The sequence below is a fragment of the Manacus vitellinus genome, unplaced genomic scaffold (assembly GCF_001715985.3).
Source record: "Manacus vitellinus isolate BGI_N305 unplaced genomic scaffold, ASM171598v3 scaffold_73_pilon, whole genome shotgun sequence".
Classification (NCBI taxonomy): domain Eukaryota; kingdom Metazoa; phylum Chordata; class Aves; order Passeriformes; family Pipridae; genus Manacus; species Manacus vitellinus.
Window position 1 is genome coordinate 531,679 of NW_021940773.1, and position 142,388 is coordinate 674,066.

At 45.1% G+C, this 142,388-nt stretch overlaps 2 protein-coding genes and 5 long non-coding RNA genes across 7 annotated transcripts; 4 read left to right on the forward strand and 3 right to left on the reverse strand.

Annotated features, from left to right (window-relative positions):
* Positions 1–19,019: 19,019 nt before the first annotated feature.
* On the reverse strand, positions 19,020–19,988 carry LOC115307958. Its single transcript, XR_003916306.1, has 3 exons — positions 19,902–19,988; positions 19,281–19,359; positions 19,020–19,136 (listed from the first exon to the last, which is right to left on the reverse strand). It is a non-coding gene; the product is annotated as an uncharacterized LOC115307958 (long non-coding RNA).
* A 5,768-nt stretch (positions 19,989–25,756) lies between these two features.
* BMP2K (BMP2 inducible kinase) lies at positions 25,757–63,731 on the forward strand. Its single transcript, XM_008929292.4, is given in 17 exon segments — positions 25,757–26,012; positions 39,221–39,339; positions 39,680–39,785; positions 40,773–40,915; positions 41,248–41,369; positions 42,054–42,135; positions 42,761–42,893; positions 43,246–43,349; positions 44,780–44,859; positions 45,746–45,906; positions 47,237–47,415; positions 48,022–48,117; positions 48,786–48,964; positions 49,366–49,523; positions 52,582–52,695; positions 62,125–63,402; positions 63,405–63,731. Coding segments are annotated over 17 exon segments (3,372 nt in total). The 5' UTR covers positions 25,757–25,894; the 3' UTR covers positions 63,605–63,731.
* A 4,526-nt stretch (positions 63,732–68,257) lies between these two features.
* Positions 68,258–74,879, reverse strand: PAQR3 (progestin and adipoQ receptor family member 3). Its single transcript, XM_018084667.2, is given in 8 exon segments — positions 68,258–70,250; positions 70,626–70,774; positions 71,062–71,152; positions 72,566–72,763; positions 73,481–73,636; positions 74,392–74,554; positions 74,630–74,675; positions 74,678–74,879. Coding segments are annotated over 7 exon segments (933 nt in total). The 5' UTR covers positions 74,814–74,879; the 3' UTR covers positions 68,258–70,250; positions 70,626–70,631.
* A 214-nt stretch (positions 74,880–75,093) lies between these two features.
* Positions 75,094–83,157, forward strand: LOC108641685. The gene is made up of 3 exons (XR_001922199.1): positions 75,094–75,250; positions 75,539–75,647; positions 82,807–83,157. It is a non-coding gene; the product is annotated as an uncharacterized LOC108641685 (long non-coding RNA).
* On the forward strand, positions 76,828–82,213 carry LOC108641686. The gene is made up of 3 exons (XR_001922200.1): positions 76,828–77,013; positions 78,159–78,252; positions 82,114–82,213. It is a non-coding gene; the product is annotated as an uncharacterized LOC108641686 (long non-coding RNA).
* A 25,368-nt stretch (positions 83,158–108,525) lies between the features above and the next one.
* Positions 108,526–123,413, forward strand: LOC108641687. The gene is made up of 3 exons (XR_001922201.1): positions 108,526–108,579; positions 122,419–122,665; positions 123,301–123,413. It is a non-coding gene; the product is annotated as an uncharacterized LOC108641687 (long non-coding RNA).
* A 2,762-nt stretch (positions 123,414–126,175) lies between these two features.
* On the reverse strand, positions 126,176–130,539 carry LOC108641689. Its single transcript, XR_001922203.1, has 4 exons — positions 130,429–130,539; positions 130,085–130,189; positions 129,822–129,959; positions 126,176–126,253 (listed from the first exon to the last, which is right to left on the reverse strand). It is a non-coding gene; the product is annotated as an uncharacterized LOC108641689 (long non-coding RNA).
* Positions 130,540–142,388: the final 11,849 nt, after the last annotated feature.

Genomic DNA, 142,388 nt, shown 5'->3' on the forward strand with positions numbered 1-142,388 from the left:
CATCACCATGTCCTCAGGCCACTCATTCAATGCTTAATTATCCTTGCAGCTACAAAATTTGTCCATGATGTTTAACCTAAATTTCATTTGGTATAATTTAGGTACCCCTTTATTTGCCCTTATTAAAGGGAACATGGTTGCACAGACTGTCCCGTTCTTGTTTGCTATTTTTATCAATAATAGGCTACTCAGCAACTCTATCTTCTCTTTTCTGGGCTAAACCACTCCTTCTACTTAATATTTACTCACAACCCATGTGGTTTCCAGACATCTGCTGGTTGTCACTGACATCCTCTTTGTCCACACCTCATCTGGAAGCACAGTATGCCACTCAAGCACCAACTCCTGCGGATGTGGAATGGAATGGAAGGGTTTATTCAAACCTCTTGGATGCTCTATTTGTGTTTTCAAGTTACACTTAAATTCAGTTCTATTCTTCTGTAGTACAAGCAGCCCTCCTGGCCAGTGTCAGGTGTTAGATGCATGATATCTATCAGGTTTTAGAGGCACGATCTCTCATCTTCTTTTTCCCCATTAAAAGTATCACCAGATTTCTAAGGAAATATTTGACAGCACTGAGGTAGGAAAATACCTCTCTGGAAACTTGCAAAATACATTTTTCCATCTGGACAATGAATTATTAATAACTAGAGTTTTCTAGCAGTTTTTGCACAACCATTAAAATATTTTCCCAGATACCATTTCTTTTGCTTGTTTAAAACATAAGACAGCCAAGGCTGGGCTGGAAAGGGAATGCTGCCCTGTCCTCACTTATCTGTACTCTCTCTATGGAGTTCCCAGGATATGATTCATGGCAGCTGCTGCTTTCCAGGCAGTGCTGTGCTGGCTGACCCTCACGTGCCTACAGATTCCGGCCCATGAGGATTTTCCTGAGGCGCAGCAGGAGGAAAACAATTACTTGGGGAACTGTGGTTCTCTTAGCTACTCATATCCCAACCAAACCTTATGGCAATATTTTAGGGGTGAGAAAACGTGGAAATGCTGTTGTGCAATGGAGGTATAAGCTCTCTTTTAAAGGTAGGTTGTTACACTGCAGTGCAGCAGAGCAGACCAGCCTGCTCTTCCTTCTCTAGGGATGTGCCTTAGTGCAGATGTTTTAGCACTCCTTACTGGACTGCAATACTAGTATTGTTATTCCTCTTGAGCTTAAAACAAAACCACTGTATGACTGCTCAAACTAAACGAGAAGATGTCACTTTGCAGCATTTCTCAGCTGCTGGATCTGAGACCAGTTTCCTCTCATGGTTGCTGAGTAATGGGTTCAGCACTTCACAGAATCCTTGGGGTTTTTCTGAGCCAGTGTCTTGGGCTTCTCTCAAAACAAGTTTCTCTCTCCCAACAGGCAGTCAACGAGGAAGAAGACCTTATATGACTGGTGAAGCAGAGCCCCATGCCAGTCAGCTTGTAGTGAAACGAGGTCGCTCCTGAAGTACTTACATAACACTTGCTAAAGAAGTCACCAGAGTACAGTAAATTTAACCATCTGTTGGTTGTAACATTTCTGCTCTACTACAGCCATGAATGCAGAAAATGCTGTCCATCCCTTGGGAACACTTGAGCATCCTAAATTACTTGGCTGAGGCCGGGCTCAGAGCTGAGTTACTGCTCTGTGACATTGCTCCTCACTTTCCCACAGTTGCTTCCAGATGTCCCTTGAAGAAAAGGATTTTGATGCCATTTCCAAGCTGACAGGCAGCTGGGGTGGTCAAAACCCTATCATGTTCATCATCCACAGTGGGAGTTTCACACTGTGCTCTACTGAATAGTTTCTCGAAAACCCTGTTTTAGTCAGACAGTTATGTTAGAAGATTTGAAATGCAGTCCTAGTCTTAGAAGAGACCGATTTTAAAAAAAGGGGGACACTCCCCCCCATGAGGAATCAGTGTTGAGCAGTTAGTTCCCAGTGTGTCTCCCTCCAGCAAACCCCAGCAGCTGACAAACAGAAAATTTTCCCTTTTTCTTTAACTGTCAGGTTTGAAGTGTGGGAGCTGACATTTCAGCTAGATTTGCTCACACACATCCTGAACAGAAAAAAAATACCTTTCTGAATTAATTAGCATCTCTCACAGGTGAGATGGCAGTGCAATAATATTCTGCATGCCGTGAGTAACAGCATCACGAGCCATGCCTTGACAATGGGAGATGAAAAGTCTCAGTCCTGTTACTGCATTTGCACTGCAGCTCCAAGAGCAGAAGGGAAGCAGAAGACTCTCCTTTTGATTATTCAGTAGTTCTGAACACCCACAACAAGGAAACAGAAATAAACATAACTTCATATACGGACTCACTCTGCAGGTGAAGCTTCTACTCAAAGCTGCAGAGAATTTAGAAAATTATTTTGTTTGGAAGCAGGTGTTAGAGTGAAGCTAAAGTTGTGGCCTAAACAGTTTTTTAACGAGCTGTGCACATTACAACATGACATGAACAGCTCATGTGTATCTGACTGGGACTGAACTCTCTTGCCTCCCACATATTGTAGTTTTAGAATTTGTTTCTGATAAAGTAGTTGCTCTAACCTAAAACTTGTTTCCAAAACAGTACACCATGTGCAAACTGCTTTAAGATGTGAATCTGATTGCCCACTCTGGACTTGATGTAAAAGAAAATTTCCCCATGGAAATGGTGTCTGGTTCATTTTAACACTTTTATTTGCAGCAGTGTGGACTTAATCACTGATGTAGGTGAAATGTATTAAGGGTTTATGGAGATGTTTCTTTCTGACAGGTCACTAGAAAAGCCTCAAAGGAAATGAATCTGGCCCTATTTCTTTCAGTGTCTTTAAGCTAAGGCAGGAAGTAAAGGTTTTTCTTCTTGTGAAAAGTTATAAAACAACTGTGAATCCTTGCAGGGGATCCAACTCTGGAACAAGACCATTCTTTACAAAAGAGACTTTAATTGCATGTCATCAGTTGGTCTCTGCAGCACTGCTCTAGCTGACCTTCAGTTTATCTTCTGTCCAGACGTGACACATTGACGTGTCCCGCTTGGCCCCACATTTACATTTGCATGTGTTCTATATGAACGAGCTGTTTCTTTTCTCCCTCCCCCTTCCTTCAGTGTTTAAGCTTTTCGAGTCATCTGCTTCCTGTCCAAAACTCCCAGAGCAAACTTTTGCACCGCACTCTAACACAAACAGGTATCTGAAAGTTCTGTGGCTCTGCTGCCTTCCCAAGTGTTACAGCTCTGAGTGCACAGAACTTCCAAATTAGCCGATCAGATGGAGAGTTGATATTTTTCAACTGTTTTTGCTGTGTGTCAAGTCTTGACACCGAGCCAGGCTGAATTGGCAGCAGATCTCTGGAATAAGCCACGGGGAAAGCTGCAAAACACAGTCATTTATCTTTGAAACAAAAGCCCTGAAGATGGAATGTCTGATTCTCTTCTCATTTGGACTGGTGTAAAGCAGGCACGACTCCTCTGAAATTGAGAGCAGAACCGCAGCAGGAAATAACTTAGCTCCTGCACTCTATGCTCCAGTACAAGTGAAACAGCCGTTCTGTACGATAGAGAAACATCTACTACTTCACTGGGTGAGAGGGGGCACAGGGAAAAACAAAAACCTAGCATCCCTTGGAAAGCTTTTTTAGACTGGTTTGGGTTTTTTAAGGTGCATGCTCCCTACACTGCTGGTGGAACTCTGTGATCACCGAGAGCCTCTCTACATTTCCAGTGGTGACACTGACAGAGTTTGGCTAATCCAATTCCATTCCCCTGATAGCAGGACTTCTTGTCTTAAAAAGCAACAAAAGTCAATAATTTGCAGAGTGTTGTTCTGTACTTTTTGCAAATGAGTTTGGCTCAGCTTTCCCCCCCCTTCTGCCCCAGTAGCAATGCAGAGCAGCTACTGAGTTAGCAATGTTTTGCTGGCTCACTGCTGGTGTGAGATCAGCCCGGGCGCTAAAAACTTTCCTGTGTTCAGAAGGGCTATTTTGAAACAATCTGATCATGGCTGCCAGGACGTACAATGCGGAAGTGAGAAAATGCTGAGGAAGTAAAATGAGCTGCTGAATGACACAGATCTCATCAGATCTTAAAGGGAAACTCCAAGGTTTCAAAAGAGCTGTTTTGAGCAGCTGATGACTCAGAATAACGCCTGCGAAATACAAGTCATTTATTACAGGCTGATACAGGGATGGAACCTATACTTATTCCACTCGTTGTCAAGCACAACTCCCACTGCAGTCAGTAAACGGGACTCCAGAGACACGTATCGCTTTCATTTGACACAGAGGCAGTCACACCGGGATCTTTGCCAGTGGCACCCAGTGAATAAGCAGCAGAGGCAGTGCTGTGTCTCAGTAATGGGAGTGCAGCACACGCTGCTCACAGATTTACAGCCCCAGTCTGAGCACATGATGCTGTCTGGTCTGCACTATGGGTTAGTTTCAGCTTTTGTTATGTAAGAAATGTAACTTTTCCCTGTGTGTTTATACACATGTGTGTGTTTACATACACACACCAATAAACTGAGTACCAGAGGAAAGGAAAAAATCCAAAGGCAGTTTAAGACAAATAAACACATAAACAAATTTTTAGTTCAAATATGTCACGTATGTTAAATATATCAAATGTTAATGAACAGTCTTAAAGGAACTCTTGACTTTTCAGGGCTTTATGTCAATTTTCTGGCTAGAGTCAAGCAATATGGGTGAACTCTGGTGAGAAAGCTGTATGACTATTTGAACAGAGAAGCATATAAAAATCTTCCCCGTTTGTGTGCCTTGAAGAGACCTGAGCCATGTTTATAGTTTGTTCTGAGGTGCTGTGGCCTGTGCTTAAGCCTGGCCTGTATGGTCACAGCACCATTTTAGCATGGTTACTTTGTTGAACAGATGTAACTGATATAACACAAAGCCCAACCAGTAACAGGCCAGTTATGCTTTCCAGTGGATAAATGTTTTGCTCATCTCCAGCAGGAAGAAACTGTGGGTCTTTTTCCAGTCTTGAACAAATTTTTTATTTACAGTATGAAAATAATAACTAAGCTGCACATTTTTCATTCTGACATGTGAAGGCAAAAATAATTCTGCTTTGTATTAGTAGGCCAAGATGGTTATATGTTCCTATTGTCTGGGCTCATTTTGAATTCAGGTTAAAGAAATTCCTCTGCACTGTGTTGAGTGGGTTGAAAAACTGTATTACGGACTTATCTCTGTTCCCATTACAGTGTCAATATAGGCTGAGAGTAATTTTGGCCATGTCTAGACAGTGGTGTAAGACATCATGTTGGCATGTGCCACAACAACCTTCCATTTGAAAACAAGGTCAGTGAGTGCTGCTGGCATTGCTACATATAATTATTATCTGAAAGCTGACAGCAATATCAACAGACAATTTTTTTTTATATAAAGTGAAGATGTAATTTAAGCAGCCGTTTATTTGTTTTACTTGGTACCTCTTCCAGGGAAAAAAGCAAAAACTGTTTTCTCTTCCTCTGCAATGTGACTAGAATATCACTTCCGTGCCAGAAGGGCAAATGAGTGGTATCACAGACAAGAGAAAATAGAGTATGTTTTCTTTAAGAAATATCTGGCATGTTAAACAGAAAAACCTCTGTTTGAAAATCTGGCAGCTCACCTTAAGGCATCTTAAAACATGCGAGTGAGCACATTAGCAACTTCCTGTTGCTGGCAGAGCTGTCTAAGTGTACCCTAACAGTATGGAGAGATAATGCAAAGCCCATCTGGAAAGCATGCAACAGCCTCTTCAGAAAACACTTTGCCTTGGAACAAATCACATCCTACTGCTCTCAAAAAGCAGAGGACTACGAGACCAAACTGCCTTCAGAGATTCTGTTCCTGTGGCAAGAGATGGGAGATCATTTCTCCTACTAAAACCACACGACCCTTCTCTATATTCGCAGATGTCATGGTGGTGAAATAAATTGATGCATGAAACACTTTTTTTCCGTGTAGGCAGCAGATCATTGACCTGTCAGTCTCACGTCACTGCAGAAGCAGGAAGAGCACCTACCTGCATCTTGTCACTGTGAGTCCCATGCACAGTTCACTACAGTCTGTGCTTTGCTACCTTAAATTTCCCATGTAGGAAGTGGGTGAATATGTAAGTCTTGCCTCTGCAGCCAGTGTTTTTCACAGAACAGAAATCTAGTGCTTGTGAGCATGAAAAGAGTATGGCCTGAAAAGAGCCTGCAAATAACAATTTTTTTCCCAATGCAGTCCTGTCAGAGAGCTTGTGATCAAGGGAGGAACTGAAAGCACTCCCTGAAGGAACAGAAATGCTGTGACATATGAAAGTTCCTTTCAGGAACAGTTACCGCGCTGTGGACGTGCAGAGCAGCATTCCCTACGTTTGACAGCTACTCTGCATTTATAACCCTAGCAAAAGACTCACTTTTTTTGGAACTTCCTTATCAGAATAAAATGTTTGTTTAAGTCATGACTGCTGGTCCTTGATGAGACCAAATTCTGAGTTACTTTCAGGGAAGCAAAAAGTGAACATGATGAAGTGTTGAGCCTCGGCCAAGCTCCCTTTGTGAGGTCTGCAGTGCTGCTGCAGTTCTGCAACAAGGTGTTCATGCTGATTTGAACCTTGTGGGATAATTTTAACTGGCTTAGGGAGTTATTAACCATTGGCAAATACAGAAAGGCACCATGCTAGACTGACTTCTCTTATCAAAGTCTTTGTAGAATCCCTCTTAGCACTGCTGTTAGATCTGATACCTTGGAAAATCACTGTCCAAATCCTGTGGATTTGACTTCTAAGATGCACCTCAGTTTGCTTCTGCTGCTTCTATCTGCAAAAATAATCCCTCATGGGACAGAAGTTACAAGGAGTTAAAGGGGAAGTGCAGATTAAGACCAGAGAAGCAAAAGGGAGACTCAAGGTAAAGGGGAGAAAGAAGAAGGTAAAGTGCAAAATCTATGAGAGAGCTAAGGAAGAACAGTGACGTGCGAACAACTAAAGAGAAGGATAATCTAGGAAAGGGCTGGATCAAGAGTTATAACATTCAAGAACGTATAGCTGAGAAAGAACAATGGAGGAGGTAGTGATAATTGATGGAGTTTTCTCCTTGGAATGCTTCTGTGATGAGTTATCCTAAATATTCTCTTAAAGAGAGACAGGAAGGGAGCAAGAGGAAGCGGTTTCCTTAGGAAGATGGGAGGTTCACTTTGCTGTTGCCTTTATGCACTTCTGACCTCCCATCTCTTCCCCACTCCCCATTTAAAGTATCCTAATTATTACCATACTGCTTGCCCTACCATTGAGAGATTTCACCCTCCTCCTCAATGCTACAGGGCATTTTTCCCTTCCAGGCAAAACCATTCTGTCTGTGCTTGTAATTGTGTCTGTGTTGTTATGGACAAGGGTCTTTTGATTCCAAGATTCTGTGAGCTATTTTGGCCAAGCACACTGAATGAAGCATTTATTGCTTTCCCTCTAATGCAGTTTCCTTCTGCAGGACACTCCATCTTAAAAAAACTGCGATTAAATAGCCCAGGAAATGTTGGACCAAAATATTACAGAAGAGATTGCTTGTCACAGCATTTAAAACATTCCATGATTCTGTCTCATGTGGGACACTGATACTCTTGCTGGCTCTGAGGCAGATGAGGATCAAGAGACACAAACATCAGAACACACCACTTAAAATAAACCAAATGTGTTTAGATGAAAAGGCAGCATACTGCTGGAAAGGACTTCTGACTGCAGAGAACAGTTTGGTGCACCTCTTTGGGAATGAACAACTTCTATGTGTACATTTGTTTTCAAATGTGCCGTCAACCTCTTTAAAAAAACGGTGCTACATGAGAATCAACATACGTGAAGAATTATCCGCGGGCGTGTTTTGTAATGTTGTTGCTCCCTCTCCACCCAAGCTGGACCGAGGGAATCGTGTTCAGGCTTGCATCAGCAGGCAGTGTCTCAGAAGTGCAAGTACAGTACTGCTTTCCCAGACGGAGTTCACTGACAAGTCAGGCAGAAAGATGTGCCTCAAGAGTCACAGCTGGAAGTAGGATTCGTATGTTAATATCAAATTTGGAAATAACCAGGTAGATACACTGCTGGTGCAAACATCCACAGCTGTATTCTACAGCCTCATGCTGGTCTATGGCACAGTGTGGATTTAACTAACTTCATTAGAGTTAGGTTGTACAGGAACTCCTCCTGTTTGAATGACTTAGAGCTGATGTAATATTTGTGGAAAGCTGAGCATTTTGTACTTCCTATATTTGGGGAATAACAAGGAAGAGCACCTATTTTTTTCAACCTCAATGTTTATGGATGTCTGATATTTTCTTTGCCATTTGCATTGTGGAGAAAAACTGGTTTTGAAGATACTAAGAATCCTTCAATCTGCAAACAGTAGAGAGTCTCCATATATTTAGTGTCTGCACAAAATTTATGTCTGCAAATTGAAAGTATAAATTTATATAAACAGAAACCTCACAGTAGCATAAAAGGCAAATAAAGCCTTATAATTTAAATGGGAAACAAATGAAGAAAATATTTTCCAACTTTATCCAGATCTGCCCAATTGGTAAGCACTAACAAAGGTTGACTTTTCTTTTTGGAAGAGATGCCTGCTGGGGAATGAAGAAAACACTGTGTTGTGGGAAGGATAAACCAAGACAGCTGTTTAAATTGCTTACTGTAGTATTAAGCTGTTCTTTGTACTTTTGGTTTATTGTTTGTGCTTTTTTTTTCTGGAGTTGCCTAACATGGTGTATGAGGATACAAAAAATGGCTGGAACTATATTTGTGAACATGGCTTAATTCTCCACTGGAGCAAGCAGTGGAAGAAGAGAAGAAGTTTGAGATGAGCTGTCTGGTTTAATCATTGTAAGGCTGGCTGGGCAAAGGGAGCTTTGCTTGTTACTAGGATAGCAGTCATGGAAACGAAAACCAGCCTAACAGAAGCGAGCTTGTGTGTTGATGCTGGCGGAGAGAGACACCAGAGACATCAATCTTCTTTGTTCAAAGTAGAAATGGTTCACAGGAGGTCAAGTAGTAATTTTGGTCTTAAAATAATGTTGCACATTTGCCTGCCTTATGCAGCCTTGAAACCTTCTTTTAACTTTCTATCAATTAAAAGCAGACACTTAGACAAGCAATTGTTGAGCTAAGTGATAGAATAAAGGTCATGAAGCTTCAGGGTAAGGATGGCTCAAACTCAACATCTCCTGAAAAGCCAAAAAAAGAGAATTGACTCATTACAGATATTTTCTCTGGGAATTACAATAGTCAACAGTGAAATTCCCACTGGGTCCTGCAACAATAATATAATTATATTTGCCACCTGGAGAGAGAAAGCTTAAGAAATGATAATGCCAAGTTGAGCCTGCCACCTTAAGCCTGTTCTTTTGTGCGTTAGTGAGTCTATGATAAAGTGACATATCGTTTCTCCTTTAGAATATACTGGGCAATTTATTCTACACTCTTAGATATGCTGTGTGTTCTGCACTTCAAAGGACATCAAGCCGTTCTTTATCTACTTCATCAATGACAGGCAAGTTTGTATCCTGTTTTTAATGATGCCGCACATGCATTTTTCCAGAGACAAAGCACGTTTGGGGAAGAACTGCAGAGCCCAGCTCAGCAGAAGATTCGTGCTCCCATCAGACCAGGGTTACTGTGGTGGTTGTTTATCAGGCTGGCACTCCTTGTACCTCTTGGGCTCCTGTCAGCGGTGAGCAGTGACAGAGTTTCTGACTCCCCAAACCACATTTATTGGACATATTTGGAGCCAAGTTGTGCAACTTAAACCTCACTTCAGATAAGCAATTATTTCATTTGATAATAGAATGTAGCTCTGAGCCCCAGACACAGTTGCAGAAAAAAGAAAAAAAAGCCGTGCTGCAGTTGGCTGGTCTCAATTGTTTTCTGTCAGGCAGGGTTTTTCATGTATGCTGCTAGTGACTTCTGCCCTGAGCATGCACACGTGTTCCCATGGATATAGAAACTTTTGCCTTCATGACTTGTTCTCCCCTTTCTCAAAGAGCTCAGTTAGTATCATTGCACAAATGGCAACTTAGCTCCTCACACCTAATTTTCCATTATACAAGAGTTACATAGCACTGAAAGAAAGAATTTCCTTCTTCCCCTCTGCAAAAAGAGGCAACTTGCAAATCTCTGTATGAACATCTAAAATGTAGGAAACATCTCAGTTTAGTCATTTAGGCTTCATAAACAAGTTCTCCGAGAATAAAGGCCTGGATCCCATCTTTGTAGATCACTCAGAAGTCATAGCATGAAGCTGTGCCTTTAGCCACACCGCTGTTTAAAGAAGTGCCTCGTAACGTGGCAGACACGGGTGCCTTCAGTAGCAAGCCTATGCTAAGACTATTCAGGCTCTGCATTCTCCAGGTCTTAAAGCATTTCATGTATAAAGCACAGTGTTCACATATGAAATCAGAATCTTCTCAGAAGCAGTTAAGGCTGGCAGAAGCCCAGCTAGAGATTTTGGTACCTTATCTAAGGAATTATATATTCCACGCTGCATATATATTAGAAAAGGATATGTTTAAGCCTAGATGCGACTGTCAGTAAGCACCCCTTGGTGACAGAGACAAGCCGGAGGAAATGCAGGAAGGCTCTGCTTTCCTAGGTCACAGCCAAGGTTTTTTATTTCCAAATAACTCCAGAGTTATTAACTGAAAACTGGCTGGCTTCATAATGACAGTGGGGCTTGAAAATGCTTCTGGAAATGACACTTACTGAATCAATGAATTCAAACTAAATGAAGCACAACTGCGACAATTTTTCTCATTTTGCAAACTGTATCAAACATGAGAAAGCTAAGAAAACACCATTTCCCTTGAGAGAAGATAAATCCACCCAGCAGATTTTGCTTTCAAATAAATTGACTATTTTTAAAAAAAAATGTTTACATCTGAACACTGTTTAAAAAGTCCAGCACAGGCAGATATGTGTTCTGCAGACAGATGAGCTATTTAGGTAAATCGGGATATTTAAACGGTGATATTAGGATATATTGCTATATGAAGCATTAGTTTGGGACTCATTCAGACTTTGAAAGTAAACCATACCAGATGCTAAAAAGGAGAAAGTAAACAATAGATATAGAAATAATGGAAACACTTTTTCTATCACCTGGAATGAAGCACTAAAGTTAATAGTGCACATTAATGACTGAATAATTAATCAAGCTGCTTGAGGTAATTGTGAGTCTTCTTGTTATCAAAATAGATGGCTCCTTTGGATGTACCTGAGGTATTAATCTCCATAACCTTAGTGGCAAAGAGTTCTACAGGTTAACCCACTGTTATATATATACATAACATTGTTTCTGTGTATATTCATGTCTATCTGCTGTTGTATAATTATATCCTTTTCCAGAAGCAGTTTAAACTGTCTGCTTTTGGATTTAATTAGCTACCTTATTTTTTGAATACAAATACAGAGCATACTAAACAAATAATTTAATCTTATTCTTTGTTTTATATACCAATATTGGGGTCATGGCCTTATCAACACTGCCCAGTCCAATCTTTACTAAATTTCCTCACACAGGCTTTTCCTGCAGCATCATACAGCAATGCTAACAGACAGTAGCTATGGATAAGGCTGCCTTAGGTTTGGAGATGGCACTTGGCAGATTCGCTAAACGTTCGAGTTTGATAAAGGGCAGGATAGCAACAAATAAACATAAATGCCCTGCTACACTTTGCATATACCCAGGGCTCCCAGGGAAGAGGGAGAAATGATCTCTTTGATCACAGATGAAGTACTTGAGCAAGAGTTTGAATACAGACTCTGCCTTGATTGATTTAATTAAATCAGTTCAGAAACTGCTTGAGCAGTGTGCACACCGCAGTGATTTAATTAAGCTCGCATCTGAACTGGTCCTGCTACGCTGGAGTGAACATGAGGCCCCAGAATCCAATCACTCCAGGCAGTGGCAAATGTCTGAGGTATCAGCTGACGTGTAACACATCTCCATCACTGCCAGACACTGCTGCCAAACCTGGGCTGGCACAGTGAATACCTGGGCTGTACCTAACATCAGAGAGAAAGAGCAAGCACAAGTCAAGAGCTTCCCCTTGCTCCCACAGGACAGTCAGCTGTCCCAGGCTTCCATAATTTCTCTCCTAATCTCCCCTCTGTACTGATGCCCCTTTGATGGTGTTGGGAGGCCTAGAGGGGAGCAGGAATCACTCATGAATGATGGAAGGCCAGGCTCTGGTGGTTGCAGACTCAAGTTCTCAAACACTATGCCTTTTTGGTTCTTTCTGCTCTTGTCAGAACAGTGTTTACATGGGCAGTGCCCAAGTTTGGTTCATGGCTCTCGTCGGATTGCTTTTACTCATCTCCTCTCAAGGACACTGCAAGTCTGAATTCATCACCCTTTGTAAAGACTAAAAGCATTACTATTATTTGTGACACTTTGTTTAAACAGCAATGACTAGGTGTAGGCATTTCCTAGAGACTAATCAAGGGCTTGAAGGAAGTGATGGGCCAGGAACTCGCAGAAGAATTGTTACTGCAACTGTGAACCGAGAAAAAAACCAAGGAAAAAAATGCAGAAAGGATTTTTTTTAAAACTGATTACACAATTTTATTGGCATTGGAAAGCCAATGCATGCTCTGAAAAGAATGTATGTCTTGAAAGCTTGTCAGATTGTTTCAATCATCTTTCAATTTCCTAGCCAACTTAAAAAGTGAACTTGAAAAACATTTTACACTTTTGCTGGGTTTAGCTCACAGTCCCTTCTTCCGAACACACACTGTCACAAATCCTGACTTATAGTCCTATGCAAGCCCTTCTGCCACATGAGCAGTTTTTCCTTCTATCACTGAATGCAGTTTTCATGTGTTCTGTAAGCTAACCTACAGCACTTCATTGACTTTGCAATAAAAATTGGAATGATTCCCCCAGTGCAGTCAACATTTGAAAGCCCACTACAACTAAGCATGGACGAACACGAGAGGAAATTAAGCAGCCAGCACACTGTGGGCTGGAGCCATTGATTCGTAACATCTCTGTTACAGGTCACATTAAGTAGCACTAAGTCGGTGTTTCCTTGTCCTCAATGCATAAAAACACTGAGTTCTGTGAACATGCTCAGCTCCTATGTGTACCTACTAATTCAACTATAATCCTGTCCGTTTAGACTTTAAAACGAATCAAACAAAACACCGAAAAGTTTAAAGCTTCCACAACCTCTTTGGTAGGGGTACTGTGTTTAATGGGCTTTCTACTATTGATTCCTTACCCTAAATATAGGAAAGGGTTTCCCACTGTCTAGTTTAAATTTTCTCTCCCATAAGTAAAGACAAATTATTCTTCCTAGTAGTAAACACTGAGAAACGGTGAACAACTTCTCAAACTTAACACCCTTTGCATCGCAGGAAATTAACACGGCTCCAACACAGTTCTTCCTCTAATAATCATCTCTGTTAGCCAGGACAGAAAGTTACTCCCATCTCGTGCCTAAGACTCCTCTATCCTATTAAACATGCACTTGGGCTGCAGAGCATGAGATGACAGTCATTAGGACACGTAATAGCTCTGCCTTTACCTTTTTGCACCGTGGAATAATGGACAGCCTATTTCAGGAAAGGCTACTGCAAAATCACGAACAATTATTACAATATTCCTGTTCCTACTTAGATCTGGCATAAACTTGCAGCAATTCCCTTTTCCCTGTCTTTCCCACTGTTGTGGTACGTCTCTTCAACTATGCTGGTGGCAGGCAAAATCTTTCCCTCTCCTTAGCCTGGAAGCAAATGCCACTGGCTAAACAACTCACTGAAGTCTTAGTGATTTTTCTAACCAAACCAAACAAAAACTAGAGTTCATGTCTCCACAGCATTTGAAATATACTTCCAGCTAACAGCTTGTGAGTGGAAATAACCTGTCTGCGAAATCAAGCAATTTACAAACAACAGATCTGCATTTACAAGTGAGCCTTTAAAGGTAGGAGTCTGCCAGCAATGACATCTGTAGTCAGTGTAGTTAAACCATTTCAGCGGTTTAATGGGCAGCAGCACAACGACTGTTCACTTGTGACCCAAAAGACATTCTTTCTTCCCAAGCTCTCAGTTCCAGGGATTTTTTTCCCCTCCCTTGAAGCTTATAAGACTATATAAAGCAGTAAGTATTTTTAGCATAAGCACTAATGACCAGGGATATTTTTGCAGTTCTCTAAGACTCAAAAAATACACGGAGAGAAAAAAGGCCATTGCTCATTTTATAGAACAACTCTTAACAGTAAAACCTATCTCTGCAAATAGGGTAAAAAAAAAAAAAGATTTGAAATAAAATTATTTCTCAAACCTCAATGGTTGTGGCTTTTCCAAAACTTTTTACTGCTAATTCACAAGTAATTCTGGCATGTACCAATGCCTCAGGGGGGTTTTGGTGATGCTTGGATTTTTTTTTCACTATAAAGTACTGTATTTACCTCTCATAGGTACTTAAACAAAGGATGCTACAGTCTAATTTGTATGCTGTTGAAATTAAGATATTATACAGGCTGTGCACTTGTGTTTGACCTTCATCTTTTGTCCTTTTAATCTCAATAGCAGTTGTAGAAGCAGCAAGTAGTATTGGTGCTGGAATTTGGGCATTTTAGTGTTCTTTTAACAAAGTTTAGCTTTCAGGAGTGGGAACACCAACCAGCCAGCCAGATCTCTGAGTACTATCAGCAGGCCCTTTATAAACAGTGTATTGAGGTTTAAGAGTTGCTGAGAAAGGCCACGTGTTTTAGTCACATGTGTAACTTTTTCAAGGAAGAGAGAAACTTTCTAAGACTTATTCATTACATAAGTTGGGATGGTGGCCATCCTTCGAAAGGCTGCACAGAGCACACTTCATTTCTATAAAAGAAAATCCTTAGATATTTTTAGGACCGCAGAAGTTAGTTGTTAAAGAAAGGGTGAGATCAGGCTTTGTTTCTAAGAGAGAATGAAATCAACTGGACTCCTGGTAAGCTGGGAATAACCAGGAACCTGGACAATGGAAGGCAGGGAAGAGGTTCAACTGCAGGAGGCCCAATACAGATCTAAGACTGCTCTTATAAAGCAAGCAGGAACATGTTACCCTATCAAACAAAGCCAGAGGCCTGGTCATCAGCACAAACACAGGAGACTGTTCTGTTCCAGAAAGGAAACAGATTAATATAAATGTAAAGAAATTTACCAGGTCAGATGTGAACAATTCTGAGCCTGTTACCCCCTCTTTCCTATTCCTTCCTCTCAGATTTTCACCAAGGACTCTTACAAACACAGCTGCTTTGCGTTTTCCCCACTTTCCCTTACTGTTTTGAAGCGGCCAAGGGTTGTCATCTCAACAAGGAATTTGTATTTTGTTTGGTCTCAACGCTGGCTGTGGTACAAGTGACCGAATCTCGTGTTGCAATAAAAGACTCTTGACCTCAGTGTCAATGAGAGCTGCGCTGGGTGTCATCAAAGCTGATGTCAGCTATTTGCACCTTGACTATTTTGTCCAGCCGGCTCCTCTGTTTCCATTTCAACTTCACAAATCAGCAACTTAGTTACTTTCCACAGCTCCCTTAGTTTCCTCCCTGATTAGAATTAGCTGATAGAAACTGAAAGGAATGAAAACTTATCTGTGTTCCCAAGGCTAAGCATCCAGCGCTGCTCAGACCCTCTGAACCAGGGGAGCCTCCAGAGGATGCACTTGCTTTCTGCCTGATTTGTGCCATCCCTCTGCTCCAGTGACTTCAGTCTTTTTGTTTTTTATTCCCCCCACGTCAACATATTTTCCATGCCAACATGGTTCACAACATACCAAGCTCTTTCTGCTACTTTGTATGTATAAGTAAGCAAAGCAAAAAAGCCTTTCATTACTACTCCTGCCTCTGAGATGTGGAGCTGGGATATGACTTCATCCTAGAAAAAATGCAAAACCAAACCCAAACCAGTTGTCTCCTGGGGTTTTCTTAGCTTTTAGCTCATCATAAACATTTTGTGTGGTTTCAGTAACCGTGCCTAAAACAGACTCCATCAGGGTCAGCAGTACAAAACTAAGACAGTATTTTCTGAGATCGGGAGACTGTATAGCCTACTTCAATGTGTAAAGTGATGTTTCTCACGGCTCTCATGGGACCAGAAGCAAAATAAACATGCAACAATGAAGCGATAAGAGGGGAAAATTAAAAGAGCTTATTGGGCAAACGCAGTCTCTGGCAGTGCTTTGTTCACACTCACTAAATTATTACAAAATAGAAAATAACCCTCACATACCCAAATGACAAAAATTTACTGCAGTAATTCCTGAACTTGAGGGACCTTGAGAGACTCTGTTACCAATTTCTTTTAAAGTTTTAATACATCAATAACATATTTCTGTAAGAGTAGATTTTTTTCCTTTTGTCTCTAACACTCAACTCAGGTAATTAGAAGGGAAAGAGTTTATCCAGAAGCACCAAGAGACATTTCCAAAACAACACCCACACAAAGGAAGTTCTCTACTTCTATTTTGCCTTAATAACTACTTTCTGTAAGGGAATCTTAACTTTTTTGCAGGAAGTTGTTTTATTCTCATGGGATTGATTTAAAACCAATTTATGTATTGTATAGAGGAAAGAGTTATGAGTAGGGAGAGATGTAAGGAAAGAATTGCTTGAGAAAGAGTAATCAAGGTACAGGCATTTGAACTATTCAGCAGCTTAAAGAGGATTAAACCATCACGTTTCCAACTCCAAGCGCATGTGAAATATCTGGTGTTTCATTTTTTAAGCAGTGTTCTCAGCTAGAGCTTTCCTCCATAAATCTTCAATGTATTTTGCAATGGAGTAGCTAATCCCTACATTAATTTTATATGTGGGGAAGTAAAGTCACTGATACACCCTCTGACACCAGCAATCACTCTAACACTCTGGACACTGAGAGTACAGCTGCTGCTGCACTGAAAACCCCTCTGGGCCTGCTTTTGTGACACTAACTGGGACAGGAGCTTCAAGATGTATGTTACTGCTGAATAGAGACAGTAAGCGGAATCGTTTACACACCATATAGCTCTGCCATTACACAGCTATTAGAAAAGGAAAAACGTGTGGCTATTTTAGACCCCAGGCAATAAAAGCAATGAAGAAGTCAAATGTTCCAATATTGTGGTGGAGACATACACAGCACATGGCTGGGACTCTTTTGTTGTCTCTCCTGTTTTCATGCAGTGGTAGTTCAGTGTTGACTCCACCGTCATAAAAAGCAGAAGCTGACCTTAATTGCTCTTTTATTTTTATTTTTTTTAATAATGAAAGATCAGTATCTCCTATGATTTCATGACTCATCGAGCTGAAGGTTTAAGAAGCAAAAACATTATATAGATCATCATCCCCCACTCCTCTGAACGATCACTGATATACCAGCTTCAGTGCAGCCTCTGCATTATGATCCCCCACTTCCTCTACCTTTTGTAGCTGATCTCTCCTTACCTGAGGATTCATCTTTCTGATCTTCTGTTGCCACTGCATTTTTCTTCAGATGATCTACTGTTTCACATAAACCTGAAAATAACTGTGCTTGTGGGTGCTTTCAGGGTACCGAAATTTGTTTTCTGTTTGTTTTTCAAGCAGTGCAAAGACCTTTCTGATCTTTTACCACACACATTCCAGATGCAGGAGACAGGAGACCGAGGCATCCCTGCTCTGCCTGAACCAAAGGAGAGTTTTCATTTCAAAAAGGAAGAACAAAGTTTACTTTGGGTTTCATACCTTCGCTGAAAGAAATCTCACAACTCTTCCTTTTTGGAAATTAACTTAGCTTCTAGAAATACCAAAGTGTTGTTCTGCTCAGGTGAGGAATTAAAGTCAGAGAACCCATATACACATCCAAAATTACCTGTCACCTGCTTAGAGGGCGAGGCCCATATTTTTTAAGTGAGTTGTCAAAATTGTCTCTATCACTGAACTTCCTTGACCTATACTTAAATAAAAGGGAATCCATAACACGAAACCTCCTCACAACACAGTGGTGTCCCAGAGAAAAAGACCATTTGGTGCGAGGTCTGAGGTGGAATGGGCTGTGGAACACGGCTCCTGGAAATGCCTGGCAGGAGGGGAGCCAGCCCTGCAGCCACTGCCCGCTCACAGCTCGGTGTGCAGCGCTGATACACCGCTTTGCCAGCTCTGCCCAGGAGCTGACCTCTGCGTCCTCCAGGATGCCACGACAGAGATTAGCAGCGTTAATCCCAGTATAACAAGAGGGCTCATTTTGTCTGGCCTATAAATAAGGCCAGCGATAATATAATCTCTTACTTTAAAAAGAATAAAAACACATGCGTGGGGATGGGGACCCCAAAGCCAAATAAAAACTCACCAGGGTAACCTAAAAGCCAGTCCTGCTCTCAAATTCACAGTGGCTTTTAGCAAATACATTATTTTTACTGAGGACCAGCAAAATTGTGCTACTCAGTGGCACTAAACTTCTGTGCCTATAGCCTAGCTGCATTTTTTTTCTCTAAGATATCATTTAATATCTGAGGAGCATAGGCATATCTCACTGTAGGAATGCCCTCATTAACAAAACATTGCTGCTCATGCCATCCCTCTCACAGAACTCTGTTCCTTTCATCTGCACTCAAAACACCTTTCTCTCCCAAGGAAAACTGTGAATTAATCTCTGTATGCTGCTGAAAAATTGATCTGTTGTTACTGAAAGGATGGCAATGACTACAAAAAGGGGACTGCTATTGCAAACAGCTTATCGGTGCTTTCGATGTGTGACAAGTTGTCACTTCAGTAAATAGTCATTTTCTTACCCACTAAGAGTGTGGCAATATGATTAACTCGAAACTAATTTGGTTACCGGCGCATCATCCCGAAGATTTACACTTCTGACTTCTCCAGAGTTTTTACTGAACTGATGGCTGTAACTGATATCCATCCAAAACCTAGGTGTTCTGTGGGAAAGGCCTTGTAGCTAAATTCCCACTGTAACTGCCAAAAATGCAGCTCCATTTATTCATATGAGAGACTGACAGTGTCCCATGTCAGTTTTATTTTTACTGTATGCTTGCATTCGGTAAGGAGAAAGAAAACAACACACAAGTACCACAGTTTTATTTCTACAGGAGGGACTCACAAGGAGAACAGGCTTGGAATGAAGCTACCTTTTCAATGCCTGTCATCTCTCACCATTTTTGGATGATGTTCAGCTTCAGTCTGAATGTGGATTTGAAGGGGAAACTTGAGATAAGTGATTTGTAAGTGCAGGGTGTTTTTCCGGTGTTGTCTCTGCGGAACTGTGACAAGCACTGCCCTAACCAGCCAGGCTGGCCATGGAGCAGCACACTGTCAATGACGTACCTCTCTGTGGCTCCCCAGCTGCTGTGGCTCCAGCCTTTCCAATCAAATTTCAGCGAGGGACCGCGGGACACAGGACTTCCTGTGGTTCAGAAATGGCTTTATAAGTACAATTCTTATTTTCCTGAGCATTTCACAGGGTAAACAAGCTTGTGTTAGTAAATTCCCAAGTTTGCTTTGTCGGTGTTAATAGGGAAACTGCACATGGTCAGTACATTTCACAGTGGGAAAACAAACATTTTGCATTTCATTGATGGTTTCCTGTCCAGATCCATCCTTTTACCTCTTTTCTGCCAGTTCCCTTCAAACCTCTGCACAGCGTATTCGTGAAGACGCACCACTGGAATTCATACTTGTCATCAATGCTTTTCACAGTTATTTCATAGAAACCCAGAATTGTTAGGGTTGGAAAGGACTTTTGGAGAGCATCCAGTCCAAGCCCCCTGCCAAAGCAGGGTCACCCAGAGAAGGTGGCACATCAGCACCTCCAGGGGGGTTTGGAAAGTCTGCAGAGAGGGAGACTCCACGACCTCCCTGGAATTCCCCTTCTGGAAGCATGCCACAGACCCCGGAGCCTCCACAGCCCGGGGCGTGGAGAGCCATTTTCCCCACCGCGATCCTCACCAAGCCGTCTCCATATTGCTCCTGGCAGACTCCCTCCCGAGGGCACGTCCCGCTCCGGGCCGTGCCGGTGAGGCCCGAGGGGCGGCGTCAGGCGGCGGGGAGCGGCGCCGAGGGGCTCCGCGGGCAGTGAGTGCCGGGCCGGCCGCGTCCCTCAGCGCCTCCCGCCTGCCCCCTCAGGGGCCCCCCGCGGCGCTTCCCCGCCCTCGGGGCGCCGCGCGCTCCTGAGGGGCGGGGGGGGGGCGGTCTCCAGCGCCGCGCCTCGCTCCCGCCGCACGTGCCGGCCCGGCCGCAACTTCCGGCCGCGCGGGCTCATCTGCGAGGGGCGGGGGCGGCCCCGCGCTTCGCTCTGCGGCCGCGCGCCGCGGGGCGGCCGCTCCCGGCACAGCGCGCGCCGTCCCCAAGCCGCCCCGGCCGGCGGGGCTGCGGCTGCTCCGTCTCCCCTCCTTCCTCCTCGCCTTCCTCCTCCTTCCTCCTCCTCCCCTCAGGGCCCGGCGGGGGTGAGGAGAAGCGGGGGCCGCGGCCCGGCATGTGAAGCGGGCAGCCCCCTCGCCGCCTCCTTGCCTCAGGCTCTTCCCCGGCTCTTGCTGGGCCCGCTCGCCATGAAGAAGTTTTCCCCCGCATGCCCAAGTCCGAGGGGAGCGGCGGCGGCGGCGGCGGGACGGGCGTGCGGCGGCTCCGGCAGGCGGCGTGGCCCTGGGCAGGCGCTGGCGGTGGGGCGGTACCAGGTGACCCCCGAGGAGCCGCTGGCCGAAGGTGAGGACGGGCCGGTGCGGGGGGTTTGGGGGGTGCTGTTTCGGCCGGGGGCTCCTTAGGGCGCTCCGAGTTCCCCGGCACGCTGCCCTGGGTGAGTGAGGCGGGGTGAGGTGTCACTAGCGCCTGTGTCAGGTTTCTGCCAACTAATATGAGGAAAAAAACCCAACCAAACAAAAAACACAGCAAAAATCAAAGGCATGGCCTTCCTTGGTGTAGGGCAGCTGGTTGCTGTCAGGGTCACGAGTGGCGGTGCGGTGCTGGCAGCTTGCGCTGGAGAGCTTCCCCTTGCTGCGGGGTGCTCGACTTGTGCTTCTTGTGGTGAACATGCACTTCGTGTTGTCCGACCTCCTCTGGGGCTTCGGGAAGGGTCCTGTGAGTGTGTATAGTCGTAGGATTGTCTAGACTTTGTTAGTTGTACGACTTTGCTAGAAGCTGGAGTGGGTCACCAGCAAATCAGCTGTACTTGTGTTTTGCTCTGTGTGTGTGTGTGTGAGGGGGGGAAACAGTGTGGTCTTCATTTCCCACAGCTGGTAACCCGTGTGATGGATAAAATGCATAAATTCCCTTCCCAGGTCACTGAGCTCAGGGTTAGACCTGTATAGTTCGTAGTTACAACACATGCTTTGGATGTTGTGGGTAAAAATAATTCACCTCTGTCACTTTTATGTGTGTCGCTCAGACTGGTTTATGTGTAAACATACTTGTAAACTTTGATTGCATATGTGCATTTCTTGATGGAGATCTTAAGAGATAGTTTTAACAACTGCATGCAGATAATATTACTGTTTAAAATAAGAACATATAGTAAGCACTTGTATTTTCATTGCTATCTTGAAAAGGTTATTGTAGAATAGCAGATTTGGAGTATTTTGAATGCAATATTTTGTAACTGAGGTATGAAGATGATGTCATGGCTTATCCACCAGCATAGCTGGTGACCTAAAGCATGAGTGGTCCTTGCTGAGAGCTACTTCCAAGTCATTGTGATCTGACAGACTGGAATTTCTCAGCAGGGCTGGTGGCAGAATAGAGACTTTTTTAAAAAAGTAATGACAATAGGCTCATGGACAACTTCAGGAGGTAACACAAACCCCATATATGTAGTGAAAAGGAGAGAAATTGCACAGTGCTTGATTCAGTTTAGCATATTATTAAAATGTTTTCTCATATTGTGCTGTTTTAAGAGTCACTACAGATCACTTTGTTTCTTTCTGTAGCTGGCAGAAACAAATGGATAGTCCTTAAGGGCTTGGAGTCAGTTTAAAATTTGAGTGTCATGCAAATTATTTTCCTTACTTTTGAGTCTGAAATAAAAGTTGCATATGGATGCTTGGGACAAAAACTGAAAGAGTCAGGTCAATATAAGCCTGCTGCATCTTGGGGAAAGTCCCCAAGCCAACACCAGAGCTGTTCAGCAGAGAGGACCCAAAGAGGCCTAGAGGGAAGTAACAGGTGGGGTAACTGCGTGGTTGGGGTCACAGGGACATGAGGGAGTGGGGGGGGCTGATGGGCAGCTCCCTGATTGTCAGGGAGCAGCTGGGCTTTAACAGGGTGTGTCCACTTGGGTGCTCCTAGCTGACCACAACAATTTATGGATCAAAAAGTACCTTTTCATTTAGGAATTACTTGTTGACAATCAATCCCTTGCCTTAGTAACCATTAATAGTAAGTATGTTACTGCTGTTACATTAGTCACATTGGTGTCTGTAATTAATACTGAACACTATAAATCCCCTGTTTAGTAATCTTCCTCTTGGGAGGGCAGAGAACAAACTTTTTTCCCCTATTCTGTTTGCACAAGGCATTTCTTTCTTCCAGTTTCTGAATCCCAGTTTAACTGAGGCTCTTACACTTGTCAGGTAGTTGCTGTTACTCAGTGCGGATGAAATCCCATTTAAGAGGTTCATATCCAAGTTATAGCTTGTGCTACGAAGCATTAATGACACGTGAAGTTAATTAATCTAATGAAATTAACCAATCTATTTCATAGGGGATATATGATGTTCTGATAGCAGTGGTATGGTATATTGTATTGATTTTTTTTTAAATTTTTTCTTTTAGCTATTGTGATTAATAGAGTTATGTGTCTGATTCCTGTTGTTTAACCCCATCCTCCTTCCAGATCTGGCTCTTAGGAAGGCAGCTCCTGGTTCTGTAGAGGGTTGAGGCTCCCGGTAACTAGAGTAGCGTCAGTCGTTATGCTCTAAGGCTCAAGTTGTGAAGACCTTGTTAGGCTGCAGGGATGGATCTTTGGTAAGTTTGCCACGTTGATACCAAGTTGCTTTCAAAGTGCTTTTCCTGTAGTCTTTGACAAGATGATTTTATTTCAGTGTTTTAAAGGCAGAAGTATGGAGCATTATGATCTAGTTCTTTTGAATAAATATAATGTTACCTAAGGTAACAGCATCCTTTTAAGTAAAGAAGCTATAAAGTTGAAGTGCTGTAGTTAGGAGGCAGTCGGGTGGCTTCTTTTGTTTTAAACATACCTATTCTGTGGTGAGTTCTTGGCCTCCATAACCCAATGGTCGGTATGTTGTTGGATGAAGGTGTTTATTTTTAAGGCTTATTTCTCAGATATAGGGGAAAAGCAGTTAGTCTGGGTTAAGGTTTGATGTAGAATCCTTATCCATTTCAAGGGAATGGTAGAACTATATGGAATAAATGACTGATAGAGAGTGAAGGCTTTCTCTTTTTGTGTTTTTGCTGAACAAGAATATCTGCAATTCAGCTGAAGTTTGGAAAATGTAGTGACAAAAACATGGAGGGTTCTCTGCTGAAAGTTACAGGTGGTCCATGGGGACTTTGGTATTGAAGAAGTTCAGAAATTGCAGCAAACTGAAAGTGGCCAAGTATGAAACATGCTTTTAAATAGATAACCTTAAATGTTAATGCAAAACAGTGTATATTGTGATGAGTGAAAAGGAAAGCGAAAATTAGCAAGTTCCCAAAACATTTTTGGCTTAAATAAGGAGGAGGTAGAAAGTTGTGCCTTGATATGTGGAAACTACTACTTCGTTGTTGGCCTTGATTAGACTTCAATAACTCCTTTTTGTTTAAGAATTGCAGTAAAACTGATTTTTCTGCATTCTGTAAGGATAGGCGTTGGAAGATGCTAATTTGTTTATTGTCTTGATTGCCTGGTAGGGCTTGAGATGTTTAAACTGCGTAAATAAATAAAGACTTTGCCAGGTTTAAAGTTCTGTTAGTACCACGAGCAGACCAAAGGGGTTATGGTAAGTGTTGTAATTTAGTATGTAGGTATGTTTTAACAAGTGCAGATAAAGCAAAGACAGTTGCAAGTGTTAAGAAAGAGACTGCATGTGCAATGTGCACTGGGCTTCCCAGCTTCCCTCTTGAACTTGACTGACTTTGTTTGGAAGCTCATTTGTGGGCAGGGAAAGACGGTCGTCATCTGCTTTTCATTTTCACTCAGGCTGGATTAATGGAATTGTGGGGCATGTGCTGTTGCATCTTATAAAAATAAAGCAGTGCTGTGTCCAGTCCTAGCCACCAGCAGTTCACCCTCTCGCCAGGCAGTCCACGCTTACGAGAGCAGAGGTGAGATGCCAGACACTGACACAGGAGGAGCGGGGTGACACTGTGTGCAGCTTGCTCTGGAAATACCCAGAGGGGGTGGAAACTACCTCCTCAGTGTTGGGAAGCTCTGGATGGGATGGGGTGATCGTTGTGTGTTACCGCTCTTGTGCTGTAACTTTCTCTCTTTCCTTTGCCTCAGTACATGTGCCAAGAAGCTGTGTGATAGTGGGTATACTGGTTTATTTTTTATCATTTGGACTGGTAAAGTGGTGAGTCTGGAGCTGTGTAGAGTTGAGCCCTCTGCTGCTGTAGCTTAGGAAGCTGTTGCTTTTTTAATTGACCTTGTATCTATCTAGGACTAGAGAGGAGGGGAAAAAAACCACTCAAGAGGTGATTGCTTATAAGTTCGTTATTTAATGTTTGTATAACACAGAATGTTTGCTTCATATAGTTTTCTGTGAAAAGGAGCCTTTCAATAGGGAGAAAAAGTGACAGCCTTGAATATTCCCTTTATAAAATTGTAAGTGGCATGCTCTTTTATAGTTTATCTCACAGGGCAAGCTCTCAGAGTAAAGCCCCATCCCGCTTGGCAGGTTTAGGGTAAGATAATTTGATTCACTCTGGGCCATGTGTGAGAGAAACAACAAAATTCTCAGGAGGCTCAATAACAAACTGGTCATTAATGCCCAGAGGGTGAATGTCTTTCTTCCCTTTTAGCCCCTCTGAGGGTCACCTTGACTTTCTCCCAGAGAACCTTTCTACAGCTCTGGGTTACACCAGCCCCTGGGTTGGTCCCCGCCATTTTGGGGCAGCCCCTGGGTCGGTCCCCGCCATTTTGGGGCAGCCCCTGGGTCGGTCCCCGCCATTTTGGGGCCCTGGGTCGGTCCCCGCCATTTTGGGGCAGCCCCTGGGTCGGTCCCCGCCATTTTGGGGCAGCCCCTGGGTCGGTCCCCGCCATTTTGGGGCAGGTCATGCTGTTGGCTCCCACCACTTTGGACTGGACCGGAGATTTGCTAAGGCTCCAGGGATGGGGAGGGAGCAGTGGTTGTCCCACCTATGCAGAGCTCAACCTGTTCCCCCTGACTTCCCACCTGGTTATTTCGAGCCAGTCAGTCATTCCTCCGGTCTCTTACACCAGTGAAGGAATGAGCTTCTTGTGAGCTCTGCTGTCCTTACTTAAATTGAGTGTGTACTTGAGCAAGTACTTTGACAATACTTATGATTTGGTTTGTCTCTTAAATTCACACAATTTCAATCAAGGCCTAAGAAAACTGTCACCCAAATGGAGAGGAATTCAGGTCCTGTTTTGTGAGATCTTGTGCTGTGTGTTTGTGGATTTTTGTGCTGTTTAATTTTCAGTGCAAGTGTTTTTTCCTGGAGATTTTTCTTCAATTAGTTGTCTGAGGGAAGAAGGGGAGTCTTCAAATAGGATCAACATCACAGCAACCCTGAAGGTGGAATAGCTTATTGTCCAGATGGGAGGTGTACCAAATTTTTCAAAATCATTCCTGGAATAAGGGTAGTCTTGGAAGTTTTGCTGTGACAGTTTTGGGTTTTTTTCTACCTTGTGTCTTAGCAATAGCAGTTCAATTAGTAATCCAAATTGACAAACTTTGTGTTGTGAATAAGGTTCTCTTTCCTTTTGCTAAGTCCCACATCAATTAACCTTTCATACCTTGATTTATAGGTCTTTAGAGTGAGTTATGTGGAGGATATACAGCTCTAGCAGCTGCTATAAATTCGGAAAGGTGCTGATGTACAGCAGACGCTGCTTCATCTCATACATGGTGTGGCTTGTTTGTTGTGCTGTCTTCTGGAGAGGTAAATAAAGAGAAATGCCATTATAAAGGATCTGTGGACTTTAGTACTTCCAAGTGTTTCCATGTGGCGTGGACTGAATTTTTAACTCTGTACACTGGGACAGCTTATCTTTGTGGCAAGTGTTATGAATACACCTGGTGCAGGGTCACTTCTCTTGGGACTGGGGCATGGCAGTCTCCTCCTGTGTGGCTGTGACCTGGAAGGCTGTCTGGAAGGATAAGTTGTGGAATTTGATTTGGGATTGGTCATGTCGATATTTTTCCAGAGTGTAAGATTTCTGAATCTGTGTTTGCACATGACTGTAGAGGTCAACCCTGTTATTCTGTCTCAAACAGTTTTACTTTGCTAATATTGGAGTAGAAGATATAGTTTGTTCAAGTTGAAGATATAGAGGACAAAAAACAGCATCAGTACTTCAAACTTTCTGATTTCCATTTTGTCTGAAAGTATAATACAATACACATGGATCTCTTGTGCAGTCCCAAAAATAGGCATGCCTTATGGCAAGTGTAGCTGCAGATTGGCAGGTGCAGAGATCCTGGACCAGCTTTGGATCTCTGGGTGATGAAAGATAGGGAGCCTGTGCTGTAAGGCTTGTGGTTCATCCTTGGTTTCTCAGGCCTAGCGGAGGCAGATCACAGCTTGAAACAAGAGCATTGTTTGGCTGTTGCAGGATGTAGCAGTGTTCTGTGTAAGGAGAAGGCAAACAAACCAGGAAGTGGTTGGGGATTTGCATGTGATCCCAGTCTCACGTCAATATGCAGGTAAAGGTGTCTTTTCATGTAGCGTAGTGCACAAAATGAAAGCTCTAGTTCACTTTAGCTCGTGACATAGTTGGTGTGCTCAACACTGTGGTGGTACTTGGAGACAACTGTCGCTGTCACTGTACTCTCCAGAGCTCTCTTGGGCCTCTGGGACACGGATGGGAAAATGAACACATTGGGAAACATCTGTAGGCTGACAAAGGCATCTATTGTACAGCTAAGACCAAGTTCATCTCCTAGGACATGGTCTAATGCTCTTGATTATCCAGTTATTGGTCCTTGCATGCCTTGAGGACACTCCTTTCTGCATTGTGTGTATGTGGACAGGTCTTGTTACACCTCTGAACTGCACACAATTGTTATGTTCTTTTTCAAGGATGTTATCCATTTCATTTTTGTGTGCCCAGAAGTAGTTAAATACCGAGCAAGCACCTGGGAATCTGGTAATCCTGCACTAAGTTTTCAGGATAGTGGCCAGGAGTCACATGGAAGAGTTACAGGAAAAGGAACTTGATTTGTAGTAGTCAAGGTAAGATGATGCACAAATTGAAGCCATCTTTCCTTTGCCAAATTTTGACAAAGGACAGATGTAACCAATGCATATGCCATCTACCTGCCTTTTTCCTTGCAGAGCTGTTTTGGTAAAGTATGCTAATGCTACAGTAGTCAGAATGGGAGGGTATGCGTGTGTGTGTTGCACTAGGAAGTTCCTGGACACCCTCAAAGAGTAAGGTAGCATGGAATAATAGAGGATATGTTAGCTCTGTCTGGAAAAGACACAGCCTGACTCTAAAAGAAACTGTGCAGGATCTTAATTTTTTTGGTTTAACTGAAAGGTGTTGTTTGTTGTTTTTTTTTTAATTAAACCTCAGTATTTTGCATGCCAGCATTGAAAAGACAAATTGTTAGCTAAAAGCAGTGGAATTCCTTTTCAGGCAGGTGTAAACTAGAAACCAGTAATTCTGGGAAGAGGGTATGTATTTCTCAGGGCTGTTGTTAGTGTAATAGCAGAGCTGCCAGTCATTAATTAGTATGTTCCCTGTGTGGAAGGGTTCGTACAGTTGTTCTGTGCATGGAGAACCGGAGTTACTGCCAGAGATGGGACTAGATCTCTAGGGAACAGCGCAGTTACAGGTCTCTCTACTGTTATGAGCATAACTGTATGAACTTCGATGTCTTTCTAGTTGTAGATGTTGGTTGTAGCTGTAAATGTGCACACACCTGCTCTCTGATGGGTGTCTCACTTCTTGCTGAATAGGTTTCACCTCAGGTTCAGAGGGAAAATGTTGCAGATGCTCAGTGAGGTTGTGCTGCTTGTCTCTGGCAGTGCTTTGGTTTACAGTGTTTTGTTTGTCTTGATTCTGATTCCCTAACCTTGTGCTATATTTTACTTGCTGAAGCTATTTTTTGCCTCTGTAACATTGTAGCTAAGCAGGCTGCCACAGTCTGCAGAGTTGATGTTTGTAAGCAGAGCTGTGTTAACTGACACTATGAATGCTCTGTGCCTGCCAGCGTGGAGAGTAACAGTCAGGTGACAGGCTTAGGACTGACCAGCAACACAGGCGTGGTCAGTCACCTAATGGCATCCTTATTGCCCGAGGTGCTGTCCTATGCAGGCATCTGTTTTGTTTTCCTCATCCATCCTCGCAGATTTAGCTTAAAAGCTGTTAATGTGGTGGCTGAACAGCTGCATCCTGAAGTGTTAGGTGTATTTGCACAGTTCTGGTATCTGGAGCTGGCGGTCTGAGGGGAGTTGGCAGGTCCCAGTGATGCCAAGCAGCTGTGCAGTGATGCAGGTCACATCATCTCTGGTCTATCATTCTGCTGCGGCAGAGTCAGCTTGCCCTGTGTCCTTCTCTCCAGTGGAGAAGGACAGGTGGTGAGTGTGAAACCCCTTCTCTGAAAGGAGATGGTCTGTGTTTTTCTTTATCATTGCTGCTGACAAGAAAGGAACATGAATTCCTCTTCTCCCGCTTTCTGGTTGTCTTGGGAATGGATTTTAGTCTCTGAGTGTTTGTCTACTGGTTGAGAAAGTAGAAACCTTTTCCTTCCTCTCTTGCTTCACATGTTCCTTGCTCACGCTTGTCTAGGTTGGTTACTTTTACGTAGTTGCAGTGGGATATCTTGGGTGTGGGTTGGGTCAGCTGTGAAACTGGGTCTCTGAACATAGGCAGGGTGGAGGAAAACACAGGAAAGGGCAGGTTACCAAGTGGAAATAAAAATCAGTTGATCCTAGGGGTCTGTTTTAATGAAGTGGAGAGTATTTCTTTTGGTTTGAATAGCAAGACCTTGAATAGCTTGGTTCTGGAGCAACATAAGCCCGGGTGTTACAAAACACTGTCTGTCTTGTGGAACTGGAAACTGGCAGACTTGGAGTGTTCTCCCTGCAAAGGTATGAGAGTCTTTGGTTCTTCTTCCTTCTCCTTATGTCTGCCTTGCTTCTGAGGCGCGTGGTGCAAGTACTGAAGAATTGATGATGTAGGCTCTCGGGAGAGTGAACACCTCTTCAAGAGGTGTCAGACCTGGTATTGCTGAGAAGAGCATCACATTGCCTCGGGGAGAGACGTTATTCCACAGATGGAGAAACAAAGGAAGATGAAGGGATTTGCCCCAAGTCATACAAGTCTGTACAAGAGATGCAGGTAGAGTGTGGAACATCCTGGTTGTGAGATGGTTTTTTCCTCATAGCTTTTGTAACGTGCTATGCCTTGATTACCACACACAAAACTACGAAAGGAATTCTGATATTCCAGGACTTGAGGAGATTTTATTCAGTCATGTGTATGTTGGGCTTCCTTCCAAACTTGCACATTATTTTAATGGATGAATTTGTTCCTGTGGTGCCTAGAAACTAATACGCAAGTCTCTAGGAGTTATGTACCAACACATAGGAATGGTCCAGTTCCTGGTTTATTTTGGGTCTGTTGTACTGACTCATTTCATTTGTCATTTTTTTTAATTTGCTGCTTGGACTGTGATTTTTATCTGTGCATCTTGTCTTTCAGTAGCAGTTCTAGTGAGTAATTGTTGCAGGACTTTGCCTCTTTTCTTATGAAACAAAAATAGCTTCGGAAGTCAGTGATTAATATGACATTTAATTACGTTCTTTTGCAATTGCTGTAGGTTGAAAAGCTGAATGTGCATGTATTTAGAGAAACTGTTGCTAAACAAGGGTTTTTTTCTTGTTTTGGGTAATTTATTTGCGTGTAACTATGAAAGCAGTATGCAGCAAATAGATCACTAAACAATATAAGGCACTAAATTACTCTTCTGACATACATGTGTGAGGACCTGACTGAACACAGCATGTGTTCATGAGACTAGAAGAGTGAATGAAATTTAGTATGTCAGCATTAGACAGAGGATCAGTTCTGGGTTTGTGCATGATGTGCAGGAGAACAAGCTGTTTGGAAAAAAGCAAATGAAATAACTGCATCCTGCAAAGCCCTTCTGTCTCTCTCGAGAGCTCAGGAGCACAGTCTGTGTCTGTAGAGTTGAGACCTTCACCTTGAGGTGAGTTTAGATGGGTTATCACTTGGCCTTTACTTCATGAGAACTTGTGGAGGCAGCAGGAGGATTATTTTGTCCCAGAATGAGCTATCCAGAGGTTTCTTAGGCACTCTGAAGATAGAAAAGCAAGTTTGTATTGTTACGGTAGTTCTAAAAGCAATGTAACCAAACAGCAACTCAAAAGGAAGTAGTGTGCTGCATCTGATTTGGTTTGGGCTTGTAGATGTGTTCAGGTGCCTCCTATTTTGGTGTGAATCCACAGTATTATCCTCCCAGCTTTGTGCTTTCTTTATTTTTCCATCAAATGCACTATTTTAAGTCTTTCATATGACTTGCTCATCTGTTAAACTGATATGGAATTTTGTAGCGGGATTTGTAAGAGGAGCCTTTTGTTGAAGGACATCTTTGAGTTTAGGTTCTAGCATTTTAAGTTTTGGAGACTTACTCACAAACATGAGTCTGCAGCTTGGTACATAGAATGAAAAACTGCCTTGTTCTGAGTTCTTGCTGTTGACTGGCTCTGCCTTGAAACACGGTAGGTGTACGAGAAGTATTAAATGATTTTGATAATCTTGACTCTGATACTCAGAGTGCTCTTGCCACTGCAGCATAGTGACCAAGCTGCTTATATGGTTTAGAAGTTTCAGTGTGTCTTTTTAAGTTGTCAAATGTCACAGTGTGAAGTTTAGAATCCCAAGCATAAAAGTACCGTAAGGTAATTGGGGTGGAAGTCTTAAGAGATGTTTTATGTGCAAATTGAAGTATTCCCATGTATTCAGCATAGATAGAGCTTCAAGAACTGCCTGCCCCCATGCAGATGCTAAGGAAGTATTATTCCCTAAAAGGGTTTATAGTTCTCTTTATTGGTGTAAGCAGGTTGGATCTCAGATACTGTGCTCTTGAGAAAGTTTATTTAGGAAATTCTTTACAGAGAGGGTAATCAGGTATTGCAATGGGCTGCCCAGGGAAGTGGTGGATTCTCCATCCTTGGAGCTTTTTCAGATGAGACTGGATGTGGCACTTAGTGCCACAGTCTAGTAACCGCGGTGGTAGTGGATCAAGGGTTGGACTTGATGATCTCCAAAGTCTTTTCCAACCCGGCTGATTCTATGATTCTGAGATTCTGTTGGCCCCCTGTTGATCTTATGCCAGATAGGTTTGTATCTGGGCATACTCCTTTGATTTAAGTATTTGCAGATAGCTACAGAATAGGTGAGATAATGAACATCCTTCTTCTCGTTGCCTCAGTTATTCATATTCAATGTTCTTAACACTAATTCCTGCCAGTCAGTCCAGTTCTGATCATGCTCACTTATGAAAATTGGTCAGTGGATTCCCTGGTGACTACACTCAGGTGAGAATGTGTGAGTTTTGACTCTGTAGACTCTTTCTAGCGGTGAAGAGATGGGTTTTATTTTACTAATTCAGTATATGCAAGATGCCTTAGACAAATAGCAAACCAGAGAATCTTCCTGTGACATCTGCCTTAGTCTGAAATGGTTCTGGCATTAGAAATGCCTTTGTCTGTCTGCATGGCCTGGTGTCTCTTGTCTTTGTGTTGCAGCCAGAGGTGGCACTTGTCCAGGGTGCCATGGAACCAGCCCTTGGGCTGGAGCTGGACACTGTGTGCTGTGCCTTGTTTCTGTGCCATGGCAGCTTTGGGACAATCAGTGGATCAATCAGTCACATGTGAGCTTGGAGATGCCTTCTCTGACTTGCTCTACTTTGAGTTTTTGTGATACCATATTTAAACACAAGTAAAACAGTGATTTTAAGGAACATGCAAAGCAAACTACATAGCAAATAAGTGTGTGATGTTTGTTTTCCTAACTGATTGGTAACTATGTGCTATGACAATGGAATTTAGTTCCAAAGAAGTCATGGTGGTTGCATAGTAGCTGTGTAATATATCTGTACCCACTGATTTAACCATTTGGTGACTTATTTTGATTTTGACATTTGTTGATTATATTGGAGTTAAAATCAAGCGTTAGGAAAAAGTAACTTAGGAAATGACACTGGAAATCCATCTCTAAAGTGACCTGAATTCACGCTCCTCAGTGTTGTAGGATGGGGAACTCCATGTTTCTGTCCAACCTATATGCATAGATCATGTCATTTTTGTGGTTTCCCAACTCCCTCTTTTCAGGTCAGACCAAACAACAGAGGGAGCTGAGTTAGGTGGAAAAAGTCACAGAAGAGGGGGGGAAACGTGTTGAAGATAAAACTGCTGTTGAAATTTTTTTAGCTTTTTGGTTGTTGGTGTTGTTTTTTTGTTTTGTTTTGGGGGGTAGTTTGGTTTTGTTGGTTTTGGGTTTGGTTTTTTTTTTTTTTGTTTGTGAACTGTGATAGTGGATGTTCATTGCAGGTGTCTTGCCAATGTCTTGGATGGATTGAAAAGCTTTCTTATGAAAAGTTGAGCAAGAAGCACATCCTGCCTAAAGGCATCACCTTGGTTACATCTTTAGTAACCTGATGTGTCCAGTGGACTGAAGTTTGAGAGACTAAAGCTTTAATGGCACAGTGAAATGGAATTGAATTAACACTTCTGGCCTAGATTACACAGCGTAATCCCTTTATATAAATGTTTAGTCAGAGTTTTGACCTGACAAAAAATAGTGTTCAGGTTGGTTGTTAAGTTTCTGGTGTATGTTAGTGTTTGGTTTTGAATCTTAGTGTTAGGAAAGGGAAGTGTTGGTGACATGAAGCTCTGTCTCTTGGAGAAATATCTTGGTTGCTCCTGCAAACAGCTGTCACTCCTGACAAGTGTTTCTTGACTTCAGAAATGTGGATTGTTTCTTGAAATTTTTTTGATTGCTGAACTTGTTTTGTGCCAACTGGGGACATGCTAAAAATCAAGTTAGGGATATAATTATGAGGATAGTAATGCAATGTGGATGATAAACTCAACAGAACTTCGTAGGACTGTACAGAGGAAACTCTCTTTAAAAATGCTGACATGCTATTGAAGTGAAAGCACATCTGTTTAAATGTACTGGGATGTGCAAGACATGCATTTGCAAAGGCAGAAAGAATTGGAAGAAAATACATGGGTTGGTTGCATGACTGTACATCTCCAAAGTAAAAATCACCCCAGAGATCCTAACTTTGTTGGAACTTAGTGTTGTTTGCAGGCTGGAAGATGGTGCCATGGGCACTGAAGTAGAAGATGCCCAACCTGTACTGTCTTTAAACTGTGTAAGGTGTCTGTGTTGAGCTGAGGTGTTTGCTGCTCTGCACTGAGGCTGGGAGCAGACTGCATTAGTGTCTGCAAACAGAAATACTCAGACAGGCGTTGTGAGCAGAAAGCTCTTATTCTTTTTGTTTGCAAAAAGTACAGTACCCTTCACTGTGTCACATCTAGCTTCAGGTTTTAATAATTCAGTAGTGAGTGTCTGTATGATAGCACAGCCCTAGAACTTTAAGAAATGTCTTTGAATGAAACCTGGTGGATTGTGACTTGTTGCCAAATTTTACCCTGATTACCTACTTGCAGTTTGTTGAGGTAAGACCTGTTTAATACTCAAGTGTTCTCTGCTACAGTGTGATTTCTGGAGGTGAATGGAGGCTAACATTCTGATATGTAACTGAACTGTTGGTGAGCTGCTAGTCGTGTTCTGTGCTACCTTCCTCGTAGACAGGAAGGAAGTGTTAGTTACATACAAGCATCTCTTACATACAGTTATAGAGGTAAAGGTGTTAGTCTATTTTTATCCCAGTGAACAGCAAGAGGAGGTGATGGCATAATACATGAACGTAGTACAGTGGTTGTGACTAATTCTCAGGCAGCTTGATTCAAAATTGAAATTTTGAAGTGTTTTTTTTGTATTTTTCTAACCAGAGTATGTGGTAAAGGGATCAGTTCTACCCTAAGAAATAGCATGTTTTGTCTTGGGTGCATAAGACTTATTCCTTCCAGGGCATATAAAATGCTTACCTTGTTCTAGAGCATGCATTAAATCAGCTATTCAGTCAATTTGGTTTCATTTTCCTTAAACTTAGAATACTGCAGGAATTGCAGGTGTGCCTGTTTCAATAGCTGTGTTCAATTCAAATGGTTAGCAAGTTTCTCTGCATTAGGAAGTTGGTGGGTTTTGTTTCTTAACAGCAGAATAGCCGAGGCTGTCAGGCAGAAGGTGACACGGAAGCAGTGTTGTCACTGCAGTAGTCCAGTATGTCTAGCAAGTCACCTGGATACTCCTGAGAAGCAGGTAGGGTGAGGAGTATCATGTGCTGTACTGCAGGACATGGAGCTCTGTTCCTTTTGCTGTTTACTGGACCAAAGCTTGAGCATCTCAAGTTTGGCCTCTGGGCAAGTCTGGTGCATGGGTGTTACTAAATAAGGAAGCTTCACAAAATCTATAGCAGACCTTAATTCAGCTTTCCCAGCTCACTCAGTAACTTGAAGTGCTGTGGATGCCCCAGGTCTCTGATGCTTCTGTCAGAGCTCTTTGGGACTGCAACTGGAGCCAGGAGAACTGATATGTGGGAGTGCCTGCTCGAGGCAGGGCAGCAGTGCTGTTAACACAGAGGTGCAGACCTGCCTGCTGGGGCTGCACTGTGTTGTCCTGCTGGGTTGTGATTTGCAGCTGCTGTTTTTCCAGCACTGCCTAGGAGCAGATACTGAGTTGAGGAAAACAGTGCTGCTTGTCTAAACTAGCCTTGATAGTCAGCTTGTTACATGGTGGGAATTTGTGTGGGCAGTGAGAAAAGGAGCAGTGGTATGTCCCTTGGAATGCATTGTCTGCACACTTGAAAGAAAGTGGAGAAATATTCAACTCCCAAATGTGTCTGTAGAAATGCATTATTTTAGAAGTAGGGAGCTATTTCTGCCTTGGTTTTGGGAATGCTGAGAGTGCAAGCTTAGAGGCAACATCTGTCAACTGCTCTTCTGGATGAAGCTGTGTCTCAGGTGTGTTTATGACCAAGGCTGATAAAAAAATCAAGTGGCTGAATTCTGTGTGCTTTTAAAGATTTTGCTCTCACAAATTATATAAAAATCTTTATAGCTTCAAGAATTAAATAGTGTTACCTACAAAAAAGTCAGATATTTTTTGTGTCTACTTTTAGTGTAGCACTCATAAACGTGCCTGCAGCGCGGTGTACTGAGTGAGAGAAGGCAGTGCCTCTGGGGGAAGGACTGCTGTCTGTGTGGGGAGGAGGGAGGCTTGGGGGGTTAGTACAAGTGCCCTGAGGTTATCCCAGTGGATGTCAATGAACATGCAGAGTTACAGGCAGCGTAGCAGTGCACCACAAGAGAAGTTGAGCAGCTGTAAGGGGGGGGCGGGTGGCATCCTAGCAGTGTGTGGGGATCACAGAAGGAATCTGAGAGCCAGGAATGCCTGTGTTTGTCATATATGGCACGAAGATGTGATCAAAACTGAGCTGCAAGAAGCAGCTCTTGGCATGGGTTCTAGTCCTTTTTGGAGTTTCTTCTTAGGTGTCCTGTGCTATGGACACAGGCTTCTTTTGTGTCTTGAGTACCTCATAAAGCTATAGAGGTCAGAGTTCCCTTTGTTTCCCAGCAAAGAGCATGCACTAGAAACACTTTTTGAGGTTTTGAGGATTCTTTCATTATGGACTTGAAGGAAGGTTTTATTTCTTCTAGTTGCTGGGAGGCCTATTTGAAGGGCATTCATGCTCCAGCTGGTCTTATTTTGTATTTTGGGTGGATTTGTAGCCCATAAAGTGATTCACTCCAGTGCATTCGGCTTGCAAACTACAGTGCTTGGGAGGCTGTGCAGTTCTGGAGGTGGGTCATCTCTGGAGTGGGGTGGCTCTGGCTGCAGGTCAACCTGATCTTGGAAAATCTGGTTCTGGAATTAACAGGGAGGAGACATGTACACATGGTCCAGGCATCAAGTGATGCAGAGTAAGTTAGCAGTGAAAATATAGCTCAAGGCAGAAGTGGATTCAGAACACAGATGAATACACTGGAATTTATATATATATAAATATAATAAATGAATAAATATATAGCCAGGGATTCACTACTTGTCAGAATAAATAGCCAAGGGATGCACTACTTAGAGGAACAGCATTTGGTACTTCTATTTTTTTTTAATTATTTAAAAAAGAAGTTAATTGTCTGTATATCTAAAATAATGCATAACTTTATCCAGAGTGTTTGTTGATATTATTCTAGACTATCTCCACAAAATGGCTCTCAGCAGTCTGAAAGATGGTAAAGGTGCTGGAAGATTTTTCAGCCTTATTTTGTTCTACCTGAGTAAGCAAATGGGGTACTTGGAATTTGGACAGCTACACTGTTTCCTGGTTGGAGTTTCAGGAATGTGACATGATGAAGTGTAAATCGAATGTTGAGGCCTGTGAAATTAGTCAAGGTTGACCTTAAATACGCAAAGGGAAAAAACAGACAAGTGTGGCTGATGTAGAATTTCATTAAAAACAAACAAACAAAACCCAGCCCAGGAAAGAAAGGCAAAACACTGCCATTTAGTTGATAATAAGATCCCAAAAGGGAATAGTTAAGTTGACAGAAATGACAGTTCAAGGGGAAAAGTTAAGAAAGAAGTGTGAGCTTTGTAAAGAGTTTTTAATTCTGCTAGGTATCTACTGGCTTATATAACTTTAGATGCTATTTTATATATATATTTATTTTTTAATATATATATTTTTGTATATATATTTTTGTATATATATATATTTGCTTTTTAGCAGATATTTCAGAGAAAAGTGCAATGTGACTGTCCTGTGTAACTTTTGAGGATTTTGTGCTCAGATGAGTTTGATGGAAATAAAGGACTGAAAGAGATGAAACTCCTACGAGCCTTTTGTGTTCTAAACCCAGATGGCCACTGAGGCCCAGGCAGCTCAGTGGGATGGGGGAGAGAATGGGAAGGGGAACGGTGAGAATTCTTGGATTGAGATCAAGTTCACTGAGTGACTTTTGGTTCAGAGTTGTGCCACTTGGCCCTTTGAGGAAAGAGTTTTTATGGTGTTGATATTTACTGATGGAAAACCATTCAAGGTCACAGGTCTTCTGGCCAAAACCAGGACCAGGTCCTCTTTTACGGCTCCCCAGCACTCAAGTCTTGGCTGATATTGCCACCTAATGGCGAGAGCAGCGCTTGGCTGAGGATTTAGGGGCTTTTCACTGCGTTGTATTGATGGTTCTTACGCAGTCGTGTCTGCTCAGGTTACGGCAGAACTGTTGTCAGGGGAACTTGAGACTTGGCTTTTCCTTCTTGTCCTTCTGCTAGTCAGAGAGAATTTTAAGGCTGTAAAAATTGGTTAAAAAGCCAGGAAGTGATTGTTATTTTATTGTTGTGACTCTTGTGTGTTACCCGAGTACTGCTTTATGGTTTTGGTCAAATATAGGTGCTTAAAAGGAAGTACTTTTATTGCGAGAATAGTTCAAAACCTCTTCCAGTAAAGAAGGTCTGCACGTCACTCTGACATGATTCCCCATGCTGGTGTTAGAGAGCCCTTCTGGATCATTTCATCCCCAGCTGGAGTTCAGCATTAGAGCTTGAGCAAATAAGAGTGTGTGTCCTGTGAAATTTTTGGGAGGGCCCTAGGGCTGTTGTACTAAAATTGGCAGTAATTCTGTTTTGACAGCATAGCATCACATTTGACTAAATGAGGAATTAAGTTTTAAAATAATAAATATTTAATCTTCAAGGGAAATTTCTTAATAGAGCTTAACTTCTTGAGTGGAAGTGATTATGTGCTTGTTTGCTCAAGCTGGTGAGACTTGCATTAAATGAGGTGCATTATAGTTCATAAACGCTGCTTGCAGATGCTATCAGGAGACATGAAACGCGTGCATTTCAATTGGCTGCCTGATTATCACAGGAGTTAATCGCTCTAATTTACATATTTCTGTCCTGACTCTGTACCTGAGCTGCTGCCCTGGCTGAATGTTCCCACGGTGTAGTTGGCATACGATCGGACAGCAGTCACCTAAGGAAGGCATGGATTTTTGTGAGCTCTTCTCTGAGGTGGATTTCCTAAAACTGTGGGAAAGCTGTGCAGGTGAGCCTTGAGGCGATGCCAGTGTCACCTCCTTGAGGCCTTGAGCGGTAGGCAGGACTAACAGAAGACAGAAAAGAAAGGGGAGTGTTGATTTTTCCCTTGGGTTTGCCGAAGCATTTGGCAGTACTTGCTGTGTAGGCTGTTTCACTTGGCTTGTGGGTATAATTCCTACCTCAGTAATTCTTCTCTACCAGCGAAGAGGATAAAATCCCCTCACACTGGGAAGCTGGAAAGTGGGCTCAACTTCTGGCTTGCAGTTTATGCCACAGCTGGACTAAACATTCCTGGTGAGACTGGTTGTGAGAAGATGCTGAATGGTACTCGGTGTGTTTAGTGTGGTTTAAATAAAAACACTTGTTTTAGAGCTGACTGCTTGCACCGTCTGGGAGTGCAGGGGGGCTCTTGAGGCAAACCTGGAAAGTTGCTTGACTTCTTCAGCATCTCTCAAGACTTTATCTTGTTTTAATATTTTACTTTTTATATTTTAAAATGTAGATTTAGGGGAATTAGTATTAACCCTTATCGAGTATTGGGGGATTTAGAAATTTGGAATATCTGGAGAATCCCTTCACTTGGTTCAAGTTTTTGGATGACTCTAAGTACTTCAGGGTTAATAGCTGTATACGTAGTTTGCACTGGGCTTTATAAATTGATTTGAATGTGAAAATGCTTTTCAGGTGATTTTCATTTAATATTGAAAAATATTTTCATGTAATATTTTGAGAAAATAATAAAATCCTTATGTTTTTTGTCAAGAAGACTTGACTTCAGATTAATGGAGTGTGATAGCAAATCTTTAACTTTTTCAAGTGTTTGTCACTCGTCACTTAATGACTGACACAGTCTTTCTTACTCATTCCTTAGCATGTAGTCGTGTTGACTGCAGAAATTACCAACTCCAGTAGCTTCATTTGTTTGCACACTTACGTTTTCCAGGTGGCTTCTCCACGGTGTTCCTGGTCCGCACCCACAGTGGGATACGCTGTGCACTGAAACGGATGTGTGTTAACAATGTGCCAGATCTCAACATATGCAAGAGAGAAATCACAATTATGGTAAGAAGGCCATTACTTGTAACTGCAGAATGAATCAATATGTGGTATACACACACCTAATGCCTCTGCATTGATAGTTATTTCTAGATCCTGGTTTGTTTTGACCTTATGATTCTGATTTTGCACTGTTACTTTCAGAAAGTAATGCTGTGTTTAGGGGTTGGTGTGTCATTAACTTCTGAAGCAATTATTAAAAATGTATCTGGCATCACAGTCAGTTTGGTCAGTACATCTGGTTCCCAAGCAAAAGAACTTTCATCCACTGCTGCAGTGGCAATTGAAATTCTTCCTCTTTTAATTTTTTCTGGTAACGAAGTGTAATTTGCATTCTCTTTTTCAGAAAGAGTTATCTGGGCACAAGAACATTGTGACCTATTTGGACTGTGCTATCAACTCGATAAGTGATAATGTTTGGGAGGTGCTCATCCTCATGGAATACTGCCGAGGTAAGAGAGCTCCTGAGTTTTCAGAGAAAAGGCAGGGAAGATGTTTGTGGGATCACCTGGGAGTTTACTTAGAACTGTTAAACCAGTTCATGTAAGAGGTGAACATAGATATCTCATGTCTGGAATCCCACTAGTTTGTGACACTCTCCTGTTGGCACTGAGCTGCTGAGCTCTGAGGAAAAGGTAAAAGTGAGTTTCACTTGCCTCTGTGACTGAGTATGATTAGGAATGGGGAAATTAATTCTCTAAGTATGAAGGGAAATTGGTGCATGTTCTGCTGTCCGTGCTAATCAACAGGTAGTTGGAACATATTCTATGGGAAGGATTGCCAAACTTGTCACCACTCTTCTTGCTTTGTTGTTTTTGGGTTAGATGATAACATTGAAGATACTTGACTCTTACCTGCCAGGTGACTTGTTATAAATGAGCATAGCATAGTGAGTGTTGATAATACCAGCTAAAAGAAAATAGTCCTGTGGTCTCCCACCTTATAATGTAACCTTCTTTCAAACAATATGTAAAAACAAGTAGTTTTTGGATCCCCACTGCCCCCCTCACGTATGCACTAAGTTCTAAGTTCATAAGGAATGAACTTGCCATTGAGTTTAACTTGTGAAGTTTGTCTAAAGTTTAGGGTGATTGGACATAATATGAGACAGTGTTTAACTGAAATAGCTGAAGATACTGGAACAAGTGCTGCAAGTACAAAGTGAATACTTAGAGCTTAGGAAGAAAAGCCATCCTGTGGTCTGTAGTGCTTGAATACTTTGAGATGAGGTGTGTGTGCATTATATTTGCAGTAGAAATGGTAATTATTATGGCTTGTGCAATCTGTACCATAACAAGCCATTTGGAAAACCAGGTTTCTTTTGTTTGAATACAGTGACGGGAAAGCTTCCTTGCATCTCATTCGTGGACTTGGTGCATATAAGTCTTCTGTACCTGATAGGAATTACTTGAAAGAAATTTCTCTTGTGGTTTCTTTAGCTGGACAAGTTGTGAACCAGATGAACCAGCGTCTACAGACGGGTTTCACAGAGTCAGAAGTCATGAGGATATTTTGTGACACCTGTGAAGCTGTTGCTCAGTTGCATCAGTGCAAAACGCCCATAGTTCACCGGGATCTGAAGGTATGAATGCCATGAAAAGGGAATCTGGGTTAAAATCAATCATCTACTTGAAATGCATTGAGGATATAGAAGGTATTTCAATACTTAAGACTGACTACTGGTTAGGAACTTGCTATGGATGGAGCTGTAAACAGAGAGACTAAACCAGACTTGAAACAGAGAGACTACAGAGGCTGTAAACAGAGACACTAAAATAAGTTTTTGATGCTAAAACTAAGTCTATCAATTGATTTTTCTGAAAACTTCCTGTTTGTGTGAGAACATATAGTAACACCTGGAAATTAATGGTGGTATTTTAACATAATTTTTCTGTGTATTGATTTCCTTTCAAGGTGGAAAATCTACTGTTAAACGATAGCGGGAACTACGTTCTCTGTGACTTCGGCAGTGCCACCAACAAATACCTGCATCCGCAGAAAGATGGTGTTAATATGGTTGAAGAAGAAATTAAAAAGTAAGATTACTTTAGGTGACCTATCATAAGCGATGACTCTGCTGGGAAACCCCATGTATTGTTGTGTGGTGTGCATGTACCATTAATATGAATTGAACCTAATGATTGATCTTGAATTAATTTTGGCATAAATATGGTAAAAGAGTGGAACACACACTCTTGAAATCGTGTATTAGTATGGTTTTGCTCTTTGGGCTAACTACTGCAGAGGAGTAAATACAAGCTGCTCCTTCTCAAGTTCAAAAAATGGTGGAGGTTTTTTCCAGCTCTGGAGTATTTGAACTACCACTTGAGCAGTTGTTTTGAGATGTTAGTTTTTTTTGAGGTCTGCATTCTGTATGCTCCGGTATGTGTTAGGAAAGCTCTTGTAGGACCTTTGAATCACACCTTCCAGATGACTGGCTGCTTATGCACAGTGACTTTTGGAAAAGTGTACACTTCTGGGGAAATAACAGTAAAGGCAAATTTTAGCTGACCTATTACTTATTCTTCATTACATTTTGCTACTTTGAATATTCTTCGTGATGCTGCAAATGCAGTAAATGACTCGGATTATGTGAGACAGTTCCAGGCATGTATCTGAAACTTGTGTGTGATTGGTGTGTATGTGGCAGATAGGGGGAAACATGCTTGCAGTTCTGAGGCAGTCTTCAGCCATGTCCTCTCTTTATTTTGCATCGCTAGGTACACAACACTGTCATACAGAGCTCCTGAAATGATCAATCTGTATGGAGGAAAGCCAATTACTACCAAGGCAGATATCTGGGTAAGCAAAAAATCATGTAGTATGGAACTAATTCATGAGAGGCAATTAAAAGCAGCATTGACTGACTGAAAAATTAGTTCTTGGAAAATAAAACACATGATGCAGCTAAAGAGCACAGAATATAGTAGAGATCTTGGATAGTTAACTCTTTGGTAAGTAAAATGAGTGCCACGTTTGATTTTTATTTAGAAGGAAGGGGAACGTGATTTAGAGTTTTTCTTTTTTTGTCAGCCCTAGTTGCTGCTTGATAGTCCCCAGAGATTTCTTGTGGAAACCTGTTGGCAGCATGATCAAGAAAGGTCTTTTTATTAGGTGCTGTGCAGTGAAGAAAATAAACTGAGTGCAAAGGCTAGTGGGGTATCTCCAGGTGATGTGACACTGAGAATGCAGCTCTTGGTATGCCCTGGTTTTGTGGTTTGTTATCTATATAGGAGTGAGTGGAAAAGCAAGTTGTGTTACTGCTTGATATATCAGCTTGTCACGTGAACTGTTCAATAGCGCGGGTTCTACACAACATGTAAGCAGCAGCTGTAGCCAGGATGAAGTTTGTGTCTCATTGGTGCTGCTCTCTTGTGTAAAAGGCTTGCTCTCATCCCTTCACAGTGCCCGTGTTTGTCTTTTACAGGCACTTGGCTGCTTGCTGTATAAACTCTGTTTCTTTTCCCTTCCCTTTGGAGAAAGCCAAGTTGCTATTTGTGACGGCAGCTTTACCATCCCGGACAGCTCACGGTACTCCCACAGCGTGCACTGTTTGATCAGTAAGTGTGTGGGCAGCACAGCAGTACCTTCATCTCCTGGAGCCAGGGAAACTCAGGTCCTGCTCGTGGAGGGGAGTGACTGTGGTGGGAGGTGCAGTCTGAGGGAGCGGTGGCGGTCACTCCTGGCTGTGACCTGCACTGGCCTTGGAAGGGAGCCTTGCCTGTCCTCTTGTTCCACGGAGGACTGTGCCCCAGGGCACAGAGCTGAGGGGCTGCCTGCAGAGGGATTTCAGAAGCCTGGAGCAAACTCCTTGAAATGACTCTGAAAGGGAGCCAGGGGAATGAGTATGAGCAAGTCTTTCTCCTGGGCAGCTGATGTGACATTTAATGGATGGTCTTACCAATTTTACAGGATATATGCTTGAACCAGACCAAGAGAAGAGACCTGATATTTTTCAAGTGTCTTACTTTGCCTTTAAAATTGCCAAAAAGGATTGTCCCGTGTCTAATATTAATGTAAGTAGTCTTTTTAATTTTTTCAGTATTTTCAGTGTATTATGTAGGTAGCATTGAGAAAAGTCTGTCAGATTGCTGAGAGATCACTTCAGTTTAATCATAAACCTGATTTCTAAATGTAAAACATAGTAGAGAAGACTTGAAGCTGCTGTTGTGTACACGCAGTATGAGCTCTGAACAAAACATGTTCTTAATTTTGACAGGGTAGCTTCATGGACTCTATTGATACTGCATCATGCAAATGACTTTTAGTCATTAGTAATCTCTTCCTTTAATACAATGAGTATGAAATATACTACACCACTTAAACTTGTTGTCAACAGAGGGTTTCATGTTGTAACTGTAGTGTCAAGAGCATTTGTTTGCTTTGGGCAACTCCTTTTTCTCAATCATCCTTAGCAAATGTGTTAGTCCCTTGGAAGGACCCCAGTGAACTGAAGGCAAATAGAGCAGTGCCTGAGCTAGCCTATATTCCTGCCCTTGCTTTCCATGGGAGTCGGACCTTGACAAATGTGAACTTTGTCTCATAAGTCACCTCCTTCACAAATGTAATTACTCTGTGATGGAATTTGAAGGCACATCACTAATGTTGATTATTATAAAGTAGTTCTCAAGAGAAGCATCAGGAAAAATCCATCTCAAATTTTGAGTTTGCAACAGTCAATTATAGTGAGCTCTGCCTTCAGGGGCAGACAAGTGAACTTCCTGAGATCCCTTTGACTTCCTTTATCCTTGTAGAAGGAGGTATTCAGTAAGTGTGAATGTTGCCTTTTGGATACACATGTTAAAAAATAAGAAGGAAATCTTGAAGTACTTGACAAGTAACTGTCTCTACTATTTGTGACTAGATTTTTTCGATTTGCATGCTGTACATGCATTTGTCATTAGAGATGATCTTTGTACTCTCTCCCCCAAAATTGCTGTTTTCCTTGGTAAAATATGGTTTAGGTGATTCACTCAGGAATTTATTTGAGAAGGGGGTAAGTTAAATGCCCAGGGAAGCTTGGATGCTGAATGGTTTTCTGGAATTTGCATTGCAGTGAAAGAGCTAAGTGGGCTAAAAACAGTTTCCTCCAAAGATTGGGCTTGGAATTTAGTTCTTCAGCTTGAGGCTGAATTTAGTCTGCTCTGTGCAGTCACGTGAAAATGTCTGAAGAAACTGTTGCAATTTATTGTTGATAGTTGTTAGTGTGTAAATGTAGTGAAGTAGTTGACAAAACAGACCAGTCACGTTCTGGTTTTATTTCTGCAATGGATGAGAGAGTGTAGAGATACTGTTAAATTAAAACTTGTTTAATCTACAGCTGTGAGTTGAGCAGGAAGCTTGTAACATGAAAGTCTTAAACCCTAGTATTCCTTCCATATGTAATGATTTTTTTGTTTCAGGATTTCATATTTTTTTTAATTTATTTAAATTTGTTTTTCCCAAGAGTTCTCCTGTCCCTTCAACTCTCCCTGAACCCATGACAGCTAGTGAGGCAGCTGCTAGAAAAAGCCAAATAAAAGCAAGGTGAGAAGAAGATGTGACTTCATTTTTTTTTTTTGCAAAGATTGTTAAACTACATGTTGGTCTGAAACCTGTTTGCAAATGCTTGTTAATAAATGAAATATTACTTTAGTAGAAGTCATTAGGTAAACTGTAATTGTAAGAGCTTCAAGTCTCCCTTTGAATTCCACTCCTTTGCTTTTTTCATTATATTGAGAATCCTGGGAGGAAAAACTGAGAGCCTGGTTAATGAAAGTAAATGGATTTTGTTGGGTTTTGCTTCTGGTTATTTTGTGGGTTTTTCCAGAAGTTCCAATTTTATACCAAAGTAGTCCCTTTTGTCCTTGTTATTGAAAACAAACCTATAACATTGGGACTTCCTATTGATGCTTTTGATTTCTGCTATGGTATAGTGTGTGCTTAATGATTCCTTTACCCTTTTATTCCTTGTTAATGGAAGTTGTTAGTTCAATTTACAAAAAATAGAAATGAAAACACAAGAAATGAGTAGAAGTAGAAATGAGTTAAGAGATGAGATTTTCCTTTATCTTATTTCCTGTCTGTATGAACAGTCAACATGTTTCTAGTCAGGACTTGACTCCCACTCACTGCTGGGAACTGAGAGGAGATTATTCAGGGAGATACCATCTAGTGTCATGATCTCCTTGGGAAAAAGGCTGCTGCATGGCTCCTTCTTAATGATATTCTGTGTTAGTCATATCCTAGAGCTGCCAGGGGTGGTGGGTAGAGTTTTAGGAAGCAAACTTAAGGTACTGAAGTGCAATGTAGAAGTAGAGTAGCTCATGGTTAAGACATGATTGAGCTATTAAGAGATGTACTGTGTCTAATTTGAAGAAGAAATAGTTGTCTTTCTATGAAGTATCTTACATGGGGCAATTTTCCCTTTCAGGTTAACAGATACTGTTGGACCAACAGAAACCTCAATTGCACCACGGCAAAGACCAAAGGCCAATTCAAGCACTGCCACTTCCAGCGTGCTGGCAATCCAGAGCTCAGCAACTCCTGTCAAAGTACAAGTTCCTGGGGAATTTGGTAATCGTGGGCAAAAAGGTAACTTAAGGAAGTTAAAGGATGGACCAAAATATATGAAGAATGAATCTCACGTTTCTTCGTCTCCTTGATCTAATAGGGATAACCTTTAAAACTCAAATTCATCTGCCTTTCCTTATATACCAGAAATCAAATCTTCATCCTTTCCAAAAGACTTTTGAAATATGTGAGTTGGAAGTTTGGCCAGGTGGCACAAAAACTAAATCCACATTATTGAGAAGCAAAGGTGTGTTTTCATTATGCTTACCGCTGGTGTTTAATGAACTTTCTCACTGAGAGTTCAGGGTCACTTTTAACTTGAAATTAATTCACAAAAAGTATGAAACTCTTCTCTAAGAAACTGCTTTTGTTGTAGTAGAAAAAATATTCTCCTATGCCTCAATAAGTCATGAGATATCAACAGTATGTTGGTGGTATTTGTAGGCTGGAACCATGTAAAAATATCACTTCTCTAAGGATTGACAGATTGATTTCACATTCCACTGAGTGCAATAGAGGGGAGTCCCTGGGGGAGACACAACTGAGTGAAATGGGTTTTGAAGAAATCCTTTATGAATTCTTTTTTCTCATTCCAGAAGGGTTATGGCTCTGATAAATGCTCACTTAAATAGGTATCATTTTTATCTTGAACACTTTAAAGTTGCACGTGGTGCTGTTATGTGTCTATTACAGTACAGGAAGAGTGGCTTCAGGGCTGGTATTGAGAAAGTATGAAAAGGTCACTGAGAATGTTTGTGTCCCAGTGTGAACAATTTTTTCTAGATGGGATGTAAGTAGCATCCAACTTGGAAGACTTTTCCTGTTCTGACAAGGAATGGATCATTCCTGGGCACTTGAGAATATAAACAGCATGCAGGAGATTGATTTATGTTGGTAACTGTTTACTTAAGTGGCTGCAAAAACAATTGAATGGCCAAAGCAGTCAGGTGTTCGGTTTAATGGAGCATGACAGGTGAACCAATAGTTCCCTTAAAGAAAAAAATGTGTTGTTTTGTATACATACAAAGCTGTACACTTTGAGGGTAAGGGTTTGAGGTACTACAGTGTGTAACTTGAGTGTTAGTAAAGCAGAAGTCTGGAACCCAGCTTGCTGTTGTGAGACCAGAGGAAGCTTCCGGTATCTTCTAAGTAGAAATGGTTCATTTGCAGGCCTGGAAGTATTTTTGGAGAAGCGAATTTGGCATCTAACAGCTGTCCTAGTTGTCAGGGTGGGAAGGGAAGCTCATGGACTGTGTCACCCTGAAGTGTTGAGTGCAGAGGTAGCTGCCAGGGAGAGCTGTGGCTGGAGCTGTGGGGTGGGGATGTCAGTAGTGTTGTGTGACTGTCGCAGGAACCACGCGCCCCGGGAACGGCCAAGAGCTCTCTCAGTGCCAAGGGACCACCCCGCACGGGCCGCAGCAGCACAGGGTCCTGCAGCAGCTGCAGCAGGGAGACTGGAGGCTGCAGCAGCTGCACCACCTGCACCACCAGCAGCACCAGCCCACCGTGCAGGACGCTTACATTCAGCAGGTACAGTCACATCTGTTGGGCGTGTCTGACACACACCTTACGCTTACTGGTGTAATGCACTTGGGATCATGTGCTGCTTAAGCATTTCTGCTGTTGCTGACTGTGGTTTTTCCTGCTAAAAGAGCTCCTGTCCCTTTGTACCTTAGCTTTGGCCCTTCGTAGGCCCTGTAATGCTCATCCTAGGAAGTTGCTTGCTTTATGCAGTTTTGTTTCTGCAGTTTGACCCTGAATCCCAGCTTGCTTTGCATCGCCACCGTGTGGCTGAAATGAAGGCTTTATCTATGTGTAAGGGTGCTTGGGATAAATATTAGGAGTTACCTAGGTGACTGTGCCGTGCTTGCAGAAGGTGGTTGTACGTGGACCAGTGCTGAATATGTAGTGTAATTTTTTGTTAAAAGTGGGGAGGTGGGAAGGAAAAAGCCTCTAAACAGAATGATTAAAATGCAGTGATTGAATTGCAAGCTGGTTCTTGGTTATGTGGTATCTAAACTGAAAAATGCTGTGGAGTCAAAAGTGATATTTTTAATTGATGCTTCTTTGAATATCTGGCTATTTCTGAAGGGGAATCATGACTTCTCAAAGCTGTTTTTTCCTTCTCAACTCCAGTATCAGCAAGCAGTGCATCAGCAGATGGTCCAGCAGCAGCTGTTGCTGCAGTCTGTGTACCAGCAGCAGCCTGCCCAGTCGCAGTATCCTGCCATGGTATGTCATGAGTGGAACAGAGGGTACAATCTGAAAATGTGGGCTGTGTTTGTAAGTCTGTTGTGCAGATGAAGTGAGAGAAGGGTGTGAGTAGTTACAATGAGGTGTGGATGTGGTAAATAGTGTGAAGATGGGGATCCGAAATGGTATTCAGTTGGGGGAATTTACCCAAACTAATCTGGAGTTGCAGTTGTGTATTAATTGGATGGGATATCTTTCTAATTTTATAAGTAGGTATATGCTAATTTGAAACAATTGGTGCTTAAGGTTTGCAGTAGTGACCACAGCAACAATTACATTATACTACTAAGTGACAGATGACACAGTGATACGAAATTCTTAACTGAAGAGCAAGAGGAGCTAACTGGCATATCCTCTTTTTTTTTAAAATCAGGAGAAATTGTCCTGAAATTGTGATTACTAATTAAGAGTTGGGTATGCTGTGCTGTGCAGTAGCATATACTTAGGTTGCAGTAATTTTAAAAAGCTAAGTGGTAATAGGCTGGAAAAGAGACCCAGTATTACTGACTGGAGCAGTTCCTTTGCACCCGTGTGTTCTGGAGTGGGATGGTGGGTGGTTGTTTGACTGCAAGTCCAGTACTGTGAGTGGGCAGAAGAGATGGACCCGGCCCATGTGTGTGTTGCTAACACAACCCTGGTGCCCCCAGGTGCAGTATCAGCAGGCTCTCCTGCAGCAGCAGATGCTGGCCCAGCAGCGGTCACAGCAGGCACAGTCCCCTGAATACATCACCTCTCCACAAGACTTTGCACCAGCCTTAATCTCCTACCCTGGCTCACTCCCAGTGCATGCTGGAACACTGGCAGATCCTCCCCATCCTACAAGCAGGTGAGTGTTCTGGCTGAGGTATGCTCAGGGGTTTCTTGTGGCTTATATTACTAACTGTGATTAGCACTGCTTAATAAAGGGTAATAAATAATGACTTTCCTGTGAATTCTTATGAAGAACAGTGTGTGGAATAAAACCCCCGTTCCTTTCTGATTTTAAAAATAAAGAAAAACCCATATTTGTCCAGTTTCACTGATGTTATGAACTAGGTTATATGTTTATATAGGTTCTTACTAGATTTCCCTCTAAGGTAGCTTTCAGATGCTTTTGGGATGAACTGTTAATGGATATGTGTTCCTTCTGTGTAGTGTTTGGGTATAATGAAGCGTGTCTCAGATTTTAACCCTGATAAATAATCCTGTGCATGTTTCTTTCTTTGCTTCCTTGAACTGACTTTACAGGTCAGGTATACCTGATGCTGAAGCAATTGCTGGTTACCCAAAGCAGAGCATCAATAACCCACCTGACATGTCAGGCTGGAACCCATTTGGAGAGGACAATTTTTCCAAGTTGACAGAGGAGGAGCTGCTGGACAGAGAGTTTGACCTGCTGAGATCAAGTAAGGGACGCTTGAAGGCTTACTTTGCTTCCCAGTAAATGAGGGCTCTGTAGTTGCTCAGCAGTTCCAACACCTGCCTGTCCAAGGGCCGTGCGGGCTGCGTACAGAACATTCTTTCTGAGCATTTGAGGGCACAGTTGGGCCTGTCTTCTTCCCTTGCTTTTCCTTTCTGAAAATGTGTGCAATAGGAACTCGCCGTCTCAAACTGGTAGTTACTGGCTCAGTTACTGCAGAAATGGTACTGTTGTAGCTCTTCAATGCTGCTGCTTGTGTCACCTTCACTGTCAAGAGGCTCTCAACAGCAGAGCTTTGTTGTCAGATGGGAACAGAAGTTTGGCTGCTTGCTTTATTCCTTTCCAGCTTTTTTCTTGCACACCAGAGCAGAAGATTGTGTGGGTCTGAAATGTCCTTTGAAAATGCCTGAAAGAAAATTGATCTATTACATTATGTTAATGTTTTGTAATGTCCTTTCTGATGAGTGGCTAAATGTAAGGGCTGCTTTATTGTTCTGATATGGCAATAGTTGAATAAACTTTTTCCTCTTGAAGTCAGTTATCTCCATGGTTTTTACTTGGAATTACTTCCTCTTCTTAATGGCTTAACACATGCTTGTTAGATGCTCTTCCTATAACTGATTTTGTTGAGATCAGATTTATCAGTGGGACTTAGAAGATGTGACAATATCAAAAAACAGCTTGTGCATGCTTGGTTCTCTATCAGCAAGTTCCTTGCAATTAAATGTGCAGTAAAGTTGAATTTCAAGTAATTAAAGAACACCTCTGCCTTTAGCTGGGTCTTTCTTCTTGGATTCCCATGTCCTTGAATGTAATTGAACAAGATGTGCACACTACTTGTTAATCCTTAAGGAAAGTAACTGAGTGGGTTTGTTTGTGAAACTCTAGTTGATAGTTTTGGATTATGTTTATCAATTAAGACTTACTTTTGAGATATAAAAGTAGCCTGCACACATTTCACAGTACAATTACTTACTGCTAGCTGGGTAATGGCTAATGTACCACCTTAAAAATGAGCACGCCTTCCAAAGTCTAGGATTTGATTCAGGAGTGGAATTGAATATCTTTAAGCATGCTGCTTCCACATGAGGCCTTCAGTCATTCAAAATAATCCGCTCTTGGGTCCAGAGCAGGTTAGTTTGTAGCAGGTGGTCAGTACATTACCCACTGTCAGAATCTGTAACTGTTGGACTGATGATGGTAAGTTTGAGATGGGCTTGGTTAACCCACAAGTTCTGAACAAATAAAAGTGCCAAAGGCCACATTAACTGAGGCTTGTTTGGGGCTCACCTCTTCAAGGTAATTCAGTGCACAGGAGAGCTGGGTGTGATAACGCACTTCGTACACTGGATCCAGAAAGTCAACAGCAACATTCTGCTTTGTAGCAACCAGCATTAGGTTTACTAGTCACTTGAATACAGAACTTGTCAAAATGACAAGCCATGACTGCTTTGAGCAGCAGCACACTAGATGGCAGGCTTGTTTGTACGGGGTGGGCTGCAGTTAAGAGTGGGTCCGAGGCCTTGGGGCTTGGTGTCTGTTTGAGGCCCAGAGCAGGGAGACAGTGGTAGTTGGTATCTGTGTGTGTTTGTACGCAGAGATACACGTCACAGCCTTTAAAGACCTTCTAACTTGGGTTTTTTGGTATTAAGGCTGTTTGTATTTTGGTATCATGTTGGGCACAACAGCCTTAATATGAGCTTATCTCAGTGTTAATGCCTTTGCTGCAGCCAAAGCAGAAATATATAGACTTTGTCCACTGGTACTTTATCAACCTTAGCTGGAATAATGAGAAATTGGGAGATGGATTGTACAGTTGAGGCTTGGACCTATAAAATTGTCTTTAACTGCATAATACTTCTGGAATTTCCTCAGGTCTGAATTAAGATTCAAGGGTGAGCTCTTTTTAGGTGTAGGTTATCTCTTTTGAGGGAAAAAGGCTGTTGTTTACTAAGCAATTTTTTTGCCATCTAGAGAAAGGAGAAGTGCAGATACAGGTCTGATAAGTGGTTATATTTTTCTATTACTAAACCCAATTGCTGTACCATACTTCACAACTCTCATACTGTTATGTAAGTTTGTCTTTTTGCCATGTTATATGGTGCTGAGTAGCATTCAAAACATAAACCCTTTCTCACCCCTTTCAAAAACCTACTTTATATTGTTGAGCTGACGCTTCACATGTAAATTAAAGATGTTTCTTAGTCTGTCAAATACTTTTAAAGCTGATGTGCTCATGACAGTAACACATGAGTAATTAAATATACACAGCTTTTGTTAGAGGATCAAGATGTTGTCACACTTTGTCAGGCTGATATTACTGTTGGATTTCATGGGTTGAGTGGCTTAATGTCAATGTGTGCAGTGATGGGGGTATTGCTGGGATGATTCATCACTTGTGTAAAAGGGATCTAACTCCCAGATCATGATACCTTGCTCACACTTGGTGAATGCTTTCCCAGTAGAAAGATGGCAGTTACAGTTAAGGGCAAGGTGCAGCTGGATGGAGGTGTCTGAACGGAGCACCTTTGTGATATGGAGTGACAGGTTGGAGCTCTGTGTTCTTGCGTACACGGCTGTTTCTCTGCTGTTACCATCACTTAGTGATGGGACAGAACCAACAGGTGATGCTCAATTTCTGACAGCATTGTGAAGAAGTGGATTTCTTAAACAGCTTCTGTAACCACTTAATAATCTGTGCAGAGCTGGGAGCCAAGAAAAGGAGTGTGCTGTCTCCCTGGGAAGACAGCAGCCCAGCTTTCACTGAGCCACACAAAGGTGGTTGTTAGGCCAGGGATCACCCTGGTGCTCCAACAGAGACAGGTGTGGGTGCAGTCTCCCAGGTGCTCTGCCCATCTCCTCTGCAGCCTCCACAATGGGAAGGAACTGCCTGGGCCAGCTGGGCTTTTACCTGTCAAAAACCCCTAATGGAGAGTTTATTATTCCCTCACCCTGTGCAGCACATACCTTGCATAGGCATAAGACCTGACATTTTTATTTTATTTTACTTTATTTTTTGTTCTGTTTCATTTTGTTTTTTACAGACAGGCTGGGGGACAGGAGAGCATCTTCAGATAAGAATGTGGAGCCACATTCTGCTCCACAGAAAAGTCCTCCTGAAGATCCCTTTGGTTCTGTTCCTTTCATTGCTCACCAAGGCAAGTTACACCTGTGACATGATTACCTTGTAGCTATAGGTGTACATACATGTACATGTATGTGTCAGAGTGTGCACAGAAGTTAAACCACCAAAGAGTGGTTGAGGGATCCACTGCCTCCTGAAAGCACTCGGGCTAAAGAGATTTTTTTATTATGCTAATTACCTCCAATGAAAAACCACTTGTGGGTCTGGCTCTGGTGCCTGTATGGTGACACTGTGTATCCTTAGCAGTGCCGTTCCCCTGGACCAGTGTAGAACCACAAGTGCTTTTGCTGAAGGCAAATTACTTGCTAAGGCCAAATTCTGCCACTTCCCTGTAGTCTGCTTCTTACTCACACTGTTTCTGTAGTTAGTTCTCCAGACTGTAAGCTTCTGCTGCATTTAATGTACTATTTTGGTACAAATGGAGTCAAACCCAAACATTTTGTTGTCTCTACACAGGGAGAGGAGGGTGGGCATTCATTATTGCCTTTCGGTTCAGCTTTGATCTTTTTTACCTTGGATGAAAGAAAAACTAACATCGTATGTGGGCATTGACTGTGACTGGGAAACTGCATCATGGTCCAGCTTAATCAACAGTTTTCACATTTGGTTGATCAGCACTTTAATATTTATTTTGGTACCTGTGACAAAGTAAAGCCTATCTGATAGTTAAATGTTAAAAACAACTTCAGTCACTTCTGGAGCCACTTAGGTGCTTACTGAAGTTTTGTTGAGAGTTCTTGTGTGACAAAGGTGCCTTAATATGACTCTTAAAGACTGTTCTTACAGAAGTTCAAAAGCTCAGGTAACGTGCCTTAAAATAAATCAGTTGGGGTCAACCTAAGTTATCCGTGTTTTCTTTCAGTTGGATCTCGCATTCTTGGAGATCCTCTGCTAGGGCTGCTTAGTGCTCACAGGTGTTCCTGTGCTGCACGTAGTGCTGGGTGAGCAGGGTAACATGTTCTGCAAAGCCACTGGTAAAAATCCCCCACAGCACCCCCGTGTGCTCCTGTTGTTGGACTTGAATTCATTCTATTTGGTCTAACACTCTGCTCTGAGTTTGTGGTTTTGTTCTGCTCACTAGACAAGACAAGTTTGCCTTCAGTCACCTTGTTCTTGTCCAGTAGATCAGTGCCACGTGAAAGCCATTTAAGTAAAGAAGGGTTTGCCCTATAGGTGCTGTTGGGGAGGGTTTTCCCTGGAGTCTTCATTCAAGTGGTTGCTTTGGTTCATAGGTGAGCCTGAATTCACATGCAAAACAAACAGGGTAGTTATACTTGATGTGAGATGGGGACCACCAGGTGCTTAGTCGCCTGCGAGCATTCCTGCCCTTGTGTCCAGGGGTTGTTTTATTGCTTTCCTCACCTGAGATCTTGCAGATGCATCTGCTCATTGCTGTTTTTTTGCAGTTGGTTATAATATAGCTTGGACTGTAAGGAATGCCCTCGCTGTATTCTGTTTTGTGTCTTAATCTTTGTTAGTTTGAATCCAAGTTTTAATTCTTGACATACTAAAAAATAAAGGAGGGATGCCTTCTGTTAAGGCCTGGAAAAACCAATTCAGTCATGGCTGAAAAACCCAAAGTGCTTGGGACATGCTGAGCTGGTTTGTGAACTGGTACCTGTAGCATTGGAAAAAAAATATCAGGCATTTTTCAGTAGCCTTTTTTCTCTGGACTTGTAACTGGCACTTAAACAAGAGTACATACTGGCTTGATTTCAAGGAAGATATTGTTAATTATGTGTTAACAGTGAACTGCACTTAGTAAAAATCTCTGATACAATAAATCTTTAAACGTAATGATTTGTATTTTAAGCTGATTTTTGTTGCCCATTGAACTGTTCTTGGTAATATCTTGAAATGAGGTGTTGTAAGACAACTAAGAAAAGGAGAATGCTGTTCACTTAGACATATTTCATTGCTCACTGAGGGCTTTCTAGGGCAAAGTTGACAAATGTCCCAAATGTTTTGATTTCCTCTTGTCCTTAAGATTCTTATGTAACATGTTTTTTCAAGTTTGTTCCTTGTAATTGTAAAAGATGTAACAGAAGTAAACCACGTGTGTACCTTACTCAGGGCATCATCCAAGAGCAGGTGACTACATGGAAAGTGGAGCAGGAGGTTAATATGTTGAGTGCAATTCCAGCATTGGGGTGAGAGACTCTGAACCTTGTTAGAGCACAAGTGTCCTTTCCTTACTGTGACATGTCTCGGAGCCAGTGTGGAGTGTGTTAGCACTGTTTGCCCAGGGTTCTGACTGCTGAGTTCTGACTTGCTGGATTAAAATGGGATGAAATGTTGATGCTATAAACACAGCATTTTAAAGAAAATAAAATTGACTTTATTGAAAAGTGACAGCTCTTACTTATTGCAAGTGTGTTCTACTGTATTGGCCACAGTTCTGACTCCAAGGTGGTTATTTTTCTACTTGGTTTCCTTTGCTGTGACATAGGTCTGTTGTATAAATGGTGTATGTGGGCTGTGGCTGAGTAGAGTCATCCAGAGGATCTCTTTGGTTTTGGAGGCTTAAGGGTTCTCTACTGAAAGCAACAACTAATTCCTGTCATCTGATGTGAGGTGGCAGCAAAAAGCTGAAAATCACATGCCGTGTTTTGACTTAACTTCACACCAAGTAGTGGTACTTGGGCAAAATAAGTGTCACCAGGTATGTTTACGTGTGTCTGGGAATGTGATGCAAGGGAGATGCAGGGGTTGGAATTGGAAAACTTTGATCATTGCTGGAGAAGTCCATGGGCTGCTGTGAATTGTGATATACTGTGATATGCTGTGAATTGTGGGATATTCCTTGTGGAGCTGAGAGTGCATTTCAGACTGGCACTGCTGCAAGGATCACCAGAGAAGAAAACCTGGAACTGGATGGACTACAGCTGTCAGACCTTCTGTACTTACTCTTGTCCACTGGGAATGGAGAACCAACGACAACATGTGTGACCCCAGGCATGCTGCCCAGAGGACACATGGGGTGTGAAATCACCTAATGTGGTATTTGGGGTCCTCTTGGGCTGGTGGAGAGGGAAGCAGTGTGGAAGCACTTGGTGTGTATCCTGTTATAAGTGTCCTCACAAGCACTACATGTAAACTTGCTACATACACTAACTTATGTCTGAATGTTTGTGGAAAATAATGTCTTAGGACTTGAGATGACTGGAAAATTGGCTTGGGAAAGCATTCCAATGCTCAGTCTGTTAGTAACAAACGTGACATTGCAAGCTTCTTATGAAAAAGAGAGAAAAAAGCACAGATGAAGAACCAGCACTGAGGCACTTAGGCAGGCACTTGTCATGTGGAAAACAGATCCTGGTTCTGGAATGCTTGAAACACTGCGTGGTGACAATTGTAAAAAATCGTGTCTCGTTGTCAGCGTTTTGGAAGGGAAGCTTTTGGTTCAAGTGTGCATTAACCAGCTTGTGTTGTTACATCCTTTGTTAACATCAAGTTGAGTGTTTCAGAAACTCAGGCAAGGCGCATTTTAAGCTATTTCTAAATGCTGAGAAGGAAATGTCATAAATATAGTACAGTTTGCTGTTGAGTTTTACTAAGTGGCCTTTTGCTGTCTTAGGTTTGTTCACACCAATTCTTTGTGGGATGAAACTGGGCTAGATTGCCTTTTGCTTCCCTCAGCTTAATACTGACATTCAAAGAAGTAATACAAGACTTGAGGTAACACTCAGTGATGTGGATGGACTGTGTGAAGTGGAGGTGTTGGGAACCTTGCCTGGTGTACGTTTGCCAGTGCTGACCTGGAGCTGTCTGACAGGCGTTTGGGTCCTGTGGAGACTCTGCGTGAGCTGTCTACTGGCTTGCCTTACTGGGATAAGGCTCTGATTCAGGTCCTCTCATTAACTGTTCTACTGAATGTTTTAAAGCTCATTTGGGCTCTAGATGTGGTACTTCTCCATCGAATCACTTGGCTTTTGTAACCTCCACAGATAACCCCTTCCCAGCCACTGCAGCCTTGTTCACTGTGCAGAGACTGGGGATAAAAGCAAGTTCAGTTCCATAGCAGCTTCCTTCTGACTTCCAGACTTCCTGCACTCAGAGACATAGTGATGTCTGCAAATGGTGATTTTAGATGTCTTGGAATAAGAGGGGCTTTGTGGTGTGATGTGTGTTGTGCCAGCTGTGTGGATCTTGCAGAAAACCAGCTGTCTGTGTGCCAGGCAGCAGTGCCATGGGAATGATCCGGAGCCTTGAACACAACATGTCTCTGAAAAGACCCTGCTGCAGTAGCTGATGATGAGTATTCACCATATCACAGCAGAAGAGTGATGTTCTGGCATGAAGAAACTCGGGTGTTGACTACTGATGTAGTTGTTTCGTGTACTGCCTCGAACAGGGTTTCAGAGCACTGCAAGTGTTGTACCATAGCTGTGGAGCCTTGGGACCACTGTGCAGTCTGGGCCTTGAAGTGAAACACGGCTCACTAGAACTGAAAAAGAAACTACAAACATCTGAACAGGAGAAACAAGAAGACTTGAGCCACTGTGACAGCACTAAACAGCTCATGCCACCAGGTCATGTTTGTTTGGCAATTGATGTTCTGGATTATTAAGACACCCAGACCTGCGCAGTGATATGGCTGTTGTGCAGTGCTCCAGATTTAGCTAACTCAGCAATTAAATTCAGTTCAGATCAATATTTGTTCTCGCTGAAATGTTACTCTATATCCTCTCCTGGGCTCCAGTTTCAGGTATTGGTACTGCTTGTTGGATACAGGTTCCCTGTACCAAGATAGTCTTTAGACTTAAGCTTTTCCAGAGAATACTTCCCAAGTAACTTGAAGTTATCCACCCATCACTAGTATAAATTATATGTGTGGGCTCTGCCAAGAATTTGCTTTTTCTCTCCAAAGTGATTCAGTGGGGGGTTTTTTTTGTTTGGTTTTTTTTTTTGAACACTCATGCACACATTTCACTCCTTTTATGACACGTTTCAACCTTTAGACTAAATACTGAAAAGAAATGTCAGCAGTAGGCAAGGCAGAAGTGTGGTGTTCTCCCATTTTTTGTTGTTCTTGAAAATAAAGGTGGTAAGTAGTGTAAATCCATTACAGTGCTGAGCAGCTGCTGGCCTGGCTCTGGTCGGAGAACTGGTGCAGATTTAGTTGCAGCCCGCGGGTAATCCTTGGGCTGACATGTGGCAAATTGTTCTGAAATGATGGTGGCAGTATGTTCCCAATTCCAAGGAAGCTTAAAGCTCTTATGCCCAACTCCTGAGCCACCCCCGCAATACCCTAAAATGAGGGGCCAGCAGAAGGCATGTAATTATTGCAGTTGTTAGAGGGAATTCATCCTCTTATAATCCTGTGTCTCGAAAAAGAACATCAGAAAATTTCCTTCAAGATTGGGATCTTCTTATATGATTAAAGATGTTCCACCTGGCTCGCATTTGAGCAAAGAACAATTGTTTGCTACAAGCTGCAAACCTGATTAGAAGTGTGGTAATCTGAACAGCACATTGCAAACAGATGTTACTGACCAGTGTGCAGCATTTTGGTATAAATATGTATCTGAACAGTGTCTGCAGCAGGGCAGCCTGAGAAGAGGGCATGAAATCAACATGACACAAGGCCTCAGTTAGGAAAGCTGTTTGGCCAGAGCATTAAATTACCATTAAGCAGGAGATTTTCCATTTTGGGGCATTGTTTCTGTTTGTAGTGCTCTTTATTTCATTTGCTGACTTCTTTAGCAGTGGGAACAGGGACAGCTGAAGTGTAGAAAACCAAACTATTCCTGTCATGATATAAAACCCAATAGTTCTAGGGAGGATATTTTTGTTTCTCTGGTTTGGATTTGACACCAGTGTTCTTCCTGTTCCTGAGGCTAACCTGAAGCCACTGCGGGTGTGAAGGTGCATGCAGAGAGGGTTTGTTCCTGAAGGTTGGCCAGGTAGGACTAAAAGTGTTGAAGACAAGTATCTTGGAGTAGTTTCTGCCTGGAGCAGATGGCTCTGATTGTTTCCAACACCTCCACACAGACCGAGGAATAAAGCAAGATACTTGCTCTTTCCTGGCAGACACCAATGGGGGAGCAGTGAGGTCACCACTCTGGAAATACCCCTTGGAATACATGTGTCTTTTCACACCCATGTAGCAGGAGCAGTTGTTGCTCACAGCACTATCTGATGTGTGCCACTGGCTTTCCTGCTCACAGCATCTGTGTAGGGTCATACATGGGGTGCTGGTTCTGAAACTTGGATAATGGTGAGCCGTTAGTGTAGGTTGTGAGTTTGTGATCACTGATGGGTAATTCTCAGGCTGTACAGTACATAGACATTGATTGCTGCTGCTGCCATAAACAGGTCACATCCATAACTGTCAGAGATGATGGATAAGGATGAATCTCCTGAAAAGCTAGGGATTTGGAGACCCTGTTCAGAAACCACTGATGAGCTCAGAGGCACTCATTACCTTGTGCTACGAGGATGTTATATCTGGATGAAGAAGTATTCCTGTAATATTTTCAGTGGCCTGTGAATGGAGATATTTTGGATAGTTTTCTCTTTTGGGGGCGCACACTTAGAAAATGCACACATTTTGCTTCCTTTTCCTGCTGCTGCCTCATTGCTGCCAGCACCAAGGCTGATGTGTGCTATATCCAGTGTGCAGTGGCTTGGCCCCACTGGCCCCAGTAGAGCAAGAGGCTGCAAAAGTGACAAGAACAGATTGCTGTGAGGAAGGTATTGTAAAAATGAACAAGTATGCCAAACTTTGAGTGCTCTTGTTAGCTACTCAAGCACCTCTGTGCCTCTGCCTCTTGTCAGGGAGGAAGGTGCTCAGTGTTTCCTCGGACAGTGGTTCAGAGCTGCAAGTGCACGGAGAAAACACATGACTTTGTACACAGCAGGCACGTGGGCTCTGTCTTTGCTGGGGACCCACATCTCCAGCAAGTGGGATTGCTGAGTGAGTCATTCCTGCCTTCATCCCAGTTTCTCTAGAGGGGGTAGTTGCTAGACTTGAGTGGAAATCTTAGGGTGCTAATATGGATTCCCAAAAGACTGGGTTGTCTGGATGCCTGACTCCCAAATTCCTTAGCAGGAATAACAGTTGAGAATAACAGGTGGAGCTGTGGAGATGCTGGAGTGGCTGGTGTGCCAGTGCCAGGATGTGGAGTGTGGGGTGGGAAACTGCTCCAAGTGTTTTGCCAAGTGCTGACAAGTCCTGTTTGCTGTACTGGAGAGGTCTGGTACTGAGAGGTACATGTTGTGTACCTTAAGTTATGTGGTCAGTGAGTCAGTGGCTGTTGGTAGAGGCTGGAGTGGGTTTTATCTTGTCAGTGCCTTTTGCAGTTTGTTGTCCGGGGATTGTGTGTGGCAGCATTTAACAAATAATAATGGACTTTTGGGAAGCCAGGTAAAGTAGGTAAACTATGGTTCAGTTCTTGCCTTAAAAAGAAATACACAGAAAACAATTTATAAAGTGGTTTATTAAAATTACATACAAAGGTTCAATTGTTGCTTGGGAGTGTAAACTCCTGGATATTGACATAGAGAAAATGTTCGGGGGGTTTGTTGTGTAAGTGTTGTTAACATCTAACCTAGAAATATTTCCTTTTAAATCTATTTGCATTTATGCTAACATTACTGTTTCAGTAAATATTGGAAACAGCAGGATTTGGAGGCTGGGGGGGTATAGTGCAATGTGAAGGCTGTACCTTTGGGAAATCTCAAGTAAGCAGCAAAATAATCCAGATTCTAATTTAGTGGGTAAAGCAAATATGTAGCATTTAAAATTACAGTAGATAAGAAGCAATCTGACACCAGAAGCAAAGAAGAAACAGCTCAAAGCCCTAATCACCTGATGTTTTCAGTCATTCTGGTCATCTTGTTTTTAAATCCATACATAAATTGTATTGCTGCCGAATTTTGATTATTTCAAGTGTAATGGCAAAGGAACCAAGTAGCTGGTGGATGAGGAAATTCAATGTTAATTCCCTTTGCAAAAGGAGAAAATGCTTCTGTAAAACACTGTTTTCTGGTCTAAACTATAGCTTAGAAAGAAAAGAATGTGACTTGGCCTGACAGTTGCATGCTAATTTCTTTGTGAAGGGAAGAATTAGCTGGGATTATTTTGTATATTGCAAGAAGAAGAGTGTTATGGGCTGGATTCTGGCTGAAGATGTTTTTTGTAGAAATAGCTGGTGCCCAGAGCCATCCTCAGCTTTCTCAATCCTGTTAACATGTGGAGTCAGTTAAATTCCAGTATTTGTGTAACGAAGCCACAAGTGGAAGGTGTTGGTTTTGGTGGGAGGGTCTGCAGTCCAGTGCAGTGCTGTGGGTAGAGCTCATGATTAACTGTGTGGCAGGAGCAGCCCCTGTCCCCAGCTGGTGTCACACACTGGAGATGTGAGGAGCTTGTCCCCACAGCTGGGGTGCCTGTGGAGGCCTCCCTGGGCAGGACTGCACACATCTTGGGAGTGGCTCTGTGCCTGCCAAGAGGGGACTTCTCACAGCTCCTTAAAGCAACGTGGCCCAGGGTGATCTGTGTCTGAGAGAAAAGGGTATCTTAAGAGCAAATGTACCTTCCAGCTTTGACTGCATTGCTTTTCCTCCTACTCCTTCTTTGTGATAGAAATCCAAGGCTCCTGAAAACATCTCTGCCCAGCACAGGGCTCTGACACAGGGACAGACTTGGCCTGCCGAGTGATGAGACCTGTGCCGGGGCACTGGGCAGCCTTTCCTGCTCTGCCTGTTTCTCACTATCTCTTTTCTTTACTGCTGCAAATTTTCTACTGCTTCCAGAATTCCCGAGGCAACCACCCCACCATTGATTCATCAGTGAATTGTTCTTTTAGCTCTAGTTGTCAGTGAATAGTGGGGAGGAAGCTGTCAGAGTAAAATGAATACCTAAATTTCCTTGCTATAGAGAAGCTGAGCTGATGAATCGTATGTAGACACAAAGTGGGAAGCACTGCTCTCAAACTCCAGGGGTAGCAGGAGCTCTTTGTGCCTCATTTGCCACACTGGAAGTTAGAATGGGCTGTCCTCACGACTAGAGCACTAAGCTTGTCAGAGCAGACTTGTCAAAGCAGAAGCACTACCAGAAATAACTCTGATTAAAAAAAAAATAATTCGTTTTTCCGTGCTGCTGGCTTGTGTTTCCCTGGAGGGGAGCAGCTGCACAGTGAGTGTGTTGGAAAAGGTGTCTCGGGAGATCATTTGTGTCCTTTGGTTCCTCCTCCATGCCCCAAAAGTACTGGTACTGTATTTCCAGGCACCTTGTGCTCTGGGAGTAAAACTTCAATTCTGACTATTGATTCTGTGAGCATTGTTAGAAATATTACATCTGTTTTTAACTCATTCCTCTCAGTAAGTACAGGATATATGTGTTTACATCAGCTCCTGCCATGTGTGGCTGTGGAGAGTGTGGAATAAGTGTTGACCTTGGTTTAAGTTCTTTTCTTTGCTTTTTTCTTTGGACCTGCAGGTTCCCCTGGAAAACAAGTGGATAACTCAGCCAGCAATCAAGGAAATAACCTAGGGACCCCAACCAAAGCTGGAAAACTGAGCCATGCCTTTAGAGATCCCCGGCCAGGGAGGAAAAGTGCAGAGGGACATGTGACAAAAGGTGGTGAGGAGTCAGAGAGTGATTTTGAATCTGACCCTCCCTCTCCCAAGAGCAGCGAGGAAGAAGAAGAACAGGAGGATGAAGAAGTCTTGCAAGGGGAGAACGGAGACTTCAATGATGACAATGATACAGAACCAGAGAATTTAGGCCACCGCCCTCTCCTCATGGACTCTGAGGAAGAGGTGGAGGAAGAGGAGGAAGAGAAACAGAGCTCTGACTCTGATTCTGACCGTACCAAGCAAAAATCAGTGGAAGGGCTCCTGAGCAGTAGGTTCAGAGACGGTGTGGGCAGCAGTGAAATCCAGGAACCCAGTTCAATGCACACATCCTCATCTGAGGTGCCAAGCACTGTGATCAACCCTGGCCAAGAAGTCGATGTGTTTGGGGCTGTGCCTTTTTTCACCCTGCAGCCTCACACAAGAGAGAAGATGGACAAAGATGTTTCTTCTCAGACAGTTTTTCCCAGCCTGGCCCAGGACCAGGATGACTTTGATGTTTTCACAAAAGCCCCCTTCAGCAAAAAGGTGCCCCAGCAAGATGGGCAGGTGTCGGGAACGGAGCCTCTGCTCTCCCCCATGTCTCCACGGAGCGTGGATATCTTTGGCTGCACCCCGTTCCAGCCATCCCTTCTCCCCAAGTCTGCTGGGAACAGAGAGGACCTGTTTGGGCTGGTTCCTTTTGAGGAGATCACAGGGAGCCAGCAGCAGCAGAAGGTGAAGCAGCAGCGGAACCTGCAGAAACTGTCTTCCCGGCAGCGGCGCATGAAGCAGGAGGTGTCCAAGAGCAATGGGAAGCGCCACCACGGCACCCCCACCACCACGAAGAAGGGGCTGAAGCCGAGCTACCGCACACCAGAGCGAGCCCGCCGGCACAAGAAGGCGGGACGTAGGGACTCCCAGAGCAGCAACGAGTTCCTCACCATCTCGGACTCCAAGGAGAACATCAGCGTGGCCTTTGACGACAGTAAGGACCCGAACCAACCTCTGGAGACAGATGAGAGTCTGGTGGATCCCTTCGGAGCGAGCCCTTAACCCGCCGGAGCTGCTGCGGCACCCAGCACAGCTTTGGGACAGCCCGGGACCTCGGCACGGTTTCGTCGTGGCCGGCAGCCGAGGCAGAGCTCCCTCACGGGGCCGTTCTTGGTGGGGACGGGCTCAAAACAGACGACTTTGGTGCGGTGCCCTTCACAGAGCTGGTCGTGCAGAGTGCACAGAGCCAGCAGCAGGCACTGGAGTTAGATCCATTTGGAGCAGCTCCGTTTAGCCTTCTAAACAGTAAAGGCTTCCAGAGGGTTCCCCCCATCCTCTCCAAGTCCCTTAATAAAGGTTTGGTGGAGTAATTTATGTGGTTGAAGTGACAGGGACCTTGGTTGTGCAGCTTGTTCAGGTTCAACAGGGCATGACCCACTTGCACAATGGAATTGTGAATGATGGCTAATTCTGATTGGAGTTTTTGGTGGTTTTTTGTTTTTTGGTTTTTTTTTTTTTTTTTGTTTTTTTTTTTTTTTTTTTTTTTTTTTTTTTTTTTTTTTTTGAAAAATAGAAAAAACAAACTAGGAGGACCATTTTGTTATGGCAGATGGCTCCCGGAATGGAAAGAGGAATTGGATATGAATCACTGTCACTGACTTGGGGGCTGTGGGACATACTGTCATTCTGCACTTTGGTGTTGCCTTTCCAGCCCTCTGCAATGTGCCGAGGTGGAGGGGAACAGGCGGAGGGAGCACATGGAAAATGTTTTCCATATGTACAGGGGGGTAATGAACTGCAGTGGTTCTTCGTGTTTCAGTCGCAGCAGACCTAAGAACCAAGACATACTAATATCCAGATTATCTGCTGGAAATAGTCTTTGCTTCCTAGGTGAAAACTACCTTTATTAATCATAAAAGATAAAGCAGCCATGTCCTCAAGGGGTTGTGGCCCAGAATTCCAGAGCACAGCTATGGCTTGGGACCTGGCAGACATCTATGCAGCTGCAGAGATGCAAGGCACATTATTTTTTTGTGTGCCTAAATGGTCAATTTTTTTTTTACAGTAAGTGCCATTAATGTAAAATAGCAAACTGGAAATTTAGAGTCAAAACTAAAGATACAGAAAATATACTGGTTTGTGAGAAGCCTGAATGTAGGAGAGTGAGCCAGCAGGGACACAGTCAGTGTTGGCAGCACTTGGGAGACTCCTCAGCACACTGGAAGAGGGGCTGGTTTATCCTTGGGCACATAAAGAGTGTTTAGTTGACTTGCACAGTTGACTGTGGGGTGACTGTGATTGGATTACAAATTGGGATTTGGGTCTGAAAATACCTGTTCTTTTCCTCTTGGATTTTTATTGCAAAGAAAATGTGTATTCTCTGAAGGCTGTTGTTTTGTACAATAATAGTTTTATGAAATGACTGTAACCTAATTAATACTCTTGTAAGTTTTGCTTCCCTGCTCCCAGCTGTGTTCCAGCCCAGCAGGAGCTGGTGGCTGCTGGACCAGTGAGCTGCATTCACACCACAGAGCCTTAGGAGCAGGACCCCTGTTGTGCTGCCCAGGACCTCGGGGGCATGAGGTGGTGGGGAGGCACTGTGAGCACTGCTGAGGACAGGGTTTCATTCCTGTTTTAGAGAAGCTGGTGCTGTGTGTAGGCTCGTGCCGAGCCATGGACACTGTCTGGAGCCAGCGCCCCTCGGGACAGCCCAGTCTGCCTGGGTTCCATGGCCATCCTCAAGGACATGGAAGGAGGTAGTTCCTCAGCAAGTCTCACCTTTATGTCCTGCTCCACTGAATGCCAATGAAGAGGTAATGGATGTTTGTACATGGAGGATGGCAGTGTTGGTTGGGTGTCCTCATGTCTCCCCTGTCACAGGAGGTAAAGTGAAATATTCAGGGTTGTGCTTTTTTTTCCCCTAAGCCTCCTGCTGGTTATACAGTGGTCCTGAGATCTGTGAAGGGGGTGTGTGGATCCCTTACAATATTTGCTCAAAACACATTGAAAACAAATCACGTGACTCCTTTGGGGTCAGTTTGATCAAGTACTCCCTTTGGGTGTATGTGAGAGAGCTTCCCCTGGCCCTGGTATCTGAAAGAAGCTCATAGCTATCCATACACCATCACTACCTTCATCTTCCTCAGTTTCATTTTTCTCACAGGCTGCAAGTGGAATATTCCAGCTGAGCGTGGTTCAGTGTGCCCTTTCTAGGCTTAGAAGTTAAGCTCGTAGGAGGTTCTGAGTAGAAATGTTTCAACTGTATTTGCACAGGAGTTTCCTAGACTTTATTATTGCTCTTATCACCTGTTCGTTTGGTGCCAAAGGCTGTAAGAAGCACACGCCAAGTTTTGTAGCATTTTCTGATACTCAGGTTAACTGTCTTATTCCTTTTTTTTTTTTCCTCTGCACGTGCTTATGAGCTGCCTTCCCTGGTTTCCTTCAGAGCTGTTACTCACCTGCCTGAAGAGCTTTTGGAACAGAATGAGATGACAGATGGGGCAGGGGGTAGAAACAAAATGAGAGTAAAACAGCAGAGAGTAAAACCACCTAAATGTGGCTGGTCCTTGCCAAAGCCATACAGCTGCTGCCTTCCCAGTGGGAAAGCAACGGGAAAGGTTAACTGTGCACGTGGCACTGGGGCTTGGCTCCAGGGCCAGGGAGGAGAGGTGGTGGCTGTTGGACGCAGAGGGAGAAGGTTGTGCAGACCTGGTGTGGACAGAGGCGTTCAGGTAAATTAAGAATAGAAGGAAATATGTTTGGTTTTTATCAGTTTGCCCTGAGACTCCAGGCTGAGGAGTGCTGCAGGTTTTCCTTGTGTGGCGGTTTGGTTGGATTTTGGCAGAGGGTCTGTACATGGTTAAATTGCAGCACAGCAAAGCTGAAGTGGGGTTGAGCACAAACTGAGATGAGGCAAAGGCAAACTGTAAATCCCAGTTTCTCTAAAGCTGGCATAACCCCTCTGGTGCACATGAGTTATGGCCTGTGACATTTGCTTCCTAGTGGCCTTAACAAACCTGGTTCTTCGCACTTGAGATGCCAAACAGATTTTTGTATAAATGCAATTCCTTTGTTTCTAAAGCTATCATTTCTTATGACTGAAGAGAGATTAGTGCCCCCCACTAAGCTGCCTTTGTGCAGTATATGTTGTTTATACACAAATAAACCCAAGCTGGGATTTAATTTCAGCCATGATCCACTATTCAAAGGGGTTGGAATGTGGGACTGTCAGGGAACAGGATATCCTTTGCCTTTTTTGGGGTGTGTGCTCACCGTGGAACACCCTGTGACCTTACTGAAACATAAGGAAGCCCTTGCTGCAGTAGGCATGTACCATGCTGCCCAGGAAGGCAATAGTGACAAGGTAAGGGGCTGACACTTCCCTTCTGGCCGAAAATCCCCGTGGATCTTTACAGCTTCTCCTTTAGCATGCTGAAGGACTGAAGCACAGGCCTTCTAGGATCAACTACTGGGGAGAGTCTGTCCCAAGGTACTAAGAAACCCTTATTGGTTGTGGTCATTGAAAGGAAAGTCAGGTAGTTGTGCTTGTCTGTGGACTCAAAGGCCTCAGGCATTGGAACGGCCTACCCAGAGAGGTGGTGGATTCACCATCCCTGGAGGTTTTTAAAAAGAGATTGGACGTGGCCCTTAGTGCCATGGTATAGTAATTGGAGTTGGATCAGGGGTTGGACTTGATGATCTTGGAGGTCTTTTCCAACCCAATCTATTCTATGATTCTATAAGGTGTGTAGTTAACTGCTCTGGCTGCCCTGTGTGTGTGTGGGCCCCGTGAGCACCAGCATTGGAGGAAATACCTTCTAATCACTCTGGGTGTCCCAGTTAGTTAAACCAAGTACTGTGAAAATAAGTTGATGTATTTGCTACTGTGAGAATAAGAGTTTATCTGGAGTTTTTTTATCCTATATCGTGTATTTTTATATATGAGAAGTCTATATAAAATATACACATGCTCGCACACATCACGTACCCCTTGGAGGTGCTGTGGTTTGGGTAACCCAGCAGCCACAATCGTGTTTGTGACTTGGAGTGAATATGAGGGAAACCTGCGAGGGAAAAACAAGTGCCAAGGGTGGCTGCTGTGCTACTGTTCTGTAGTGCTTATTTCAAAAGGAAATCAAGGAGGTTGTGTGTATGGCTAAAGTTGTGACTGAGGCATCACCTAGTACTAAAGAGCATAGAAACTACTTTAAAATTGCTGGCATTCAGCTTTGAAGTGCACTTTCTTGAAATACACCTCCATTTCTTGTTAGACTTCAAGTTTCTAAAGCTTTTTTGTGTACCACTAAACAGAGAACTTTTAACTTTTTTGTGAGGCTGATGTATGTCATAAAATCCTTGGAGTTGTTAAATAAACAAACCTGGTAACAGTGCCTTTGCAGGTCTCCTTGAACTCTGCATTGTGAGGTATTTGTGTTTAGGCTTTGATTTACTCATTATAAGCAGTGCTGTTTCTGCTGAGTGATTCTGTGGTGTCACTGTCTTTAAAGTGTTTTAAAATACTTGTGTTTGCTGCTCATTCACTTTGCTTTGTCCAACTGGTTAAAAACGTGTGGATCACGTGCTATTTTGAATTCCTTAGGTTCAGTGTTACTCTTTAAAGCCTTCCTGCAGACAGGTTGTGTGTGGCTCCCAGTGCCACTGCTGTGGACTTGGCTCTGCACTTCTAGATAGAACTTTTATGTGGCTTGACCCCCTGCTAGCGGTAGTTTACTCAAGCAGGTTTTTTGAATGCTACTTGTACTGATTTTACTCAGTTGAGCTGAAATAAGAATGGAAATGGTCAAGAAACAGATGAAGCAGCAGCAGGGCTTGGTTAGTAAACAGTAGTGGCAGTAGGTTGTAAACCTGAGTTTATCAGCAGATTCGTCTAGAGATGCTCCCCCAAAATTCCAGAGACAGTCTCTCTGTGTAGTTAACCCCCATGGCGTGGCACAAGTGCCATGGCTGAGCCACTCACATCTGTTGTTTTGCTGTGTGAGATGCACAAGTGATGTTACTCCAAGGAAACCGCCAATGACCTGGACTTTATTTACAGGTTCACTATGTACATAGAAGACCATCATGCAGCCTGATAAATTTTGTCAGGGTAGTAAAAATGCACAGCTTGGCAGTCAGTTTCCTTATCCAGTGAAAACTGATAGAGTAGTTAAGAGTTTCCATAAAAAAATTACATTAGTAAACTCTAAAGTCAGTATGATTTCAGAGCACAGACACATTCTTCAGATATTATTGTACACATAACACTGGAAATTACTTCTGTACTTGCAGGTTCCTTGTCAGGCTTCAGTAGTAGTAATTAGTGCACTTGAAACTTGCTTGGTTGTCAAGTTAAAAAAAAATATAAAATCAGTGTTTACACTGGAAGGCTTAAGGTCCAGGAGCTGAACTGTAAATGGGGACTCAGTTCTTGCCAACGCTTGTTTCTGGGGTTAAAAAACCAAAACAATAAAAAAGCACCAAAACAGCCCTCTGAGCTGAACAGAAGCATCCCCTGCCATCACACTAGGAGGAGCTTGTGTCCTGCCTTCTCCATTGCCAAGGAGTTCAAGTGCCTGTCTGTAAGCTCCAGGAGTTTATATCCTGCCTTCTCCATCCCCAGGGATTGTTCAGGTGCCTGTCCGTGAGCTTCCATTGCTACTCTGTGTGTTCTTGGCACACCCTGACCAGAAAGGCTGAGGAGCAGAGCTCATTTAGCCCAGGCTAAATGAGGGAGCTTTGGGGGACTCACAGAGACTGCCCACCCCGAGGAGGGCCCCACACAGAGCCAGCCTGTCCCCTCCAACTATGGGGACAGAGCCACTTGGGATTAGTCCTAATGGCATCATGGTGCATGTGGAGCAGCCTCCAAATGGATAATGCTGACACTTGGGCAAGTGCAGCAGCAGCAACAGGTACTGCTGCCTGACTGAACTGTCAACATAGGCACAGCTGCTATATACAAATCACTTAAAAATGTTGCCTCTAGCCCAAAAATCCAAAGGATTTCAATCCTGTTGGAAAGACCGGCACCCCTGGAGGTTAATCATGCTGAGCTACAGCTACCCAATAACTTGTGCATTTCATGGTTCCTGGATCCTGAAACTCCAGGAAGCCTTTTCACTGTGGCAGGATTATGGCAGCAAGTCCTTTTGGGTAACAGCAGCTGTGAGTGCAGTATAACCTTTCATACATGGAAAAGCCAAAGGTCAGAGATTTGCATCCCCAGCAGGTTCACTACTCAGGCAAGTCCACTGATTGCAAGACAGCAACAAACATGGGCACACAGGCTTAGTGCCTCTCCTGGAATATTTCACAATACTGAAGGGATCTAGAGAAATTTCTTCAAGCAATGGCACTGACCCTATTGGAGGCAATTTGTAAGATCTGCAGTGAAGATCTAGCTGTGCTGGATGTGATCTTAACTTCCAGAAAAAGGGAAAGGGCTTGTCCAGAAGAGGACACAAATCCACTGCATTCCAGTTTACGTGTTCCTGTACCAACGGTAAAGCACAAGAGTGCCTTTTGGGCAAAGGCAGAAGGATGCACAGACCACAGAGCTGTGCTTCAGATGCAGGACTGGGTCCCAGAGTTCCCATGGTTTTACAGGCACACTGTCAGGAGCATCCTCCTAATTATGCACCTGAACAACACCCAAAATCCCGGTGTCCACACCTGTTGGCTCAGCCAGGGGTACTCACTTCTGCTGTTTGTCTTTGCCAGGCAACAAAAAGTCCTACCGAGATCTGCATGCCAAGCTGGACAGCCCAGCTTCCCACTGTCCTGCTCGAGGAAGACCTGTCTGGTACTTGACTGCAGAACAGCAAGTGGCTGAGAAGGAAACGTCTCCCAGATCCCAGGCAATGTCGTTGGGTTTATCAGAGCTCATGGCAATGCTCTGTCCCAGCAAGAGGGTAACAATCCAGGAGTCAGGAAAGGAACTGCCTCAGTGCTTCAGTCCATAGCACAGCTTGTTATGTGAAGTCCAGCCCCTCAGAGACAGAAATCCCACTGTTGCCTCTGAAATAGAGCAGGGAAACAAGGTGAATCACTTACTGGGCACATGAAATCAGCAACTCCTTTGATTTCCACAAAATCCAGGAAAAGGCTACTTAGGGACAAAGACTAACGATGTCTTGAGACTATTAAAATTGTGACACAGACCTAGAAGGGATCTGGCAGGGCTTAGTCCAGCCTGCTCTAGAACTGCTCAAGGACCCAGGAGCTCCACAGAGCCTCATCCAGTGCAGCAGAGTGCCTGGCATCAGATCCCTGCTTTTTCTTTACAGGAAGCATTGCACCAGTCAGCACCTGCTCTGGGGAAGTGAGCTGCGCTTAAACCCAGGATCATTTCAGCCTGTGGTTGTTAGACTGTCCCACTGCCCGAGGCTGTACCTTTGCTCACAAGTCCACGCCGTACTCGGGGCAGGGCTTGCTGTGTCGGTATTGCATGATGTACACTGTGGACTGGTGCCACCAGTACAGCATCACCACTGCCAGGATGTGCCACACCTGGTGGCTCGAGCCGAGGTAGTTCAGCTGGCCTGTGGGCAACAAGGGCGAGGGGTTAAGCTGTGAAATTCAGCAACAGCGAGTGCAGTGCAGTGCAATCAGCCTCCTGCAGAGCTCCTGCACACCCTGCACTTGGGGGGAGGCGGGGCAAGTTCTTTAACAAACTCCATGGAAGCTGTCTGCCTCTTCTGATGCAAACACGTGCACCATTTTTCTTTGCATGGGAACATGGTCAGCCTGCTCTCTCCCAGGAAGTTCACCCACAGCAAGGACTGTGACACTGCAGGAAAAAAAACCCACCCAGAACAGAATTTCCTACCTGGGAAGTATCTTTCTGGAACTTTGGAAATATAGAAGAGAAAAGCTACAGCAGCGATGAAGTACATGACAACTACCCGCGGAGCAAACTCCTGCAAAAGAAAAGGAAGCTCTCCTATTCTGTTAGAAAGCAAAACCAGAAAAAGAAAGTCCCTGAATATAAAGAAGAAAACAGCATGAAAACCCTGAATCTTCCTTCACTGCCTATGTCAGCTGTGGACAGATCCAACAGGGAAACAAATGCCCAACTCTGAGAAAGCCTGAATGGGAATAAACTTGTTTTATTCTGACCTTTTTGCTTCTACACACAAGGTACTCAGTGTTCCCATGCAGCCTGCAGCAGACATGGCACTTGTCAGTGAAAGGCCATCTGCCACCACCCTGACCCCACACAGAACAGTCGGGGTGAGGGAGACTGCACTGCACATCCCACTTACCCACTGTAACTGTGGCTGCTGCACCCAAGGCCACAGGACTGCTGAATAACCAGCAACCCAGGCATCAGGTGGGTTTTCCTTAGCAGAAAGTTTTGTTACCTAAGTGGGGCATTTTTGTGAAGAGTGGGAACACAGCGTGTACCACAGGTGTCATCCTGCTATCCCAGGGGAAACAAAGCAGGGAAGACAGGGGCAGACAGCTGCTGTGGATCTGATTTTTAGAATGCTGGTGTGAAATGCCTTGTCTGAAGGCCACATGTGTATTCCCAAATGGTGCTCTGCCACATTCCACAGCAGCTCTGGACTGGGCTAAACCATCACCCCAGGGACCGCCCTCCATCCAGGCCAGCCTAAGACCATGCAGTTTCTGCTCACTATGAAAAGGAAATGTTTCCTTCAGCGCCATCAGGTTGCTGAATAATGGCAGTGATTTCAGGGGTTTCATACTGGGGCACACTGCACTGCCTTTAGCTGTACTGGGCCTCTGGTTTCACGGGGTAATTCCAAGTGGAGAAACCTGAACAGGGCAAGAGTTCCATAATGTCACAGTGCTACTAGATGAGGATTGCGTAAGAGACAGAGGGCTGAGCAGGCAAATGCTGATTTCTGCTGTCAACCCAGGGAATTGAAGAGGAAGCAAATAATCACCCCATCAGTGTCTCCTGGTTGCCCTGTGGAGCTGTGGAGGTGGCCAACCCCGAGTACTAATGCAGCCTGACAGATTGCTTCCTACTCCACAGCCACCTCAGCTCCTGGCCTTGGCCCTGTGGAACGAGGGTGTGGTCTGCCCCCCTCGGCTGCTCCCTCCCCAGGTAGGGACACACCTCCTTCCAGCTTCCTTCTCACCATGCAGGTCTAAGGCAGTACAGCAGGCTGAACCTATACAACCTGTCTACCCCGATCACATATCGAAGTGTTTGCATTTGGATCGTACCGACCAAAAGAACTCTGTACCTGAAGGAATTTTAATTCCTGCTGCTTCCCCGTCGCTTCCCTGAGTGTAAGAGGACCCAAGGAAGATGGCAAGTGAAAAGCAAAAGGGAATCTTATTTCATTCTTTTTTCTTACCTGTACAATGGATGCACTAATGCCACCATTGAGCCAAACCCAGTGGATGGTGGGAATGATTCCATAGCCAGACACGGAGCAGAAGATGATGGAGCGCAGCCTGTGCCACTGCTGTGTGAGGTAACTAGGATGGATCTGAGCAAAAAACACTGCCAAGATCATGGCCAGCACAGTGATCAAATACACCTGGCGCCAGTACTGAGGGAAAGAGAAACAAAGGCAAGTCTGTGGGTTTCTTATCCTGTGTAAGAGTAAACTCTGGGCAGGAAGTTTCAATGACAGATCACAGTGATAGATCAAATCTGTCCCTGCTGCAAGCACCATGGTGGGTGTGAGTGCAGGGACTTGTAGTGGTCAGCTGGCAGTGAGGAGAAGGGACTGTATTGCTCGGGGCACCTACAACACATCCTTTATTCCAAGCAGTGCCTGCACCCAAACACTGTCAATGCACCTCTGCCTCAGCAGCCCAGTTCAGCTCCCTGACAGTGTATACATGGCAGGCCTTGGAAGGAAACTCATTTCACTCCTCTATTAGATGGAGAGAAAACAAGCTTGTTTCTGCCTCCTGGCAGCTACCTTGTGGGCAGTGCTGTTTGAAGTGCCTGTGGTGGGACCCATCCCATGATCAGCCTCAGGCACTGGATACAGGTAGGACCTGTAAAGTTTCCCTGCTTTCAGAGAAATTTATTTTCTTGAGGTTTTGTGCAGTTGACAGCTGGAAAGGAAAACCTGCATTTGCCTGTGCCTTCAGCCAGCAGAGTTCTGCTGGGGCCAGAAGGGCATGTCTCAGTTCCCACTCCTCTCTCCCCGCTCCTGTTCTGCTTGGACACCTGCCACAAGCCCCCTTCCTACAGCATGAAAGCAACAACAGGACCACAAGAACTAAGCCCTCCGTGGACAATGCTCCCGACTCACGTTACTGCAGTAGAAGGCATAGAACACGCCTGACACGTAGCAGCCCAGGATCCCAATGGAAATTCCTGCATAATCCAGTGCCATCCATCGCCGGCTGGTCTTCTCCGAGCGGTGACAGCAGAACAGGTGATATCCTACTGAGCAAAGCATACAGACCTACACAGAGGTTCAAATGAGGATGATTAATTCCTTAAAAACAAACAGGGAGCACACAAGCTTCAGCCCTGCAGCTCGAGCTGGCCACTGGGCCCCAGCACTTTGTGTGGGTGTTTGCTCCTAGGCTGGCATCAAATTCTTTCCTCAAGAAACGTTTGTTCCTCTGTGACCCTTGGCAGGAGGAGGGAGGAGCACAAGAGCAGTGCTTTTCTAGCCAGCGAGGGAGTTTTCCCCACTTCTGGCTGTACCCAGGCATCCTGTACTGGCAGAGAAGACGCGTAGTGCCCTTCAGCTCTGTGCTCTTGCAGGGCCAGTGTCCATCACAGGAGCCTCAGCAGCCACATGTGACACACCTGAAGTCTGCTGTGCTTCCATGTCCATATCTGACATGGAAGCTCATGCTCAGACCAGCTCAGAAGTCAGAACACCAGCCCTCCTGCCCTACCTGACCATCAGGCCATGGCTGATGCCCGTGCCCCGGTGGGAGGCCCTTTCCAGCAGCACCTGATGCTGTCTAGGAGCCACATCAGACACAGCTCAAGCTGCTGAAGCTCTGAGACACAGCCCTGACATTGCCCTTGTTTTTCCACAGGCTCTCTCCTGTGCCAGCTGTGTTCAGTCCTCCCCGGTTTATTGCAAGGAGATGCGACCGACCCACCGCGACTTGTCCCTTGCAGAGCAGGGCGGTTCAAAGGCGCCGTGCCCGCACGGTGCGAGGGGCTTTAACCCCCGGGGCGCTCCCGGCCCGCGCCTACCTGGAAGCAGAAGAGGCAGACGGAGCAGATGACGAAGTCTTCGCGGGAGGCGCCGGCGGCGGGCAGCACGGCCGTCAAGTCGTAGATGCCCAGCGTGAAGAAAAGCAGGAAGCCGAGCAGGTGGCTCCAGATGTTGACGGTCTCGTTGGAGAGGATGAAGAGGCTGCGAGGAGACACAACGCGGGACAGGCGGTGAGCGGGGACCGGGTAACCGGGGGGGGGCGCGGGGCGCGCTCACCTCTTGATGCAGAGGCGGGAGGGCAGGTAAGCGCGGTATCCGTCGTGATGTAGGGGTTGTCCTTCAGGAACACCGGGATCTGCTCGTACGTGTACAGCCGGATGCCGCGGGGCACCAGCACCGGCCAGTACTGGTAGCTGCCCAGCTCGATGTAGTGCGCGCTGCGCAGCAGCTTCTGGTGCATCCTGCCCGCCGCCGCATCGGCCCGTCCCGCGCCCCCTCACGGGCCAGGGACCGGGAGCGGGGTCGGGATCGGCCGTGATGGCGTCACCGCGCGGCGCCCAACGATGGCGTCACCGCGCGGCTCCGCCTTGCGCGCGCCACAGCGGCCGCCAGGGGGCGCCCGAGAGCCGCCGGCGCCGCCCGGGGCCCCTCAGACTCCCGGGGTCCTCCGGGATCCTCCGGGATCCCTCAGACCTTCAGGACCTGCTGGGATCCCCGGGCCCCCCAGCCCCCCGGAATGTCGGAGCTGTGCCTTTGAGCCAGTTAGCCGTTCCCCTCAGGCTCGAGGCTGCAAACCTTTGTGAGGAGAGGCCAGGAACGCACCTGTCAGGTGAAACGATGCTGAGGGTTGTCGTTCCCAGCGGGAGTTGCACTTGAACCGTACAAGAGCAAGCTGAAGTTAATTGTGATCATGTTATTGCCTTTTTGGGGTTTTCCCTGTGTACCCCATGAGGTACCAAGAAAGTTTTAGTCATGAGGACAACTCATCCAAGTGGAGTGCATTGCCTCAGTAAGAACAGTTGGGGGTTATTTACCAGTTCCTTTTAATATTTTTTTCCTAATTTAAAAAAATAAAGGGGTAGGGGGAAGGATGTAATTCCCTAGGTGTACTATGGCTCTTGTTTTCGAAGTTGCAAACAAGTGTGCCCCACAGGGTAACTGTGGTTCACCTGCCCCTCCCCACAGGTCCTGTGCCGTGCAGAACTCTGCCAAGGTTTTCTGTCTCGTTAAACCAAGTGGTGTGACGAGTGTGAAGGATTTTCCCATGGCAGAGGTGTGTAATGTGAAGTAAAAGGTAAGAATGATGGGGGTTTAATATCCATAATGACAGGAATTGGCCCTGTTTTGGCCAACCTAGTGTACTTGGCAGTTAAAATCCCTGAACCAGAGTAGTGGTGCCAAGCTAACAGTAATGATCCCTATATGATGGCCATCTTTTTCCTAAAAGGTGTCCCACTGGCTTTGCTCTGTGCAATGCTTGCTAAGAGAATGAGGGAGATGATAGATGTTTCTGCAGAGAGGTGCTTTTGCAGGAGTAAGAACACAGTTGCCACGTTAATTTGGTAACCTCTCACTGCTGGGGAAAAACTGAGTGCACTCCTGCCAGCTCCTGCTGACACACTAAGAGATTCCTTGTTCGCTCCAGCGGTAACTCACTTTCCTCAAGCCAAATGGTGCGCGCAAAGTTGCTACCAAGTTAAAAATCTTAATTAGTCTTAATTGTCCCTTGACTCATTAGCTCTCTGAGAACACTACACCTGGAAAGAGCACTTTGTTTCTAGGCCCCGTGCAATTTAAATCAATTCCCAAGCGCTTCAAAGGGTTCAGTCAGAAGCAATCAGAGCTGACAGCACTTTTTTTTTCTAAAAGAAGCTGTAATTGGCTGTTAAGTTAAAGCTTTGAAGCTTTGATGGGAGAAGTGTTATAGGTCAAATTAATAGAGAAAATTGAGAAACAATTAGGGCAGCTTTAAATGAATTACTTCCACTATTTATTTTGAGCTTATTGAACAATTGTGTTGTATGTGTATGGGATTGAAATTAGCCATCTGTGCGAGATAGCTTTGACCTAAATTGACCTCTGGGGTAAGTAAGTAGCTTGCCCTAATTCCTACCCCAGATCCCGAATTTTACTGGCAGATAAGCTTAATTGGGAGTAAAGATGAACGTGCCTGAGACGTTCCATATTTTTCTGTTGGGGCTGAAGTGATCTGTGCAGGCAGAGGTAGGGAAGGCTTTCGGAGTGGGGGGGGGTGAGGAGGTCACACGTGAGCAGAACTGTCTGTCAGCCCTACCTGCCTGCTGAGGGACTCATTTAGGGCAGGTAGCTCGGGGGCAGCTGCAGGTTGTGCTCGGGATGGGGGAGTGGCTGCAGCCCCCGGCAAGGGGCTGTGACCTGTCCTTTTACCTCGGCAGGGCTCGGGGCCCTGCGGCGCCGGGCGGGTGACCGGCTGCGCCGAGACACAAGAGCCGATGACTCAGCAGGAAGCTCCCAGACTCCGGGGGCACAGACTGGGAGGGGATAAACGTCCGGGGAATCCTTTGTAGGGGGCCCTGCCCGAGGCACCAGCTCGAGCTGCTACTATGTGTCTGCACCACGTTTAAATTACTTAAGGAACAAGAGTTGTAGGACTCTGCCACGGGAAACCTGGAGTCGAGCTGGTAAGGAAACCTGGTCTGATTGTGTGACATCTGACAGCATCTGTTTGTGCGCTGCTCTGGTTTTTCAGGGAGCAACCAGGGGAAGAATAATGATCCAAATCAAATATCTCATACGCTCTTTGCGGAATGTGAGCAAAACCCAAAGCGGTTCAGTTTTAAAACTGAAAGGGTGGAAATATTCTCGGTGCTGATTTTTGAGACACTGAAAGTGGTTTTTCCGCCTCTCCTTTCCCTGTTCTGCAGCGGGTCGGGAGGGGGCGGGGGCAGAGGCAGAGGTAGAGGTAGGTGACAGGAGGACCCGAGGCAGGCGGTTCAGGGCACGGCGCTCCTTATCAGCATCCTCCCGGTTCATCCCCAGCTTTCCCTCCAGGTGTCAGCCTGGCTCCGCGCTACCGCCAGTCCTGCCGCCGCACCTGGACCTGCCTCCTGGCAGCCTCGGGCTGCCTTTTCATCCTCATCCTCATTCCATAGAACTTGGGGGCGCACCCGGCGGGGCCCGGGCCTTGCAGACACCTACCAGTGCACATCGGGGCGGTGCTGGTGTCCCTCAAGTTGCTGTGCCTCCGTGTTTGATCATCTTCTGAAGTGCCCGGCAAAACACCTCCTCCTGAGTTTTGTTTGGGGGCTTTTCATGGGTTTGTTACAAGTAAAGAAATGGGAGGTGCCCTGGGACTCCTTTTACCACTGTTGGAATGTGCTCGTGTGGAGAACTTAGCTTGTTTAGAGTTTTCCGTAAAAGGCAGACTGGTGTCCAGGGATGAAACGTGTTATCAGCCTGCCTTGGTAGGGAAAATGCATTCAGGAATGTTGGTGGAAGACATCCCTGTCTTCCTTTGCATCATGCCCATAGCCGTGTAGGTGCATAGCTCGGGCTTTCTTTGCGTGTGATAAACACAGCTGTGTTTTCCCTGGGGACGGGAGGGAGGAGGGATATTTTGGAATGCTGTGTGCAGGGGTGTCTCAATGCAAAGCCTGTGGCTTGAGTACAGACACTGGTTTGTGGGACAGAGGCCGTGTAGCTGCTCATGTGTGTAAAGTGCTCTTGGTTCGGTATCCGCGTGCACAGGGCCATGTGTGCACTGCCTGTTTACTGATGTCACACCAGGAAAGGGAGATATTAAAGCCCCTTGTCTTGTGCAACGCAGGGATTCTGTCTCCTGTTCTTGGAAGGGGCTGAAGCTGCTGTGAAATGGCCTCCGGGATGTTGGTACACGGGGGAGGCACATACAAGAAAATAAGGTTTGTAGCTGTGTGGCAGTCAAAGAGGCTTTGAGAGAAAGTGTGTGTGTGTGTGTGTGTAAGAACAGAAGTCCTGGGACACCCCTGATCCACCAGCTCCCTTCAGGAGACAGCATTAGGAACTCAAGTACCTTGTGTTCAATAACGACCTTAATACCAAGAAAGCTTGATTTCAAGACCCTCTTCCCTGACGGTCTCCCTTCCTCACACTGTCCCTGTTAGGATTTTTGTGGCTGAGCTCTCCGTGGTTTCCTGCAGCTCCTCAGCTGAGTGCTGAGCAGCTTCCAGGAGTGCCTGAGACACATTGCCTGACAGCTGCCACGGTGACTCCGGCTCTCTGGTCTCCCCGTGGAGAGATGCCGTGCGCTGTGTGCACTGAAGTGACTTGGTTTGGTAGGGCTCTTCCTTCCTTTTTCTAAATTTTTTTTTTTTGGGGGGGGGGCCTTTTTGTTTTCTGATTCAATCCCCTTGGCTTTCAGCTCCAGCTTCTGCATCTCGGCATCTGTCAGTGGTGCGATAAATTCTCTTTGGTGATAAGAGAACAGCTGCCAACAGCAAGAGCAGGGATGGCACTGGGGCTCTCTCCTGCCGTGCGAGTGCTTGCAGTCAGCAGAACCTCCCTGTGCACACAATGGAGGAGGCACCTCTCCTGCCCAGCCCACTGCTCTGCTTCCAATTTAGCAACATCTTTTCCCTCCGTGTTGAGCAGATGCACATGAACAATTGTGCAACGTAATAGAGTCCTAAACCAAAAGAACTGGAAGTAATTGACAAATGGCTTTCTTCTGGATAGGTTCTGAAGGTGGAAGTAAAGGAATTTTTTTGAGAATTTAAGGGATTTTCAGGGAAAGACAGAAGCCGTTTGCAGTGCTGCTTAATCGTGTGGGATGGTGTTTCCTAGCGGGACAGTCTGCTTCTAGTGAGAATGGTAGAGGAAAAAAAGTCCTTTGTGTGGAGTCCTGAATTTTTGGGCCATAGGATGTGGGTTTTTTGGTTTTCATATTTAAAGGTCTCCCTAACTCCAGCCTGCCTATAAAATTTTATCCCAGCTGGAATTTATGCTATGACAGAAGGCATTTTGAGACCAACTATTTTTACTAGAGATGTTTTATTTTTCTCGTTGTGGTGAGTTTAGCTGATGTATTTATAATGAGGGTGAAACTCCAGGAATTGTGGACAGCTTTGGCCCATAAGCTCATTTCACTTTTGGAGAAGCATGTGGGATTTGGACATTGCTAAAAAAGAACCAGACCATTCCTGTAGAAGTCCTAGGCTCCCCTCACCCAGTCAGAGTCTGACAGCAGATTTCCCAAAGGGGATCGTGTTTCCAAGACACTTAAAAGTCAGAACAGGTTTTCTGTAAAGTCATCCTGTGGTTGTGGGTTTTGTTATAAATCCTCACTGTTGCTGACTGACTGCTGTGGGTAGTTGTTTGTGTGTCTGTGGTCATGCTTACAACTTCTCATTTGGCTCTGATGAGGATTTCTATGCTGAAATCAATTGGACTCTCCCAGACTTTTAATGCACTCTTACATCTGATCCATGAAGTGCTGCTTTAATCCCAAACAAGGCCTGGGTACTGGCACTTGGGATCATCTCACTGTACCTCCTTTTGCCTTGTTTTTTTCCTCATCTGCCAAGATGAGCACATGCAAATCATGATTTTTTTTTTTCCTGACTGTCTTGCTAGATGCCACAATCTCTGCTAAGTAGTATAGTTTGGTATAGTTTGAAAATTGGAGATATGAAAATATAGGTTTGCCTTGCCTCTGAAAATGCTTCATAAAGATACAGAAAATGGGGAGGAAATTATTGTCTTTTTGCTGACTGCACTGTGGATATTGTTGCTTGCCTGCCAGGATTGGGTTTTTGCCTTTGCTACTCTAGTTTGTCTTAGGAGACTTTAGATTTTCCTCAATTATTTTAATTACTAAAATTGGAATCACATCATCTTTTTGACACACAGTTCATGTTCCCTCTCTCATCCTCATTCTCTATCTGGCTTCTTTAAGTCACGGAGACTCTTAAGTGCCAAGATGTGTGGGGAAGGCAGTGTATGGGAAGGGTGAAGTGCTGGGAAGTCGGTGAAGAACCAAGTACAGTATATAGCCAAGCCCTCCAATTATTTTTATTCCATTATTTTGTGATGTCTTTTGGCTACTTTTCATGATAGTAGATGCCCCAGTCCCATCTCAGTGTTGGCCTGGGAGCCCTGGAATGCTCCTCCTTAGCCATTATTTGGACTAAAAGCTCTCTGCAGAGAAGAGAGAGAAGGAAACTGGTAGCCTGCTTTCCTGCCCGATTTTCGCCTTTTTTCTTCAAATTATTTGTCCCTTTCATCTATTAATTCCATATACTTAAGCTAATGTGTTGGTTTTTAAGTTGTCAAACTTTAAGCAAGGTCCATAGAAGATTGTTTCCCAGTCTTAGAAACATTTTTGGGGATTTTGCTCTGTTGTTCTCCAGTTGCATCCTCCTTGCCATTTCCTTCGACCCACAAACCATGCTATGTGCTGCATCTCGTCAGTCATACGAGACTCATCAGCATGTCCCAAAAGTGCTGTCAGAGCACTTGGATTTGACCAGACTTGAGGATTCTGTTCCACTTCTGCTCCTTGCTCTGTGACCTTGGAATGACGGTAGCACAGTCTGTTCTGGGACAAGCGCAGCAGCGATTGAGCTCCCTGTCTGCGCTGTGCACGTTCAGCTGTGGGGAGTTAGAGTTGTGGTACTCTCGCCCAAAGCCCATCTTGATCCTGTTTCCTGTTTTCCTCCAGTTTGCTGAGCTGATGGATGCCTTCTGACGGCATTCCTGCCGTCGGAGTGAGTGCTGGAGTGCAAGGCCTTCACTCAGCAGCAGACAGGGCGCTGGAGCCGCTGTGGTGCCAGCCTGTGCTGTGTCACTGGGAAGTGATCTTACCCACAAGTGAAGGGTGCCTCTTCCCCCGCTGACAGCTGCTGCTCACGACATCTGAGCGGCAGCAGTGCCTTGGGAGAGCCCGCAGCTGATCCGTGCTGCCGGGAGGGGTTTGGAGTGGGAACCGGAGCGCAGTGTCGGAATGGGGCACTGCTCACAGCTCTCTGGCCTGTCCTAGGGCCATATGTCATGGAGAGCCATTGGGCTTGGCTACTCTGGGTATTCCTGGCAAGCTGGGATTTTTTTCGGCAGCCTCACCAGGAGCTGAACGGCCGCAGATGTTTCCTCCTGACTGGAGCTGGAAGTTTGAAGGGCAGCTGAATTGGCTAATGTTGGTGCTTTGATGCAGAGTGTGAGAAATGGTGATGAGGCATGAGGCAGAACAGCTTGCTCGATTGCTGCTGGAGTGACTGTGCAGTGCTGACAGTAGTTAAAAACATGGCTTTTGTGCATAGGCTTGGTTAATATATAGGACTTGGAAGGCAGCTCGGAACAGCTATGGGCAATGGCCACAGGCTCTCTCTGTCTCTTTTTAATAGAGTCGCTTCCCTGCCCAGAACTGCACTTTAATTTTCAGTCTCTTTAGGGTCATTAGGAAAGGCTGACATTTTGGGAACATTTGTACAGTACAAATATGAATAACAGTATCCATGCTTTGTCAGACAAGGGAATGTGCAATGAGGTCAGGGTTATTTTCCTGGTTGTTAGCAGTGGTGACATTCCTGTTTCAAATATAAAACATGGTGTTCCTTTTGCTGGAGAGTTAGTCCAGAGCAAAGGCTCAGCTGGGGTCTCAGAACCAAGACATACTGGATGGGTTGTGCTTTCTTGGGGCCCCAGGACATGACTGTATTGAACTTCCCAGAGCAACCTCTGCTGCAGTAGGAAAGCCATTTTAACAACTCTTGTTCTCTGCTTGACCCTCTTTTCTGTCTATTGAGCAGGAAGAGCAAGTAACTCTGCCACCTGTGAGAAGTCTGGCTAGGCCTGACAGGGCAAACACCACACAGAACCTGGCTGCAACCTTGGATCTGGGAACCTGCCATCCTGCTTGTGTTCAGGCAGTCCAGTTTGCTCTCATCCTCACCCTCCTTGAGTATCCAGAAACCGCATCAGCAGTTCAGGGAGTGAGACCTCTTAGTTCCTGCTTGACCTTGCTGGCTGTGCCACTGCGGGAGGCAAAATCCCAATGGAAGCATTGCTGCAGGCAGCTGGGAAGGGCTGCCCTGTTCCTCAGGTCATGGAGAGACCTGCTGCTACCAACCAGGCTGAGAGGGAACTACAGGATGGGCGGCAGTAACCTGAGAGAACAGATGACCTTGGCCACATGTCCATCTCTCCATATCCAAGTAGTTTCAACTTCGTGTCAGTTTTTCAGACAACTTTCTCAAACAGCAGTTGATGTGCCAGCTGCCTGGAAGGTGGGATCAGATGGTTAGTGATCAGTCCCTCCCTGAGTGATCCCACTGGCTTCAGAGGGAATTCTTGTTTGAGAGAGACATTCACCCGTGACAAGGGTGTCCTTCCTGTGCAGTCCCAGCGTCTCTCCTTACACAGTGCACATGGGGAATGGTAGAAGAGACAGTGATTTTGGGTTTCTTGTTTAGCCTCAAAGTATTCATCCTTGTGTTCTCCAGGTTACGACATGCATCAGCTCATGGAAGCGGATGCCAAATGCCCGTGGAGTCGCTGAAAGAATATTTATCAACATTTCTCTCTCCACCACATTTCCAAAAAAATCTCAACAGGAAAAAAGACCTGCAGCCTCATTATTATGTCAGTGTAACTTGTGCCATGAGGAGATCAAGCAGGCATGTCAGTGTGGGACTGTCAGCGTGAAGAGACCAACTGTGGCTGTGTGTGCAAGCAAGTTCTGGGCACACCATGTCAGAGGGACTGCTGAGGTTCTTCCAGGCTGCTGAAATGCCCTTTTTTTCCTCCTTTTTTTTTCCTTTTTTTGATGGATGAGTAAATTATTAGGATGTGGACTTGTCAAACAGACTTGCCAGGTTTTCAGCAGTCATCCCAAGTGGACTGCCTAAAAAAGGGCTGGCACTGCATCACATGGAATGACCGATGATATGTCATATATTTTTAATGGGCAAAATGTTTTAATAAACATTCTCCCTCCTAAAACACTGGATTTAAAATAGGTTTTAGCCTTGAGCCATGTAGCTACCCAGCTGTGAATTTTATAAGGCAACAATCTCCACATCATTAGATGTTATGACTGATATACCAGTGATGGCAATAGTAAGTATTTCCACACACTAAAAAAGTTTCTGATAGCAGTTAAAGGAAGTATGGCTCTACTTGAAAGATTTTCTCAGCTCAAAATTAAAGCCATTTTCTGAAATTATGAAGCTGGGCATGTACTGTCTTCTAGTGAACTGCAAGTTCTAAGTATTCAAGCCATGCTGATTGCTGCTCCTGACAGTTTTAATCACATTGCCTGACACTTTTGGAAATCAACATTATTTTTCTTCTCGTGTGATTTCTGCATCTTCAGCTAATTAAAATTCTGCTGAAATGTTGCACAACAGGACAGATGAGACCCCATCTTGATCCACTGCAGTTGTCTTGCTTCATAGGAGAAGCCTGCTTGGGCTGTTTGGGTTTTTTCTGGGTTTTATTTAGTAGTGTGTGGGACCAGATCTCGAGTTGAAAGGTGATCCAATGACCCCTGTTTGGACAACTGAAGTCCCTCCTCTACACTGACCTCTGCACAGTGGTCAGTAAATCATGCACCTGTTGGAGATCTGTTCCTCTCAGCATAAACCCATTGCAAGTCAAACACTGTCCCTCTTGAAAACGTCACACCTCTTATCCAGCACAGACAGTGAGAGCAGTGTGTGTGTGTGTCTGAAAGAGAGGGCTGGTAGAGATGAGTTGCTTCTTTATCTTTGTGGTGATTTACACATGGGCTAAGAGAGTTCATAAAGTTGAAAACAAGTGCTATTGTTTCTGGACTCTTTGCTGTTTGAGGTGGGCTAGACCAGATGTGTTTTCTGTGATTATTTTTAATTTAAGTTTAGCATTGGGGCACTTATTCACTTTAGAGAAGACCCCCTTTTTTATACAGAAGGCATTCTGTTACAGTTTCAGTAGTCATTCAAAAATTCTGCACAAAGTGATTCTTTTAGTAGTGTACAAGTAGTTTCAAGCTGATGAAGGTGACAACAGGCTTTCTGTCATGTTCTCGTAGGACAGAAATAGAAGCACAAACAAGGCTTACAAAATCTGACTGGAACTGATATCAGAGAGGTGTTAATCTTTTAGCTGCCAGCTCTCTGGTGAGCTGATAGAGCTGTAGTGAACAATCTAATGGCTTAGCTGGGTCATGTCAGGTTTTAGTCCTGATGTCTGTAAAAGCATTTCTAGCACTGCAGGAAGGGACTTTTCATTGCTGCTCATGCAAAGATTTGTTTGATTAACAATTAGGTATTCCAGATAATTAGACTTTGCTTTTGATGTTTGGTATGTGTCTATTTTTGGTGGCTGAACCATAAGAGCCTTGAAGAGAACTTTGAGAATTTCTGGTGCAGTTTCCCATATTTATTGCATTTAGATGGAAGGTATCCTTCCTTCCAGAGGGGAATGAGTTGCTGTTGCTCCATAGTTTTGGCATTAGCTGTTGTGGTGGTGGCCAGGGAGAAGAGGACTCGGAGATCCTGGGTGCTGGCTGCTGTGAGGGCAAATGGCACCCGGCAGCCTCTGTCCCACTGAGCTTTCAGCCCTAAAGCACTCCCAGGGATTTGTGCAACCTTTTCACCTGTGATCCTGAGCTGGCTTAGGGCTCTATATGACTGGATTTAGTGCTGAGCAGGATAAAGCTTTCCTGCAGGTTATCTCTTGTGATGGGATCTTGTTTCCTGCCACTAGCCCAGGCATCACTCAGTCCCATAGCACTCCTCTCCCTGTTCCTCATGTCCTGGCTCTAAGGAGCAGTTAGTTAAATGGCAAATAAATCTGATTCCTTTTAGATGAAAAATCGAGTCGGGTAAGTTGCTGCTTGTTTTGCTTTGACTGCTGTGTCTATTAGGCAGTGATTTCTGGCACTTCCCCCCTGCTGTTGTCACTCCTCATAAACTCCATTCCCAGGGGCCTGACAAACTTGTGTGACACTGGAGAACAGCGTGGCCGCCCTGCCACGGGAGGGTGTTCCTGCCGTGGCTGCCCGGCCTTGCTGCCTTCCCCCTGCAGCCGGGGCAAGAGCTGCAGAGCTGGGTGCTCTGCTCCGGCACGGCAGGGAGGGCCACGCTGGGGGCTGGGGAGGAGAGGCTGCAATTCTGCCCCTTCCATGTTAGTGCTCAGCCTCGCCTGGAGTGGGCAGGGCCAGCACGGTGACCTCTGTCCGTGTTTCTGTGTGTGCCAGGCGTCCCTGTGGGCTGAGGAAAACCTTTTGGTGGGGTGAGAACAAGGGCAGAGGGACCCCGTGGTGTGGTGTCCTCAGCGACCATCTCTTCCTCCCCGACACATGGAGTAGGGGTGGGTAATGCACTCCCTCCCGAGGAAGAGGAGCTGTGCCAGCACCTCTGCCCCTGCCGTGGGACAGCACGTGACCCCCCAATTTCCAGATGCTCCCTCGTGCCCTGCTGTGAAGGCAGGAGGGCAGCACAGTATTGGCACAGCCTGCACGAGGATCTGGTTAAGTCTTGAAAGACTTTGTGGGTTATGACATTCCCCTAAATGTGCTGAGCTTTCTTTAACCTTTCATAAAACATTGTGATCTTTATGGACTGTATCATATTGTGCAGTAATGTGCTTTATTGTCCACAGAATAAGCTTTTCTTAAAGATAATTGGAAAGCTGGAAATGGCTGCTATCGGCTGATTTTTTTTTTAATACATTATTTCTGAAATGGGCCTGGTGTAATAATGACCCTATCTGTTTAAGATTTAAGATTTGTCTTGGCAGAGAAAATTGATCCATTTCACCTTTGTCTAATGGAAATTTTTATCTGGGATTATCTGTTTATGTAAATGAATGTTCCTCTGAAAAGAGAACTTGAGGGGGCTGTAAATCTCAGTGACACTTTAGTTTCATGGGGGGAAAATTGGAAAGGATTCTAGTATTTATCTGACTGAAATTGGTTATAAAAACAAAATTATCTTCATGTACCTGCTGCATCTGATGTTTCCTGGAATTTCATTACCTTTTTGAATAATGCAGCATTACACTATATATAGGATTCTCTGTGATTAAGCCTGAAATTGTTGGGGGGTCATTTGCTGGCACTGTAATTATCAGGAAAAGGCAGCGTATTTGGGGCAGTGGGATTCTGATTCCTGCCCTAATGGGTACCAATTAGCACAATCACATTATTCAGCGGACTCTGAGAAGAGCAGGGAAAATATACCACATGACTTTTTTTCCTTACGAATTTTGTGTTGTTTTGGTTTGGTTTTTTGTTGGTTTTTTTATATTTTTTTTTTTTAACTGAGGAGGGAATCTAATTACAGAGGAAAATGTCTTTGGCTAATCAGCTTTTGTTTTCTGTTTGCAGAGCAGGACTGTGAATGTAGCATTTAAACTAATGATTTAAACATCATCTTTAAAAGCAGTTTCACTGTTAAAGAGGCAGACTAGGATTTTTTTTGCCAAGTTCCTTCTTGAGCAATAGATGACACAGCATGACCTGGCTGGATCCTGGCTGGAAGGACCACGCCAGACACAACATTTGGCTCGTGTCTGCTAGCAGTGAACATGTTTGTCTAAGATAGCGGTTCTAAGTGCTGCCCCTTCTCCGGCACTGCATGGGACTGATCGAGAAGGGACAGCTGAGGTGATTTTGTACCTATTGTTATATTTCAAAAGGTACTATACAAGAAGATGCAGCTTTTTGGAATTCTTGAAAATTAACCAAGTTGAAAACCCAGTGTGTTTTCACATGAAGCAAAACTACTTCGTATCTATTCCATCCTTACCATCTTTGGCAAACCAAAAAGGATTTTGAAGGTGTAATGACATGACAGTGTCAATTGTAATTGCCCAGAGGGAGCAGAAGAACACACACCAGACATGACCATGTTTAACAGGTGAAACTTTTGGTTGCTGTTGCTCAGCAAGAAATTGCTGCTCTCCTGGAGTAGAGGAAGAGCCGTTTGAGTCTGTAATCTGTGAAAGAACTTCAAGGTACAAAACAGTGCCCCATATTTGTACATCTAGTTAAGTGGCCTAATTTCCAAGCATCTTCCAAAGCTGGTTGCTCAGAGCCTTGAAAAATCTCCCCCCTGTCCAAGCTGCCCACATGGAGAATAAGAGCCTGACTTGGGAGGTGCATCATCCAGGTCTTCCCAGGCTGATTCCAATGGGAGCTTGGCCAAAGGCTTTAATGACAAGGGGATTTCCTCTCTGCACTCAGAAATCATGGCTGTAATTGGTGCTCTGCTGAGTTGCAACAGGACTTCTTCAATGGTCTAGCCTAACACAGCAGTTAGTACCAAAAATATTTTAATAAAACTAATAAAAAGGGAAAACCAGCCCTTATCCATGGCTTTCACTCTGTGATAGCTGGCAGATTTCTCTTGAATCTTCTGTGTCTTAATGTTGCTGAATTTATTTCCATAAAACTTCTGGCAGCAATGTTCCCTGCCCAAGTTCTTTACTTCTGTGACTTTCTGCTCCACATTTCAGGCAGTCATTTCAGCTGGAAATATACATTATTACCAGCTCATTAAATCCAAAATAAATGAAGTGGAAAATTACAGAACTCCATGGATTACAGTGCACCCAACTCAAAATAGAAGTGTGTGATTAAAAACAAAATGGTCTTCATTTTAAAAATGGATTAATAGTTTTGGGCCCAGCTGGCAAAATATCCCACAAAATGTGTTTTCAGAGTAGGGCTAATGTAAAATAAATGCCACTAACGGTGCGCAAGGTGGGCCTCTACAAGTGCAGGGCTTTGCAGTATACAGGCTCAAACAAATAGAAGGAGGATACATATTTGTAGTATAAAGCACTGGAAGACAGGAGAGGCACTTGAATAATGCAGGGAGGGGGACAAGGCTTTGCTTTTCCTGAGCTGAAATGTAAATGCATGTGTAATTCCTTGCAGAACTGGAGCATGGTTAGGCTCTGCATCCTTACTTGCTTGCTTTGAAGGTAACAGTGTTAATAACCATTAAAAATAACAGCAAATACATGGCTAGACAAAGGCCCTGGGGTTTGAGAACATTTTGGCTGGCAGCACTAACAGCCCAGCATTAAGTGGTGCCGTACAGGTAAATCACCTCCTCCTTGCAGCACAACCAGGTTGAAAGAGGCAGTGTGTGCCTGAGTGTATGTACGTACATCTGTATCTTTAATCTTCCCTGTTTCACTCATTTCCCCTGGTTTGGGTCTAGTTTCACCAGAGGTTGAGAGAGATGAGACTGGATGAGTGGTGAAACAGGTCTTTTTCATCTTGTGTGTCACTGTGAGTAGTGCAGTAGAAAATGGAGAGCTAGGAATGAGGCAATGTGAAAAGACAGGTGGGTATTTTGCAACACAGACAAAACTGGATTTTCTCGTGACATTTCACCAGATCTTCCAGGCTTTGTGAAGTATTCCCAGGTTTTGGTAAGTCTTATCATTCCTTACGAGGTGCAGAAAAAAAGAATATTTTACACAGTCCGGCATAAAGTGTATTAAACGCTAAAGGAAAAATCCAGTTTGTGCAGTTAAAAACTCAGCAGGATTTTTTCCTAGTTTGTCCTACAATGGTGTTTAACTGCTGCTCTTGGGCTGTGCTTTGTGTGTGAGCTGGACTTGGAGAAAAGGGCTTTTGCAGCCCAGAGCAGACAGTTTGCAGGTTCAGAACTTGGAGTTTCTTTACACATGTTGAATTTAATGTCTACCTTGCTCGTGTGGCAGAACACAGCAACCCTGCATCTCTGCCTCTGCTCTCCATCCTCCAAGAGCTGTTTCACACAATGGAGAAGGGAAGAAGACAAAAAACCATGGGCCATCTGTAGCTGCAGATGGGGATTTGTGGACGGGGTATAAGCTGCAGTCACTGAGTAAGCAGAACTGCCCAAAATATGTCACCCAAATTGACCAATCAGGCTGGGCAGGGGAGCATTAACCCGTTTGGATGCGTGGTCAGACAGACCCACCCCAGCAACTGTGCAGCACAGCCAGGCAGCCAGGGCTGCCTCAGCTTCCCGCTGCGCTCCACAGCCCAAGAGCCGAGCTGCTCCCACCTGGCAGCTCTGCTCACACCTCCTCCCACAGCCAGGTGTCATTTGCCTTGTGCACAATGCTTTGCAAGAAAGCTTGTCTTTTTTGTGATTTTTTTGTTGTTTTTTTTTTTTTTTTAAGGGATGATATGAGACCTTTCACACTATTTGAGAGCTCTGAGATGCAGTTTAGTGACCAGGTGTTGTGATGCTGCAGTTGGTGAATGGATTCTGTTTTGTTTGGCCAGCTGTCTGCTAAATTTGCTCCTATTACTTAAATTTCTATTCTAAGAGATAACAAACTCCCCACAGTGCTGTATTTATTAGGGAAATTAATTCTGAGGGGAAAAGCTCCTCGGTTTGTCTGGTTCTTGGGGAAAGAATTCCTTAAGGTGGAAGCCATACACGTTCCTGCATGCTACACCAGCTGAATATTCTGACCTTATTGCAAGACAGAGAAGCTTTTCTTTGCATTCCTTTCCAGAAGAGCTCATCAAACCCAGTCTGTTGTCTGTAGAAAGTTTGCTGTATTTCTGTCAAGTGTTTCAGGTCTGTGTTGTTTTACTTTAGGAGAGAGAAGCTCTGCAGTGCTGTGTGCAGTGCTGGAAGGTAATGGTTTGGCAGTGCTTTCTCTTGAAGCAGGTTTGGCCTGTGCTGAAGGGGCAGGTGGGTTCCCTGCAGGCTGATGGACTGGTATGGGTGGGTAGATGGAAACTGGATAAGAGGAATTTAACAGAAATATGAGTTCCCTGTATGAGGAGAACCTCACTGAGGGTGATGAGCTCATGGAGTGGTCTCTGAGGCGGATGTTTTGCAACCAGGACCTTTTAAAGCCTGGGCAATACTGCAGGGAACTTCCCGTAAGGATCAGACATTCATCCCTTAGCACATCCTTCAGGGTGATACACTTGCCATGGCTTATGCACATGCCAAAAAAGTCAGGCTGTGTTCCCTCAGAGGATGTTGTGTGGAAGCCATGGAGTGCTGGACACGCAGGACAGGAGGTGGGACGGGAATCAGTGTGTGCCACCTTTCCTAGCGAAATCAGTTCTGAAATCAGTGAGAGAACTGGTGTGGAGAGGAGAGAGGAGAGCAGTGCAGCTGCTGTGGCTGCTTTTCCTCAGGAACAGTGGCAGACAGGTGCCAGATGCAGCTGTGCAGCAGCAACAACGGGAGGTTTAGCTGCAGGCTCGAGGTCCCTCAGAGCACTTTGCTTCAGCTGAGGGCTGAGATTCCAGCCCGCTGAGTGCTGCTGAAGGTCCATTTGGGGTTTAGGTCTCAGCTGACAGAAAGGACAGGCTGCACTTAGACATACTGCATTTGTTTGCCAAGTACCCAGAGCCAGGTTTTATTTCGGAGAGGGCAGTTGTGACCGTGGCAGTTCAGCCTCGCAAGCATTTTCTTCGTTTGTATTTCATGCCACTTGTTCTCTGAAATGGGCCTGGTGTTTTGTGAGCTGTGAAGAGTCAGCGAGCCTGCAGGACTGCAGGGCAACAAGCCTCCTTGTAATGCCTTTCAGGATGGCTCCATCTATATTAATGGTGTCACTAAAAATATTCCCCTTTATTTAGGGGAGCATGGTCTGCCTCAAGAATCATCTGGATAAGAAGAGCTGTATCCACAGTGGGTAGCATTTTCTTTAAGGTATGAACTCTTTCTCTGACAGCTTTAAAATGACAGCCACTCTCAACTCTATTGGAGGAGCTGGCACAGGAGGCTGGTGCCAGTTCCTGGCTGCTCCTGTGTTTGACATGAGAGCATTTGGCTGCATTTCTGTGGTTAGGAATAAAACTGTAAGTGTGGCCCGGTGTCATTAAAATTATGTTTCCAGATAGTATAAGAGTGATGAAAAGAGAAACTCAGGTATCAGTGTGCTTGGCAAAACAGGTCACACTGGCAGTGCATTTGCTTGTGTTGCTGTTACTGTCTGTTCATCAAGAGCACTGGGAATGCTGTGAGTGAAACACTTGTCAGGGTTGTCAGGAAGCTCTCGCCTTTGCTCTCCTGGAGTTTTTTCTGTCTTCATGAGCCCCGTGGCTCCTGGGAGCAGGTGCATGGTCACCAAGCTGTCTGTCTGCCCCCCGCCACATGGCACTGTGACCACCCAGCTGTGTATGGCCCTGCTGTCCATTCTTCACATGCTGAACTGGAAGTGGAAGTTTTTCCTCCCAGCTCTGCTCTGATTCCAGCTTTCCGTGGTCAGCATGTGCCTTTGCCTCTCTCCAGCCTTTGGCTGCGGGCCCTGTTCTACGTTCAGCAAAAGCCTGTAGAGCAGCACCAGTGCCAACAGGCTGCATCAGCTCCTGGGTGTGGCTATCCCCTCCCACTCTTTCCTTTTCCTTTGCTCCTCACTCCACCTTCCTGACTCTTTACATTCCCCACACCTCCTCCAAATCCCTCCTCCTCTTCCTCCCCCCCACCCCTCCCTTACCCAACAAAGTCTGAGGTTCTTCTCGCTTGTAATTTGTCGCTAATCAGCTGTCAGTGTCGGAGCAATGATGAGAGGTTCATCTCTAGCTGAGGGTAATGGCCTTAAAAGTCACCGAGTCAATGTCAATGGGATCGCTCCAATTCAATCAGAGCCCTGGATGAGGAATGGCCCCCGCTGACATTAGCACTCATTTTGAGCCCAAGCATCTGGGCCCTAGTAAATAACCATCAGTGGGTGGGTCTGGGGGACAGGTCATTAGCCCCACGAAAAATAAATATCGTTTCCCTTGATGGCTGCGAGTAATTTAGCTCAGACGAGGAAATTTCACCCTAGATTAAGTATGATGAGCCAATATCAGTCAGAGGAGGCCAAACAGTGAGAGCTTGATGAGATAGAGGGAAATTTATATGCAGCTGGCTGAATGCAAGATGAGTTTAAAGAAATGATGTTCTCTTCCACTCTTTAGCCATGTGCAATGCTGGCAGTGCGTTCTTCTGGGTGACATCCTTCCCCACGCCCCTGGGGCTCCCCCAGCCCGTGGGCACACGTCTGTGGGCTGCACACACCTCCCAGTGCCATCTCTGCCCACTCCACCAGCACCAGCCCCTGCTCTCGAGCTGCCGGTGGCTTTGGCATGTGCTGCCTCGGAGCCAGAGCAGCAGCTCCTGGAGAGCTGTGTGCCATGGCTGTGGGCTGCCCTGCCCATCCCAAAACACAGAGCGGCCCCCGGGCTCCGGAGCCACTCCAGGCCAGCGCCTGCTCCCCCTTTCTGCATGTTTGCTCTTTGTGTTCGCTGCTTATTTAACCCATCAATCCTGCACATGATATGCTCGGGGGCTGTTAATTCCACCCCTCCAGCCCCTCTTTATTGGGAGCACACACTGGGAGTTGTGTTTTACGTCTGCTGGAAGCAGTAAGCAGGCAGCTTCTCTCTCCCTCATTGGCCCAGCTCTGTATCCTGGAGCTGTGGCTGGAGACTGGCTGAGGTCTGTTCCCCCAGCTGAGCTCGGAATACAGATCAGCAGTGCTGTAGTAACCCGTCCAGCCAGGTCTTTTAGTTTCCCATGGGAAACTGGGACAGGACTATGGAATGAGCCCTATGAACTGGGATGCCAGTGGAAAACTGAAGCAGGCCAAGAGCAGACAGAAAGCGACAGAAACCACGTGGAGAAGCCGGTTATTGTAGCGTAGGCATGAAGGGGGGAGCTGCGAGTGGAAGGAAGCAAGAGGCTCGTGCAGTTTTGGCTGTCTCTCAGAGGCCAGTTTCTTGGTGCTAGAACTCATTAGCTGTGCTAAGAACAGCATTCAGACTGGTTATGTGGTATAGTTGGCTGGTTTTATCCCCAATTTCAACCTACCTAGTGCATTTCCTTGTGCCTGAATACTTGTCTCACCTCACTTATATTCTCTGATTCCTCAGTAAAATCTGTCAGCCAGGAAAGACCAAGCAATTAGCAGGTCTGACAGAGAGAAGAAAAAGATGGAAATCTGCTAGTACTTTTTGATGAAAAATGGAATCAAGTATTTCATTCCAGAAAATGGTCTGAGATCTTAGCTTTTCATCCCAAACCAAGCTGAAAACCTGTCCATCTCTCTGTCTGGCTGTTTATATATTTGTTTTTCAATACTGGAAATTCCTGAGAAATGAAGATTTTGAATTTTGTCCCGAATTTTCACTTCTGCTTCTTTCCCGGTGATATGATTGTTAGCTGAAGAGAGAAGCTGCTCATATCGGAGGGAGTGGGGCTGATTTTTTTTTCATGCAGGTGAAACAGAGTAGCCAACACAAGTAACTGTAATGACTGGCCTGGGATCTGGTTTTAAAGGTGTGGAAATCTTTGTGTCCTTTGCCAGAACATAGAGTGTGTGATTTTGACATACAGAAGTTCCTGGTGATGGAGTGAATGTGAGACTCCCTCCTGTCTAAAGCTTGTTTTGCATGTTCTTCTCCCCATCTCTTGAACTTATCCAGTTCTCACTGTAGCAGAGCTGCAGGTTCTGTTGCTATCACAGCTGAAAAATTAAATGAAAGCAATAACAATTTTTTGTGTAGTTAATATACAGTATCTTTTACTCTCTCTCCTTCCTCTTTGGAAAAAACATCAATTGGCAGGATGTCATGGGCCTGAGCATAGATCCCTTGGAAGGGCGAGGGACTGTTTGGAGTTACTGGCAGCACCTGTATTTCTCTGGGAAGCTGTGCCTGGGGTGGGTCGTAGCTCTGTGGCCTGTCCCACAGTCAGGAGCAGTGCAGTGCAGGTAGAGGTGTGTCTGTCTTCCCTTAACCAGGCCACAATTGTACTTTCTGTGCAGTAGGATACGTGTAGCAGAATTTGGAGTTCTTTGCTGCATTTTCCTATGACTTTTCCTATGGACTTTTCTTTATTATTGACTTTTGCTGGGGTATTGCAGTCTTCAATATTTTCTTTGTCTGGTCTACAGCAAACACGGCTGAGCTAAATTCTGACTTGGCATAAGCAGGTGTAAAGTTAGCAGAGTTGCAGCCACTTGGGCTAACCCTGTCTTTGGCCCTGGGCCTGCCCTGCTGCCTTCCCAAAGCGGAAATTGCCATGCCTGGATTTTTCTCCTTTTTTTTTTTTACCTCTTTTTTTTCCTGGGCTGTGATCATTCTCTCTGACACAGTATCCGTCTCCTCATCTCTTGTGTTGGTACACAAGTAAATTGATGAGCAAACCATTGACAAAGTCCTGATGGTGGAGGGGCTGATGATGAATTGAGGGCCATTACAGCAGGTATTGTGCTTGTTCTACCAGCTGACACTGAACTTCCCTCCTAATGCCAGTTGCCTTCTATCATATGGGAAACGGATTGGATGCCGGCTTCTCCCAATTAAAGGCAGTGAGGTCATATACTTCCTAATTATGGGCTAGCCCATTGTGTCTAAATGTGACAGACATGTGCTTGGGAAATTGCCTGTAATGCCTAAATAAACATGATGAACTCCATGGCAGATCTGAATCGCAGTTGGAAGCGCTCAGCCTCTGGAGTGCTGCTCTGACATGGTGACAGCCACTTGTGCTGCTGACCCCCGTTGGGATCTTTGTTCCTGGCACAGCACTGCCATTGTGTGTGTGTGGGCCCTCACTCGCCCTTCTCCTTACTCTGGGACAGGAGTTTTCACAAACATGAATCAGGATGTCACAGGAAAGCAAAACAGCTCTGCTGGAAGAGGAGGAAAAGGTTGGGAAAGGGAGACAAATTGAGTTTACACCAACAACAGGAGCAGGTGAATGAGCAGGTCTGTGACAATACAACAGCACAAGGCAAGATGGTTAAATAGAGACTCCTGAGAAATCTCAAGAGACTGCCGTCACCTCCCAGGCTGGGAGATGTCTCCACATGGGCAAATTCTGCTCCCAGGTACTTAGGAAGAAATCTGGACTATTTCCAGACAAGCAAAACCAGTCACTCCTAATTCAGACTACAAGCATAATGTTGCCCTTGTGTGTTAAAACTTTGAACTTGAGAGGATAAAATCTGCGTAGATATTCAGGAAGAATCTTTTGGGGATATATGTATGTTAAATAATGCACTTAATGCTGGACCAAGGGCAATGTAAGTGTTGGGGTTTATCTGACACCGGAGGCAAAGTGCTGTGTTTCCCAGGCAGCTTGCTCTTGCTTGCATATGTATTAGTTTCTATTGATAGCATTCCCTGCAGGATAGTTTAAACTGGCTAAAGCCCCACTTGCAATTTTCCTGTGTTTTATAATGGTTGGCAATATTCAGTGCTCACTAGCAGTCACACATGCCTGCTGTGCCTGGCTCTGCTCCACTTCTGCTCCGTTTGTTCCCTAGGGCAAAGCCTCTGTCTGCAGGTTGGAGTCTGAGTAAGGCAACTGGGATTATCTGTGAAAATAACCCTCTTTGTGGTGTCCAGAATAGCTGGTACCATTGCAGAACAAATGTGGAGCAGTTGTGAAGGGGAGCTGAGTGTACATTGGTCTCCCACCCTGGTTTTCCAGCAACATCCCTCAGTGTGCAGATGCCACCAATGATGTCACCAGAATCAGGCAGGTACCTTGAGTTGAACCTGAGCAGAGGGATTTTGTCACAGCAGGGCAGGGGGAAGCTTTTGGACTTTTAAAGTGAGGAATAGCCAAAAGCCAAGGGGTTTTGTCAGGTCAAAGCCCCGTGAAAAAATCAGGACTTCATTTAAGGAGTGACTTATTTTTATCTTCCCTGATCAGGAAAGGCTGGGATCAGGGGAGTGGCTATAGACCATAGCTTGTATTCCTAATTTTCAGTGTCCGGTTGTCACATGAGCCTTCAAGACCGTGCATGTAGTCACTGTATTTAAAATAGCAGTTAATCTAAGCAAGCCTTCTGTTGTTCAGAAGTAAACAGCCTTCTACCAGGAGCAGGGAGTGAGGGTTTTACAGCAGTGCAGTTGGTAACGGGCATGGTGGGATTTGTGGTGAAGGGCGGACTGGGTCCCAGGCTGGCCCAGGCCATTCAGGCTGTTTGAAGTGCTGTGGTGAGGCAGCAGCTGGCAGAGCCTGGTCTAGGCTGCCCTCGTGTATGAGCACAGCCTATGTGCATAAATGGAAATTGCAAGCAGCTCTCCTCAAATCGGCGCTCGAGGTTACGTGCTGGTGTGGGCACCCAGCTGGACCGAGACTCATCCTGACAGGTACTTTCCTGTGGAACAGATCAGCATATTTGCCTGTGCCTTATGGCCCGAATCCTTTAATGCTGCCTGAGCAGAGTGCTGCCTGCCTGCCCTGTGATAGGGCTGGAATGATTTCCTCTGCAAGCTGTATTTTCTCCTTTGGACTGACGGGTGTCAAACTCACGGTGGTGTCGAGACAGATGTGAAGTGCTCGGGGCTCCCGGTAATATATCGTGCCCTGTTGTTTTATGTTGATAGCACGCTGGCACAATTTACGTCAGCTATTCTGCCTTACCTTGAACTGTAAGGCACAGCAGCTGTTGAGTTTATATTTACAGCACTCTAAGTGTTTAGGCCATGCTTCTGACAAGCACACACATAATTCACGGGGCTCTGCAGTCTCACAGGCTCTGATAGACCCATTGCGTGGATGGAAGGAAAGGCACCTGGTGGGAATGACAGAAGGGGTCAGTTCTGAAGAAGGGCTGTAAGTTGCTTTTGTAGCAAAATGTTGGTTCTCTCCACCTTGCAGGAACTGAACTGTCTCAAAAAAGTGTCAGTGCTCTCTCAGGTTTGGTTACAGGAGGCTGATATATGCAAAAGTTACCAGAGAAGGATAATGTACAGAGTCTTGAAGGGGTTTTGTCTTCCCTTCTCCTTTCAACATTCCTTTCCTTTCCCTTTTCTTTTAACCCTGCCATTAACAGGTTTAAAGGTTAAAAACATGAATAAAACATGGGGACATACAAAGTGAGGCAAGGTGGGAGCTGTTGTGGGCTTGAAGCTGTGGCTGGACATGTTGCTGAATCCCAGCCTCAGCTCAGGTGTGCTGAAGCGTGAAATGAAGGCTTTATTACCCCAGGATGTGTGCTACGTTCTGGCAGGGTCTTGAGAAGGGCTGTTGGTTGCAGCTCTGCAGAGGTTTTCTGTCCTCTGCAAACGATATGACATCAACGCTGTTTATTTGGCACAAGGTGAGGACATTAGAGGAATAAGCAGGTCTTGCCAGTAAGGGTTTCATTCCTAGGGTGAGATTTAATGGCATCAACCAATCCATTTTAAATGACCTGGCTGCTGCAGGCACGGGGCTTTTTGGGAGATAAGGAACACTCAGGCAGCCAGAATAGCAGCTCTGAGCTTGCTCTAACTTCTTGTGAGGCTGGGGAATGCCATGCAGGTGCAGGATGCTCCTGTCCATGGTGGCTGTGTTTGTCTTAGCAGAAGTGGGAGTAACATTTCCCAGAGAACACGGGAGATAAGTCTGCTCTGCTGCAGGCTCCTGGTATGAGCTTGGGTTAGGTCAAAATCCTCAGATGCATCTGCACGCTGCGTCACAAGTGATATCCTGTAGGCTATAGAGGCTGAAGTGTCTTGGACTGAAGTGCCTTCACTGACGCTTTGCCCTGACACACTCGAGATCTACCCAGGCAGATCTTGCTCCATCTGCAAGGGTTGTGTTTCCCTCCCTCATCAGGGTGCTGTGAGAACAAATGCAGCAGAGATTGCCAAGTGCCTATTGATAATAGGAGCTACCCATATAACTACCTGACATGGATAAGCTGCTTTTTTGTTCATGTGTCTGGTGTTATTTATCCCTGGAGCATCCTCTGAGAATCGAGAGCTTTCTTGGACTTTACCTGATGCCATTAGGCAGATCACTGCTGTCCCTGCAGTCATCCTCTACCTTATTCCCACATGCTGTAACACACCCATTAGCTCTTTTCCTCACTAGAGTACATTTACAGTGGGCATCACCTTCACTGCCTCATGTGTAGGACCCTTCTTTCTCCCTCTGCAGAGCCCCACTGCACAAAAACAAGTTGATGCCTGGAATTCGCTGTTCCTTTCCTATCCAGATGGCCCCTCCGAGCCCCACTTGACCTCTCAAGAGCAGGCTCTGGACTCAGAAGTGGGAATTAGCAGGCTTCATCTTCTCCTTTGCCACAAACTGTGAAGAGCTTGGGCAGGAGGTTGGCTTCAGGGGGAGGCAGTGTATCGGAACACATTGGAAAAGCCACTTCATGCGAGAAAATGTGGCAAGCAGCGCTCTCAAAGAGCAGGTTATCAAACACAGAAGGCAAAAGGTTTCGGAGAAGACATTCTTAGATTTCAAATGTTGCTCTCAGCAAGAGAGTAGGGCAGTGCTGCCTGTGTGTCAGCTGCAGGAAGAGCGTGCCTGCCCTTGAATAGCTGTGCAATGTAACAGTGAGATCATCCTGTTTGTGAAATGATGGCATTTTAATCCATTGCAAAAAGCTCTTGAGCTGGCCAAGTTCTTCTTCTTTCTCCCCCTTTTTTTCTCCCCTTTCCAGCTCTCATTGACTGCAGCCAAACTGTGGCCAGAAAGACTTTGCAGAGAGTGGTTCCAACAATATTTTCTCCAGAACCAAGTCATCCTTACTTCCGCCAGCAGCAAATTTTGAAAAGTGATTTATAAAGTCCCAGGCCTGGGAGCTGTGCAAGGGAGACACCACAGACCCTTAACTGGAGCGCTGTGAGATGCAGTGCTGGAATATAATGAATAATATTCATGAATCTGCCATAATGCTGGATGTTATCACTCATTACCATTGTAAGAAAGGGGTGATTAAACTAATAGTTAGTGAGAGACATTTCTGGTGACAGGAGGCAATGATGAGAATGAACTGACTTCAGTATACATTTAGAACTCGGAATAATGGGATGTGGCAGGAAGCCAATAAGTGAACATGGCCCACAGCTCGGATCAATGAATTACTTTTTGCCGCTTTACAGCAGTACATGGTGTTTAATGAAAAATCAATAGCCCCCTGTAACTCAGAGCCGTAATCAATCGTTTGACCTGAATCTTTCCCTTTTTTCTTCTTCCCTTTCCCCCTCCCCTCCCAGGGAAGGTGTCCTGGGCTGATGACACAATTCAATTGTGAGGGGCAGTACTTCACCAGGCTCACAGAGGGAACCTGACACAGCCCTGCTGCAATTTATACAGCTGCAACATAGATATTTATATGGAAAATCTGGGGATGGGCTTGGCCAGGTGCTGCTGCTGCCTCTTGCAGAGAAATCAGGGCCATGCTTGTGGCATGGAGGTAAGTCATGCTATCAGGCCTTGGGCCTCCATTGCCTGCCAAGGCTGTCTGAGGGGTTTGTTTCTACATCAGGAAAGGAGAAAATCAGTGTTGGAAGTAGGTGAGAAATCCACCCCACCCAGTAGTGCCTGTTGACTTAGGAGGAAGGATCCATAACTCTGGATGTTGGGGCATAAAAAGTTTCTGTCTGAGTTTTGCTGTGAAGTTGAGGAGGTTTTGCTGGTAATGCTGGTGTCTCCAGAGTCTTACTGGGCTACACTAACAGCAGGTGGGGCTCATGTGCAATTGCTCCTGATTCGCATGAGTGAGGACAGAAAGAAAAACCAGTAATAAAACCCTTCTTTCAGCAAGTCCAGGGAAAGGACAGATTTTGGAAAACTAAGGTTTTATTTCAGAGCCACTTGACTGAGGTTTTTTCCTTGTGTTTTTTTTGTGTTTTTCCTCTCCCTTGCTGGCTCTTTGTTCTAGTCTTGTCACCAACTACCAGAATCAAAGGTGGTGTCCAAGGGAAGGAAATGAAGCACTGACAATGGTGAGGACCTGCCTGCTGTAGGATTGTTCCCAACAGCCTGTTCCTGACTCCTTGTGAATGCCTCTGTGACAAAATGGCATGCTTTGCCCTGCCAAGACAGCTCTTAAATGGGAAGGTATTTGCTCCTAACCTGAGCTCTAAGGTATCACCTCAGTCTGTTGGTTTTGGTTCCTCTTTAACCACTGACTAAGCAGTTTTCTTCCTTGGTACAATGGAAAGATAAGTGGGTAAAGCTAAAATTTCCAGAATCTCTCCAGTTCCTCACTCCCCACACCCACCCCTACCCCGCTGGTACTTGTTGTAGCGCAGGAGGAGACGAGAGCAAAGGCGTCTGCTGGGTCTGATGGCTCCCTTCTGCTGCTGCGCCGGCCGGGCCGCTGCTGTGCCTGAACGGCCGATTTCCTGGCGCCGGGACAGCGCCGGGCCCGTGGCGCAGAGCACAGCTCAGGCAGGACTGCCAAGCAACGCTTCCCAGGGATCGTGTGTGCCACAACTCTTGCTTGGTGCCACGTGTGCAGCCTTGGCTAAAATGTGTATGCCCCGGGGTGTAGGAGCGAGCAGGTAGGGATGGGATCTGGGTGGGCTGGGGGAAATGCTGAGTGGAGGGGGCAGGTTTCCTGAGGGGCATGGGTTTAGCCATGTGTGTTTTGGTCTGTTAATGAGTTAGGGTTCTGGAGTTCTTTGGTCCAAAAGCTCTTACAAGATGATTCCTTGCCCTGTCCTAGAGCTATCAAGATGTGGAACAGGGGGAGTGGATTTCACCCAGAAAGCACGTGTTATAGGGTAGCTGAGCACCAGTAACTTTGGGGTTGCTCCCAAAACTGTTCCTGGATTGGTAGAGAGAAGGATGCAGCACTCAGAATATCTATGCTGGCTTTGTGTGTCGTGTTTAGCTCTGAGGGCACACTTACTGCTTTTATTCCTCTCTGATCCCAATATCCTGAGTTGTGACACTGTTACGCTGCTGTGGGTGCAAGCCAAGCAGTCTCTGCTGGGGCTCCTTTTCTGTCCTGTAGTTCCCAGACTTTTACTGTTGTTTAGTCTGAAAGAGGACTGGATAAGGGCTTTGGGAATTGGCTTCAGGGGAGATGATCCCTTAAATGCAAGGAAAATGGAAATAGTGAGACCCTTTGCTGGAGAGCTTTCTCACTCCCCACTGCCACATCCCGCCCGGGAGCTGGCATGGTAGGTACCAGATACCACCCCAAATACAGCAGGGAAGCAGGAGTGCTGCTGGTAGCAGTGCTGGGAGTCAGAGAGGCCACGAAACTCCCAGTCTGGCTGGTGCAAACCTCTTCCTGCCAGTGGAGCGAGTGAATCCGCAATACCCCTGGATTGCTGCAATGGCAGCTTGGCAGGCGGCTGCGGAGCGACGAGGAGCTCTCAAGCTGTGGTAAAATGCGCTGCCTGGCAATGATGTAACGGGCCACGTCTTACCCGAGCTCGTGTGCTGAACAAAAAGGGCCAGCTCCTCCGCTGGTGTAAACTGGTGGGCGAGGGCTCAGCCCTGGGGGTGCTCGCTGAAGTCTCGCCATCAATCTCTTCAGCCCTTCGCCTGCCGTTTGGAGATGAACCTGTATTTTTACCTTCTGCTGCGTGTCTCAATTGATCTCTTTTTTTAAAATACTGTTTGTTAATTCACATTGTGTCTTTGGCCGACCAATTATATGCATGGCCATATTGTGTGACTGCAGCAGTCTGGTGTGGCGCAAGGAACGGCACATCATGTGAGACGCTTCATCTCCACGAGTAACCTCGGCACCGTGGTAAATGAATACATGAATACAGGACAGCCAGGAGAGATGAAACGCATTGACCGCTGCCCCTACTCGCCACACAAATGTCATTCTTTAGGAATTTTCCCCAGCCCCCCCTTTCTTGTTTTCCTGACACATTTTGGTCCCTTTTTCGCTTCTCCCCTTTTCCCTTAAGTAGAGATGACACAGATCAATACCTTTGATGGAAAGTAATAATCAGGCCTATTAAGTGACAAAGGTTTACTCTGTAACAGCTGTGCTGGCGGGAGAGGAGAGCTTGTCTGACTAATGAATCATGAAACAATCAGGCAGTAGCCATTTGTGTTTAGATCTGTAAATATGGTGTGGTTCAAGTGCCAGACCATCTCCAGCACTCCAGCTGGGGGCACAGATGGTCCACATTCAGCACAGCACAAGTGTAAAGAAAAGCTTCCCCCTTCCCCCTCTCCTGCCTGTCCCACAGTGCCCCTCTCAAAGGAGAGAGCAGCTACCTTGGGGATACAGTTGGGCTGTGGCAGGAGTCCTGACATTGCCCTTCCTCACCGAGCAGCTCCCACCAAAATGATTGTTCCCTTGCTTGTCCAAGCGGGGAAAAAGCCAGGAAACCCATCAAATCCTACATTCTGTATTTATGTATATGTCTTATGTTTTGGACTAAAAAAAATGGGGTTTTATTCCTTGTTTTCTATCCCTTGGATTTCTTCCTTGTGCTCTGCAGACATATTTCCCTCTGAAAGGCACAGTGATGTCCACTTGTTACTCCTGAAGGGCAAGTGAGTGGCACAGCAGGAATTCAGAGCTAAAACACAGGAGCAGGGCCTGGTGAGAGAGGGAGGGAAATGAAGTTGTCAGGGAGGTCAGGCAGTTTCCACTCTCTTGGCTTCAGCTGGAATGCTGCCTCTAGTACTGGGGGTGAGGCAGCCTCTCTGTTGGCCTCCAATGGGAGACTGACTGGCCAAGCATGGAAGTGCCAAAGGCAGGAAGAGGTGAGCACGCAGGTAACCCGTTGCCTGGGCTTAGTGCTTTTGGGGGGAGCAAGGCTGTGCTGCTGAGACATAGATATTGTGTTTGAATAATGTATGTCTGTGTCTACCCTGCCAGAATGATAGGGTGTGATTGAAAGCATTTAAAAATGGCTTGTTCTCTTTTTGTTGTCTTCTGATAGGAAGATGGTGGTGGGGCACCGTGTCCATGTTAGTCCGTGGGAGGGAATGATGGATTATTTGCACTATGATCTGCTTTTGAAACCCTTCTGAAGAAGGCAGTTCTACCAGAGGTGAGGGTAGGGCTTGCCGTTCTTACTTTAGGATTTATTTCTCTTAAGAGTATCTAGTTAGGTGACATCTCTGCTCATTATTTCTTTTAGAGGTTGCCGCTCCCTCAGTAGCATCCCACCTTCAGGAAATGTCTTTCCTGAGCCTCCAGCTCACCCAGGCAATTCTGTGGGTTTTTGTTCTGTGCTGCCTCTTCTATGCTGGTTCCTGCTCAGACAGCAATGCACTGCAAATGTGAGTCAGAGAAGGCATTTCACCTCTTGGGAATTTATGCTCATGTCACTCTTGCTCTGTGAATAACTGTGAAGACACCAGTCAGTGAAAAGGCATGTCCCCATTTTCATGGGAAGCACAAGTAGGTTTCTGTGCCTGCACTACCTGCTTCTGACTGCTGCAAGAGCCAGAAACATGTAAACCCTGCTCAGGACAAATGATCTGAAACATTGTGGGATTCCACCCCTACTTTTCACGCTCTACAACTTGCAGTCTGTAAGTTGAGTTATGCTAAAGGACTAAATACAGACCTGATGGAATTGCAGCAAGTCAGGAGGAGAGAGGGAAGGTTGGTTTAGCTGGAGGTGGTTTTAACTCTGATCCCCTTTCTCTCTCTGTTGGTGAAAAGGGCTTTGGGGCTGAGGTTACAGACCAGCACAGCTCAGTGCAGTCCAGTCACAGAAAGTTGCTGAACCCAGAAGCAAATATCTAATTTCTATATCTCAACTGATTTGGAGAGGAGTGTAGTATTTGGAGAAAATACTTGAATTCAGATGACATTAAAATGTGAAAGGAGGCCAAAGTGAGCAAAAAGCACAGGAGAGGCATGTGGGGTCTGCCTGCCCCTGCCACGGCCCAGCCCTCAGGTGCTGTGGGCTGCTGGGCTGGGCTGCCCTCCTCAGTGCAGGGGAGGGTGGGCTTCCTGTCCCCTGAGCACTCAGCCTGCCACCTGCACCCTGTCAGGGCTTTTGCACAAGTGCTCTGAAGCACTTCAGCCTGGGTGAATCAGGATGACACAGTCTGAGACAGGGAGAAAGGGCAAAGGGGAGAGAGAGCAGACTTTTTTTTTTTCTCCTTTGCTTTTTTAAAGCTGTTATTTTGGGTGGACAAAGGAGCAAGTTTGCCAAAAGCCTTAGAAATAAAAGATTTTTTGGACTTCAACAATAGTACTATTCTTGCCAAAAATCACATTATGTCCCACTTCATTTGAGCTGTTGAATAGTTATGTCATGCAAGAAGGTGGATGAAGGAGAAAAGCCCCCCAACTCTTTCAGCTCGGTCAGTGCAATCAATAAAGCTCACAAAGGTAATTATTCTGTGATTTAAGGCCTGCTCTTCTGTTTGCAGTGTTATTTGCTTGCACTGACCAAAATGCCTTCAGGAACAAAAAGAAATTTAAACTCATGTAAAAATAATGTCTCTAGGAAGTGGTCTTCATCCCTCTCTTGTCCAATAACCTTCTTTCCTTTCTTCTACTTTTGGGGAATGGAATAATTTCCTTTTTTCTCAGGAGCAAGACTGAATTTTGCTTTTTGAAGGCATCTTCTTAGCAAAAGTGACTGGAGCCGTGCACAGCTGGCTCTTGAATATGGAGTTTCTGCTGAAAGTTCCCTGCTATTATCTTGACAATGTTATTATTATCAAAGCATGTCAATATTGGGTATGACAATGAGAGCTCACGGCAGGGAGTGGCACAGCCTGGCCAGCAGAGGAGGGGGGCCACTCTCAGTTGTGCCCCCTGATGCAAAAGCCATAATAATTTAATATTCTCATACTGAGATCTCCGTTTCCTCTGGCCTGTGCAAATCTGCCAAGTGCCTTTTTTGCATTGGCCAAATCACAAGGGCCATTCCTTGAGCGTTTTGCAAGACTTCAAATAGAGAATCATGCTGGTAATGACTTCAGGGCAGGATTGGAGGTTATGGTTTTGGCTTTTTTTTTCTAGGAATAAATGATTTAACTACTAAACTGAGGCAAGCTTCTAGCTTTTGGATGTGATTTATTTCAGGGTTGTGTTAAACTCGTTAGTAGATCAATCTTTTTCCATCTTTGCCAACCTGCTTAGCAGAAGCTAGGGAAGAGAAATCAGCTCAGTGTCATTGACTTGGTGGATTCTAAGTGTCATATACTGTAATCATTAACTACCAGCTGCATTATCTGGATATGTGTTTTATTTTTTTAGGACTATGTTTGTTCTCTGCTGCTAAAATCCATCGGCATATAGCAGGATATGTTACGTCTCATTGTAAAGACAAATAACTTGGCAAATTGATGCATTAGGTGATTTTAATGGATGTTTTTGCTTCTTTGCACAAATCTGCTGGCTCATAGAGAAGTCAGACATCAGGACTTTCATCTTCCTGGAAGACTGGCCCTTCAAACCCAGTTGTTTTTCTATCCCCTCTGAGTCCTGTTGGGATGTGTGGAGAAGGAGCTGTACTGAGTGAGCTGGGCTTGGCAAAACTGGCTGCTGAGGGTGAATTCTGTGGAGCATGTGAGTTGCTCTCAGCCAGCAGAAACCCCTCTGCTGTGTCTCAGCAGAACAACTCGGAAACAGAGCCATACATGAAAAATCACAGGCAGCAGTTGCTCACCCAAATGCTCTTCTGAGGAGTTTTCTCTCCTTCCTTCCCTTTTGCTCGTGTGTTTGCCTGTGTATATCCAGAGTGATAACACCTTGCACATAGATATACACCTGAAAATGTTAGAGCTAGCTCAGGCAAAGCTCACCAACACACACAGCGTTAGTTTCAAACGCATGCTGGAGATTCCCATGACCACAGGGGTGCTGCCCCTTGTTTAGCAGCCTGGTGGTCTGAAGCACCAGGGTCAGAGTGCACCTCTGGGGCTGTGTGTCTATTGTGTGCACTTCCAGCCTGGGCTGGAGAGAAGGATAATGGTGTCTGAGCAGGCTCCACTGCCCAGCCTGGGCCATTGGCCGCCTGGTCATGAATTATCATGGGAGATGCTGATGCTGGGTGGCCACTGAGGAACAGGGAAGGGAGGCCTCTCGCTCTGAACGTGGGTACTGGGAATGTGGCTTGGGTTAAGTCAGCTGGGGCAGCGGGGTTAGCACCCTTGATCTTCCTTTGTTGGAAGTTGTGGGATTTTTGGCAAGCGGAAAGCCAGGGCACAGGATTCCTGTGTTTCCCTGGGGCTGACCAGAGTCCTGGCAGCAGGGACACAAGCCCCTGTGTGTACAAGGCTGCCATTCATTTGTATGAGGAAGGTAGGACCTCTGCTGCTGCAGATACATATCACATGGACCGTGGGGAACACAGACCGGCAGGACACAGGGAGGTGGAGAGCATAGGGAGAAGCACTTGGACAGATTTGTCTGTTTTGATATGCCTGTTGTCTTGGAGACCAGGATAACATTTTGCTTGTTCTTGTGAGTTGCTGCAGTCTGTTCCTGTTCGCCTTTGGAAGCTGGTGAAGCTACAGCTGGGTACAACTGGAGAAGAAAAGAGCATGGGTTGTTGCTGCCAAATAAGGCAAATAAGGGGTTGCTTCAGGAAATTGAAGAGGTGATGTGACCCTTTATCCTGCTGATCTCAAGCCCCTTGTCACAGCCTGAAAACAGGGCTGCAGGCAGAAGGTAGATTTTTAGGTATGGATGTTTAAGGTAGCTCCTGTTCACTCGCTGTGGCTGCAATATCCCCGTGTTGCCCTGTTCTGCGCTCAGTAGAGTGTTCTTCTGGGCTTCTTAACTGTGTCTAAGCTGTTCACAACTCAGTGGGGTTAAGGAAGGAGTTCCTTCCTGGGACAGGTTTCTCTTGCCAACCATCACAAGGGATACCTGTGCCTTATGAAGCTGTTGTTCCTGACTGCAGTGCTTGGCAGCACAGCAGGCTGAGGGGGCCTTTGCCCACTGCAGGGAACAGCAGCTTAAACTTACACTGAACTTCCCCCAGAGGCTGGCAGAGTTGCATTGACCGTGAGCCTTGCCCAGGTACATGGGAGGTAGTTGCATTTCCATTGCTGCCTTTGCAGATCCCAATTCTGGGAAGGCTCAGCAGCATATTCATGCTCTCTGTTATTCCCTGTGGCTTTATGCTGAGCCAGTGCTTTCTGAGCAGCTGCCCTAATGTGCTGCTGGCATGATGGGGGTTGACTGGGACATCATCACCTCCTGGTCCTACTAATTGTGCTCATTTGCCATGCTGTGGCTTCCAGCACCATCTCAGAAACTCAAGGCTGTGAGAAGGATGGAGTGAAACCAATGCAAAGCGGGCCTGAAGTGGCTGCTCTCCTAAATGTCAGCTGCCCAACTAAATATAACCCCAAGAGTAGAATTTATGCTTTGCACTCCTTTGCTTTTTATTGTGGGGAGAAAAAAGCCAGGAGCTCAACGGGCTGTAACTTTAATAGGTCATTCCAGCCAGTGCTTACCTTTACAAAATCCTGCTAATGCTGGGAAGACAATACAGTGATCCAAAGCAGTGATGAGATTTTTTAGCAGCATTAACCGTCATGACCTAGCAAAATGAAAGAAAATGGTTTAACAGAACTGTCAGATCCAATATAGCTAATAAAGGCATGGATAAATGTTTATTACATACCGGAGACAGATCATTTCTGTACAGAAATTGAGGATGACCTTTACTGATAACTCTTATCTGCCTGATATCCTGAATAAGAAAAAGAGAGGGGGAGAGAGGGCTGCACTATTGCTGATATTTATGAAAGGTGGAGAAAAATTGCAATTTGCAGATGATGGTTTTTAGCCAAGGGCTCTCAGGAAAATAAAGATATGGAACTGTTCATTCTGGGCAAGGGACTCCAGGCTCTGACCTGGCCGCGTCAAATGTAATGAGTGTGTCCAACAAGAGCATTTCTGGGGAGAGTTGATTTTCATACATTTTATGTATATGCACACACGTATTTGTATGTTTGACTCCATGCACAGGGCAGTGTCAGTGGAATTCATACTGATTTTTCTCTATATTTAGGAAGCTCCACAGTTACTTGAGTAATGCTGCCCTGAGCCACCTTCCTTACAGCTGGGTTTGTGCACTGAGCACCCATAGCTGAAAGCAGGACTTCCAAGAAAGGCCAGCTGCCAAAAGCTCCTGCATAGACTCAGTGGCCAGACCTCTGGAAGGAAATGGCAAATGGAAGCCATGTATTTTGAGCTGTAAAGGCCATGTGAGCTTTTTAAGGGCATCTACCCACTCTGTTCCCCTTCCATACAAAGCGGCATATGAGGATTTGAAACACTGGTAATGCCAGTGCTGAACCTGTCAGATGAGGCTGCAGAAGTCCCACCCGACCCAGCAGCCAGGTAAATATGGGGGTCAAGAGGCAGACAGGTCAGCCTGGAGCATCAGGGGTGGGCTGGCAGAGTTCTGCTGACAGGGAAGCAAAGAACAAGCTAAACGCAGACCTTTTTCTACTCAGCCTAGAGTTCAAGCCCTGAAGACCTTGCTTTCCCGATGTTGTCAGTGTGCTGTAGAACTTGATGGGCTGAAAACACAGCGGCTGCCATGAGGGTGGGCCTATTCCAGAAGCTGGGCACATGGGAAACGTCACCTGTCAAACAACTGCCTGGAATGAGATGTGAGTGAAATCAGAATCAGGCCTACTACATGCAGTTCATAATAAATAATGCTGTCTCAGTAATGGCTGCAATTAGTTATGAACTTCAATCATTCCTACCGTTTCCATGTTGGCCAATTATGCTGCAGGAATTACCAAGTAACCCATAGCACATTAGCTCTCTGTAGTGCCATTGTTGGGAGGGCTCAGGTCACCAGCTCCTTGCAGGATGAATTAGCACGGCTCTCCCAGCACAATGGTGCTGGGCTGATTTACAGGGCTGGGAGCTGCCCCTTTGTCTGCTGGAAGTGTAGCAGCAGCACGCTGGAATCACAGGAGACTTACCAGTGAAATCACTGGGAGACTTACCCAGCCTTACAGGAACAATGGGAAGTGTGTTTTCTCTGGCTGTGCAGGTGACTTATTAGATGCTGACAGTAATTCTTAGGCCTGGTGGTGGTTCAGAAATAACCTGAAATTGGACTTTAAATGGTGCAATTTGAATCTGGGAAGACAAACACAATTAATGTGCTCACCTGACTCTAAGAGTAGCAGATAAAGGAATTACTTAAACTAGTGCTGATGAGTGGCTTAAAACTTGCATAGGCACGTGCCCTTGAGCTTATTAAAATGCCTTTTGGTTGGATTTTACAGGGCTGCAGAGGTGTGTAGGAGTGCTGTTTTCTGAGGGCAGGTGCTGGTTTTACTGTGGGAGAGCTCTTTGCTGTGTGCCTCGGCCGAACGCAGAGGGACAGTTGGTTCCTGCTGTTACAGTGCCTCCCGCCCTCGGTGCTCTGTGTCTGCCGATAGATTTGTTCGAACAACTGACGTGTCTCTTTACAAAGTTCGTCCTGTTCTATGGGAAATGCTATCCTGCAGTGCTAAAAGGCATTTCTGTCTTGGCAACCTGAAAATCCACAGTAGCTGAAGTGCTTGGATACTGTGAAGTTTCCAGGCCAGGCCCACAGTCACAGCACATTCTTTTGGGTGAGAAGAGCACTCTAATGGCTCTTTTTGGTGAAGTCTCAAGCTCTGAGTGTTGTTAACCTTCCTGGCAATAAATGAATTGGCAGTCTCAGTGCTTTTGCCTTGTCCATGGTCCCTGAGCTGTAGTTTGAAGATCTTGTAGCCCGGAATCACGGGCTACGTGGTTTCAGAGAGAATTATTTTAAAGCAGAAAATCTTGGGGAAATTAGTTGCAGTTTAAAAACAGAATATTTTGTCAAAATCAAATTTATTTCAATGAGGAACGATCACTCTAATGGCTGAGAAGAATGCAAAGATTCAATGAGGTATGAATAGCTGTAAGATGGTACAATTACCACCTCAGAAACAATATATTTGTAAAGTTAATTCCTCTTGAACATGAACAATCTCCTTACACTTGACCCCTCTCTATTGCTTCTTCCATGCTTGAACTCTCCTTGAACTTTGTAGATCCATCTTGAGAGTATGATATGGCCATCTCTTTTGCATCTGGTTATTTTAGCTCCAATTTGCAGCCCTAAAATGGCAATTATGGTGATATATTGCTCAAGTCACCCGACATGGATGAGTATCGGGATCAGCGCGTTTATGCACAGGAGTAGTGAATGGAGACTACAGCTATGATTTTAAATGACTTGATTAATTCTGAAACAACACTTCAGAGTCCATTACATCCAGCAGGTGTTGGGGTTCAGCCTACACTCCCATTGCCTATTCAGGCTGCCTTCCCCTTAAATTGCACAAGAATGTCATCTTTATTGGCCCCTTTTTTTGTGCTTAGCACTCAATTCCTCCCCCTCACCCTTCCTTTCTTTACAGTGGGACAGGAGGGGCAGGTTTGGGATAGAAGTGTCCCTGCTGAGGCTGCTGGCCTCTGTCAGTCTGCCCCTTGTCCCATGGGCAGTATTGCTGGGATGGAGAAAACGACAGCAAATCACTGAAATCATCTGAGCTTCAGGGCTGACTGGGTCTGGATAAAGCAGGGAGCACTGTGCTGAAAACTCTTGCCATACATCACTCTGTAGGGACAGCCTTTTGTAGGGATCAGTTGTCACGGGGCTTTATTATGTGCTTGTTGCCTTTATTGGAGTCTCTGTGGCCTGATCCCGATGCTCTCTGTGTCTTGTTTCAGCCAGAATAATTGCAGCAGTTTGGGGAGTTCAGCCCAGCAGAGCCACTGCTCCGACACAAACAAGGCCCTATTCAGGGAGAGCACTGGAAGGATGGCTCCATGGCCAGGGTGCTCCTTCCCATGAATAAGGGGACAAAAGTCTGGAGGTAATGAGAAGCACAGCATTGGAGTGTTTGTTTTACAGACAGTGGCTCATTCTGCAGGCTGTGCTCTGGAGGCAAGGGAAATTCTGTCTGGGGTCAGGAGTCTCCCCAGGGAAGAGGCTCCTGTTTGCCCTGAATCTGTAACTCCTCCCAGGAGAGGTGACAGTGCATGAGCCTGCTCCGGAGTCCATGGAAATCAGTGGGAGCCTCTCTGCATCACAGAATGTGCCTTAATAGGACAAGCTCAACGCTTGGCTGAAGTGTATGAGAGGATCTACTCGGAGACATTTATGGGGGAGGGAAAGGGTGCGGGACTTGCCCTAAGGCTCTGCTGGAAAGCATTTCTGGCTCAGACCCTCTGAGGGAGTGGAGGGATGATGTGTACAGAGCTCTGTAGGAAGCTGCTTGTCAGGCATCAGATGAGAAGTAGTTCTGTAGGGTTCAGACCTCTGTAAACAAACTGTCAGAAAAATGTCTGGCATGACATGGAAATGCAAAATATTGGGTTTGGGTTGTTGTGAGGTTTTGGTTTCATTTCTTATGGGAAAATACTTAGATTTTTCTATCTTGTGTTTTCCCTTGATGCTTCATCAGACTTCTATTTCATTTTTAGGGTAGATGGAAAATAGCATAGACTGTGCATCTGTGAAAATAGTGCTTTTCCTATAGGATGTTTAACTGCAGTGAGGAAGAAAACAACTTTGAGAAAGGTGCAGCCCTAAGTATTTGCAAGTGTTTGAAGTTTTTCTCTGTGTGAAGACAGTGATCTTCATTTTAGAGCACCGGTGGTATTTCTTTTAAGGTGAGGATGGAGCTTAATTGAAAACCAAAATCCGAATGTACCTAAACATTTGGATTGATTGAAATATGACCCTAGAAAGCTGAGAAGACCTAGGAGCAAACCTGGGCTGGATCCCAGGAGCAGGCAGCTGGGTGCTTTCCTAGCCTTGCATAATTCTGTTAATGTATTTTCTGTGTAATAACTTTACTTAACTCAAGTATCAGGTTGGACACTGAGCTCCCCAAAGGCTGCCTGGGGCTGTGTGTGCTGTAATGACACAGGTCCTTCCCTTGACAGATCTTTCTGTTTCCAGCCAGCGTTCACGTGACCTGTGCCCTGACCAAGAACCCACTGGACAGCAGAGGGTCAGTGCAAGACAAGCTTTTACCTCAGGGCTCCATGGCAAATGTCTGGTGCTGCCTGGGCTCACAGGCCAGCACCAGTTTACCTGCATTAAAAAGGGGAGCTTAAGAACCACCTTCTTCAGATGGAGACAAAGTCTTGCATTTCTGTGTAGTCTCCCCACAGAGAGCTGCCTCTCCTCCCACCCAAGCCAGCAAGGAGGCTCCTGCACCCGGGCACGGGCAACTGCAGGCGTTCACTGCGACTCCCAAACCAGGGGTTATTTTTATCCCAAATCCCATTTCTTAGCACTGTCAATTTTTCCCTTATGGGGAAATGAGAAGCCAGTGAAAGGGACTTTTGGTGACATCCCCCCTGTTTAATGAAGCTTGGAGTTCTGGGCAAGTGAGTCGAAGTGCCGTTATTATCTGCATGAGCGGGCGAGGCCGAGGGTCCAGCAGCGTGCACAGAGCTCCCGAAATGTGCACATTGATCACGGCTAATCAGAGTGCCCGGGTCAGGGGGGCTGCGGGGACCCAGGGGGCTGGAAAAATGACAAATGAAGCAGCAGAGCTCGGGGTTAATGCGATATTCAAACAGAATGAGGCATTCAGTTTCTTAGCAGCTTGTCACTTTTCCTTTCCTCTGATATTTTGCTGGAGACTGCAACCAAAAGGCGGAGAGAGTGTGAGAGTGTGTGAGAGAGCAGTGTCCTAACAGGGATGGGAGGAGGAAGTGCTTCAAGTAGATCCGAAGAGCAGAAGGGAAAGGTGTTGGGGAGTGCAGTCCTCCTGCATCCTCCTCACTTTCCCAGTGCTTTCCACTCTTTTAGAGTAGAACTCTTTTTTGGTTTTTTTCCAAAGATCATTCTGCTTTGGGACCTTTGTGGTTTCTACAGCCACCAACCTGTTACTCTGCAAAAAATGTACTCAGGCTGAATTGTGGCTGAAGTGGAGACGTTTGGGGTGCATCTTGGGCTGGAGCTCTGCTCCCCCAGGGCTAAGTGTAGCATTGTAAGAGGTGAAGAGCTGTGTGCGGTGCTGGGTTTTTTTTTCTGGAACCACTGCATTGAAGGCTGCAGGCAAAATATATGTGTTGGAAGCAGCACTCTTGCTTTATTTGGGCTTCTCATGACTTTGTGGCTTTTTCATGATAAATACCTCACCTGAGGAGTTTAAAGTATCTGTTAAAAATTCCCTGTATTTCCAGTGTTCTGCATGCTGGAAACACAGCTGGTAATGCACAGCAATTGTACTTTAGATGGCATAAATGGTATCTGCCAGCTCCTGTGTGTAATTGGACTGACCAGAGCACAGGTTTGGGGGTTCATTCCAGGCACCCTTGCTGGAAGTCCCTGCTGCCTGCTCTGGGCTCTCACCCAGGGTTATGGCTCAGTTGAGGCTAGTACACTCTCTGTGGAAATTAGCACCCTGTGCTCCAGGGAACCCTTAGCAAGAGCCTGCCTGGAATTAATGACTGGAGAGATTTCTTTGGTGCTGTCCAGGTTAGAGGGACAGAACGCTCTAAAGCATGAGAGAGGCTTGAGGAATTGAGGGTCAGAACTCCTGGAAGATGGTGCCGATTCAGTAATCCTCAGTTGCCATGCAGAGCACAGTGCTGAGCTCAGCTCTTGGGAAGGGACTGCACCAGGAGACCTGGAGATCCTGTGCCGTGCAGCAGAATTCCAGGGGGGAGATGCAGCCAGGACCAAGCACTTGCCCTTGATCAGCTGGGTCATCTCCTCTCTATGCAGCTGTTTATCAGGAAACCACGCTTGAAAAATTCATCTGATTTTCCTTTTTTTAGTGGAGTTTCCTGCCCTCTGGCAAATTGTAGTTCTTCTGTTTTACTTTTTCTCCCCTCACTCTGTTTCCTAAGCATTTTTTTTTTCTTGGAAAATCTGGAAATTATTTTTTTTTCTAACTTGCAGTTACTTCAGCATTTACAAGAGATTCTCAAATGATTTTGATGTTCCATCCCAGACACAGATAACTGAGTCTGCCCAGTGGGACACTGCCGGGCTTGACCAGGAGACTGTGTGGGGTTGACAAGAGGAAACTTGTGAGGCACTGTACTGCAGGGAACAGGGAATTTCTCCTTTTCTGCTGCTCTCTGGAATAGCGTAACAATGAAGGAAAGGAAGGAGAAGGGCAGAGTGAGAGGAGGAGAGGAAGCACTTGGCTGTTTGTCTGGTCCCTTTGGTGCATTACAGTCCCAGTTCAGCAGTGGAGAGAGCAGCCTGCTAGTGTCACCAGTCTGGTGACTGCAGCCTCCCAAGTTTGGGATAGCACAGCTCTAATGACACATGGCGGTGTCATGAATGTGTAAGAGCAACAATGATGATGTAGAACATGGCAAAGCCCCTGGATTTCATTTTCCCCGCCCACTGCAAAAAGCACAACAGATGGAAGGAAAACCTTGGGAGAACAGTCAGCGAGCTGGGGCTCCGGACATGGGAATTCAGCTCTCTCCTTTCCCACTGCAGTGGCACAAGACCTGGGATAAGCAAATTATTTTTTTTTGTTTGTTTCTCCTTTGTTTTGCAGATAGTTTCAAGATGTTCTTTTTTTCTCCCGTCTGTTTTGACTATCAGTTCTTCAGGGCTGGCATGATTTCCTGTTATCTCCCTCTCAGAGAGGGGCTTTCTTCCAGCACGAGCCTGTCCTGAAGTACAGCAGAACAATACTGAGTATTTGTTAATGCCGACAGCAGAATTATTTAATCTTCCCCTGCTCTAACCAGTCCTGCAGTCTGCTGCTGCCTTTGGTGTGAGGTACTTGGCAACATTTTTCTAAGACAAGCTCTCTCTCCTCATCAAGCTTCTGTCTCAGAGATGCATGTGAAGCATTTCAGTTTATTCACCCTTTAATCAGATGCCTGACCTCTTCTGAACAGTGCTCAGCTTATGACCTCTTCCCAATAAACAAGTTTCAAACAAGCTGCCACATCAGATTTTGTGCAGGAATGACTGTGAGACAGCAAGGGGAGCTGATCATGCCAAGTAGAGCTCTTTTGGCCAGACCTCTCTCTTCTTCCCTGCAGGAATTAATTTACATTTTTGGAAAAGCATGACTATCTCACTGAAAAGAAGTAATATAATTTCTCCAGCATTGAGAGATCTGCTGTTCTGTGTGGAATGAAGTGTATTTAATTAAGCAAAATATTCTCAGTGAGTTGTCCTGGAATGAACATTGTCCAGGGCACTTGGGTTGGATGTTAATTCCATGGTGAAGGAAATACCACAGTTACCTGATCTGCTGATCCTTTGGACAAAGAAGGGTGTTAGAGAACTCCCTGACACTCTGCTGGGGCTGTAGGCCTGGATTCTTGGAATGATGCAGAGTGCAAGTCATGTTGGGTATCTCAGTAGCTTCGAGCTGGGTCTTGGTGTTGAAATTATTTTGGTTTGGGGTTTTTTTTCACCCTCTTTCTTTCTTTGATAGTAATAATCAGTGGAACTGGAAAGGAAAAGTGAAGAAAATGTTGATTTTCTTTTTTTTCAGTGAGTGCAGTCATCTTGACCAAAACTACTACCATCTTTGGGATGCTTGCTGTTCTCTGCAAAGGCGGTGTGCCAGAACAGTGCATCTGGGTGCCAGCTTGGGGCAAGGTGTTGTAAATATTGGCCATCAGGACACCAGTTCACAGGTGTTTGAACACAGGTACTTCCCTGGAATATTCTCTACTCGGTGAGCTGGCCACTGGCTGAGTACCTGTGTCTCCTTGGCCTGGGAAGAACAGGAACACTGGGAAGGATGGGAGGTAAATATCTCCAACTGTGTCATGGCCAGGTGTTGGCATCCCTGTGCAGCTGAGCTCTGTGGGCACTGCAGGGACACATGACAAGGCTTTGTCTCTCAGCTCCACAATCCCACCTGCAGGGTACTGTTCTTTGCTGATAATGTTGATTTTTTCAAGCAACATTTCCTGTGGCTCTGTTCCCCAATATTTTGGGAGAGGTGCTTAAATTACCTTAGGCCCGAGGTGCCCTCAGGAATGTTGTCAAGCAAGTGATGTGATTGTTCCTGTGTAGCCGTGGCCTCGATGACAGACGGACCTTGTCCATTGGTGATGGTCAGTGCCAATAAACATGGCTGGCGTTAACAGTGCTTTCCTTCTAGTCCCTTTGGATTGGAAAACCTTCCAAGATGACTGGGTAATAGCTGAACTTGGCCCTTTACTCTGGTTCCTTCTGTGATGTTGAAGAAGTCAAAGAGTGGAAATTCAGTTTTTCAGTGAGTAGATTTGGTCCTGTTTTGTTCCATTTGTAGGAGGCTATGGAAGTTGCAGTGCATCCTGTAACTTCTGGCCACTAGTTTGTAGGACAGGCTGCAAATGAGCAGAAGGAAGGTAGGAGTTGTGTATTTTCCTCTTGAAAAAGGGAATGGGTAAGGGGACCAACTTGGGAAACTCCCCCTGCTCCAGCATTCCTTGCCTTCTCTTTTGAGGAGTTTCTGTGAATCACGGAGTCTACAATGTTCCCATAGTGCTCACACATGCAGGCTCTCCAGATATTCCAGAGTCAGGATAAAATTTTAAACACAACTTGATTTTTTAAATTAGCCGTGATTGCTTTATGGTGGTGGATCTTGAACACCTTAGACTGTGTTTGGACACATGAGTCAGAGTAGAAAAGGATAAAACAATTTTTTTGGACTTCAAAGGGTTTAAGGAAGCTTTGTCTGCTGTTTCTCTTCACTGGACTTGAGAATTTGAAATGAGGAAAAGGCCTTAAACCTTCTTATAGTCACCCTCCTGGGTCTTAAATATTTTTTCCATTGTTGAAGTGTCATAATCTGTCGTTCCCAAGAGAAATAATATTCAGCAGTGAAAGCCAGGGCCAGCCCCTCTGTTAGGAGGTCAGGGACTATAAGAGCACCATATAGCAATGTTTGCTCAGTTTCCATATTTTTTTGGTTCATAAAATGGTTTGACACTGGTTTATGCTTCATGTGAAATATTTATTGTTGTCTTATTTACACGAGTTTTGAATGATTGATCAGAAATCTGATCTCTCTAGTTTATATGCTCACTTCCCAATAACCCGATTAGACCCCAGCTGCTGTGCAGGAGAGCACGAGGATGAGTCAGACCCTCTTTCAAGGATTGTTCTCTTATAGATTGCTCTTGTGTCCCATTTGTCTGGTGAGAGTTTAATTATACTGATGGAGAAAAAAAAATCTACTATTTTTCTTGAGGATGGACAAATCTAAGAACCCTTCTGGTTTCCCAGAAATTTTTAGGACCAAATCCTACTCTTAGCTGAGGAAACAGCAGTCTTGGTGTTCAGTTCAGTGGGACTCCCTCTTCCTTCCCTTTACTCCAATAAAAATGGAAGCTAGCTGGAAGCCTAATTATCGGTTGGCCAAAGGAAGTGAACTGAGCCATCCCTTCTGTGCCTTTTGATTGTACAGCTTGTGACTGTTCAAATCACAGGAATTGAAGGTTCTAATGAATTTTCAAAAAATTTTGAATAACTAATTAATCAAGATGTTAAACAACAAGATTGTTGGTCAAGTGAAATAGTCCATATAAGATTGACATCTTGATTATTTTTTTTTCTTTTTGGAAAGGATTGGGCAGTGGAGATTGGAATGTCTGGAATGTACAGCTGAAACTAAATCCTATGGCCTTTGTGCTCAAGGTTGGATCCTAATTCTGATGATTTTAATAAAGGGAATTCATGATCTTGCTTTTGTCATTTTGGGAAAATCCTGGATAATTTTCAAGGTAAAAAAAAAATCTCCTGATAAAATTTAAGGTTTTTTCCTTGCATTTCCCAGTGGACCCAAAGGAAACTTAAACTACGTAATTAGGATATGATGCCAGCTACAGAAGTGCAGCCTTTGTGATCAGCCTGTGAGATGGGGTAAGGCTCAGGGAAACACCTGGGCTGGGGGGGTTAAAGTCTTTGAGACTTTGGGTTCTTGTTTCTGAGGAAAGAGAAAGAACTTTTCCCAGCACTTTGAATCATCATCATTAAGGCCCTGTCTCTGCTAGTGTCCTTGCTGGGAAGAGCATATCCTCCTTGAGCAGATGTCAGGAATGTTCTGGGACACTTGTCTCAGTCCATCCTGGGGCTGACACTCCCTGTGCTGCTCTCTACTCCAGGATAGTCTGCAGATAGTTACTTGGGTTGTATAAGGAGAAGGCAGTTGGGAGCACCAAAAAGCCAGGATGCTGTGACAGAAACTCGAGACCCTAAATTGGAAAGCTGAAACTTAGGGGTGCAGAACTGGAAACAACTGGTGGAGCTGATAACGTTCCTCCCATACACCTCCTGCACAGCACCCGGTGCTCCCTTGTCCATCCTTTCCCCTTGACTCTGTTGGTCTCCGCAAACACGCTCCTGTCTCGGTTTTCCATCAGCCACGGCGCTCCTGCTGCTGCCAGGGAGACAGGATGGCTCGGGCGCCCTGCAGTCACTTGGACAGCTTGGCTCATGCCCGGCCAGGCGCGCCGTGACCCCCGGCATCTGCTCCTCTCACAGGTTTTGGATCCGCACTGACTCCTGCGAGCATTCTGCTCCAGAGCCCCCGTGCTGCTCCGCGAGCTCCAGGCGGGGCAGTGGTGCCGTGGGCCCATCGGGACACCCTGGCACAGGCAGGCCGAGGGCCCTGCATGCAGGGGCCCATGGCACCATCAACACAGGGCCATAGGCTGATTCAGCTCCCAGAGCAGAGGCCTGTCCCGGATCCTGACGTTCCCAACTTGAATTCTTGCTTAACAGCATTGTCGGCTTTGCTTGATAAATGCCTTGTAGACTTTCCTTAATAAGCAGTGTGAGGAGCTATGTTTGCAATCTCTTGAAATGCTGTTTCTGAAAACAAAAATGCCCCTTCTCCATTTTCCTGCTCTCTTTTATTAGTGAAATTTTAAAATTAGCAGGTGTTGGGAATTTCTTCAACTTTAAAATTAATCATGTGAAGCTAAAAGAAAATTGGATAAATATGTGGTAATTTCTTGCTGAGTGCATTTTACTTGATGTGTAATGCCTTGCTGTTTAATTCTATTTGTGAAATCAGGCCATAGAGCTTCAGGGCATTCTTAAGCTTCCTTTGTGCCAGTTTTAGTAATGCCTTCCCTTGGTTTATCGATCTGAATTAATCTGTCGTGCACTACAGTTCACTTGTGCAGTCTCTAACGTTAGTGTGAGGAGCATGTTAAGGATTTCATCCCAACATTCCGGCCGTTCCGAGCCGCGGGCACGCGACCGGACAGCAGGGGGCGCCGTCGCGGCCTCCACACGGGACGGCGGTCACGTGGCGGTCACGAGGAGGTCACGCGGCCGCGCGCGCCCCCCTTGAACCGAGGTACGCGCCGCGAGGCGGGAAGCGCGAGCTTCGCCCCGACCGTTAGGCGCGTGAGGGTCCCCTCAGGGGCGAGGCGGGAAGCGCGAGCGCTGCCCCTCAGGCGCGTGAGGGCCCCCTCAGGCGCGAGGCGCGAGCCCCGCACGTCCCTTCAGGCTGTTCTCCGAGGCTCCGTCTGGATTTTGTCTGTAAGGAAGCTTTACGTGCTGGGGAAGGGAGGGAGCGATTTATCCCTGGAGAGCTACAGCCGTCCCTGGCTTGTTGCGGTAAATGTAATGTGTTCTAGTCTACTATGAATACAGAGGTTAAAAATTAGTTCTTAATTGCTAATGACACATATGTTGTCTGTGCCACAACTTGGTTTTAAAAAGTTCACCAGCTTTAAAAATGCTAAGGTTTTATTACAAAACAAGCCAAAAAACGCGGAAAAACCCCCAAACAAAAACCAAAAACAACACAAAAAAGCAAGGTTGTAAAAAAGAATACCCAACAACGAATATAAGTTTCCTTTCAAAGCAGTGCATCTGGTTCAAGGTGTCTGGTCTCCTAGGATGCTTCCTTGTAGAATCTGGGGTGTTTAGGAAGTATTGGTTTCTACCTAATGCTGAAAGGAGCAAATGTTTGGAGGTTTTTGATTTTGTTCTGAGTTGGGGTTTTTTTGTTGTTTTGTTTTTGTTTGGTTTGGGGCTTTTTGTTTGTTTGGGTTTTTTGTTTGTTTGGTTTTGGTTTTGTTTGGTTTTTTTGTTTGCTTCATGTTTGTGTAGTTTTTTGCTACAGAAAAAAGAAACGGAAGGACTGGTTGTTTGGGTGTTCCTGAGTAAATGGAGCAAGTGGATACTGTAACTGGGGGTAACAAGCTCTTCTGCAGGAGGTGTTTTGATCAGAGTTGCGGGCGGGAAGCGTGTCCTCCTTGCCCCCCCCGAGGCGCGTGAGGGTCCCCTCATGCGCGAGGCGGGAGCGCCGGCCCCGCTCATCCCCTCGGGCTGTTCCCCGAGGCTCCGGCTGGATTTTGTCGGTACGAAAGCTGTGCTTGCTGGGGAAGGGAGTGCTTTCCGGCACTTTGGGGTGCTGGGTGGTGCCGAGTGGCCTCGGCTGCGGGGTTGGGAGGCCTGGTCTCAGTTTTCTTATTCCTGAATGATGGTGCCATATCCTTCCTGCTGCTCCCAAGATGAGTTTGAGGAAGAAGGGGATTTGCCATACTGGGAAGCAGTGGCCAGCTAGTTTTGGGAAGAGAGAGCCCTCTAAGGGGTTTAGGCTGTGTCTCACAGTGCCAGGCTGGAAGCCAGGTCCATGTCTCGCCATCTGGCTGGGAAAAAGATTTGTGTCCTGTGGTTTCAAAGCAGGTGAACTCTGTGCAATATTGTACTAAGAGGTTTAAGCCACTCCTTCTGAAGTAGCAGGTCTTTTGTACTTTCCTGTTGTGCCCTCAGGTTGGTGAGGTTTTGGCTGAAGAACTTTCCTTCCAACATGTTCTTCAGATATTTCTGTGTTAATAACTGCGTTTTTATCTCATTATTGTCAATTTATCGATATTATTTGTGTAAGAATGCCAGGGAAGTCTTTTCTTCTTTGTGTACTGCTCCAGTGTTAGTTGGTTGTTAGGACTCTGCTATAGTAGTAACTCATAGTAAGTATGTGTAGTAACTCATGAATCCTACGTTAGCTCTACTGGGTTTGCCAGTATCTACATAAGAGCTGTGTATGAAACCTACTCGAGTGGTTCCTGAAGAAAAGGAGCACTTCATGCGTTTTTTTGTTGGTGGATATACAAATTGTTCAGACTCTTGTTATATTTTATTTTTTTTATGCTGTGGCTTTATGCCGTTATTGTAGTTGCTCAGGTGGCTGATGGATTAATGCATTAAGTAGATGTAGGATAACAGAGTGTGTGTGGAGAGCACAGTTAGAGCTTCCTGTTCAGGCAGTGTTTTGTTTCAAATGTTACCCCCAGCTCTGCCACAGTCGTGTCTTTGGGCCACTATGTTGGAAACGAGCACAGCAATGCTGCAGATGATGAGCTCACCCAGGTCAGCTGAGCTCAGGTAGTAGGAAAGTACCTGAGGCGATGCACCTGTGAGAGCAGTTTATCCCTGAACATTTACAGCTGCCCCTGGCTAGTTGTGTATGTCTAATGTGTTCTAATCTACTGTGAGTGCAAAGGTTACAAATCAGCCCTTAATTGCTAATGACACATATGTTGTCTGTGCCACAACTTGTTTTGAAAAAGATCGATAGCTTTAAAAATGTGAGAACTTCATGTAAAAAGACAAAAAGCAGCCAAACCCAGAAAAACCCAAGCCAACCAAACAAAACCCCCCAAAAACAACAGGAAAAAATCAACCCTGTAAAAAAAGCCTCAACAATCACCATAACTTCCCCCTCAAAGCAGACCATCTGATCCAAGGTGTCCGTAGTCTCTTAGGATGCTTTCTTTGTACACTCTCAGGTGTTTAAAAAGTATTGTTTTCTGGCTAGCACTGAAAAGAGCAAGTGTTTGGAGTTTGTTGGTTTTGTCTTGATTTTTTTACTTGTGTGTTTCATGTTTGTGTGGTTTGATGCAACAGACAAAAATTGAAGCACTGGTTGTTTGGGTGTTTGTGGGTAAATGGAGCAGGTGGATGTTGTAACAAGCTCTTCTGCTGCAGGTTGGGAAACCAGTTGCACCAGCTCATCAAAGAGCAGGCCTTCAGCTGGAAAGCTTCTTTAAATTTCTCAGTATCCCCCAGAAAAAAATGTTCGGGGTTGGGTAAGGGTTGCATTTTTGGGAAGGGGCTGCAAAATTGCTCCTGTATTGGTAGGGAAGCAGAGGCCTGGGGAGAGAGCAGCATGTTTTGATACTGAGGTTTGGAGAAAGGAAATAATTATGACTTTATCGGTTAAGTGTCAGTCATTCTGTCTCTCACTGTTTTGACAAGTTCAATTCTAGTGATTGATGGTAAAAGAGATGAATGTTGGGGGGGTTGAAGGGAAAATTCTAATGGAGGGAAGCAAGGGGAAAAAAAAACCTGTCGAAGACAATTTCTGGCATGTAGTCGGGTTCCTGGTGCAGACAGATTGGCTGATGTTGATTGTTGACAGCTTCTGCAGCTTGCTAATTACAACTGTAAAAAATTCAGGTGAATGACAGAAACTTGAAATGTTAATTCTGCTCTTTTTATTTTGCAGCTGCAACTGTTAGTTGGCTCTTGCCGTAATTGATGGACACTGCCAGTTGCTTAGACAGATGGGAATTAATGCTGGTGTTCCCATTAGAAGTTGCCATCACAATCGCGTTGGCGTTACTCTCCTGCGCAGAGTTGATGTGTGTAAGCCGGTGTGTTTGGAAGGAGCAAGCACAGCTCATACCTGCAGTCCTTCCTTCCAATGTATTGGAGCCGCCGATCCAACGCAGAGCAGATGAACTGCTTGCCAGGTTAGTACATGTAAGAACAGGCCCTCTGCTTTTCCTGAGCTTCTGGAAAAGGTTACGTGTTGATAAATATTGGCATAATCATGTGATAGTCTTAAGACTTGTGCTAAGTTGTTCTGATTGTTCCTCATCAGAAATGGCAGCTGTAGCACGCCACATGAATTGGAAACTGTAATACTGGTTGAAAGGAAAATGCTAGAGGTAGGGTAAGTAAAGCAGATAATAAGGTCAGGTAACAGGGGAAAGTAGCAGTGGAGTGGGGTTTTACCTAAATAGAGGCATAATCTAGGTGGAAGAAATGATTGGTATCTGACCTGCAAGTGAGCCTGCTTTCTGTGTGGGCGGGAGAGCTGGCTTATGCAGAATCTTGGTCTCTGAGTGTGGACTTGCTTCAGCTTTGCAGGGCTGGGTTGCTGAGGAAAAAGTGGCTCAGTTTGTCTCTCTGAGGACTTGGTACTTTCCAGAGGTTCAGCCTGTGGGGGTGAAGCAAGTCAGCACATGCAAAGGGCCACTCGTGTGGCCAGGGAGCTGCAGAAGTGTCAGTACAGGTTGAGGAAGCATTGGCTGCTTTTTGACCAGGAAGGAAAGCTCACAAATTCTGAGGTCTCATAAGCTTGTTTTTTCTTTTCTTTGTTTAGCAGCTTACAGAACACTTCGCAATGGTAAGGAAAATGCTTCATTCCTTGACGTTCAGAGGAGCGTGGTTCAGCGAGCTGGACTGTCATCCCCGGAGGCATCTGTGAGCTGTATTCAGAGGTAGGCTGATAGAACACACAGCAGCTCAGCAGGTGTACCTACCTGCTGGTTTGTTGCTTCCACAGAGGGGAGGTCATGCACACACAGCCCCCTCTCCTGCGACCAAATGGGTGCCTCCCTTCAGACCCAGCAGGTCTGCCTGGTCACTCAGACTCAGAGCGGAGGTGTGAGCAGCTGCACAGGGGCCCTTCCCCGGCCCGGCAGCAGAGCTGTGGTGCGCGTGGTTGTGCACTCACATGCAGCACAGGAGATGTTTGACGCTCAAGGTAGGAGCGTGTTGCCCACTGCTATGCCAATTACTGGATATTAATGGCAGGATAGCATGCATATGCCTAAACTGGGAAGCAGAAGGTTAATAGACGAACAGCACCAGAAGATCCCATTTATCAGTTTCTATTTATCTCTCCTTGGGAGGTGGCAGGTTTACAGTAAATACCTTCTGTCCTCCTAATTTCCTAATGATGGGGATAATGATGGAGAATGGTGAAGTCATTAACTGGGACAGCCTCTGTGCATCACTCTGTCAACCACATCTCTCCAAGACCTGCAATGAAAAGTGATAGGCCCCAGCTGTTCACCAGATTCTGTTCCCTTCCCCCCTCCCCATGCTCAGCCCCATTTGCAGGCTTAGCAATTAAAAAGAGGGGGGAAAAAGACCCAGAACTGAAAAACAAAAGCCAGTCCCTTTCTCTGCCACAGCAGTGATCGCCCAGTCTGCCCTATGCTTTGGGTGTTGGGTGCACCAGTCCAATCCCATTCCTGTGCTGCCAGTTAAATGCAGTGGTATCCCTGGGTCTGGTGGTGTCACTGGGGCCAGGTGTGCATCACGGGAGGGAGGAACGTGAGTGAAACCTGGAAGGAGATTGTGCTTCTGGGGCAGAGGCACTGCGTTTCCTTGGTAATGTCTCCTGTTCTTGCCTTCTGCTGAAGGACTTGTTAAATGCCTGTAAAAACGGCAGCAATTCTCTGTGTCTGAGTCTGTGTCTTGGGGTACTAATGGATTTTGGAGATTGCAAATAGTGGTGGGACTGTGGAGAGTGGAATGGGTGGGCTCTGGTTCTAGATCTGATTGCTTTAAGGTACAGGTTCCGCAGGACAGAAAGGTGTTCCTGGAAGATGAACTGAAGTTCAAATGAAGATGTACGTGAGTAAATTGTTGCTTTGAAAAGATTGTCTTTTTCCTGCAATGACATTACTATATTGCTGACTCCAGAGTTTTTTTTCACATTTTACATTTGTTTCACATTTGTTCAGTGGCTGTGAATTGATAACTGTTTTTAGAGAGTTAAGAGTGATTTTACATTTATAACAGCCACATGTTCATTCAGTGAGGGCTTGTGATTATTGCCACCCCTATTTCAAATACTGCATTTCTCTCAGTGAAGTTGGGACCCGCCTCCCTACCCAAGGGCATTTGGGTGATGTAATACTTTTGCAGTGAGATGTCTTCTTTTTATTTGATTTTTTTAACTGGTGCATTAAAACCATAGCTTTGCCTGTTAGCAAAGCTATAGGCATTGCTGTGGCCTGGAGTACTATATGGCAGAGCCACCCAAGATACCCTGTAGGTTGTGCCTTTTGCTACTGGCTGCCATTTGCTGTTCCTGATAGTCCAGCCTTCTGCCTGGGCATGTTCTGAAAAGAGAGCCCTGCCTGAAGTGAGGTTTTCCTGTGCATCCACCGTGTGCTGGGCTCATAAAAGAACTCTTGAGCTGTGGGAGCTTTGTGTTAAAAGGGTTCATTAACTTTCAAATGTTTCAATTGAGAAATTTCAGAGCTCTCAGCAATAGACCAGGGTGGCCGGCTCAGCCAAGAGTGTCCCCTGACAGTCAGGTGCAGATGTGATTGCTAGTCACAGCACCGTAAGAAACCTAATAGTGTCCCAGCAAGTGTCATACTTGAGCTGGAGAGGATTAAACCAGATAGCCCGGAGAGGCTGTAAATAATTTTTATTGGGCTTTAAGAGATAGGGAGACAGAGGAGCCTCTACCTTGTGGCATCCCAGGAATTCTGCCTGCAGGCTTGTAGAGTGTGTGCAGTGGTGAAAGAAAGGACTCTGGGACTGGCCTTGTTCTGAAGGAGGTGATTAACTGTTCTGAAATGGTCAGACCAGGGTAGATCATGCTGGTACAAAGGGGCGTTTTTCTGACTAATGTCTCTTCGAATGTGGTGTCTGAGCACAAAGAAATGAGAAATGAAAAGCAATGGAACAGCTTTCCTGCTTGGGAGGTGTGGTGTTAGCCAGTTAGCTTGTGAGACAAATGTTCCCTAAACACTCCCTTCTTTCTTTTCAAATTCTAGATGCTTTTCTTGGCCGTACAGACCTACAAAGATTTTATTTTTTTAATTTATTATTTATTTATTTATTTCTGCAAAGTAATCTGGTAGCTGCATATTAGGGAGAACCAAGGGATTAGAGTTTGGTTAAACACCTCCCGTACCTCTTGGTTAGTAACTTTATTTTGTGTTAAATGCCTCACAAATGCTGAGGCTGGGGAAAGGGAGTTAGATTTCCTGTGTGATAATGTAGATCATTCTGCTTATGTTGTTAGGTTGGCACGTGCTCAGGGGCTGATGTTTGACCCCAAGGCTCCTCTCCAGCCTTGATTTAGACAGGTGAGGAAGTGCCAGTTGACTGCATTCCAGCCACCCCTGGGACAAGCTGCCAGGGGCTCCCTGATGGTTTTACTGTGTTGTGACCTTTGCTGGGTTGTTTTCCAGTCAGCTGGCCTTGCCTGGCTTCTCCTGAAGACAGACTAGCCAGGGCTCAGTGAAGCCAAGCTTTGTGGATTGCAGCCCTTCCTGTGTTGTTTTGGTTCCCATAGGAGCTCTTAGCTGAAAATTAGAATATTCTTAGTTGTTAATGTTTTAACTTGCTCTAGTCTGGCTTTTCCAGACCCAGACTAGCCCCCATCAGCAGTGTCTATGGCCAGCCTCTCTGCTTTTGACACCTCAAGCCTGACACAAATCAGGCTAAACAGAACGTGGAATATTAAGCAGCTGTTGGCTTCTAAATAAGGAAAATCATATTAGTCTCTCTGTAAGCAAATCTGTATGGTAATTTCAGGAAAGCATGAGGTGACTGTTCTCCCTGGGAAGAAAGAGCTGATATATCTGCATATCCATAAACTAATCATACGAAAGACTTAAGAGCCTAGCAGGGAGGGAAGTTTTACTTCCCTGAGGAATGTTTGAGGGGGAAAATAAAGGCAGGACAAATTGTCTGTCACTATGGAAATTTGTTTGGGTAGGACAACATCTACGGCACCAAATCCTGAGAAGGATGGATGCTGTTGCAGATAATCCTGGTCAAGTGAAAGAAATGCCACTGGAGCATTGTAATATCTATCCAAAATCATTTTTTCAATTATGTGTAACATACAGCAGTGGATGACTTAAAAATTTATCCTATCTGACAGCACAGAGGCAGCAAAAATGTTAGATTCAGGACCATTTTTAAGGGTGCAGGATGTACATGCTGACCCTCTGGCTATCAGTGGTTTAAAGGAAATGAGAGTGGCTGTTGGCAGGGAGCATTTAGCTCTCTGCAACTTGCCTGACTGTTTCTGGCTCTGGCTGATACAGCCCCAGCTTCCAGAGTGAGTGTAGCAGTGTGTATCTGCAGGACAGGATGGATCAACCTAATGCTTTGTGCAGACCCTGGCTCCCAGAAACTTTATCGAAAAGGAAACTATTAAGTGTGTTTTCTTGGAGTAACTAAATTCTCTGTCTCTGCTGGGTGAGGTACTAAGGTTAAGTAGGAGGTACATCCTCTAAGTGGTAGTGCTTACAGGAGCTGCTCCGTACTGCTCAAATATGGCAGAATTCATTGATGGCTGTGGATAAATTTGAAATAAATGCAGGGGACTCTTACTCTTCCCTGCCTCTGATGCCAGGATGCCAGGGAATATTGCCCTGGCATGTGCAAAATACTGCTACTGTGAAGATAAGATGATGGCTGTTTTAAGAAGAGGCAGCTAGGTATCCAGTATATACTACTGACTGTTTTGGCTCAAAAGGAGTGTCCAGTGCTGCATTTGCCGTGGCACTAGGGTGTATAAAGGGAATCCCAAGAGCTATAGAGAGCCCCAGGCATCCCCCACTTCTCTCTCCCAAAAGAGAACTATTGTGATTTGTCTTGGTATAAAAGAACCTCCCACTCACTGATCTCAGAACCCCCCCAGTGTGAATCTGCCTCTGTTGTATTGCCTCCTGAAAATCCTTAAAATTAACTTAGGGTAGTGAGCTGAGCTTTCTCTAAGTTGTATTTCATTTGGAATTTTTACCTTTGGTGTGATACTTTCCTTACTCTGCATACATCTTTCCCCTTCCTGTCTTTGCTCCTGCTAACAAAGGAAACCTCTGCACTTCTGTCCTGCTCCTGTTTTTCAGCTAAACCATCTGTGACAGAGAGCTCAAAGCTTAATGGACTGAGCATGCAGTGTCTTTGGGGGTAACTGCTCTAAGAAATGGGCAGCACTGTGGTGCAGAGCTATGCTTACCTATTCTTCCGGCTCTCACATCATGGAGTGAATGCTCACATACTCCATCAGCTGCCGTTGGCTTGACTGCTTACACAGGCTAAATGTAAGGCCCCCAGTGAACATTTCTGTCACTTTTGCTGTTCTGGCTACTGTGCTTAATCAAAGAGCTGGAAGGAAAGCTCTCATTAGAGAGGCTTTCTCAGTCGTACAGAAGCCTCTGCTTCGCTAATCGAGGTTTTAGAGAGCTCTTGCTTCTGGTTGGGGTTGGTCTGCTTGACCTGATCTAGGCCTGAGGCAGAATGAAGCGAGAGCAGACTTAAAATAAATGATGTTTGAGCAAACACCATGGCTGGAGGTGAATGGGGTTGTGTTCTGCAAGGCTGCCGCTCGGAGACTCAAGAGTTTCCTGCTGTAGCAGCAAACTCATGGAATGTGCTGTGACTGTAGAGGTGGTGGGAACCTGTAGGTGAAAGTGGGAGTCTGCATGGGGTGAATTAATAATTTTCTGTCTGTTGCTACTGCTTGCATGTACAGCAGTGAGAGTCCAGGCCCTTGCTATCAGGCATTGCAGGAAACAAGAGTGCAAGGCAACTCGTGCTGCAGAGCCTGCAGTCTGAGTAGAGAAAGTAGATAAGTGCTGGGGAAAAAAGTGTAAAAGTGTAAAAGGCAGAGCTGAGGACAGCTCCCTGTTCAACTGTTGCACTGGCCTCAGCCCAAGAGACGTGTGGAAAAGCTAATGTTTATCTGAGAAGGGAGCATAGAAGAAAAAGGTCTTCTGTGGGAGATAGCTAATGCATCAGTAGTGCTTCAGGCTCTTAAACCTGTGTAACAGTGTAACCTAGTCCATTTTGTATATTTTATAGAATCTGAATTTTATTATCATTTTCTGTGTAGTACGCAAGTTTGTGATCCTCAAGGTTGCCACCTGAGGATGTGTGAGCAAGTGAAATTATTCTGAGGGACTTGTGTTAAATTATGTCAATATTACTTATGGTCTAAACTGTTGGTGTCCTGGAAAAGAAGTTGTGTGATGGAGGACCTGAAATAGAGCACTTGCTCTTTAAGGATGCAGGAACTGTTTATTCCTCTATGGTCAGTGACTTGAGTAAATCACACATGAACAGGGTTCCTCTGTTGTGGGCCAGAGGCAGTGTTCTTAATGCAGTGCAGGATGTGAAGCTGCCAGATTTGCTTTGGGGGACGGTGGCTAGTAGGTGGGTGTGCATTGGTGTGCCGAGTGGTGAAGGTGCAGAAGGACAGGAACCTCAAGGTCGTGTGTTCAGCTGGTGCTTCTGAAAGCCAACATGCATGCCAAGCCAAGTGTCAGAGCGGAGGTTTCAAGCTGTGGAGTTGCCTCCTGCAGCTTTTTTCGGTTGCAAAGGATTACACTGTGCTTGAAAGAGAGATGGAGTGAGCAGCTGCTGGTGGTTGGGAAATGTTGATCCTGGTTCCTGGGCAGCAAGGCTTCCTGCCAGCTGAGCAGGCTCTAGCATTGGAAGCAGCATCTGTGGTCATGTGGCAGGGTCCTCTTTTCCTATGGAAAAGGAAATGGACTGGCTGCCAAGTGCTTAGAATTAGTAATAAGCTGCCCAGAGAAGAGATGCAATGAGTGCAGGTCGCTTAGTGAGCAGGGTAAAATGGAATCCATTTCCAAATGGAGATGGATGGAGTGAAGGAGAAAGGAAGGAAGGGTCAGTGACGTGTTCATCGGATGTTGGCCAAATTCCCATACAGCATTCCTTGGTGGGCAGACTGTGTCAGACATGTCTCAGTAGGTCTGGCCTGTCAAGAGTCAGTGCGGAGACGAAGGGACAGATGGGGAAAGGAGACAGGATATAATGGAATGTACATGATGTCACCCAAGGGACATGTTAACTGAGTTTCTTTGTTACCAATTTGATGGTGTATTAGTGCCTGACCTTGCAGCGGGGATTTGGACCTTCCTTCCCTCGCTCGTTTTCCTTTGCTGTTTGCTTTTTATCTTCTTGAAGAGCAATAAAGATGCTGAACTCCAGAGAGCTCCTGTGGGAATTGAACTCTTCAGATACAGCATTGCTCTGGGAAGAGAGATGGAGGAAGTTGTGAGAGTAAGAATGAGAAGAGGTTTGTCAGGAAAGCTTGGGCGAGGAGCTGAAATCATTGAAACAGTACAACTGGTAACAGGACAGGGTAGTTGCCTTACTCATGTGTCAGAATCTTCCCACGCCATGACAGATTCTAAATATGTGACAAAACTGTGCTGAACAGTGAAGGATTCTCTGTCATATGTCTGCTATCTGTCTTCTACCTATGGAGGGGACAGGAACCTTTGTTTTGGTGGCAGAGGATTCTTGGACGAGCTGCCTGCACTGATCTGTGGGGATGACTTTGTCTGCTGGAGATTAAGGTGTGACTGAGCAGCGAGGCAGCTGGGAGGGCTCTGGGGAGCAGAGTGCAGGTTTGCAGACAGGTCTGACTTGAGTGATGGCTTGTCAGGCCTTGAGGAGTCTGGATGAGTGCCTGGAATAGAAACCCTTGGAGACTTACTGAACACAGAAAAGCCATCCGTAGCTCAGGTGGTCCCAGAGCTGCACATTGTTAGGGACTGGGTGTGCATTCTGAATGAATATCCCCGTAGGCTTGCTTTATTCTTGTACCTTGGAAGGTGCCTGCTGCTGGCCTCCAACACAGCCTGCTGGAATGAGTCATTCTTTGGTGTGAACCACAACAGATGTTCTTCTGAAAGAAACTACTGCAGAAATGCTTTAAGACAAAGGGAACTCTGAATGCTTACAAGATACATCCATGACTTCTTACTGATTTGGCTAAATTTTGCTGGCTCACTGGTTGTTGAAAGCAAGCAGAGGAAGTTCTCTGGTCTTTGGGGTTTGGAGAAGGGGGGCAAATGAGTGTTTTCCTCTGACTTAGGAGGATCCTGGGCCCTTTTGCAGTGGTAAATCAGGCTGACCTCTGCAAGACAGAGCAGGATATTGGAGTTAGTGGATGACTCTGGGAGTATGCAGAAGTTTGTAAAGATATCAGAGCTAATGATGAATGACATGTGTCATGTTCTGATTCCCTACACAACTCTGGCAAGCACGATTCAATACTTTGTTCTTACATTGTGGTTATGGCTTTGTCATCAGCCTTGCAGTGGTCTGACACTGCTCACCTTTCTGCTAAGACCTGCCTTTTCCCTAGAACAAACTATTTGTAGCCCCACGAGCCACAGAGGAGGAGGTGTGGCCTGGTCTGTCCATAGAGTAATAGACATAATGTAGTACTTTGTGGATGACGTGGGTGTAATGGCTGCAGCTTGGCTTGGTTCTTGTCACTTGAGCACTTTTTTATGTGAGCTTCCAGACCCTGGCAACCTCTGAGGAGCAGGCTGTATTCATCATGGCTGTGGGAATATGAGGAAGCCATGGACAGTTCTGGTTTGGTCCAGACAAAGTTGCCATTGTTAGTTCTCATTGTTTTTCTCACGTCTGTGTGAGACTTTTGTACCTGGAGTAGGACTTGTTCTGTCCCTTGTCTCTGAAAACTTGTGTTCACTTCACCCCTGTGGTGCTGTCAAGCCAGCAAAAGAGTATGTGATGGTTTTATGTCGTGCAGCCAGTGGGAAGGAAAATAGTGTCTGAAAAGACAGGCATTAAGTCCAATAAGGAGGAGACATTCATCATGGATGTGGAGTCATATTTTCTGTCACCTGAGACTGTGAAAAGGTGCTCGTGGTAAAGCTTACTTAAAATATGTTTAGTGTTCTGTCTTGGTTTGAGACAATTCGGAGGAGGTGGAGATGTCAGACGGAAGTGTCCTTCTTTGGATTCAGTGCCCCTGGTTTTCTCCAATACAGAGAGAGACCGAATATGTGCAGATTAAGTGAAAAAATAACTCTTTACCAAGAAGAGTGTCAACAATAATACTGATGAAACTGGGCTAAGCCAACTAGTGAGGAGAAACCTCCCAGGCCCCTGCCCACTGGACCAAAATAGGATGGTGGCTGGCCTCCCCCCACCTGGAAAACCTGGCAGGAACGGCTGGAGAATCAGTGCTGCAGTGAGGCTGCAGCGCTGGCACAGGCAGTCAGAGTAGGGCTATGGATCCCCCGGGCAACTGTAAGGACCCACAAGACACCTGCTGAATCCAGTGATGAAACTGAGGCGCTGCAACCTCAGTGCTCGTTGGTCAGAATGGTGGCTGCAGTCTCATCAAAGTGGTGGTTGCAATCCAGATCTGTCGAGGTGATGGCAGAGGTCCTGTGTAGTGAGGGAAGAAGACTCCTGATGTTGAGTGAAGTCCGAGTGTGGTCTTGTATTGGGCTCTCGTGGGACAAGAAGTTCTTCACTGGATGATGTAATACCTGTGTGGGATATTTCAGAAGTCTTTGACACTTTCTATGATGTTACAGCTGTCTGTTACCTCAGGACAGGTGGATCCATTATGGCCATCAACAGAGATGAATATCTTCAGGCTGTGTGTGTGTGTGTGTGTGTGTAAATTGTCCTGGTGCTTCCCCGAGGGGAGTTACCGCAGATGAGTCATTTGTGCAAGTACAAGGAAACAACACCCAGCCCAAAGCCTGAGGTGGCAGGTGTGCATGCCCTCAACACCTGGATTGTCTGAGTCATCAGCATTTCAGTCTTTCACACTTGTGGATACATTCTTAGCATAATAGTACCACTCCTATCTTAAGTTCCTGCCACATTTTAAATTAGTAGACGTATCTAGGGAAAAGGGAAAAGGTGTGTACCAGAATCTTTGTGTTACCCAGGACAGTGTTCCTAGAGACATTTGGGGTTTCTTTCTTCAGCTGAAGATCTCTGTGTTACCAAGGTACACTGGAATTTAACCTATTGTTAAGAGCAATCAGCTAATGCTAAACCTTGCTTATTTAAATAACTATATATACCGAAAGTGAAGGTGTGTAGTAAATTATGGAAAGCTTCAAGAGGGAACCTGACCAAGGTTGTACACAAGTAACAAAATGTGGAAAATAACTAATGAAATAGGGAAAAAAAGGATTGCTTGAATGTCATCATCTGGACTAAGATGTTTTTCTTTGGATATTTTTTAGTTGCTATTTCAGTTTACTGGACTGTGATAAGTATAGTGGGTACAGTAGAAGATGAATGCTGAGTCTGAGATGGAAAAGAGAATGTTTAAATAGAAGACATGTTTAATTAAAGAAAAATACCTAAGAAACTCCAGTGTTTCCTAGAGGCCCAGAATGTGAGATTCAGCATAGGAGTTAAAATCCTGATCCATGTCAAAACCTGGAGTTATTTTTCTGCAGAAGAATGTTCAGCCCATCTGTATCTGGAGGTTACTGAGATTGGGGAAAAAAAGGTGAGGGTCAAAACTCTGAGCTGGATCTAAATGTGCCCCAGGCAGAGCAGTCATTGGCTTCTGTACATCTCACAGGGAGATACGGCTTGACAGGGCGATAAGGTTCTGACCTGACCCATCCTTAGATTTCCCGTGTACTCTGTGATGAGGTAAAGCAGCCATGCTGGAGCAGAGCCCATGTATTGGTCAGGAGTTTCCAACTCCCCATGATTGCCTTCAGAGCTCTACATAGCTGAGTTTGCATCATCATAAATGAAACTCCTGCTGAGGTCAAAGGGCAGGAGTTCATCTATAAATGAACATTCCTCAACCTCTAGTTACATGTTGGACCTTTGAGATCAGCTCTAACAAGCGTACTGCAAACAGTGGATTAGTTTGTTGCATGCCACTGGGAAATTAAATGTGTCTTCCAAGTTCTTGTCACTTAAAATTTGCTGTGACATTTACTGCGTTTGACAAAATGCAGGAAAGAGGTTCCAATTAACCAGGACATCAAACAGTGTGAATGGTGCAGTTTATTTTGGAGGCATGATATTCAGAAAGGTCAGTCTCTCAGTCAGCTGACCTCGACCATTTGTAGTGTTGGCTATGGCTAATGAGCACTCGGCTCAGTCTGTAATGGGGGCTTTATGCAGGGAAAATCCAGATAATAGATGTGTGGGGAAACTAGCTCTGTCTGATGGCTGTGCACTGGGGAGGGGGTTTGTGAAAACTCTAACATAGGAGGAAAAAGGAGCCTGAATCCAGTGTTAAAAGCTAGGAGCATCTTCACAGTCAGTCCCCTTCCACCTAAGTGGAAATTGTTGCTGTCTTAGTGCTTCTGCTCGGGCTTGTGAACCGCACAGAGCTGTATGTAACAGGATGGCGATTTCAACTTGGAGCAGGGTAGTATTTCCTTGGAAAAGGTAAATGGAAGCATATTGCTGCATCAACATGATGCACTCACTGTTGACAAAAGCTTGAAGGGAAAGTGGCCAAGTCTCACGATAGACCGATGTTCTTCAGCTCCTTTAAATGTTGGTATCAGTCAGTTGCAAATAACTCATGACTTGTACCAAAATTCATGGCACCTGCTGGCCCTTTATGTGGGCTTGTTCCAGCATTAGTATTGGGCTGTAGTATTTCTGTATGTCTGAAAACAGACATTTGGACTGAGCTTCCATAAATGATGCTGGATTTATACCAAGTTCACCCTCAGGAAACAATTAACATGTAACTGGCCAATAACATTCCCTTTCTGCTCAAAGTTTTGGGTGTTTGGGTTAAAAATGTGTCATTTTCCTATGTCCCAACAAGGCCATGTTTCACAAAAACTGTTAAATGCACTCTACCTAAGTTCCTCTGTTAAGTGAAACCTGGCAGGGCAGTACTGGTTGGCAAGTGAAAACTCTTGGAGCTGGTCGCTCTTAGTCCACCCTGGTCTTGGATAAGTGCTTGGGAGTGCCCATTTGGAGGAAATGAAAAATAATTCAGTATGCTACTGGGATCTTTCTGAACTTCACTTAAGACGTAAGGATGAACATGTTCTTTGCTAAGTATTCCTGCTTCTTAATACTGTATTTGTTTTCCTTCTTTGAACTTAGCTCCCTGTATCCACAGTTTCAGGGGGTGTTCAGGACTTGCAATTCAAGTACCTGGAATATACTGTGCTGTGAGCTAGGCATCCTTTAGGCAACAGGATTTACCTTATCCACTTTCCACTGGGCTCTGTTGAATTCAGTGAAAGTGGGACTCCAGCTTCCACTGGCATTGGGAGAGGGAATGATGAGAGTAAGAGGACTTGGACTGTTTTAAGTTGGTGGCAGTGGGATCACGGGCCAGAGCAATAATAAGATAGTTGGCTTGAGTGTCTGGGAGAAAATAAAAACAAGAACTTGGAATGGTGGAGTCTGATACTGTCAGGCTTTTAGCTGAAATGGGCTTCCTGAGGCACAGTGCGAAAGAAATAATTTCGTGAATTAAATAGAACTCCCTTCATACTGAAGTCATAGCAACCAAATGACCTCACACTGCAACTTTACTCCCCCCTCCTTTTAGTTGTTTCTTTACTTTCCTACAATATGTTATTCTTGTTGTTTGGAATCATGGGGAGGAGGGAGAGAGGGGAAACCAACCTGTGTAAAAATTAGCTTTGAGTTATTCCATCTGTGGACTCTTAATTTTGTCATGAAAACAGAGAAGCCTGGCAAGAAGCAAGCTTGTGACTGGCTCCATGTATCCTCTTGTCTGGAGCTGGGTAAGGAAGTGTGGCATTTAGAATGAAAGCAAAAGCTTCATTTCTGGAACTCTGAGTGTTTGCCCAATTCTTTGACCATCTGTTTTTGTTGACAACCACCTCTTTGTGTTGTGCCAAAGTTATTTTGGCTTTTATAATCCGTAGATGTGTGTGTGTACATGGTGGTGTGGTTGTGTGTGTCTGCATGTGGATCATTGGGGCGCTGCTGTCTGGGTCAGACTGTGGGAAGTAGGATATTGAAAGGCAGGTATTTTGTGAGGATAGAATTACAGTGACTAATCCTGGCTTCTCTGAGACACTTGAGTCCTGTCTGTGTTGTTATCCTGTCTAAAAACTGCCACCTTCCAGTGGCTGCCCTTAAGTGGTTCTGGTTGCATCACAGCCATTTGGAGTATGCAAGTACCTGCCTCAGAAATCACTGCTGGGATGAACAATCCTGATGGAGAGCCCAGCAGCTGACTGAAGGTGGATAGCGGATGGCTCCCTGTGCTCTGTGGTGCTAGAGCAGGGGCCTGTGTGATGGTGCTGGCGTGGAGGTGCTCAGCCACCTTAGCCTCTCTGGGGCTGCCCTTCTCTTGCATTCTTGGTATTAGTTATAGGGTAATTATTCATTCCCTCTATCATTTGACTGCTGATTTTATCCACTATCAATATGGATTGGAGATATACTGAGCAGCTGATATTCGGAACTCCATCATGGAATTGCAGAAGCATGTGGAAATTCAGCCTTAAAATCTAGCAAGAGACTCTTGGTTGAATGTGTTTCCTGTGTTTTCTCTACTTAAAATGTCTTTGTTTTCTTCTGAAAGCCATGCAGAGAAATGGAGCATTTTCTGTGCTGCTTTCCACATAGTGAGTTTTTTCAGCAGTGCCTTCCAAACTGTTGTTGGCATGAGGGTAGGCTGGACTGATGTCTATAGCCCGTGACAGCAGCAAAACGAGGCTAACAAATACCCTTCCAAGGATGCAGCGTGACAGCTTCATCCATCCCGCTGCATTTGCATCGGGAGTGTGGAATGGCTGCGTGTCATGGGCCACTGCCACTGCACACAGTCATTTATTTAATAACTCGTGCGCAGGCATTTAAGGGGAGCCCGCAACACATCATTGTAGGGGAGACAAATAAGAAGTTAAGAGATGGCAGCTTTCAGAGGAGTCTGGTTTGTGCTATTCAGTCACCATGACTTCAAATGTTCAGCAATGCCTCAGGTGTAAAGCAGATGGAGTTTTTGTGGATGGTGGCAAAGGCATGGGCTGTGGTGTGGTGCAGGGGCTTCGCTTTGTTTTCCTCTGTGATGAGTTTGAGGGTGGCCTTTTCCCAAGATAAACTTATTCCCTTGAAATATAAAGCATTAGAGTTAATTATGTAGCTTGCACTAGATGTTTCTGGCATGTGAACCAGGTAGATTAGACCTGCTTCAGATCTGGATGATTACTTATTTTTCCCTAGAGCTTTGTTAATAGACCCAGAATTGAGTATCTTTGTTAGTCAAGATTTTCCAGAAATGCCAAGTGCTGCAATTTCATCCTGGGGAGAACTGATATAAAGTGGAGTGCCTTGAAATCCACCTTCTTAAATATTTATCTAGATAGAAAAATGGAGAAAATAAAACACCTGGAATAGGTAGTCACTTCTGAAAATCTGTTCATAAGCATAAAGGAAAATCCTTCTGTCATTTTAGACACATTTTGAGGGATTACCTTTTACTCCTGTGCTTCCATGTACAAATGAGGTGTCTGAGGTCAGTGGGATTTGTTGACTGTACAAATGCCTCTGGTGAGTGCTGGTGCAGTTGGGAACAGGCATGTTACTTCACCAACAAAATTGGAAATACAATAAGGAAGCCAGGACTGAATTCAGATGGGGACAGTATGTTATGCTGATAAAAAGGAACAGTGGAAGTTTCGTTGATATGTAAACAGAGACTTTTTCTGTGAAAAATAGAAGGCAGGTTTTTAAACTATAGAGCCCAGATGTGAAACTCCTAAACCCTGTGCAAGCACTTAAAATAGACATTTTTCACTGCAGTGGGAATGAAGTATTCTTAATTTTTCTCATTGCTGGGAGCCCAATTTTAACAGCATAAAAAAGGTTTCATGTTGTCTGCTCTAAGAGTAAGTCATCAGAGTAACTAGAGAGGAACACCAGAGGTTGTCACTCTCCCTTAGCATCAGCAGTGCTGAAGCTCTTGGAGTGTTTTCCTCACAGCCAGGCCAGTTCTGACCCTTCAGTTCTTGTTTGCAGAACTCATTGTGTGCACAAAGTGTCTCCTGGGTTGCTTTGCTTAGTAACAGTTAAGAATAAAGGGCCTCAGAAGTGAAAAAGCATTTCTGATGTCAAAGGCCTGGTGAAAGAGATGTTTGAAAAATAAAAACCAACAAGGGCAGAAGCTGCACAGAAGAGTAGAAAAAAGGCTCAAGCAAGAGGGATGACTATTCTGTTGTGTTAATTATCACTGACCTAGCACCCTGTATTTCCTATGTTGATACTGTTATTTGATGTTGTACTGTGAGTACGGGATGGCTGTAGAGGTTACAACTACCTGCTTGGTAGGTGAGCGAGTGATTCAGTCTTGCCCAGAAACTGGAGTAGCTCAGCAGCTGTTTTGTGTGTGCAGCTGGATCAGAGATTTGAGAGAGAAGGGGGAGCTCTGGAGCCAGGTGTGGGGGGAAGGTCACTTGTCTGTGTGTGTCAGACACCTAAGCTGGGTTCTGCTGTTGCCACAAGTTGGCATGTTACTGGAAGATCCACATGTGGGCTGATCTATGGTGTCCCCTGTGTCTACAGTCACATGCTCGGGCTGCTTAGAAATGCTGAGGGGAAGGAAAACGTACTTGGAGGATTGGCCACCTGTGCCCTGTCCATACCTGGAATACACAGGAAAAAATGAGAGCATGTTCTGCAGCTCCGGAAACCAATATCGAGTCATTACTCAAGCTATCTGTTGGTACAAATTGATGGCACCTCTTGGATTTTGGTGGCGTATCATCCATGAAAACAGGCATAGACGGTGTCTGGGAAGGCGTGTAGCAAGAACAAAATGTTTCAGTTCCATGTAGTTCTGTGGTGCCGTTACCTGGTCATCTTTAGGGAAGACTGATATTTTAATATCAGTCTTTAATAACTATTAATAACTTTAATAATGCTTTCCAAAGGAGTTAAAAGTGCAGAAAATTCTGCTTTGAAAAATGGTGGGCTGAAAGGCCTCTTGAGCTTCCAACTATAATTCTTGGGTTTTATCAGTCTATTTGATGCATTCTTTGTCACTAAGGAAGTATTGGAGACTTGGTATTCTGTCTGGAAAGATTGTTTTAGTTAGCACAAATCCTGCTTGGCATCTGCTAAATGCTTGGTGGTATATTGAAGAGATTGAGTGTTAATCAAGGAAGTTAATCCAAACCTCAGTTTCTTCGAGAAGAAAAGGAATTACACTAGTGTGTGATGACCTGGCTAATTTTGATGAGAATTTTACATTACAACAGTCTGATCTTGTTAATGTGGTTTTTTTCTGTAACTTTTAAATTGGATTTAGGCTAGATTGAGTTGTAGCAGGTCAAATTACAGCAGCATCAAAAGACAAAAGCCTATGTGTCTTCTTCGACTGCATAAGTGCCATGAATGGAGAAACCCCCATTTACTCTGTCAGTTCTACAAATAATGTGTAAGACAGGAGAAAGCAGAGGAGCAAATGAATTTAGGGGAAGCCACACAAACCCTATCTCTAAACTTCAAACCTGCTCATGAGGCATTCTGGGTTTCTGTGTTGGTTAACAGCCTGATTGGTAGTGTCTGATTTGGTAGGGTTCTACTTCTTAAAAAAGCCTGTCCATTTATGTCAGTGGGACACGGCACATTGTGGTTTAAATGCACTTTCCTTAACTCTAAAGCAGTTAAAACAGTTTGAGGTGGAACACTAGTTTTGCAGTGATGAAATGAAAAAAAAAGACCAGAAAGGAATATTTGAGCATGTGGATAAATAGAAATGCTCTTTTGTTTCCTTTTTTTTTGTGCTTCTGAATGTTGTAGACAAGTATGGGAAAAATGCTAGATTTCTGTGATGTGCTCATGCTCCACATCCCTCGAATCCATCTGTGGCTGCAGAGCTGTTGCTACACATGGGCTCTGTGTGCTGCATATTTTGCAAACAGCTACACCTACTCGTAGGCAGCACGAGGTATTGGGGCTGGGGTTGCCAGGCTGCTGGATGTGCTCAGAGCCTGCCTGTCCTGAAACTGCATCTTTCAAACCTGACTCACTGCTTTGGCTGAGTGCTGGCATCACAAAATCCTGCGAGATGGGGGCATGGGTAGCTCTCTGTGTGTGAATGGAAAATTTAATGGGGAAGGGTTAACGAAGTCCCGAGGCAAGCACCAGTGAAACTGCAGCTTTTCTGTGAGCGGGGGTGTGTGTGGGAGTGGATGAAGGCAGGTGTGAACTGTGCTTGGAGAAATCAGAACTCTCTGTCTATGCCGTGTCCTGTCGGAATATTTGTCTGGTTCATTTTGGCTTCCCCCCCATGGATGTGTTGTAAGAATAACTGTGTTCCCCATCCACCCTCTCTCCTCTTCTCTTCCCCACCCCCCCACAAGCTGGAGGGCCAGAAGGTGGGGTGGTACCTCAGGATAATGGTAGCAGAAGGCAAAGGAGGCAGACAGCTGGCAAGTTCTGCCCCAATATGCTTCTCTGAAAGAGGCAAGGAAAATGCAGAAGATGTGATGCCTGAATGGCTCACTTTGCAGCAAAAGGGAAGATTAAAAGTAAAATTAGTTAACATCTTGCTCATTTCAAACCACCACACACCAGCTTTTTACTCCTTCCCCCAGCCATTTATCTGTGGCTTTATTTTCTGAGGGCAGAAGAGAAAAGTCCCTGGGAGTCCTGGGGCTTTGCAGAAATCCATGTGGTGAGCAGCACTGCAAAAAGACTGAGCTCTCCAGGTAGCCCTCCTAGCTCGGTAATCTGTATGAGCCCAGGCAGCTGCAGCAGACAGGCAGATACAGGCCTCTGCCAGGAGCTTCTCTGTTCACTGTACTGACTCACATACTCAACAGTATGTGAGTGTGCAAAGGCAGAGGATGGGGGCAGAGGCCTCTGGAAAAGTTCAGTCTGAGAAAGGAGCTCTTAAGGGAATCTAGGACTTTAGATGTGTTGAGTAGGGGAGATGCTGCTGTTCTCTGTAGCTGCTAAAGGGGAGGGTGTAGAGAAGGCAGAGCTGGATGCTCCTGGAGGTGAATTGTGAGAGGGACAAATGGAAAACAGAAAATCCCAGCTGAAGGAAGGGGAAAATTAATTCCCTGGGAGCGTGGTGAGATATTTGAACAGGGACCTGGAGTGATGCTGGGATCTGCATTCCCATAAGTGGTCAAAGCTTAAATGAGTAATAGGTTACCCTAAAAGGTTTTTGTTTCACTAGCTGCCACTTCTTTGGACAGTCTGACCAATACACCCCTTACTGGCAGGTAGCTCAAGGTGGATGGTGGGCTGGGAATGCTTGTACTGCTGAGAACAGTGCTGTGATTCAGGACAGCATTTCCTTGTGCCTGTATTGTAGGGGGTGGGTCCAAGTCATCTGAGGGTCCAATGTCTTGTTGTGTGGGCAGCTGCTTTTTGAAGAGGTTTCTGTTCCAGCTAAGCAAAAATCTGGAAAGTTGTGGTGGTTGGTTTCACATAATGCTGTTGAAGCAGGACCTGGGCCCTCGGTGAAGCAGATGGCAGCATGTTGAGCAGTGGCGAGCAGAGACTGGATATTCACTATAGACCCCTCTAGCAGCAGCACTAAGGGCTTTGTTCTGCCACCTGAGTTTCCCAAGTACTCCTGTGAAGTTTGCTGCACCTGTGAGTTAAGACTGGAACAGTGGATATTTGGCTCTGAGTGGTTACTGGTCACCAACAGAGTCTGCAAAGTGATGGAGAGGAGTAGGGGCAGCGGTCATGTGAATCCTTCCATCTCCACTGGAAGTAGTGACTAACCAGTCTTAAATGTGTACAAAACACTTTTTCTGTATCAGCACAGTGAAAGTACAGCTAAATGATCATGGAATTATTGTACAAACACATCATTTTTAGTACAGTTGTGTAGTTGAGGATGATTCGATTACTGTTGTTTAATTGGACAGAAACAGATAGATGTCAGTGCAGGGTGCTTTTGAAAATTCCTCTGTTACAAACACCCTAAATCCACATATCAGTGCTTTCAGTGCAAATCAGCGAAACTAGCACTTTGGAATTGGGAAAAGCAGCTTCCAAAAGCTGTTTGCTTAATGCTCATGGCAGGCTCCTGAACTGTTTGCTCTGGGTTGTTGCTGCAGATTGGCTTCTGTTCCAGCTGGAATGGAGCTCTGATCCAGCATCATAATTCTCGCACTGGACCAGAGTACTGTGGGAAAGACAACAAACAGGGAAGTTAATTTGTTTGCTGGTTTTGAGGCCCAGGTCTCTGAGGTGTTTGTCGTTGTAGCAAGGCCTTTATGTGTCAGAGGTGATGGTGCTCCTTTATGTCAGCCTGATTTGTGATGTAGTCTGCACTTCCCATGCTTGTGGCTCTGTGTGCTTTGGGCTCCTAAGCAGAGTTCATAGCTAGGGGCTCTTGTCCTTAAACTTTCACCTGCAGCTCTAGTTCAGTAAGTGCTATTCTCTTTCTGAATCTCATTTAAATAAGCCAGGCCCAAATGATTGCTGGCACTAGGGAATACCTGAGATACCTTTAGTGAGGCTTCCCTCACTAAGGGTCCGTCTTTTCTGAGCAGACAGGACCTTAATGCCCTGGGCTGTGTCCTTGTGTCATTTCACTGGAAATGTTCAAGTCTTCCATCCCTGTTGTTAAGGCCTTGTGGCTGTTTTGGTAATGACTCACATTATGTATCTCAGGTTACTGTAAGCAGTTGGGTTTCCCTGAGGTGTTTACATGGTTGTTGTGACATC